Source organism: Giraffa tippelskirchi, chromosome 11, assembly GCF_054371585.1.
Source record: "Giraffa tippelskirchi isolate mGirTip1 chromosome 11, T2T-mGirTip1v1.2.pri, whole genome shotgun sequence".
Taxonomy (NCBI): Eukaryota; Metazoa; Chordata; class Mammalia; order Artiodactyla; family Giraffidae; genus Giraffa; species Giraffa tippelskirchi.
The window spans coordinates 63,566,204-63,710,382 of record NC_137285.1 but is presented as its reverse complement, the minus strand read 5'-3'; the positions used below and the strand labels follow the sequence as shown (position 1 = coordinate 63,710,382).

Sequence of the window (144,179 nt, the reverse complement as noted above, 5' to 3'; positions counted from 1 at the left end):
GTCATCTAAAGAATAGTCAAACCCAGCAATTCCACTTCTGTATATATTTCCAGAAAAAAGTGAAAACCTAATTCAAGAAGATAGATGCACATCAATGTTCCTAGCAGCACTATTTGCAATTAGCCAAGATATAGACACAACCCAGGGCTTCTCAGGGAGCTCAGTGTTAAAGAATCCACCTGCCAAGCAGGAGACACAGTTTTGATCCCTGGGTCAGGAAGATCCCCTGGAGAAGAGAATGGCAGCCCACTCCAGTATTCTTGCCTGGAAAATCCCGTGGACGGAGGAGCCGGGCAGGCTATAGTCCATGGGGTCACAAAGAGTCAGACATGACTTAGCAGCTGAACAGCAGCAGCAGCAGCAGGACACAACTCAAGTGTCCATCAATAAACAAATGGATAAAGAAGATGTGCAAAATACGTACAACAGAATGTTACTCAGCCATTAGAAAGAAATTCTGCCATTTGCAGAAATGTAGATGGACCTAGAAAATATCATTCTTAGTGAAGTAAATTAGCCAAAGAAATACCAATATTGTATGAAATCACTTATATGTGGAATCTAAAAATTAGTACAAATGAAGGCATATAGCAAAACAGAACAGAGTCACAGATACAGAAAACCAACTACTGGTTAACAAAAGGGACAGAAAAGAAGAGAGGGGCAAATTTAGGGTATGAGAATAAAAGATACAAACTACTATGTAGAAAATTGATAAGCAACAAGGATATAGTATATAACACAGGGAATTATAGTTATTATCTTATAATAACATTTAATGGAATTTAAACTACAAAAACATTCAATCACTATGCTGTACACCTGAAAATAACATAGTGTTATAAATCAACTATACTTCAATAAATTAATAATAAGTAGCCAAAAATACATGACAGAACTGAGGAGTTTGCACAATCTCTTTGGACTCCCTCAGTCCTCAGTTAATCTGCCTGTTATTAAAACCTGGGTGAGCTGTAGTTTGGCGAGCCAGACACACAGGGAAGAGTAGGCCTCCAGAAAAATCCTAAGGGACCACTATATTAAGTGTTTTCAGAATAAAAATTGAATATTATCAGAGGATAGTTGATTTTCATACTTAATGGATGAGACATAAACATATAACTGAGGATTAAATTGCACTGATTACCTAAGAGAGTCACAGCTTTCCTTCTAAGGAGTAAGCGTCTTTTAATTTCACGGCTGCAGTCACCATCTGCAGTGATTTTGGAGCCCCCAAAAATAAAGTCAGCCACTGTTTCCACTGTTTCCCCCCATCTATTTGCCTTGAAGTGATGGGACTGGATGCCATGATCATTGTTTTCTGAATGTTGAGTTTTAAGCCAATCTTTTCACCGTCCTCTTTCACTTTCATCAAGAGGCTCTTTAGTTTTTCTTCACCTTCTGCCATAAGAGTGGTGTCATCTGCATATCTGAGGTTATTGATATTTCTCCAAGCAATCTTGATTCCAGCTTGTGCTTCATCCAGCCTGGCATTTCGCGTGATGTACACTGCATATAAGTTAAATAAGCAGGGTGACAATATACAGCTTTGATGTACTACTTTCCCAATTTTGAACCAGTCTGTTGTTCCATGTCCAGTTCTAATTGTTGCTTCTTGACACACATACAGATTTCTCAGGAAGCAGGTCAGGTGGTCTTGTATTCCCATCTCTTGAAGAATTTTCCAGTTTGTTGAGATCCAGACAGTCAAAGGCTTTGGCATAGTCAATAAAGCAGAAGTAGATGTTTTTCTGGAACTCTCTTGCTTTTTCAATGATCCAACAGATGTTGGCAATTTGATCTCTGGTTCCTCTGCCTTTTCTAAATCTAGCTTGAACATCTGGAACTTCACAGTTCACATACTGTTGAAGCCTGGCATGGAGAATTTTGAGCATTACTTTGCTAGCATATGTTCAGTTCAGTTCAGTTCAGTTCAGTCGTTCAGTCATGTCCAACTCTTTGCGACCCCATGAACTGCAGCATGCCAGGCCTCCCTGTCCATCACCAACTCCCGGAGTCCACCCAAACCCATGTCCATTGAGTCGGTGTTGCCATCCAACCATTTCATCCTCTGTTGTCCCCTTCTTCTCCTGCCCTCAATCTTTCCCAGCATCAGGGTCTTTTCCAATGAATCAGCTCTTTGCATCAGGTGGCCAAAGTATTGAAGTTTCAGCTTCAACATCAGTCCTTCCAATGAACACCCAGGACTGATCTCCTTTAGGATGGGTATGAGACTACTGCAATTGTGTGGTAGTGTGAACATTCTTTGGCATTGCCTTTTTTGGGGATTGGAATGGAAACTGACCTTTTCCAGTCCTGTGGCCACTGCTGAGTTTTCCAAATTTGCTGCCATATTGAGTGCAGCACTTTCACATCATCATCTTTTAGGATTTGAAATAGCTCACCTGGAATTCCATCACCTCCACTATCTTTGTTCATAGTGATGCTTCCTAAGGCCCATTTGACTTCACACTCCAGGATGTCTGGCTCTAGGTGAGTGATCACACCATCATGGTTATCTGGGTCATGAAGATCTTTTTTGTATAGTTCTTCTGTGTATTCTTGCCACCTCTTCTTAATATCTTCTGTTTCTGTTAGGTCCATACCATTTCTGTTCTTTATTGTGCCCATCGTTGCATGAAATATTCCCTTGGTATCTCTAATTTTCTTGAAGAGATCTCCAGTCTTTCCCAGTCTATTGTTTTCCTCTATTTCTTTGCATTGATCACTGAGGAAGGCTTTCTTATTTCTCCTTGCTATTCTTTGGAACTCTGCATTCAAATGTGTATATCTTTCCTTTTCTCCTTTGCCTTTTGCTTCTCTTCTCTTTTCTTATCTTCTTTTCTCCTTGGAAGAAAAGCTATGACCAACCTACACAGCATATTAAAAAGCAGAGACATTACTTTGTCAACAAAGGTCTGTCTAGTCAAAGCTATGGTTTTTTCAGTAGTCATGTATGGATGTGAGAGTTGGACTAAAAAGAAAGCTGAGCACCAAAGAATTGATGTTCTTGACCTGTGGTGTTGGAGAAGACTCTTGAGAGTTCCTTGGACAGCAAGGAGATCCAACCAGTCCATCCTAAAGGAAATCAGTCCTGAATATTCATTGGAAGGACTGATGCTGAAGCTGAAACTCCAATACTTTGGCCACCTCATGCGAAGAACTGACTCATTTGAAAAGACTTTGATGCTGGGAAAGATTGAAGGCAAGAGGAAAAGGGGATGACAGAGGATAAGATGGTTGGATGGCATCACCGACTCGATGGACATGAGTGTGAGTAAACTCCGGGAGTTGGTGATTGACAGGGAAGCCTTTCACACTGCAGTCCATGGGGTTGCAAAGAGTCGGACATGACTGAGCAACTGAACTGAACCGAACTGACTGAACCTAAGAGAGTATCCACCCAACAAAATGTCCCATCCCTATGTATCTAATCACTTTCTTGCATACAGAGGAGACTGTAATGCAAAATATGATCCAAAAATGAATGTTAGGTGGGAGTGATTAACATAAAGTCAGTATTCAGCATAACAGGCAATGTTGATAGAAGGTAGCTTGTTAAATAACTAATATGGTATTGTGTTATAAAGACAAATTTCCATTCAGTAAAAAACCCTGAGATAAGATGAAGCCTAATAATCATTATGAATGTGTATGCAGGAATAAGTAGGTACCAAGCACTACACATATTTAGTTGAAACTCAAAAAACTTAGAAATGACAGTGCTTCAGATTTCGACCTTAAAAAGCTTTAGGAAATCAGAGAAGAACCCTGGAATTACCAACTAGAACAGAAGAAGAATAAAATGTCATTATCCTTAGGAGAAATCGGAAGAAACATTTCCCCTGGGCAGCCACTCCAGCAAGTCGTATACTTATCACACCCTTTACATCATGTCACATCACTCACAACGCCCGAGGGCCAAACTAATCACATGCCCTCAGAAATTACTAGAAAACTTAGCTTAATTTCTTTTACTATTCTTGCTTTAATAGTCATGCTACCTTAACAGGGCCTCAAATCTTTCTTTGTACCTTTTCTGAGGCAATAACAAAGAAATTCCATGTTCTTGAATTCGAGTCAGTTGTAGTGAGGTGGATAAGCCTAGAGCCTGTTATACAGAGTAAAGTAAGTTAGGAAAACAAATATCATATATTAACACATACATATGGAATCTAGAAAAATTGTACTGATGAACCTGTTTAGAGCGAAGAAACAGAGACGCAGACATCAAGAAGAGTCTAGTGGACACAGCAGAGGAAGGAAAGGGTAGGTCAGATTGAGAAAGCAGCATTGACATACATCCAGTATCAGGTGTAAAACAGACAATTAGCAGGAAGCTGCTGTATAACACAGGGAGCCCAGCCCGGTGCTCTGTGATGAACCAGAGGGGTGGGATTGAGGGGGCGGGAGGTTCAAGAGAGAGGATAAATATATATAAAATTATGACTGATTTGTGTTGATGTGCAGCAGAGTCCACTGCAACACTGTAAAGCAATAATCCTCCAATTAAAAAATATCCATGTTCTTTCATGACACTGAGATTAATCAGAAGATCTGTTGACTATGTAAAGATTTAAGGGAAAGCAGGCCTAAAATTTTTGCTTAAAACTCTGAGAAGGCAGTGGAAAACCAAAAAAAAAAAAAACCTCAAAACTAGCCACAAAAATATCTCCATCATTAATTCTTAAACGATCAGACTTTACCATCTGGAATCAATTGCCTGTGATGGGAGAAACAGCTGTTCTATCAAGGTTGCTTTGTGATCAAACAGGCCAAGAGGAAGGGTAAGGCCAGCCCCTGAAACACAGAAAGCCCTGTACAGAAAGGAGAACATGATAAAGTAGATTGTCTTTGGCCAGAAGTGAAATGAACAAGGGTAGGAGTTATGTTTTGGCTCACTCATAAGCCGTCAGTCCTGTAGCTGACCAAGAATCACCTCCACAGTTAGTCCTTATGTTTCTGATACATAAAAGAACTATAAGCTTATCATTACTATATGTAATTCCTCTAGATATATATTCCATGAGGACAGTGACTTGCATTGATCTTGTGCCTTGCATGAAGTAGGTCCTCTTGGATGGATGGATGGATGAAATTGCTTCCCTTTGAACTGGACCCTTGGCTTGGATGCCTCTCCTGTCCCTTTTAGGTTGATACCAGCCACATCCAAAGCCCCTGAGAGTCCAGGATCTTGGTTTGGAAGGATGCTGTGATGGCCACCTCCTGCAGGCTGAGGATGGAAACCACAACCATGTAGGTTGCTCCATGGAGATGTGACATTGGTTTCTGATCTAAACTGAAGTCCACTTTACCACTAAAATGGAAGTTATCAGCATTTTATACATTTTACTCTATCTGCTATTTAAAAATTAAGTCAATTATTTACAGGCAGATAGTCTTAGAGTTTTAAACTGAAGTATGGAGCTGGTCTTCATTTTCTGTCCTTCTTTTTTTAAAATAAAGGAACATAAGTTCAGAAGAATGTGAAGAAAAGCAAAAGATAAATTCTGCGTGTATTTAAGTAATTTTTCTTTTTTATATTTGGTAAAATGGTGAATCGTTGGCCCTCAAGAATAAAAGCAAACTTGTATTTCTGGGATAACTCCTACTTTGTTACTATGTAATATGTTTTTACATGTTATTGGATTTAATGTGCTGATGTCTTATGAAGAATTTGGTATCTGTATTCATGAGAAATATTGGTTTGCAATTTTCTTCCCTGTTTTGTAGTATTTTTGACAGGTTTTAGCACAGGATTGGATATATTCCCATCTCCTTTACTTTCTGAGAAAGTTTGTATAAGATTGGTCTTTCTTTCTCAAATATGTACTAAAATTCGGCACTGAAACCATCTGGGCCTGGAGTTTTCTTAGAGTCAAAGACCAGTTTTGAGAACACATTTTACTCTTACCCAACTCACCTGAGAGAATGAATAATAAACATTTTCTCTTGGTATCTCATTTAAAACTTTTCAGCCACTGTTATTCAATCATCAGTGATGGTGACCAGGAATAATAACTTGTGAATTACTAGGGTCAAAAATAGATATGATGTTCATAGGAAAAAAATGTTCCATTTTCTATTTTGAATGAAAGATGACCTGATTAGACCAGAGAATTAAAAGCCCAGTTAGGTAATCCAAACCCAAATCCAGAAAGTCAAGGTTTGGGGGACCAACATTTCCAATGTTTTTCAAAGTACACACAGTATAATTTGCCTTTTTTCCCTGGCACTCTGATTACTGCTCACATGCCTAATTTCTAGCAAAAAATAAAACCTCACCAAGTCAATCAGTGCATTGAAATCAGTTCAGTGAAGTAAAAACTGCCAAGAGCAGGCAGATTTGGATTATAGATATATGTATCTTCTGGTTTTAACCCCCCATTCCCAAATCCAAGTCAGATTTTCAGGATTCTATTTCACTTGCGCACATAGCCAATGAATGCAGATGACTCCATAAAAAAGAGATATGTATACTTTCAGTGTATCATTTTGTATATTTTTCCATCCTCAATTATTAGTCTCAACAAACAAAACATTTGGTCTACCTGTTGTTCAGTCTTCAAGCTGTTTCTGATTCTTCGTGACCCCATGGACTGCAGCACACCAGGCTTCCGTGTCCCTCACCATCTCTCGGAGTTTGCACAAATTCTTGTCCATTGAATGAGTGATACCATCCAACCATCTCATCCTCTGCCACCTTCTTCTCCTTCTGCCCTCAATCTTTCCCAGCATCAAGGTCTTTTCCAATGGGTCGGCTCTTCACATCAGGTGTCCAAGGTATTGGCGCTTCAGCCACAGCATCAGTTCTTCCAGTGAATATTCAGGGTTGATTTCCTTTAAGATTGACTGGTTTGATCTCCTTGCAGTCCAAGGCACTCTCAAGAGTCTTCTCCAAGCATCAATTCTTTGGTTCTCTGCCTTCTTTATGGTTCAGCTCTCACATCTGTACATGACCACTGGAAATGCCATAGCCTTGGTCTACCTAAAGGACTATAAAATGCATTAGATTGAATGTATCAAAAGCCACTCAAAGATGTTCCTACCAAAGGATAAAACATGGTTATAAAGAAATAAGATTGAATTGTAATAAATAAACTATTTTCATTTCTTCTGTTAGCTGCGTACTTATTCCAGTGAGAATACAGTCTTAGTTTAAGTAAGGGACCCTACTCTTAGAATGCCTTAGGAAGCTACACCCATTCTCCTGACAGCCCTCAGTGGAGTGATTTGGGTCACAGTTAACAGATAAGAGGCGGCACTTGCAGCTGAAATGGTAAAGAATCTGCCTGTGATGCAGGAGACCAGGGTTCGATCCCTGGATTGGGAAGTTCCTCTGGAGAAGGGAATGGCAATCCACTCCAGTATTCTTGCCTGGAGAAATCCATGGACAGAGGAGCCTGGAGGGCTACCGTCCCTGGGGTCGCGACTAACACACTAACAGATGAGAGCCATTACTGGCTGTCTTGGATATTCTCTGTTTGCCCCGCCCCCGGAACTACTCTCCGTACCTCCCCACTTAGCCCTGCGTCCTGGAAGACTGATCTGTATGGGCTGTATTAAGGCTCCTCGGTTCTCTAGTTTTCTCTCAAGTTTGGCTGAAGGGAAGTACTGTCAGAAACTAGAAGGCGGGGACTTCCCAGTGGTCAAGACTCTGAGCTTCCAGTGCAGGGGGCAAAGGTTCAATTCTTGGTCGGGGAACTAAGATCCCACATACTGCACAGCACAGTCAAAATATATTAAATTTTTAGCAAATTAGAAGGTAAAGAGAACGAGCTCAGAGATGTGCTTGTCTTCCTCCTCCAAAGTCCCCAGCTCCAGAGAGTGTAAGGGCTTCCCCATCCCTTGTTGATTTCCCATTATCCTTCTCACATATTTTGTAAATAGACCCTTTATTAAAGACTCCTCAACCACACACACACACACAATGTGAGTTGGTAATATGTTTCTTGCCCAAACACTCCTTTATTAGGAGTCAAGTCTGCTGAACAAAGTGGGTGATCAAGCTAGGTGACATGTCTTTTAGCACAAAAGATAGACTATATAATCATGAGAGTAGTTTTTGGAATCACTCATTCATTGGCTCTGAAGCACTTTCCAAAACAGAAGTTCAAAAATTGTTTATAGCACATTTCAAATACTGAGTCTCTGAAGGTAACTACTTTGATGGAGGCGCCATTCATTTAGCTATTGAATTTCTGGATGTTTGTTGCTTCCAAACATCTCATTTTGTGATTTTAAAAAATGCATATTTCTCATTTAAAAAATAGGTACTATGGAATTTCTGAATGTAAAATCAAATTCGGGGTTAATACTGGTCCAGACAATAAAAACAGAAAAGAGCTTATTGCTAAAAAGAGAGAGGGAGAGAGAGAGAAAAAAAAATGAGAAAGAGATGTTTGAGAATAGATTGGACATAACAGGACAGTAAGAAAGATATAAAATTGTTTCCAGCAAATACTTTATTAGTAGATGTAAGTAAAATTTTCATGTTGTAAGGAATGGGTTGTCTTTGTAAAATCTGCAAATGCTTGCAGGATCCTTGGTTTCTTTAGACTCTTAAAAAAAAACAGTTTTCTTTTTTTAAAGGACTCAATACCTAAGACAAAAAGTTGAATCCTGACCTAGTGGCCAGTTCCCTATTTGAAGCCAGTTAATTTCATAAAGCTGGTGTTAAGCTATTCTCTTTCTTGCCTCTGTACATAATGTACTATATTGAGCTATTATTGTGGCTTAAAAATGCATGATGAACATTTTGAATGTTCTCAGTGTTTTTAATTTAGATTTGCACAATCATAGAAATTAGAGATGGAAAAACTAGGATTCTTCCTCTTAATATAAACTGTAGACCGAGGTTTGGGGCTTGGTTCTTTTTTTTTCTTTTTTCTGATTACTGAGCCTGGGGAGAGGGAATGTGAAGAAAACCCTTTGGGCCATTGCTTCCATTATTTCAGGATTTCTGAACTAGTGTTATCTCTTTAATGGCACATCATGACTTCAGTAATTTATCCTGAAGACCTAACAAATAATGTCTCTCTCTTGGCATTACATTTTAAACTTATTGGTTGACCGAGGCTATGTCTCTATCAACTGCAGTATATTTGAGCAAAGGATGTTGTCACTGCAATTAACTATAATATCAAGATTGGCCTTAAAAAGGCAACAACCATGGAACTCTCCAATCCCCTGGATTTGGGGCCATAGAGACAACAAAATCCAGCCTGTCTTTTAGTCATATTTAATTCATATGATGGAATATTGGCACACATAGAATCCTATGTAGCTTATTTTGCTAACAATGATCTATATCTTTAATTCATTTAATCTGCTCATGTTTCTTTTTTTTTTTTTCTACTTGGAGCAAACGGTCTTTTAAATCCTCTATTCCTTTGGAGATTCTCCTAGTTTTGCTTTCTTTTCTCAAGTACAGCTCCATCTTAAACTCATATAGCTGAAAGGAAACTTGTAAATCATCTAGTTGCTCACCTCATTTCAAATATGAGGAAACTAAACCCAAAAAGTGATTTGCTATTATCTTGCTCAAACTTTCTCCTGATATTCACTAACAAGGTATAATGTACTGCACTTTTAACAATAACATTTGAAAAAGAATATAACCTACTTTCTAGGAGTTTCAGTCAAGTTTTTTTAACAGTTTGAAATTCTACTAAAATGTCCTATTTATTTCAAATTGGTTATTTCAAAACCAAACTCATAGTTAAGACTGTCTCATTTCAATGTAGACTGATAGCAGATCAAGACTGATTCAGCCCTGATCAAATGTTGTGTTAGCTAGTTATATTTTCATATATGTCTCACTTCTTCCTTACCAGATCTTATGCTCCTTGTTTTTTTCCATCTCCCAAAATGCCAAGGCCTGTGCTCTCTGTGTAAGCAAGTGATAAAAGATACTGGCAACCCAGAATCCACAGCTCTTAATTCCAATTGACCTAATGATATGCCAACATAAATTTGGGGGAAAAATAAATTAGTATTTATTTTGCTTTAAAAACACACTGAGAAATGAGTCAATTGTTTTTAGCAGAAAGAACCCAATCAGTTCAGTTCAGTTCAGTCGCTCAGTCATGTCCGACTCTCTGCGACCCCATGAATTGCAGCACGCCAGGCCTCCCTGTCCATCACCGACTCCCGGAGTCTACCCAAACCCATGTTCATCGAGTCGGTGATGCCATCCAACCATCTCATCCTCTGTCGTCCCCTTCTCCTCCCGCCCCCAATCCTACCCAGCATTAGGGTCTTTTCCAATGAGTCAACCCTTCGCATGAGGTGGCCAAAGTATTGGAGCTTCAGCTTCAACATCAGACCTTCCAATGAACACCCAGGATTGATCTCTTTTAGGATGGATTGATTGGATCTCCTTGCAGTCCAAGGGACCCTCAAGAGTCTTCTCCAACACCACAGTTCAAAAGCATCAATTCTGCGGCGCTCAGCTTTCTTCACCGTCCAACTCTCACATCCATACATGACCACTGGAAAAACCATAGCCTTGACTAGACGGACTTTTGTTGGCAAAGTAATGTCTCTGCTTTTAAACATGCTATCTAGGTTGGCCATAACCTTCCTTCCAAGGAGTAAGCGTCTTTTAATTTCATGGCTACAGTCACAATCAGCAGTGATTCTGGAGCCCAAAAAAGTAAAGTCTGACACTGTTTCCACTGTTTCCCCATCTATTTCCCATGGAGTGATGAGACCAGATGCCATGATCTTAGTTTTCTGAACGTTGAGCTTTAAGCCAACTTTTTCACTCTCCTCCTTCACCTTCATCAAGAGGCTCTTTAGTTCTTCTTCACTTTCTGCCATAAGGGTGGTGTCATCCGCATATCTGAGGTTATTGATATTTCTCCCGGCAATCTTGATTCCAGCTTGTGTTTCTTCCAGCCCAGCATTTCTCATGATGTACTCTGCATATAAGTTAAATAAGCAGGGTGACAATATACAGCCTTGACGGACTCCTTTTCCTATTTGGAACCAGTCTGTTGTTCCATGTCCAGTTCTAACTGTTGCTTCCTGACCTGCATACAGGTTTCTCAAGAGACAGGTCAGATGGTCTGGTATTCCCATCTCTTTCAGAATTTTCCACAGTTTATTGTGATCCACACAGTCAAAGGCTTTGGCATAGTCAATAAAGCAGAAATAGATGTTTTTCTGGAACTCTCTTGCTTTTTCGATGATCCAGCGGATATTGGCAATTTGATCTCTGGTTCCTCTGCCTTTCCTAAAACCAGCTTGAACATCTGGAAGTTCACGGTTCACGTATTGCTGAAGCCTGGCTTGGAGAATTTTGAGCATTACTTTACTAGCATGTGAGATGAGTGCAATTGTGCGGTAGTTTGAGCATTCTTTGGCATTGCCTTTCTTTGGGATTGGAACGAAGACTGACCTCTTACCTTGGGCCTTGGGTAATTCCTCTCGCTGCCGCTGCTGCCGCCGGCCCCAGCCCCGCGCCGGGCCTAGGCCCTGTCGGCCGCCGTCCCCGGCCCCCGACCCGGCCTAGCCCCTCTCCGCCGCCGCCTCCGGCCCCCGGCCCCCGGCCCAGCCTAGCCCCTGTCGGCCGCCTCCCCTGGCTCCCGGCCCGGCCTAGCCCCTCTCGGCTGCCGCCCCCGGCCCCCGGCCCCCGGGCCCTGGCCCGGCCTAGCCCGTCGGCCGCCTCCCCTGGCTCCCGGCCCGGCCTAGCCCCTCTCGGCCGCCGCCCCCGGCCCCCAGGCCCCGGCCTGGTCTAGGCCCTCTCGGCTGTCGCCCCCGGCCCCCGGGCCCTGGCCCGGCCTAGCCCCTGTCGGCCTGAGAAGCCCAAAATACTTCAGTTTAACCTGTAAATTCACAAGGATAGCCCATTTGCTCTCTTTGGCTGGAAAAAAATTGCAAAAGTGTGATTCTAATGGAATAGACTTATTTTAAATTATAAACGTTTCATATTTTATGTAATTCCTTTGATATGTATTTTTATGCTTCTTTGGTTAGATTCGGAGAAGGCAATGGCACCCCACTCCAGTACTCTTGCCTGGAAAATCCCATGGACGGAGGAGCCTGGTAGGCTGCAGTCCATGGGGTCGCTAACAGTCGGACACGACTGAGCGACTTCACTTTCACTTTGTTTAAACAAACAGTGGTCTTCATCATGGGAATCTCAATTTGTCTAAAATATTAATTAGTTAAAACTAAAAATGTTTATCTCTGTACTATTTGTCTGACATATCTTGGAAAGAAGTTTTAGCCAATAGGAAAAAATTATAGTTTATACTGAAGAACATTTTTCTAAGTCCATTTGGCCAGGTCAGTAGGTTTAGAATTTGGCAGTGCCTGCAAATTTTACTTAATTTCACTTCACGATGAAATTTTGCTGAGTAAATAGAACTAAGGGAATCAGAAAATGATTGATTATAGGCTTTTTAAAAAATATTGCCTAATATAGGAAAAGACAGGGAGTTGAAGATAAGAGAACCATTCTAGATTAAACAGATTTTTAGAAAGGCAGGTACTGACTGAATGTACAGAATGAAAAAAGGAGTCTTGAAAAGAATTATTTTATTCTTTATGGATATCAGTTTTTCCAGTAGTCATGTATGGATGTGAGAGCTGGACCATAAAGAAGGGTGAGCACCGAAGAATTGATCCTTTCGAGCTGTGGTGATGGAAAAGACTCTTTAGAGTCCCTTTGACAGCAAAGAGATCAAACCAGTCAATCCTAAAGGAAATCAACCCTGAATATTCACTGGAAGGACTGATGCTGAAGCTGAAGCTCCAATACTTTGGCCACCTGATGCGAACAGCCAAATCATTGGAAAAGACCCTGATGCTGGGAAAGATTGAGGGCAGGAGAAGAAAGGGATGACAGAGGATGAGATGGTTGGGTGGCATCATCAGCTCAGTGGACATGAGTCTGAGCAAATTCCAGAAGATAGTGAAGGACAGGGAAGGAAGCCTGGCATGCTGCAGTCCATGGGGTCACAAAGAGTCAGAAATGATTTGATGACTAAACAACAACATTTCCTATAAAACATAGAAAATAGTTGATGGGCTTTACTAAAGGAAGATTATAGTAATAAAACTACAAATTGGAATTAAAAGAGCGAAATAGAGTTTGAAGGATTTACAAAAAGTATTCCATGCTCTGACCACAAATGGGTATTAGCTTCTTGTATCATCTGAGGAATGAAATTGTCTTCTCTCTCAATGAACATCTCTTTTCCCAAATGGCTTCTTTTTGCTTGTTTTTGTTTTTTTTATTTTTACAACTTTGTGTTGGTTTCTGCCATGCAATAATGCAAATCAGCCGTAATTACACATATAACCCCTCCCTCTCGCACCTCCCTCCCCTCCTCTCATCCCCTCCCTCTAGGTCATCCCAGAGCACCAGACTGGGCTCCCTGTGCTACACAGCAGCTTCTCACCAGCTATCCATCTTACACACAATAGTGTATATAAAATGATGCCATTTTCTCCATTCTTCCCACTCTTTCCCTCCCCCACTCTGCCCACCAGTCCAGTCCATTCTCTACATCTGCATGTCCATTCTTTCTCTGAGTAGATTCATCAATACCATTTTTCTAGATTCCATATATATGCAGTAATATGCTATATTTTAGATGACACCACCCTTATGGCAGAAAGTGAAGAAGAGCTCAAGAGCCTCTCAATGAAAGTGAAAGAGGAGAGTGAAAAAGTGAAAAACTCAACAGTCAGAAAACAAAGATCATGGCATCCAGTCCCATCACTTCATGGCAAATAGATGGGAAAACAATGGAAACAGTGAGAGACTTTATTTTGGGGGCTCCAAAATCACTGCAGATGGTGACTGCAGCCATGAAATTAAAAGACACTTGCTCCTTGGAAGAAAAGCTATGACTAACCTAGATAGTATATTAAAAAGCAGAGACATTACTTTGTCAACAGAGCTCTGTCTAGTCAAAGCTATGGTTTTTCCAACAGTCATGTATGGATGTTGTAAAGAAAGCTGAGCACTGAAGAATTGATGCTTTTGAACTGTGGTGTTGGAGAAGACTCTTGAGAGTTCTTTGGACTGCAAGGAGATCAAAACAGTCAATCCTAAAGGAAATCAGTTCTGAATATTCATTGGAAGGACTGATGCTTATGCTGAAACTCCAATACTTTGGCCACCTGATGCGAAGAACTGACTCATTGGGAAAGACCCTGATGCTGGGAAAGATTGAAGGCAGGAGGAGAAGGGGACAACAGAGAATGAGATGGTTGAATGGCATCACCAACTCAATGGACATGAGTTTGAGCAAGCTCCTGGAGTTGGTGATGGAGAGGGAAGCCTGGCATGCTGCAGTCCATGGGGTTGCAAAGAGTTGGACACAGCTGAGCAACTGAACTGAACTGAACTGAATCCAACTGAATGAAGAGTTCTGAAGAATATGAAGGAGAGATAAGAAGGCCTTCTTAAATGAACAGTGCAAAGAAGTGTAGGAAAACAATAGAATAGGAAAGACTAGAGATCTAGAGATCTCTTCAAGAAAATTGGGGACATCAAGGGAATACTTCACCCAAGGATGAGCACAATATAGGACAGAAATGGTGAGGATCTAACAGAAGCAGAAGAGATTTAAAAGAGATGGCAAGAATACATAGAAGAACTATACAAAAAAGGTCTTAATGACCTGGATAACCACAATAGTGTGGTCACTCGCCTAGAGTCTGACATCCTGGAGTCTGAAGTCAAGTGGGCCTTGGGAAGCATTACTACAAACAAGACTGGTGGAGGTGATAGAATTCCAACAGAGCTATTTAGAATCCTAAAAGATGATGCTATTATTAAAGTGCTGTACTCAATACGTCATCAAATTTGGAAAACTCACAGGACTCAAAAAGGTCAGTTTTCATTCCAATCCCAAAGAAGGGTGATGCCAAATAAAGTACAAATTACCAGACAATTGCGCTCAATTCACATGCTAGTAAGTTTATGCTCAAAATCCTTCAAGCTAGACTTCAACAGTATGTGAAATAAGAGCTTCCAAATGTACAAACTGGCTTTAGAAAAGGCAGAGGAACCAGAGATTGAGTTTTTGCCAACATTCATTGGATAATAGAGAAAGCAAGGAAACTTCAGAAAAACATCTACTTCTGCTTCATTGACTAGGCAAAAGCCTTTGACTGTGTAGATCACAACAAACTGTGGAAAATTCTTAAAAGATAAGGGAATACCAGACCACCTTACCTGTCTCCTGAGAAATCTGTATGCAGGTCAAGAAGCAAGAGTTGGAGCCTTACATGGAACAACTGGCTGGTTCAAAATTAGGAAAGAAGTATGACAAGCCCTGTTATTTTAACTTATATGCAGAGTACATCATATGAAACACTGGGCTGGATGAATCACAAGCTGGGATCAAGATTGCCAGGAAAAATTTCAACAACCTCAGATATACAGATGATACCACTCTAATGACCAAAAATGGAGAGGAACTGAAGAGCCTCTTGATGAAGGTGAAAGAGGAGAGAAAAATCTAGCTTAAAACTCACATTCAAAAAAATTAAGATTATGGCACCCAGTCTCATCATTTCATAACAAATAGATGGGGAAGAGGTGGAAGCAGTGACATATTTTATTTTCCTGGGCTCCGAAATCACTTCGGACAGTGACTGCAGCCATGAAATAAAAATACAATTGCTCTTTGGAGGGAAAGTTATGACAAACGTAGACAGCATATTAAAAAGCAGAGACATCACTTTGCCAACAAAAGTCCCCATAGTCAAAGCTCTGCTTTTTCCAGTAGTCATGTATGGATGCCAGAGTTGGACCATAAGGAATACTGAGTGTCGAAGAACTGATGCTTTCAAATAGTGATGCTGGAGAAGACTCTTGAGAGTCTCTTGGACAGCAAGGAAATCAAACCAGTCAATCCTAAAAGAAATCAACACTGAATATTCATTGGAAGGACTGATGCTGAAGCTCAAATACTTTGGCCACCTGATGTGAAGAGCTGACTCATTGGAAAAGACTGAAGCTGGGACAGATTGAAGGCAAAAGGAGAAGCAGGCAGCAGAGGATGAGATAGATGGCATCACCGATTGAATGAACATGAATCTGAGCAAACTCCGAGAGATAATGAAGGACAGGGAAGCCTGGTGTGCTGCAATCCATGAAGCTGCAAAGAGTCAGACACAACGTAGCTACTGAGCAACAACAATAAAGGGCATCTAATTAGCATAAACTAGGTATGATTGAAAGGGGTTTATTGTGAAAACAAAAAACACTCCTCCCACTCCTATCACTTTCCCTTTCACTCAGGAAATTCCAAGGTTTATAGATGATCCTGACTCAAGAACCAGGAACAAAGACTAAAATATGTATTTCTTATTATATCACAAGATCACATTGGTATAAAAGGGGTGATGGGAGATGAAACAGTGGAGGAAACAGGTGTCCAAATATAAAAGGATCTTATTAAAGTTATATGTATCCAGCGGTCATTAGGGAAATATTGAAATATTCAAAGGGAGTGATGTAGTCATATTTGCATTTTCCAGAGATCCCTCTAGGAACAGTGTGGAGAGTGGATGGAGACACGCAAGACCGACAGCCAACCCCAGTGAGTACTGGGATAGAGCTGTGGCAATGCCATTGAAGGGGCACAGGCAGATGGCAGAGACAGTACAAAGGTAGGTTTTGTGGGACTTCATTGGGTAGCTTGTGAGAGGAGTCAAGGAGAAGAAGAAATTAAGGATCACTCTTAGATTTCAAGCTCAGGTGACCAGTTGGACAGTGACCCAAGGAGCCAAGCACCCAGTAGAGACAAAGAAGGACTGGCTTTTGGGCAGAAGTCAGTGAGAACTCTTTTGGACTTGCTGACATCCCAGTGAATCATTCTAGTAGATATGCTAAGGGGGAAACTAGAGAGACATATCTGGAGCTCAGAAGAAATATCTTACAGGAGATAAAGATTTGGGAGTTATAGGCCTGTGGTTAGCCGTGGAAATAGCTAGTACTTCTAAGTGAGGCCAAGGTAAAAAGATATGACGTGCCTCTTTGGACCAAGCATGCATGGAGACCCCTCTTTGCCCATAAAAAGGAAGCCTAATTGGAGGGTACATGTCTGAGGTGGGTCCCCACTCTTGATAGAGCGCTGTGGCTGGGAGGGCAGGAGCTTGGATCTGCCTTAAGGAGCTTTTCGGCAACATGGCTCTTAGGAAGCAGATGCACTCAAAGGAAGGCTTCTAATGTAAAGGCTTCCTATGTGATGGCCACCATCAGAACTACACCACCAAGGTAGAGTCGAAACTGCTCCATGTGAAACCTCAATTATAGTGTGTAGTGATATATGCAAGCTTTTGTATACAGTCAAAGCTCATCACTCCAGATTCTTCATTTGCAAATCCACTTACTCAAATTTATAACCCCAAAGTCAACACTCACAATATTTTTGAGGTCATTTGTGGGCATGAACAGAGTGTCAAAAACTTGAGTCCCTGACGTACACAATGCCAACTGAGGTTGAACAAGCTGATAGTCTGCCTTCTTGTTTCTATTCTCATGCTAGAAATGAGTGTGCTTTCAAGGCAGTTGGTATCCTATTTTCTACACTTTTGCACTTCTGGCAGGTAATTGAGCTGATATAAAAATGGTCCTGCATAGTGGTGAAGTGTGGTCTACTGTTCTAAACACAAGGCTAGATTGTGCCTTATGGAGAAAATGTAGGTGTTAGATAAGCTTCGTTCAGGCATGAGCTATATAGTGCTGTTGGCTATGAGTCCAACGTTAATGAATCAACAATATATATTAAATAACTTGTCTTGAAATAGAAACACACAAAAACAAGGTTATGTATTGGCCGATTTATGAAAGTGTGACCAGAGGCTTGCTGGAACCCAGCCCTGTATTTTCCCGAGGATTATGTATGCCAGTCACTCAGTCATGTCCAACCCTCTGTGGTCCCATAGGCTGTAGCCCACCAGGCTCCTCTGTCCATTGAATTTTCCAGGCAAGAATACTGAAGCAGGGTGCCATTTCCTCCTCCAAGGGATCTTTTTGACCCAGGAACTAAACCCGCATCTTTGATTGGCAGGCAGATTCTTTACCCCTGCGCCACCAGCAGTGGTTTGCTATTCATTAATCCAGTGTTCACAGTGACTGTATAGGATATAATTACTGCAAATAACAAGGATTGACCATATATGCAGAAGTCTAGAATGAGCCAAGAGCCACATCAGTCCTAAATGAAGCTCCTAATTTATTTAAAACAGCTCATTTTACACTCACCTTAAGGTTCAGGGTAAGGTTTTGTTTTTGAGTTTTTATTTGGGTTTCTGAGGATGGGGCAGGGTTGAGAGGAGATTTTTCTCTTCAAATCACCTGATGATTGATTGATGTCATGTGAACTGAAGAAGTAAAGCACATCATGGAGTCCAGGGTCCCATCCTGCCATGTATTTGCTCTGTGATCACAGACAAGGGTTTGCTCTCTCTGAATTTTCATGCCTCACCCATGAAACCAGGCAATGACACCTCAGATCCCTATCAGTTCTGACAGCTCATGATTCTGTAGCCAGTCCCAAAGCAAGAGACACTGCCATCCATTGTGACATTGGGACGGCATAAGACTTAGGAAGAAGGATTTACTGTAGTGCCTTTCCTATATTCCCCAGAGCAACCTGAGGACAGATTCATTAGATTATTGATTTAAAGATTCTATAACTCTTGTCTAATTTTAACGTTTATGACAGTAATAAACCCAAAGGAAAACTGTAAAACAGAGCAAAATACTCTCAATTATGTTAAACTTAAAATGGCATTAAAAGTAGAAAAGAGAAAAGAGAAGAGTCCCTAATTGTAATTATTTAAAGCAAATGACTTCAATGATCAAGGCTGGACCCAAATGCCGTGCATACTGGGCTACCCTGAGCACCCCACTCTGTCTTTTAGGTCTCTCCAAAGGACCGAGCGTATCTGACCAGCAACTGAATGCTCCATTAAGCACTTGGCGAAGGACTGGATGGACATGTGTGGCCCAGACATTTCCATGGAAGGTTAGCTTTCCAGATGGAGTCCTCATTTGAAGAACATGTGTAGGATTAAGATGTAATCCACTATTTCAAAGAATACAATAATACACAAAATAAATGCTCTGATTTATTTTTCCTCTTCTTTAACTGTAGAGGATACATCAATAATCAGAATTTTTCTTCAACAGAAGGTATCTCTCTTCCAAATTAGCAGAGCGTAACCTCAGGTATTAATAGTAATGGAAAAAGTTCAGAGGATTAAGCGTGCACATATAAAGGATTTGTGCACACATACACAAATCATCTTGCCTTATCATTTTCTTCAGCCAAATGAAAAAATCACCATGCTATCTGCAGGCTCAGATCTAACATCTGAGGGGTCCAGCCACCTCTTCTTCCTCCACTGCCATCCCATACTTGGAGGGGTTTTTAGATGCACTGGTGTATTTGCCAGCATACAGTGACAGCCCAGTCACCTTTCTCAATGATGGGAAAGCCCTTGCAGGTGCTGCAGTGGTTCAGGGTCACTGAGCTGGGGAATTCTGAGATGCTGGGTACTCAGGATGTGGTCTAGAGGTGAGCATCTGGACCACATCCTTTTAGTTCCTCAGGTTCCTCACCCCGTGGGAAGGGATACAACCAAACTGGCATCTCTCTGAAGATGTAATTTTTTTCTTTCTCCACATATGATAATGCATGTGTCTTTCCATGGTCTTTGTAAGTACTGCTCCAACTCTAAACATCTCAGTGCGTTGAAAGCTGTTTCTCTTGGAGGATTCAAAGCATAACAATGTATTGCAGTGTGTGTAATACACTTGTAAGTGCATGAGCACTCTGGACTTCTGGGGGGGGGGGGAGTCTCTTCTACACAGAAGCATCTCAAAGCATAAAATGAATAAAATTAGTGTTTCAGTGAGAAACAACTGTACATTCCTCAGCACATTTATGAAATACAGAAATGTAACCTCATTGCTTTCCTTCCACTTGATCATCTCCTCTAGAAGTGCCATGAAAGCTCTATGGCTGCAGGACTCTGTCTTTGGCACCTGGCCCAGTGCCTGGAATCTACTGAATGGTCAATAAATGTTTATTGAATAAATACATTTAATTCACCCTTTTAATCTGCAGAACGTCAGCGCCTCTGCTCCAAACAATTGGGTTAATTTCAAAACCCACATAATAAAGTCAACCTGTGTTCGCCATCTCACATCTCTTTCTGTGGCTGGAGATGTTTTTAATCTTGGGAAACGCATGGGGCCTGGTGGTGTGCTTGGATGGCCTGCATTAGGAGGACCCAATTTCCTTCTCTGGGGCTATTCAAACAGTTATGTGCGTGTTCGTCTCTTGACTTTAGGCAACAGACTGGGTCCTGGCAGCAGCAGCTGTGAAGAGACGGTCGCTGGACAGGAGGACAGCAGAGGTTCAGGCGGCCCAGTCCTCCCCTCTCCTCAGAACACCTTCATGACACACCCAATGGTCCCGCAGCTTCGGCTGGAAGCAACCAGTATCCACAGCCTCTCAAGTTAATTTACTTTGCTCCTATTGTCTATTCCTCCCTAAATGTCCTGGCGCTCAGAAATCTCCATGGCAACAAATGTCCTGGCGCTCAGAAGTCTCCATGGCAACAAATGTCCTGGCTCTCAGAAGTCTCCATGGCAACAAATGTCCTGGCACTCAGAAGTCTCCATGGCAAGCCAGCAGCTGCCAAAACGGAGGCAAGCACACCACCGAAACTGTCAGGAGCTGATGAAAGGCAACGCCACTGTCCTGCTCCAGTTTCCTTACCAAAAAAAGTTGGTGGGGCGGGGTGGATATTTCTCTGGCAGTCCAGAGGTTAAGCCTCTGTGCTTCTACTGCAGGGGGGTACAGGTTCAATCCTTGGTTGGGGAACTAAAATCCCACAAGCCACATGGTGTGGCCAGAACTCCTCACAGCAAACTCAGAAAACTGGGCAAAACTACTCACTAACAGGCAGCTAGGCCATCAGCCCACCATCCACCTCAAGAGGGTCTCCAGAGACCCAGACCCAATGACAGACATCAGAGAGACAAATCAGTAAGGGGCTGGGGGGAGGGGAACAAATCAGCTTTAAACAAAAGAAAAGCCCCACTGCTGTTCAGGAGATCTTAGTTCCCTGACCAAGGATTGAACCTGAACCCTCCACAGTGAAAGCTCAGAGACCTAACCACTGGACCACTGGAGAATTCAGCCAGCTGACAAAAGGCGGGATCTTTGTGATTGCTTTTCCCAAAAAAAGCGGGTGTTTAAAGCATTTCAACATTTTCAAATTGATGTTTGTAGCCCCTTAAACTAAATATACAAGATAAAAACACCTTTAGAATTACAAACTTGGTTAAAAGACCTGCAATCATGTTGTTCTCACGTCACATGTGTGAAAAGAAGGGAGAAAACCTCAGATGGCGCACCCAGGGCTGTGATGAGCTAGGTCCCCCAGCGCAGCCGGGACCAGGGTCAAGAAAGGGCAGCTGCCCTGGCGCCCCTACCACACTGCCTCCCACCTGCTGGGTCCCCGGGTGCCGCCCACCCGCCAACCTCTCCCGGCTGGCACAGAAGCCTTAGCAACAGACACGCTACATTCTCTCCTCTTGTGGGGGACCCAACAGACACGTCCATGAGGCAGCAGTCACCTCGCCACTTTTTTTAGGTGGAGCTCATGTGGGCCCACCACACAAAGCAGTCCATGGCCAAGCAAGTACCTCGTGACACACATGTGCAGCGCTACAAGTGATCTCAGCTGTTACATAAACCTCATGAAGGCACAGGCGCAGTGCTACAAATGAATCTCAGCTGTTACATAGTCATTATTTACAAAATGTGGGGCGAGAGAGTCTGAACAGGCCATCTTGGCTACTTTGCTCTCTCCCCACACCCTTCCAACCTGTGCTCAAATACCCTAGCCCCAAGGAGGCCCATCTGACCATCCTGTTTAATATCGCAGACCACCTCCACCCAGAACACTGGACTCTCTTCACCCAGCTCCAACCTTTCATTTTCCAACCTCTTAGCACCTTCAAGAACAGCAAGACAGGCAGCATCTGCACAAAGCCCTTAAAAAGCTGAGGTTGTCAGAAAAGGAGCCAGGAACACGGCCCTGAGACAGCTCCAAGTGCTGCGGAGACACGAGGGAAAATAGACGTAGACAAGGGAGAGCCAGGCTGGAATAGAATGAGAGCGGGAATACAGCGCTTGCTCAGAGCCTGGAAGGAAGTGAGAGCTGGGCTGGGTGGTGGTGGAGGAGAGGCACAGATGGCCTCTGGTAAGGAGAGCCTGGCTCGCCATGGCATCGCCCTCCCTCCGAGGTCTCCAAGCACACCCGCCTTTTACCAGGTCCTCTGTGTGCAGGTCAGATGGTCTGGTATTCCCATCTCTTTCAGAATTTTCCACAGTTTATTGTGATCCACACAGTCAAAGGCTTTGGCATAGTCAATAAAGCAGAAATAGATGTTTTTCTGGAACTCTCTTGCTTTTTCGATGATCCAGCGGATATTGGCAATTTGATCTCTGGTTCCTCTGCCTTTCCTAAAACCAGCTTGAACATCTGGAAGTTCACGGTTCACGTATTGCTGAAGCCTGGCTTGGAGAATTTTGAGCATTACTTTACTAGCATGTGAGATGAGTGCAATTGTGCGGTAGTTTGAGCATTCTTTGGCATTGCCTTTCTTTGGGATTGGGACGAAAACTGACCTCTTCCAGTCCTGTGGCCACTGCTGAGTTTTCCAAATTTGCTGGCATATCGAGTGCAGCACTTTCACAGCACCACCTTTGAGGATTTGAAATAGCTCAACTGGAATTCCATCACCTCCACTAGCTTTGTTCGTAGTGATGCTTTCTAAGGCCCACTTGACTTCACATTCAAGGATGTCTGGCTCTAGGTGAGTGATCCAATACTTTGGCCACCTCATGCGAAGGGTTGACTCATTGGAAAAGACCCTAATGCTGGGTAGGATTGGGGGCGGGAGGAGAAGGGGACGACAGAGGATGAGATGGTTGGATGGCATCACCGACTCAATGAACATGGGTTTGGGTGGACTCCGGGAGTTGGTGATGGACAGAGAGGCCTGGCGTGCTGCAATTCATGGGGTCGCAGAGAGTCGGACACAACTGAGCGACTGAACTGAACTGTGTGCAGAGCTGTAACTGCGCAGGGAACATAGCTACTTCTGTGTAAGACACGCCTCTTTCCTAGCCCCTCCCCGGAGCCCGAGCCCCGCCCCGAGCCCCGCCCCCGGAGCCCGAGCCCCGCCCCCACAGCCCTCCTGGGAGCGCCCAACTTTTGCCAGCCCCGTATGATCACTGAGCATGTTGGACAGATACCAGCAGAAAAAGCAATGGGACTTGAGTGGCTGCGTGTGTCCAGTGAGTGGTGATGTTCTCCGTGTGCAGGGAACGTGGAGAAATACAACCGCAAACCGCGCTGCTCTCCTCCCAGCCGCATGTTTGTAGACTACTCCGGAAAAGGCTCAACCCATACAAAGAAGACCTAAAGTGACAATGCTCCCCTATAACCATCAGGAGACCCTCAAAACAGTCACTTTTCTCAGAAAGGGTAAAGAAGCCTGCTCAATCATGCTAGGAGAAGGTAATGGCACCCCACTCCGGTACTCTTGCCTGGAAAATCCCATGGACGGAGGAGCCTGGTAGGCTGCAGTCCATGGGGTCGCGAAGAGTCGGACACGGCTGAGAGACTTCACTTTCACTTTTCACCTTCATGCATTGGAGAAGGAAATGGCAACCCACTCCAGTGTTCTTGCCTGGAGAATCCCAGGGACGGCGGAGCCTGGTGGGCTGCCGTCTAGGGGGTCGCACAGAGTCGGACACGACTGACGCGACTTAGCAGCAGCAGCAGCAGCAGCAGCATGGAGGAATGGCAGGCTCTTGAAGACATCTCCGACCCAAGCATCCAAGCCTGGGTGTTTTCCTAAACAAGGCCCCTCTCTTCTTAGTAGTCCTCAGAGGAATGAGAAAAATATGTGCTGCACAGATTTCTTGAATTCCCTGTGTGGGACAACGGTTAACTGTCTTCTTTGCCCCAAAGGAGACTAGTTGTTTGTGGTATCAGACCACATGTGTTAGCATCTTCCCTGCCCTCCTGTGCTTGCCTGTGGGACTATCAGCTTGTAAAACATTTCTATCCCACAGTGTCACAGTCAATCACTAGAAATTTAATTTTACTTTTACACATGTCCAGCCTCTCAGGCGACACATTACTCATAACAGCAAACATCCATCATGTCTATTTTCTCTCCAATCCAAGTAAAAACTCAAATAATATCATGAATCTAAAACTAGAAAAAACCATTCTAATTTCCTGGCCCTAAAACTGAATGCATTTTAAACCAAGTTTTAGACAAAATTTTGTTTTCTTTTTTCTTTTTTTTAGCTTTCTCGAAACTATCTAGATCTGGTTTTCTAATTATTCATCTGTAACTAAACTAGAATACAAAACTATTCATTGAACCAAATATACCAAAAACCAACACTTGCTGCCATTTAAGTAAAACGGGTGTCGCATTCTTCTGTCTGAGTGGGGTAGGGTCTGGAGGCCCGAAAACAATGTGATGTCAGTAAAGTGACAAGTGCCAACAGTGGTGGAAGATGCAACGTGAAGCCACTAGCCAAGGTCAGGTCAGTGGTCTGAAATAAACAAGACCACAGGTCCATAGTAGGAATACGCCCCAGTTAGTAATGTCCTTAAAGGAAGTCTTGTGTCAGCACCAGGGAAGTGCATCAGAGCCCAGACACAGGCAAGAGGAAGGACCGGCACAAGTGATGGGCTGGGTAGGCAGGATCATGCAGTAGGTCAGCTGGGGCAGAGTTCAAGACTCAAGGTCAGGAGCCTAGAGATTAGCAGGAAATGGAGGCTGGAAGCACGTAAGAAATATAAAAAGATAGATGAAAAGCATCAATGCCCCTCAAAACACTGACAACAGTGGAAAGCTCTCGGTTACCAAAAACAGGAGAGATGATCAGCCTAGCCAGGCTGGCTTAAGCTGAGATGGCCAGGAGGTGGCCATGGTTTCCTGGACCTGCACATTGAATTTCAAGAGGCCACATCCTACCTATAACACATGGACCTGAAGCATGCTTTTTGAATCAACAAAAGAATGAATGAAGGAAAGAATGGGTTCGTGCAGATCTCTGGTATGAGTTTGTTGTTTTTTCTTATATGTACAATGCATAGCCCACTCAATAAGAATAAATCTTGTGAAGATGACAGTTTCTCTCACTGTAGGCACTGGACTCTTAAATCTAAAAGTCAGGTAAATGCTGCCTGGTATTTATCTTTAACACTATCTAGAGGGTTTTTTAATTCTAAACTTTAAAGTGACTAAAGAATTGTTTAAGGACAGTATGCCAACCACTCTTTTTTAATTTTTTAAAATTGTTATTGATGTGGCGTTGATTTACAATGTTGTGTTAGTTTCAATTGTACAGCAAAGTGAATCAGGTATATATAAATATATATCCATCCTTTTTCAGGTTGTTTGTCCATATAGGTCACCACAGAGTATTGAGTAGAGTTCCCTGTGCTGTACAGTAGGTCCTTGTTAGTTACCTGTTTTATATATAGTATGTTAATATCATGAATCTAAAACTAGAAGAAACCATTCTAATTTCCTGGCCCTAAAACTGAATGCATTTTAAACTAAGTTTTAGACAAAGTTTCTTTTTCTTTTTTTTTTAGCTTTCTCGAAACTATCTAGATCTGGTTTTCTAGTTATTCATCTGTAACTAAACTAGAATACAAAGCTATGTTAATCCCAATCTCCCAATTTATTACTTCCTCCCATATTTCCCCTTTGGTGTCCATGAGTTTGATTTCAAGATGAGAGTGTGTTTCTGTTTTGTAAATAAGTCCATTTGTATCATTTTTATTAGATTCCACATGTAAGTGATATCGTTATGATAGATACCAGCATCCAGCTCCTCCTCACTACAGAACATCTGAAGGAGCAGCTGTGGTGTCATCGGGGTCCTTTTCCGGATGTCCCAACTATTCTTGTCCCGGAAGTCTGGTTTGTTCTGCACAGTGATTCTTCTGGAAGCACCTTTCAGATGTGCACCAGCTCAGAAATGAGTCAGTGAGTCCTCCCACCATCACTTAATAAAAAATAAAATCCCAGTGGATCTCACTGTAGCTTCCAGGCCAGCCCTGTGGATGGCCGTGGCTTTCCCCAGTGTCTTGAACTTTTGCACCTTCATGCTTTGCTCATGCACTTCCTCAGCCTGGGGGATCCTTTTCCCACTTCCCTTCCCTGGGTTGAAATCCCATCTATCCCAGATCTCAGGCTCCTCCCTAGAGAAGCCTACTACTATACCCTACTGCCACCTCCAACTGGCTAGATCTGAAGTGCTATTTCAGCAACATTTCGGCACATCTGACCTTTGGGTCAGATAGTCACACTCAGTCCAAGGCCACTGAGTTTTGGAGACATTTGTCACCTGTATAACACACTCAGGAAGATGCACTGATCATGTGAGCAAAGGGCCAAGATGAGAGAAAAAGAGTGAACACACTTCTCCAGTGATCCACAAGTGATGACTTAGGGACAGGTTCCACGACACACAACTCTCTGAGCAAAAGCTTTACAGATCTCCTACTGTATGGAGGAAGGATGTGACCCCAGAGGGAGAGCACAGGGAGTTTTAACTGTAAGGAAATTGTTCTGTAACCTGATGGTAGCAGTGGCAACACAAACCTCTGAATGTGGCAAATTCATAGACCAGACACCAGAAGCAACTTTCCTATATGATGATCTTTTTTTTAAAATTGTAAGTGTTCTACTAAAAAAGTATACATTAATAATCAGTCATTATTTTTCTGAAAACAGCTGTCAAGCAGGATCTAGTTAATGCCCTACTTTTGACATGAGCCCTGCTCCAAGATGATAAATAGCATTAGCTTTGTGTTTGGAGCTGAGGGGAGGAAACTGAGGAAAGGCAATCTTTTGTGGAAACAATACTGTACAGTTTGCAAATTTTGGCCTTGGTGTATGTAGCACCAGATTTAATTTGCAATTTCCTTTCCCACATACCTTAAAAGAAGACTCTCATACAAATATCACTTACCAATTGTTATGTATAGCTTTTCTTCACCTGACCTAGACCTTTATATTTATTTTCACTCATTATTTCTTATCTAATTAGCTTAGTTATTTCAACTAAACCTGGCTTCAGGGGATGCAGGCAATTTGTTTCAGAGCCACAAAACTATGTGTGTTTTTATTGTTGCTAGAGTTTTCCAAAGTCTGCCCTAATTTCATCATCTGTGACATAACTTATCAGGTTAACAATCCGTTTCTATATTATAGCAATTTGATGACTACAATAAAATCTTGACATGTGAGTCGTAAATTATCTGATATGCTATCTCTTCCATTGTTTCTTCACATTAATCTAATTTCCATCCTCATCCCATTTTGTAACAATCCTAATTGAAATCCACCAGGGCTTAGTTAAAATTCAGGCTCAAGTGAGAAACGATTTAAATGAGTTCTTAATGGAACCCAGAGCCCTGCCAATTTTAAAAGCTGCCTAATGCCTAGCCAGGTTATAAAAAACTTTAGCAGTGAAAAAGGTGCAGCCCAGATTCTCAGCAGATCTGACTGAAGGCGATGGTGACCAGGCCAAGGTCTGAAGTTTGGGGTTTTTTTCCACAGAGAATGCAAAGACAAACAAAACATAAAACTCTCTGCTTATTAAAGTTTTAAAAAGCACGTGCACTCAGCGAAGTTATCTACACTGTATGTTTTATGATGTGTCTCTGTTTTGCATAACAGCAACTGGAGTATATAATCAACAACAAAAATGAATAAAAGTGGGGTTTGAAAACTTCTTAGCAAAGTATTCACACTAATTTCCATGGACTCTGCACACGAAGTCACTGGGGTATAGGAGGGTAAAATTCTAAGACTCAAAAAAAAATGTTTCTCTTAAGGACAAAATGGTTACCTCAGTTCTCTGCTTCAGTTAAAAGTGCTTTAAGGGAGGGCAATTTGACCTAAGGAAAATTTAATAGTGGCTGGGCTAAAACTGAAAAATCAATATACAAAAAAGAAAAAAGGAGGGGGGAGTTTTTTCTAATCACATACCTCTAGACTTTCACAGCTTTAAAAATACCTCACCATATTCTCTCATTTGGGCTTGTTACTTTTCTCTCTCTGGGAAAGATTTTAACGGTAGAGTACCAGAACCCTCGCCCCCATGACAGGTTCTTCTACCAATTTCTCACCAAAAAAAAAAAAAAAATTCTAGATGAAAAGTCTGAGAAAACTCCTGCCCAGAAAAAAAGAAAGCCCTGGAAACCTGAAAACTCAGTTTCATGGTATCACATACAAATCATCATCACATACAAATAAGAGAGAATTTCTTCAGTCAAGAAATTGCAGTGGTGCAGAGTAAAATAATACATCGTAACTGTCAACAGAGGTCCCACCTGGACCTCTTTTATCTGGTGCTGCTACACCTGCTAGCTAGCAGATTCCTCTGTAAGAGTATCTGGGATTCAGATATCATCAGCTCAGTAAAGGAGCCATGGAACATTGTCTCTGTGCAGCACCGGGGATAAAAATCAGGGTGGGTCTGCAGGGAATCAGGCAACGGAACAAAGAGACACTGCCTCACTCTGCTTCCCCTGCTGACTCCCTGCATGGGACTGCCCGTGGGGGCTGCCAAGATGAGTTCTGCTGGCAAACGCTGTTTTCTTAGCCTGACAACAAGGATTTCAGTATTGCTGACCCATCATAAGAAGGAGGAAGCCCACTTCAAACCGTCATTTCCCACAGTGGCCGTGGATTTGTGTAGAGCCATGCACGTTCTCCTGGACTCACTTGTGACCGCTGGTGGAGAAAGGGCATACACTCTGGCCAGAGAACAGGGCTGTACAGACATCAGATGCAGAGTCCTTCAGCACACACTCTCACCAGCCCCTCTGAGAGCTGAATATAAGACCGCAGTGATGAGAACAGGCGTCAGGGACACAGGAAGCAGGGAGGTGAACACCGGCGAACAGACACTTAATATGAAGAATCACAGTTATGTTCTCCCATGCTGAGGGGTGTTTTTTAATCTTGCTTATTGTTACCTTGGTATGCAAAAGCTTTTAAGTCTGGGTGGAGGTCAGGGAGAGAGGCCCAACAAGGAGGTGAGATAGATAGATAGATAGATAGATAAATAGGCTGATTTGCACTGTTGTGTGGCAGAAACCATTCCAACACTATAGAGTAACTTTCCTCCAATTAAAAAATAAATTAATAAAAAATCATAAATGAAACATAACCTTTAAAAATTGTGAATCACTATGTTGCGTAACTGAAACATATAATATTGCAAATCAACTATACTTCAACAAAAATAAATAAACAAACAATATAAAATAAGAAAATACCAAAGTATGCCTTTGGACAAAAACATGAAAATGAAATAAATATATTAGAAAAATATCTATATATATATAACACTAGTTCCATGAATGGTATGGTCAAAAATAAGTCAAGAATTAAAGTACTATCTAGCAATATGAAGCAAAACACACACACATTCCTAAAATGCCTTTCCCTCAACTAACAGCAGATAGGAAACTTTTCCAATTACTTAATTAATAAGGTCTAAACCTTAACTTTCTCAGCTAAACTAGTAGAGAGGTGTGTGTGTGAACGCACTAATGTTTGTCATTTCCAGCAAAACAGTCTGTGGTCACACCTTCTGTCAGAACTGCCTCCGTTCCCCACTCGGTTATCTCCGCACATCATTGGTGGGAGGGAGGTTGGAGGTTACCCACTCCAGTCCCTTCAGTTTGGAGTGAAAAGCCCTGGATGGCGGTGCACTTTGATCAGAGAGGACCGGGAGGTGAGACAGCATCTGAAATCCAGGCTAGCACTAGTTGCACTACTCCAGGCAGCGTAAGGCGATTCACGGCTGAATCATCCGACAAAAGAGAGTTCACAGGAGAGAAAGAAAGTGCCCACCCTTCTGACTTCACTACCCTAAGAATGTAATCTTATCCTCTCACAGTTTAGGGGTCTAAGATTCCAGACAGATCCATCTGTGTCTCTGCATCTTGGAGTAAAGGATATGAGGCCGCTGGCCAGCGAAATATGAGCAACCTCGAAATAGATACTGGAAGTGTTTACTTTATAATCGTGTCTTGTTACGTTAAAATTGGGGGATGGCTGGGGAGTCATGTCCTTCAACCCAGCCACCTTGTTCATTGTTCCCGAGAGCAATGCATGTTCACAGAGGAAGACCAGGTCAAGTTCCCGAGAGCAATGCATGTTCAGAGAGGAAGACCAGGTCAAGGTGCTCATTACCCAGAGGCCTCTGCCCTATTCCCCAGGATAGTTCTGTTCATGTCAAGGCTGATCCCCAGCCCACACTGAAGGCTTTTCTTCATCTTATCACTGATGACAAGCAAAGCTCAGTTGAAGAAAATGTCCAAGGGAAATGAAGGGAAAACAAGAGTTTCCCTACTGGGCCTAGGTTGGTCTGACTCCCCACCTCAAGCCTCTCTGCTGCTGCTGCTAAGTCACTTCAGTCGTGTCTGACCCTGTGCGACCCCATAGACGTCAGCCCACCAGGCTCTGCCGTCCCTGGGATTCTCCAGGCAAGAACACTGGAGTGGGTTGCCATTTCCTTCTCCAATGCACGAAAGTGAAAAGTGAAAGTGAAATCACTCAATCATGCCCGACTTGTCACGACCCCCTGGACTGCAGCCTACTAGGCTCCTCCATCCATGGGATTTTCCAGGCAAGAGTACTGGAGTGGGTTGCAATTGCCTTCTCCGCAAGCCTCTCTAGGGCACGCTTAGCTTCCCAGGAAGGGGAAGTCCAAAATGAGCCACCACACAAGTCCAGACCTTGAACTCGTCTAATTACACCAAATCTCCACAGCCATGACCTGTGGACCAAGAAATAGCCTTGACCTTGATCTATTTTGATAAGAGCCCCTTTCCTTGGTTAGGTGCAGAAGAAGAAAATACAAACACGAAGCCCAGTACTCCTACCAAACTCCCACCCTCCGGGCAGTGTAGACAGAGTCCAGCTGAGACCAGACCTAAACAGAAGCCTGCACAGCAGACACCCGGCACCACCCATCCCCAGATTCGGCCAGCAGAAATGACCCCTCTACCATTCTCAAATAGCCACTTGCTTGGGCTCAGGCGGAGATGATGAAGAGCATCCATCATCTCTCCAAACATGTAATAGACCGATACCTAGCCTGGAACATTTAAACTTTGCCCTAGTTCCTTGAGTCGCAGGATATCCATTTGAAAGTGGGAAAGAAATATAGTCTAAACCACTGAGGGCAAAAATAAGTTCCCAAAGCTCTCATTACTTCTCCTGGATTGCAATCCTTTACCGACATTCAAGCAACTTTTGTTAGCTTCAGAGCATCTTAGCCTGCCTCTCTCCCAATGGGGTTCGAGTTGTCTCAATACCACGATGAACTACACACTGAGCGATAACCCACAGGGTCAAAGTGTGTCACCGTTCAGAAGGGCTTGCGGCCAGCTCCCGTCCTCCCATCGCCCATAAGACCACTCCTACTTTCTGAAAGCTTTTTCTATTCATGCTGAGATCCATTTGGTGGAAATTTTCTGAGTAAAACTTGGACAGAACCTCGTTAGGTCAGATGTCTCTTTTCTTGTCAGGAATGAAAACCAACATGTAAATAGTCTCTTGTTGCCAGTTTTCTGTATGGAAAGTGATTTCTACCTTGAAAAGTTGCAACAGTCTAGAGTAAAAGCCCTTATTGTCTACGCTCTGAGTGTATGGCGGTCTTGTTGGGTCTCTGGCTGCCATCTGAGAGAAAGGACAACTTCATTGAAATGTGTTGTTACAAGTTAACCAGATTTTCCCTCTTGCTGACTCGGACAATTTTGACTATTTAGGTTTCATATCAATGGTAGATAGTCATTGAGTTGCGTATGGGATCATATCATATAAAGTAATCTAGATAATTTTTGGAAGAGACAAATCCAGTCTGTCAACATAGGAAATGTCTCTTTCCCTCTTCAATGCATTGGCTGTGTTATCCCAACTCTTACTTATCAGAAGAATTATGTTGTAACAAAATTTTTAGTCCTTGAGATATAGGTACATGAAACTCACCAAGATGCTATCCTTCCTCGGAACTAAGACTGCTCTCTTCACCCCAATAGTAGACTATTTTAACCCTCCTCAACTTTGAGAAAAGTTTCTCCCAGCTGCCCTTTGCTTAGTGGTAGAGCTGAGACTAGGACCTCAATTTCCTGGCTCTCATGGTTTTATCCAGTTTCTCTTGGTTTTAGAATTACATATACACATTTTGTGTGCCTCCTTGGCTCCAGCTATGTTATTAAACTATTATTACCTAACAATACTCCCATTAATCACCATGACAGATGGAAACCAGCCCTGGTCGTGTTCTCTGAGCTCAACGTCAAACAGTCCCAATGCTAATGGAGATGACGCCAGCCATGAATTAGCTCTAAAAGCTTCTGTTTATCCCCCACCCCTTTTCCTATTACTCTTCACTGCAATGCTTTTTCTTGTCACAAGACTCCATGCTTCTCTATGGAGCAACTCCTTATGGAATTCTGGGAAATGGTTTTCTGTTGACAGATACCATATAATGATGATAAACGATGGACAAGTCTGCAGTCTTAAAACTGTTATTCCCCTAGCAGCACACTTCCAAATACATGGAGTATTTCTCCAGACTTAAACAGTGGAAAGCTGCAAACCTGGAAAAAATTCTCTCTTCAATCTCCTTTCACAGACTGAGGAAAAGAAGTGATACTAAACAGAAAATGTAAATCACCTGTGAGGTAATATACCCCAAATGATGCCTTGAAAGTGTTGAGAGTGCATAAACAATTTCTTTACAAAAGAGCTTTGTTCTGACTTAACTATAAATGGGGGTGTGGGTTCTCCTTGCTTTCCCTGAATAAACTGCACCTTGAAGTAAGAGTTCCATGTAACAGGGAATGTCTCTCTCTGAAAAGATGCAGTTTTTTAAGCTCAGTCATGCATTTGGGCATTTTCAATTTAAAATCATTTCATATCCTATCTTTTACGAAGCTGTAAGATATATAGCTCCACACAACCAAGGAAAACACAAAATAAGGAGGCCAGTCCAGAAAAACATAGGGCAGCTAGTAGAACTTTCTCTGCAGCTCCCACTGACGGATGCTAAAAAGTGAATTTCAAAATACAGGTTTGTGTGGGTAGCATGATGTCTTTCTACTCCACTGATCCCATTAAAGGATAAAAAGAGAAAACATCATAAAGAAAAACACTCCAAACATTGCTAGTGCTCTTGCTGTTAACATCACTATTGATATCTTGCTATTTATTTGATCACTCAAGCACCAAAGGGGGAATAAAACTTCACTGCCCAATATGGTAACCACTAGCCACAGGTGATGAGTTAAAATTTAAATTAAAATTAAGCAAAACTTAAAATTCAGTTTCTCAGAAGCCATATTTCAGGTGGGTAATAAGCACGTGTGAATTTGTGGCTGCCATATTGGATAGTGCAAATTATGGAACATTTTCATCCTTGCAGAAAGTTGAATTGGACAGCAATGGCACAGAGTGTTCACTCATTTGTCCCTAAGTAAACATTTGTTGAATACATTAGTAACCAAAATAAATTTTGTGCTCTCAAGGAAATAACATTCTACCAGGGAGAGGCAGACAATGAACAGTCAATCAAATAAATGAGTGAGATCATTTTATCCAGGCAGACAAAGACTGGGCAGGGGTTGAAACCAGTGGCCACTGAAACCCTCTCTGAGGAGATGACATCTAAGCAGAGGCACATCTTGTCATTTGCCTCTTTCAAATGACAAGCAAGAGGCAGCCAAAGAAATCTGAGGACAGAGCGTTCCAGTCCAAAGCAAGAGGAAAAGCTCAGGCCCTAATGCAGGAACCAGTGGGAACATCTGTAGGGAAGGAGGAAGGCAGCGTGTAGAGACGGCAGACCCGGCTGCACACACCAGGCTCACTGGGGCCCTGTCAGTCACCAGGGAGAGCTCACATTGTGTTCAAGGGACCAAACATAACACTCCCTTAAAGCTCTCACTCTGGGGGAAAAAAAAACACTGAGAAATAGCTCATTCTGTTGTTCCCCCTCCAAAAGCAGTTGCCATCAAGAGCATGGTCCTGATTTGCAGGCTGCTAAAAATAACCAAACTTTACTGTCTTTGGTCTGAAAATCATGCAGAATTTTTGGAGCATCTCATGACTCCCTCCAACACTTCTTAGAAACTATTAAGTGTTGTTCTTAAAGGGATGAGTAGCGAGAAAAATATATACGCTCATACATACAGACATACCCATTAAAACTCGCTGAAAGGCAGTGAGTGAGCTAGAAGTAAGCTCCATACCAACAGCTCGGGGCTTGAGATTGGAGCAAAGAAGTAGCAGAATCACCCTGCCTGTTTACAAGAGAAAATATGCTCATTTGTTTGGATTAGCAATATATTAAAAGGACATTCACATATGCTAGCAAGGTAGAGAAAAAAACGTGGAATGCTTCTTTTACGGTTGAGGAAACTAAGACCCAGAAAAGTTAAGTTCAGTGCCACATGGCAAACGATTTTCTACTGTTATCAAAATGAATGAAACATCTTTAAAATAAGAAAAAAACTGGCTTTACTCATGAACTGAGTGAAGACACTTACAAATTAGAAATCAAATTGGTTATTCAAAAACCCCAGGAATAAGGATGAAGCCTGCCTCCCCTTTACTCCAGAGTCTGTTAGCTCTCGGGACACAGAGGCTGCCCACAAGTTGTCCCGAGTGAGCAGGGAGATGTGAGAGACGAGAGCCGAAGAAAGGAGACCCCTTGATTTCACACGACATCTCAAGGGACAGACGTTCACTCTTGACAATCAGAAAGTGATCCCTGTAAAACCTTCTTCCTACGATTTAAGACAGGCCCAGGACACAGCTAACCATGGCTTTTGCCAAGATTGGGGAAAAAAACCAAACACATAAAAATGAGTTTTCACCTTATTTCTCTCTTCTCTTTGTCTCATGCCTCACTGTCTCACAAAATCAGCCCAGGGCTTTCTTCATTCTCCTTTTCAACAGACGGATTCATTGGTGACATTATTAGCCAATGTTTAGCACATTTATTATACTGGTTCTTTCTTTTTCAAAGCTTTTATATAAAATTCTCAAGTTTGACATTACAGGCACCTAAAAAAAGGAAATAAAAATACTTTCTTGTTCTAATTAGGCAGTTCATTTTTACCTGGAGACACTATTGGAAAGCTGTTTTCCCTCTGTGAGAATTGGATGTACTGAAAAGCAAAAGGTTTTGATTGGGGGTGGGGGTATTTTTCAAACTCCCGTTTTCTGTTTGTAACCTGACTAAAGTGTGTGGAATCCACCTGCAATGCAAGAGACCTCGGTTTGATTTCTGGGTCAGGAAGTTCCCCTGGAGAAGGTACAGGCCACACACTCCAGTAGTCTTGCCTGGGAAATCCCATGGACAGAGGAGCCTGGGGGACTACAGTCCGTGGGGTAGCAGAGAGTTGGACATGACCGAGCAACCAAGCACAGCACAAAGCTTGTGGAGAATGGACTGAAGGAGACAGAGAGGAACATAGTTCATGACTAAAGAAATAAGACCTATAGGCCAACCCCTTCCACAGGCTGAAGGGCCAGGTCTGGCTATGGAGGAAGATGCTTATGTTTCTGAGCATCTAGTTTCCTCACTGAAATGAAGATAATATTGCTCTGCTTGTCAGAGTGGAGTTAATACTAAAACGTGAATCAAAGTCCTTAGGTTGTTAGATAGACAAACATACCAATAGGAGTTAATTCTTTCTTCTTAGTTATCTTTGAAGAGCAGTCCACTTCTTCTAGACATATGAGTGCTAATCCTCTTCAGTCATGTCCAACTCTTTGCGACCCCATGAACGGTAGCCCACCTGGCTCCTCTGTCCACGGGATTCTCCAGAATACTGGAGTGGGTTGCCATTTCCTCCTCCAGGGGATCTTCCTGACCCATGATTGAACCCGATCTCATGTCTCCTGCGTTGGTAGGCAGATTCTTTACCAAGAGTGCCATGGGGACCCAAAGCGTGATTCAAGTGAATAATCATTCTAGGTTATGGGTGAAAATATATGAAGTGTCCTTACCAAACATCTCTAGAGCAGGGCATAGGCTTCAGGGAACCAGACTAGATTTCACTCAGGGCTGAGTCCTGCTGCAGAGGATCACAACCTGCAGTTGAGAACAGACCAAAGTGACTCTGCGTCTCAGCACATGTCGTGTGTGTGCGTGTGCGTGTGTGTGTGTGTTTGTGTGTGTGTGTGTGTGTGATCTCAGACTTCAAATCCAAGTACCTGGGTGCAGCAGACCCCAAAACAAAACGTGAGTAGATTCTACCACAGACTCTGGACAAAAAATGGAATATCCCAACTGGATGTGTGCATGCTCAGTCATGTCCAATTCTTTGAGACACCATGGATTGTAGCCCTGCCAATTGCCTCTGTCCATGGGATTTCACAGGCAAGAATATTGGAGTGTGTTACCATTTCCTACTTCAGGGGATCTTCCCCACCCAAAGATTGAACCCACCTCTCCTGAATTGGCAGGCAGATTTTTTACCACTGAGCCTGAGAAGCCCCCATCCCTACTGGATATCCAAACCTTTGTCACCAAGTGCAGAGATCTCTGAAATGGTGGTGGGGGCATATTACCTGTCCTGCTGTAGGTAAACTTTATTCAGATGATTTGTTATTTTAAAAAAATAGGACCACAGAATGCCCTTTACAATAGGTATGGTAAAAATTGCCTTCGTTTGCAAAGATCAACTAGTGCTAATAATTAAATTAAATTAAAATGCACTAGCCCCACCCCCACCCCATGACGAGCAGACCGGATACAAATAATATGTCTTCCAGCACCAAACATTTCACCACAATCATTTGGGTGGCAAGCTCTGAAATCCTGATGACTCGATGAGGAAATGAAATCTCTTCCATACCCAAGTTTAATATTTGCTGTGAAGGATGTGGTTTTACCCTTTGCCAATCCCAAGCCTCGCGGGAACACACTTTTCCAGTTGGTTCAGAAGTTGTCATCAGGTTGCCCATAGTTGCCCTGTCCTTCCTGGGCTGCTCTTCCTTGTGATATTTTGCAACAACTCATAAATAACTTGCTTCACCACTATCTCTGCTCTAAAAAGTAAACTGCGTTTTTCTTCTGTTTTGGAAAAAATTTAATGACAGAGTCACCAGATCAAAGAGGCCTGAACATGTATACAAGCCTGGGAAAGTCACTCCTCACTGAGTCACTGGGTCCTGAATGAACAGTTTTGCAAGTGTCCTTTTCCACAGATGCTGCACAACACAATTTAGACCCATGCCCACTGGCTCAAGTCTTCTGTGTGTGTGTATGCATGCATGTGTGCAGACAGAAAAGGAGATTATATTCAGCTAAATGCATGACCTTTAGACGATAATAACACTTAAGATTCTTGACTTCTGGAACCCTCCTACGTTATTGATGGGAATGTAAATTGGTATGACCACTATGGAGAATAGTATGGATGTTCCTTACAAAGCTAAAAATCGATCTACCGTATCATCCAGCAATCCCACTCCTGGGCATATATCTGGAGAAAACCATAATTCAGAAAGACACATGTCCCCTAATGTTCACTGAAGCTCTATTTACAATAGCCAAGACATGGAAGAAACCTAAATATCCACTGATGGAGGAATGGATGAAGAAGATGTGGTACACATACACAATGGAATATTACTCAGTCATAAAAAAGAATGAAATAATGCCATTTGCAGTAACATGAATGGACGTAGAGGTGATCATACTAAGTAAAGTAAGTCATACAGTGAAAGACAAATATATGATATCACTCATATGTGGAATCTAATTTTTTAAATGATGTAAGTGAACTTACATACAAAACAGAAGCAGATTCACAGATTTTGAAAGCAAACTTGTAATTACCAAAGAGGAAATGTGGGAGAAGGGGTAAATCAGGATCTTGGGATTAACATACAGAAACTATTATATATAAGATAGATAACCAAAGAGGAGCTACTATACAGCACAGGGAACTCTTCTCACCATTCTGTAACAACCTATATGGAGAAAGAATCTGGAAAAGAATGAATATATGTATTTATATAACCAAATCACTCTGCTGCACATCTTTGTTGACAGAGAAGATGCAGAGAGAAAGTCTATAGAGAAAGAGAAAGTTAGGCATCAAGTGTTAATAATAAGTCCTTCCAACTTTTTTCATCTCTTTTCAAGTCAGCTACCTTGTTCATCGAAGCTTGAAAGCCTCTAGCATCGAGAAGAAACAAAGATAGATGTTGAACTGGCTGATGCTAGGACTAGTCAAGACTAGAATTTCTTAAAAAGTGATAGCTTCCATGAGCTCCAATATGAGAATGATTTCTGAGCTCAAAAATATTTCAAACCTTCTGTAGCTGAACTCCATTCCCTTCCTCATACAAACTTTCCATCACTCCTGACCTTGCCCGACTGAACCTTATACAAATTAGCCTCTGACACTTCCAGTCTCTAAGTACTATGACTGGCCTCACTTGCTGGTATGTCTTCTTAGCTTACTTTATACTCATTCTTTTTCCCAGAGAAAGTACTTCGCTTCTCACCTCTGAATACTCTTACATAAATATCTGTAGAGCACCTACTGTCATCAGTAATGTTTCTAATGTTTCTGCATTAGATGCTGCTGTCAGAGACCTAAAAATAAATAAGGCATTTGAAGGAGCTGACAGTCTACTAGGAGTAGTAAACAAGGAAAGAATTATCATAGTGCAAGACAGAAAAAGTGCCAGCAGAGAATAACAAAGTTATTCCCAACTGGATTAATTTGGGCATTTCTTGGGTGGTGATTAGCCAAAACTCAACTGATCAAGAGGATTTCAATTGGAGAAGTAATGAAGAACATTCCAGACTGAGGAAGAAGCATCAGCCCTCAGCACATTCAGTGCCAGGAAATGGCCTCAAGTACAGGAAGGGTGGTAAATAGTTAAATTTATGGATAAACGTCCATCAGGAGAGTTAGGGAAAGAAGATGGAAAGCCTCAGGTGCTGTGCTCGAGAGACACAGGGCCACTGAACGCTTTTGAGGCAGATTCTCCCAGCAATGACGGGAAAGAGGGCATGAAGAGGCCTCCCAGGGAATAGAATTGGACGGCTGACAGTACTCAGGGGGTGAGCGCTGGTGAGGGCTAAACTAGGTCAGGAGCAGTGAGTGGGACAGAAATGAGAAAGAAGCAATATGACCAAATGATTGGCGAGCTGTGAGAGATAAAGGGTGGCTAGATAAACAGTGCCTATGAAACTGAGCAGAATCCTGTGGGGATCCTGGGCACAAAAGCCTTTCTGTGTCCCCCATCTCTTGATTACAGGAACTAGGCTTCCTTCAGCCTCCATGACTTTCCCTGAGTTCCAACAGTTCAGTTCAGTTCAGTAGCTCAGTCGTGTCCGACTCTTTGCGACCCCATGAATCGCAGCACGCCAGGCCTCCCTGTCCATCACCAACTCCCGGAGTTTACCCAAACCCATGTCCATCAAGTCAGTGATGCCATCCAACCATCTCATCCTCTGTTGTCCCCTTCTCCTCCTGCCTCCAATCCTTCCCAGCATTAGGGTCTTTTCCAATGAGTTCCAACAGGCAGGTTCAAACAGTTGCTAATTAGGGAAGGGAAAGGATGCAGAGACAAAGGCGGAGCAGTCAAGAATCAATAGTGCAGTTTGGGGACAGGTCCTGGTTCCCACTCAAGGCATACACTTAACAATATCTCTGAGCTGTTTTGTAGATACTGAAATTCCCAGCAGGTGAGAAAAGGAAGCTGCCCACAAGCACGTAGACTCCAGATGGGTTGGAACCAGAAGGTCGATAATGCTGACTCACACTTACCTCATCATCAACCAATCAGAAGAAAGTCCACAAGCTGATCACACATTCCTCTTTGAACCATTACTATAAAACTCCTCACTATCCACTCCAGGTCTGGACACACAGCTTTGAGAGCATTAGCCCACTGTGGCACTCTTTGTCAGTGGAGAAGGAAATAGCAACCCACTCCAGTTTTCTTGCCTGGAGAATCCTGTGGACAGAGGAGCCTGGTGGGCTGCCGTCCATAGGATCGCAGAGTCAGACACGACTGAAGTGACTTAGTAGCAGCAGCAGCACTCTTTGTCTGGCAAATCAACAAAGCTATTCTTTTCTACTTCACCCAAAACTCTGTCTCTGCAATTTAATTCAGTGTCAAGGTACAGAGGTGAGATTTCGGCTCATCGATAAGTAAGAATATTTTAGTGAATGATGGCAAATTCTATTATCCAGATATTGAACTTGAGCTGAGGACATCCATTAAGAAAGGCCCAAAAAGCAGCCAAAATGTTGGAATTCATCTTCATGGAGATGGCATTTGAAGTTTGTTGGATAAAGTCAGAGCAAAAGCAGCCTTGACTTGTTCACTACTGTTGGATTACAAGTAACTAGCATAATTTCCAGTGCATATTAAGTACCCATTAAATATTTGTTTAATAAATCAATATAATCTAGAGAGAAGAATTAAGCAGGAAATGAATATGGAGAAAGGCCTATATTTACAGAGGAGATACCAGTGGGAAAGGTAGTGAAATTAGTAAGAAATACAAGGAGACCTCTTTTAGGATTTGAAATAGCTCAAATGAAATTCCATCACTTCCCTGACTTTATTCATAGTGATGTTTCCTAAGACTCACTTGACTGCATGTTTGGAAAACTCAGCAGTGGCTACAGGACTGAAAAACGTCAGTTTTCATTTCAATCCCAAAGAAAGGCAATGCCAAAGAATGCTCAAACTACCACACAATTGCACTCATCTCACACGCTAGCAAAGTAATGCTAAAAATTCTCCAAGCCAGGCTTCAACAGTACATGAACCGTGAAGTTCCAGATGTTCAAGCTGGATTTAGAAAAGGCAGAGGAACCAGACATCAAATTGCCAACATCCACTGGATCATCGAAAAAGCAAGAGAGTTCCAGAAAAACATCTACTTCTGCTTTATTGACTATGCCAAAGCCTTTGACTGTGTGGATCACAACAAACTGTGGAAAATTCTTCAAGAGATGGGAATACCAGACCACCTGACCTGCTTTCTGAGAAATCTGTATGCAGGTCAAGAAGCAACAGTTAGAACTGGACATGGAACAACAGACTGGTTCCAAACCGGGAAAGGAATACGTCAAGGCTGTACATTGTCACCCTGCTTATTTAACTTGCATGCAGAGTCCATCATGGGAAATGCTGGGCTGGATGAAGCATAAGCTGGAATCAAGATTGCCAGGAGAAATATCAGTAACCTCAGGTATGCAGATGACATCATCCTTAAGGCAGAAAGTGAAGAAGAAGTAAAGAGCCTCTTGATGAAAGTGAAAGAGGAGAGTGAAAAGGTTGGCTTAAAGCTCAACATTTAGAAAACTAATCATGGTATCCAGTCCCATCACTTCATGGCAAATAGATGGGGAAACAATGGAAACAGGGAGAGACTTTATTTCTTCGGCTTCAAAATCACCGCAGATGATGACTGCAGCCATGAAATTAAAAGACACTTGCTCCTTGGAAGAAAAGCTATGATCAACTTAAACAGCATATTAAAAAGCAGAGACATTTCTTTGCCAACAAAGGTCCATCTAGTCAAAGCTATGATTTTTCCAGTAATAATGTATGGATGTGAGAGTCAGACTATAAAGAAAGCTGAGCGCCAAAGAATTGATGCTTTTGAACTGTGGTGTTGGAGAAGACTCTTGAGATTCCCTTGGACTGTAAGGAGAGCCAACCAGTCTATCCTAAAGGAACTCAGTCCTGTATATTCATTGGAAGGACTGATGCTGAAGCTGAAACTCCAATACTTTGGCCACCTGATGCAAAGAACTGACTCACTAGAAAAGACTCTGATGCTAGGGAAGGTTGAAGGCAGGAGAAGGGACTGACAGAGGATGAGATGGTTGGATGGCTTCACTGAGTCAATGGACATGAGTTTGAGCAAGCTCCAGGAGTTGGTGATGGACAGGGAAGCCTGGCGTGCTATAGTCCATGGGGTTGCAAAGAGTCCAACATGACTGAGTGACTGAACTGACTGGCAAGTGGACTACAACATCTCAGGAGCCAGTGATAGAGTAGATTGTAAGAAGCAAATATATTCAATCATTTTTCAACAAATATTTACCAATAACTTCCTCATGCCAGATACTATGCTGTGTTTTGAAGACATGGCACAAAACAAGGCAAACAAGAGTCCTCCTCCTACAGACCTGTTTCTAGAGCACCATTAGCAGTGCCTGATGCCCATTTCTTCTGAAGATAAGTGGGATGTGGATAAGCAAGCCATGCATTGGCAATTAGAGTCTTCAGTTGTCAATCTTCAATGACTTTTAAAGTGCAGTTTAGTGAAGCTGTGGCCATAAAAATCAGATTTACAACTTACATGTCTGGGTTTCTTTCCACAAGTCCCCGATGGCAAGGACCAACCTCATCTGTTCCTGCATTCATAGAAGGTCTGACAAACCCTGGTTGGATGCAGTAGATGTGAATTCACGACAAGGGATTAGGAAACAAGTGTTTGGTGATAAAGACAAAGCACAGAATAAACTCTTAAGTGAATTAATCCAGTTTACATCTGTCTGTTAAATGAGTAGAAAGATGAACCATTATCATGCAATTTTTATTGGTCAGGGTTTGGTTTGATAAAAGAAAGGTAGAATCTATTTGTATTAATCATGGTTTCACAGAGACGCAAGACCACTATGAGTGATACAGAGAAAGGGATGGGAATGTTAGGAACAGACTTTGTGCAATTGTGGAAATCATAACAGATCCATTGAGAGGCTACTGCTTCTGTATACCTGGTGCAGGCCCAAAGTTGCCACAGGTCTGAAGACTAGCAGGCAAAGAAAAGATGGCTGTGATGTTGTTGCTTTTCAGCCGCTCAGTCATGTTCCAACTGTTTGCGACCCTATGGACTGCCAGGCTTCCCTGTCATTTACCATCTCCCAGAGCTTGCTCAAACTCATGTCTATTGAATCGGTGTTGCCATCCAACCATCTCATCTCCAGTGAGTCAGTGATGACATCCAACCATGTCATCTCTTTCTACTCCTGCCTTCAATCTTTCCAGCATCAGGGTCTTTTCAAATGAGTTGACTCTTCACATCAGGCGGCCAAAGTATTGGAGCTTCAGCATCAGTCCTTCCAGTGAATATTCAGGATTGACTTCCTTTAGGATTGACTTCCTTTAGGATTGACTGGCTGTGATGTAGGGGCAAAAACAAACTGGAATATGGACTTGTCTCTCACCAACTCCAACCTCTTTAACATTGCTGTTTTAAAGAAAGAGTTGGTGCCCTTCACCATGAAGCTGTGCAAACACCTGACCTACAGTCCCAGAGACTGAAGGAGGATCTGATAGAAGCTGGGGGAATGTGGGTCCAAGGTGAGCCAGAGATCAGCCTCTCTGTGTGGGAGCAGCAGGTATATCTTGCTTCCCACCAATCTCAGAGTGCTTCACTTTTGCCTTCCAAATCTCATGCATATTTCTTCTACAGTCAACTGTAGCCTCATCCTAACACCAAATCACAGAGGAAATGAATTCTGGGAAAATTAGTAAATTGGTATGACCATTGGTGTTACAACCTGCAGTTGAGAACAGACCGAAGTGATTCTGCAACTCAGGTGTAGACACAGGACATTTTGACAGAGGACAAAGCCACCACAGTCTTCCCCTTGCCCACAAACATTTTTAACTATTCCTAACTTGCAAATGGCTTCCCAGGTGGCTCAGCAGCAAAAGAATCTGCCTACCAATGCAGGAGACAGTGGTTGGGAAGATCCCTGGAGGAGGAAATGACAACCCACTCCAGTAATTTTGCCCTGAAAATCCCAGAAACAGAGGAGCCTAGGGTGCTACAGTTCATAGGGTCACAAAGAACTGGACATGACTGAGCAACTAAGCATGCATGCACACAACTTGCAAATACGAATAATTTCAAAAGCACGCCTCTACCTAACATTATGCCACCCTTGTCCAATGTAAAACACTAACTAACCCTCTCTCCCCAAAAGACACAAAGCCCCTTTGTCCATCTTTTGATGACACTCATACTTCTAGCTACGTCACACTTCCCCTTTGATGTCCTATTACTTTACTGAGATATAAAGTTACACGGAGAAAATTGGAAGGGGGCAAAGAATTTCTATACATATATACGTTTATACATAAATTTATATGTAGCAAAATAAGGAAAAATACTCATCAGCCTTTTTACTGAACTAGTCTTGTGGTCTTAGCTGATATTTATACCTTCTTCTATCACTCCTTCCACATTCCCTTTGCCCTGAGCAGGCCCCTTATCTGTGCTAGTTCTTTGCCTGGTGAGGTTACCCAAAGCTTCGTTCCTGCAGGGTCTGGCCTATTTTGTCTGAACTGAGTTGTCCTATTGCCCACTGGCTTTTATCGTAGAACGTAAGAGTACAAGGAGGCTCCCCAGGGGATCAGCTGAATTCCAGGCATCTTCTTCCTTGCCCCCACTGTTTAGGTGCAGCCCTTAGCGATCAGCACCAATCCCCTGCTCCCCTCAGGACAGTAATCCTTACAGTAATGCTTACTGATTCACTGGCATGAAAAGCCTCAGGGACAAGGTGGCAAGTGCATCTGCCAGTTTAATAGAACCTTTACTGCAGCCCCCAGTGGAAACCTTCTTCCTTTGGGAACTGAGTCTTCTTACACCAAAATCACAGAGATGGGAAGCAAAAGTTTTGCCAGCAAACTTTCAGGGATGGTAGTGGAAGGAGCCACTCCCATTTCTTCTGCTTGATTTCCTTCCTGGTCCTGTTTATGGGAGAGAACATACCATATATTAGTTGCTGAATCAGACCATATACATCACTTTGAGGACATGCCCTAGGCCATGCAAGATGTTCCCATCCAACTGGCACCAGAAATGAATCTTCAGAAGGCCAGCTGCTTCGAAGAGTTGAGGATATTGGGAAGACCAGTGATCTGTGTGAGGGACCCTATTCCCAGTCTTCATTGCTATCAGATGAGTGATTTGGTCAGAAGTCATGCTGTGTGGGCTGCTGTGACAATTAATAAGGTATTCTTAAAGTTCAGAGGTCATGATTTAGCAAAAGCAAGAAAGGCAAATTTGTATCCTAGAGTAAGTGCATACTTTCATAAGAACAAATGCTTCCCCTTGTCTAACAGAAGTGGCCCAGTGTAATCAATCTGCCACAGTGGCTGGTGATCCCTGGGGGAGGATGCCACGTTCAAGGCCGGGCATTGGTCTTTGCTCCTGGCAGGCTAGGGAATCAGCTGTGCTCTGGCCCATCCCCTTGTTGCATCGGATCCACCTGCTAACACCAAGCCTAACCTACAGCCCTGGGGCTTCAGCAGCCTTATCCATGGGCTCATTGACTAAGGACAGAGGTCCCTGGGGAAAGAAATGGGCTGAATTCTACAGAACCAATCACCTCACCCACCTGATCGTTTAGCTCATCCTTACTGAGGCAGCTCTCTGGTAAACATTCAAGTAGGACACAAATGTATGTATGCTCTGCCTATTTGGAAAGGTCTAGTCAGTCACCTCTTCCTCAGATTTCCTTGTCATCATTAACCCATCATGCTCCTTTCAGATGCTTGAGAATCTAGGATAGCTGAGCCATTAGGCCTGTGAATCAGGACATCTCTTCTTCCAGGTCAGATGTGCAACCTTGACCAGCAATCAGGGGTCAGTCCTTTAGGAGGCCCTCCCTTTGGCACGGTCCTCACGGGGCCCCCAGGAGAGGAGCTATAGTGTTGCGACCACCCACACTCAGGTGATGCCAGCATTTTTATAAGCTATGAAATGACTTGCCAGGAAAATGGGACGTCCTGAAGGACAGATTCAAGTCTAAGTTTCCAGAAATGGCTCCCAAAGCCACAGCCCAAAACCAGGTCACCAAGGAAGCTGCTGCGCCTGCCATGACCAAGATGCAGTATAACCAGGAAGCCCCAGGTGACAGCGGGAGCCACTGCTGCAGCAGCAGGGCGCAGGAGCAAGCCACGTCTGCCACAGTGCACCCCAACAAAACCGGCTTCCTGTCCTCACCTTTCCACAGCCAGAAGGCTGGATGCAAGATGTGCAGGCCTCTGCGCCAGCTGCCACAGAAGCAGCAAACGCCCCCCGGACTGTGGCTTCCCAGGAAAGAAACAGAAATGTGAGTCTCTCCTCATGTTCCATTCTATTTTCATTCTCCAAATCTCACGCAAGCACCTCTAACTGACTGAACCTAAACTACATCCAAAAGAACCCTGGCTTCAAGATATGCAGACAAATGTAGCTTTCCATCTCCCAAACTCTACAGAACAGTGAGGACCTCAGGCAGAGGCTACAGTAAATGGTAGGACAGCTAGTTCTGTTCCCCAGCACCTAGGGAAGTGGCTTCAGAGTACAGTTTGCTCACTTTAGGGGCCATGTGAATACGTTCAGAGGAAAACAAAAGGGACACACAAAGGAGAGGATAACTGACCCAGCAAAACCATAGAAAGGAAAGAAAGGGGCGAGAGCCACGCATAGGTTGAAGGTTAAGCCCTATAAAGAAGGAAGGGCACTTGCATCTCCAGAATAACAGAGAAGGACGCACAGGCATGGTGGGTAAAACAGAGGGGCACCCTGTCTGAGGACCTCAACATCTTCGGTGAAATAGGAGGTAAAGTCATCTGCCATCAGTGGGTGGTGAGGCTGGAAGGGTTTGAGTGCAGCGGGAATGTTTAGAAATGCGGGAACTTAATTGACAGTTGATTACAGATACGTGAGAGAAGATATATGCATTCCTGTATGTGGATTCAAGTATTTAATAAAAGCCAAAATATTGGGATTTTTGCCAGTCCACCATTCGAACTGATAAGGCTTAATGGATGCCGACATCAAAGATGGCCATATTCCAACATTTTTGCACTCCTCAACTCCTCTCAACATCTTTCTTCTCCCCCAGGTATAGGTACATTTTAACAGGAAACAAGAAACCTTCCAATTAAGCTCTAAAGCTTGAAAAGTTAAACTTGAGTCATCAAGGTCATCACATCCATTTTGAAGGTACTCTACTTTCTCGGGGTCAACCACACCTTAGAGTGAGAAAATATAAGATAAATAATTCCCATAAAATCTCAACTGAGACAGCAATTTGGGAGAATAATATTTTTTAATTCAATGAACCAAATATATATATACATATCTATATATCCTTTTCATAATCATGGAAAGTATATACATAAACATGTGTAAGATAAGACCTTGCTCTTAACAAAACTGGCTCACCTTGTAGATAAAAATAAAATTAAATTCCTAGCCAATATTATAACAAAGATATCCTCACGATGGACGAAGACCTAATGGAAAGTTCCAGAAACTTGATAGAAGAAAAAATAAAATATCTTTGTAAACTAAAAGTGAGGAAGAAGTATTAAAGAAAATCCTAAGGCACAAACCAAAGCAGTAGTAGGAGTAGTAATATTAACAATTTGCTTATATCAAAAATTTTTAAGTATACCATTGATAAAGTTAACAGATGATGAATCAGAGGGAAAACATGAGTGTCTAAAACCAGTTAGGAACTAATAGTTAGAAAACACTGTTGTTGTTGTTGCTGTTATCATTGCTTAGTTTCTAAGTCATGTCAGAACTCTTTGCAACCCCATGAACTATAGCCCACCAGGCCCCTCTAGAATATACTGGAAACCCCTCAAAACCAACAGTAACAAACCAAGGAGGAGCACCAATAGGAAAAAATGGAAAAGGCTATGAACAAACAATTTCTATAAGAAGAAACACAACAAACTACAGGCTTTTAAAGAGATGTGCAAACTCAGTCATTAGCAAAATGCAAGTTAAAACAGCAATGAGCATTCACTTCACGCTCATTAGACTGACAACATTTGAAAGCTGGATAACAGGAGACTGCAGAGACTACGAGGATGACAAAGGAAGCTTTTATGAGCCCTCAGTGGAAACAGCTCTTCTGGAGAGTGACCTGACAGTATTCAGTGTGTTAAGCCACTGAGGTTTGTAAATAAATCGTGATTTTGTCTCTCCTGACTAAACACGTAGATTGATGGGCACCACAATATGGGCACTGGTGCTTAAAACAAATAAACAAATATGTGACACTGACGGTCAGGGAGCAGGCACTGAGAAAATTGTTAGAGAGGCTGAAAAGATGGTGATGCTTATTATATTTGGTTAACTGCTGCTTGCAGTGACCTGGGACATAGACCCCACGTACCTAATGAACTTGTAGCTCTAAGGGAAGGGCTGGGAAACAGAGCTTTAGTAATGCCTGTTGGCTGTTATTAACTGTTTGGCAAGGAACTAAAAATAAAGAGATGGCCTAGTTTACAAACAGATACTGCAGAAATTCAGGCAGTGTTACAAAGTTGCAAAAACCTACAGTTTGCCTGATGCCAGATCTTAAAGAGATGGAGAAGGCTTTTGAGTAATGAGGACCCTAAGTGATACAGAACAAAGATCAACCTAAGAGTGTGGTACTTTTTTTTTTTTCTTTTTGTAATTGGAGTATAATTGTTGTGATCATTTCTGCTGTACACCAGTGTGAATCAGTTTATATACATATGTGCGTGCCTGCATGCTAAGTCACCTCAAGCATGTCTGACTCTCTGCAACCCTGTAGACTGTAGCCTGCCAGGCTCCTCTGTCCATGGGGATTCTCCAGACAAGAATACCAAGCTGGGTTGCCATGCCCTCCTCCAGGGCATCTTCCCAACCCAGGGATTGAGTCCTTGTCTGATGGCTCCCACATTGACAGGCACGTTCTTTACATATGTGTATGTGTGTGCTAAGTTGCTTATATGTATTATCCCCCTCTCAAGCCTCCCTCCCACCCATTCCCCCATCCTAACCCTCCAGATCAGCACAGAGCACCAAGCTGAGCTCCCTGTGTTAGACAGCAGCTTCCTACTAACTATCCATTTTACATGCGGTAAGGAATATATATCAATGCTACTCTCTCCATTTGTCCCACCCTCTCCTTTCCCCACTGTGTCCACAAGTCCATTCCCTACATCTGTGTCTCTATTCTTGCCCTGCAAATAGGTTCATCAGTACCATTTTTTGAGATTCCTTACATATGTCTTAATATACAATGCTTGTTTTTCTCTTTCTGACTTACTTCACTCTGTATGACAAACTGTAGGTTCACCCATGTCACTACGACTGACTCAATTTCATTCCTTTTTATGGTTGGGTAATATCCCATTGTATGTATGTACCATGACTTCATCCATTCATCTGTTGATGGACACCTAGGTTGCTTCCATGTCCTGGCTATTGTAAATAGTGCTGCAATGAACACTGGGATACATGTAGCTCTTTCAATTATGGCTTTTTCAGGGTATATGCCTAAAGTGGGTTTCCTGGGTTATATGGCAGTTTTATTCCTAGTTTTTTAAGAAATCGCCACACTGTTCTCCATAGTGGCTATATCAGTTTACATTCCCACCAACAGTGTACGAGGGTTCCCTTTTCTTGTGGAACTTTATAAAATCTTCCAGTAGAAAAAGAAAGAAAGGAAGGGAGGGAAAGAAAGAAAGAAAAGAAACAAACTCAGGGTAAAGTTCAGTGCATAAAGGACATGAGCTTCCGTCTGTTTCCCAGTTGGCCTGGAGGTGCCCCCTTAGGCTGAAAGAGGTGAGATACAAATGAGAAGCAAAGCCATCAAGTACATTTGAAAACCGTGCCTCACAAAGAACTTAGGTATGGCTACTGGCTCTCAGAACTAACTAGAAGTGAATAGAAGTTTATGCGGTGTTTAAGATATCTGCATTCCAAAGAAGCATCAAAGAAAAGGCCTTTGAATGTTTGAGGCTAAAAACATCCTTCCTTGCACAGGACAAAGCTTAAGAAACCTATGTAGCCCCAAGGAGAGCGTTTTCCCCAAATCCCATTTCTTGTATTGTCAAGAGGGAAATAGAAAAGAAAGAGCACCCAGAAGGGTGGGCCTGGTATCACAGAGGTCCCGGACCCTACACTTCTGACCTGACTACAGTTTAGACCCTGCCATTGCCCACACCAGCCCCTCCCAGGCCTGCCTGAAATGCCAACCTCCATACCCATTTTCTAAATCTCGTCCTTCTCCAAGACCCAGCTCAGACACCACATCCATTATGAAGCCCTTAGGGCTTGTCAACTGTAAATTGACACTTGCCTGTAAACTACAAAATGACTCTTGCCAATTACTAAGCTAACATGTTCATCGATTCTATAACAGAGCATCAGCTCTCTGTTTCACCTAATTTGATTGCACAGGAGATGATTAAAGTGTCTTTTATCATATAGATTATCAATAATCATCAGTGAGCACTTCGCCACACCCCCAACTCTATGACAGGGTCTGTGCTTCCTGGCACATATTCTGAGGCTACTGCATCCCCTGCCATCTCTATTAGCATATAGAAAATAGAAAAGTCAATACTGTGCTTCAGGTACATTATGAGTCAAACAGCAGCCATCAGGTGACCGAGGCCCTCAGCCACTATCCTGGCTTGACATGTACAATGTAAACTGAATACTGACATGCAACAAACTTGCAAATTTGAGGGCATAGAGAAGAAAATGAGAGACAGGTGTTACCATGTTGTTCCAAGAGGAGAAAGGAGGCCTTTCCAGTGAGTGGAGCAATTTGAACTCAGACGTGAGGCAAGATACAAATGCAGAAATTGCTGGTTAAACTGATGCATTTATGAAGTGACTTTGTTCGGAAGACATGGCAGAAGTAGAGTAAGGTGAGCGAGTCTACATCTCCCCCCAAATCTTGGAACTATAGACGTGCTGGCCTTTCATCTCAGAGACTCTGATGAGAAAACAGAAAGGTCTTATGACGTCATCGAGAGGATGTTATCCAGAACCTTTACTGCGTAACCCACTGGGCCTCTCTCAGCCAGGCTAACACTTCGCATCAGTGCTACCCACGGAAATACAACACATGTCTCATAGTCCACATTTTAAAAAGATACAGCTACAACTATTTTAATAATACATTTTATTTAACCTAATGTATCCAAAATATTATCATTTTTACATGTAAGCAATATAAAACTTATGAATGGACGTTTTATATATATCCTGTTTTTCACACCTCTCAGCTCTTGACCCACTAGAGTTTAGAGAAAAGCCCAAAAAGAATTCAGCGTTTTTGAGAAACAGAGATTAGCATGTGTTTACTAAACGCTTCTCAAAAAAACATGCTTTGCAATGTTTGAAAAGGCATCCATGTTATTTTCTTCAAATGTTGGTCAACACGAGTCAATGTATACATCCAAATCAAAGTAATTAGATGATGTATAAGCAAAACAAAGGATAACATATGATTCTATTTATACAAACTACAAAAATAGGCCTTACACTTGGGGGAGGGGTGAAGGGCCTTGAAAGAGGTGTGAAGGGCCTTCTGGGGTAATATTGGTAATATTCTATGTCTCAAGTTGCTGGCTACCCTGATGAGCTCAGCTAGTAAAAATTCATTAAGCTGTTCATTTATGATATGTAATTCCTGTGTGTGCATGTAATCTTTTTATGCACATTGTATGTCTGCGTACATATACAACTTCAATAAAGAGTTAAAGAATACAAAAGAATAAAGACTTGGGATTCTTTCTTTGGTAAAATAAAATGATTTAAGGATCAAAACTTTGGATATAAAATGGCATCATCTTCATAAAACATAAGTAACTCAAACACTGTGGCATAAGAGACTTATGAGGCATAAATTCTCCTGTTTTCATTGGTGAATAAATCAAACATTACCTTTCCTTTCATCTCAATTAATTTGAATGTTGACCGTGTAATTTAAAAAATTATCTTCAAAAGCATATTTTGAAATCAGATGGAGTAACTTAAAACTGTTTGAATATGTGGATGAATCTGTATTTCAGGATGCATGTATTCCTTAGATACTAATCTACGGCAGCTCTTCCTTATCTGCACATGAAATATGCAGTATATTCCTCTGGGATCTCTTGGAAAATCTGTTCCTTATGAGAAACTTGGAGCCTAGCATTTGCCAAATGTAGCATTCAAAGAAAAAAGCCTTATTATCAATAAGAATCATTATTACCTTAATTTTATTTCACACAGTGATTAAAATACATTTTCAAATGTCTAGAGCATTGCAAAGAAAGAGCCAAAAGAAACCCAGGAGATAGTGGAAGATCAAAAAATGTGAGATCAAGACTCAACATTATCTTTGTCAAACAACTTCATTTTCAATACCTCTTCCTCCTCTCCACACACTCACAGCCCCCAACAACACTTCTGGCACCAAATAAACAGAAGCCAATAGAAACTAAGTTCAGAACCTATGGTGCTGACTGAGTCTGCAATTCTTGTACAAAACATAACCTCTATCTGTTCAAGGGAAGTCTTACCTTACTTCAGTCACGCCCATTAAATAGCGAAGAGGCGACCTCCAACAGCCAACTCCGGGATGGAGCCCTTCTTGTCCTCCCCAGACGCTGCGTACGTGCCTTGAGAACAATTCTGCTGTATTTTAATGGCTAGTTTAGCATCAGTCTTTTCCTACTTAAACTGGGAACCCCTGAAGGGGAAAGTATAGGGTTGGCCAAAAGTTTGTTCAGGTTTCCCATTATACTGCATGGAAAAATTCCAACCAAGTTTTTGATCAACCCAATATTTACTATAATGCCTGGCACATAGTAAATACTTCTTGAATTTAAAATACTTTTACAAAAATAAAAGAAAATGCCAAAAGACCTAACTCTAAGGTTAAAAAATACATTCTTAAGTCATGGATTCACAATAAAGCATGTTTATTATGGTTCAAGTCAAAATTTGAGTGTAAAGTGGGGAGAGGATAGATATAGACCTTTAAAATGTATATAACCCTTTTTTTTTAATTGCCCAAGAAGACCCACCTTAAAGGTCCTTAGCATCCTGGAGAGTTGCTGAGATTTGTCTGATACACTACAATATGCCACTACACTATGCATACTGGAATGTTTCCTAGGCCCATGGTACATCCAAGATAGTCATCAAATGAATGCACAAATAAAATAATTGTCACAAAGCACTCAGTTACCATTTCTACAGTGCTCTCTAAAACTCTCACTAGAAAGCTGCAGAGTCCAACCCCTCATGATCATATAATCACCTGGAGTGCTGGTCAAAATGCAGATTCCTAAGCCCACCTCAGGGTTCTCCAAAAAAATAGAACCAATTAAATATGTTTGTGTGTGTGTGTGTGTGTGTGCGCGCGCATGTGTGTGTGTGTGTGTATGAGAGAGAGAGAAGTCGCTTCAGTCGTGTCCAACTCTTTTCGATCCCATGGACTGTAGCCCGCCAGGTTCTTCTGTCCATGGGATTCTCCAGGCAAGAATAATGCAGTGGGTTGCCATGCCCTCCTCCAAGGAATCTTCCCGACTCCGGGACCAGACCCTTGTCTCTAGCATCTACCTGCACTGGCAGGCAGGTTCTTTACCACTAGCACCACCTGGGAAGCCCACAAATATGTATACATACAGAGAGAGGGGGTGGGGAGAGAAAGCTGCTTATTTAAAGGAGTTGGCTGACATGGTTATGGTGGCTTGCAAGTCCAGAAACCATATGGCAAACCAAGAAGACAGGAAACTCAAGTAAGGGTTAAATCCACAGAGCAGGTCAGCAGATTGGAAACTCAGGCAGGGTTTCTCTAGTGCAGTCATGAGGTCAAATTCTTTCTCTTTCAGAAACCTCAGTCTTTGTCCTTAAGACCTTCAAATTACTGGATGAGGTCCATCCACATTATGGAGGGTTATCTCCTTTACTCAAAGTCTATTGATTTGAATGTGAATCTCATCTTAAAAACACATCCAACATCTCAGTTGACCAGACAACTGACACTGTAACCTTGCCAAGCTGACACATAAAATTAATTATCATACTCACCATGAAAAGTTTGTCTAAAATGCAAGTTTATCTGGAGGTGGGGCTCAGGGATGTGTATTTTTAACAAGCACCCCAGGTGATTCTGATTCAAGTGTTCTATGGAACTACAGCCAGAGAAAGAAAGCAGTGTATATGCTTCCTGGGTAAGCTTTTGGATCACATGATATTACCCACATTCTGGAACTTGAAAGCAGTAGTATGGAGTGCTAATATCACTAACATGACTAACACCACTAATACTACAAATGTCACAGAAAGATAGACATGGTTGGTATAGGGTTCAGTCAGGAAAGCAAACATCCACCAGTTGCTCTTTCAGCAGAGAGAATTTAATGCAGGGAATTGTTTAAACTCTAAAGGACTGAAAAAGCAAAGGAAGCCCTTAGGCAACCCAGGTAGAATTACTGGAGGAGGTAGCAGCCTTCCTCCTGCAGCCTTCCTTCCTTTTGTTCAAAGGAAGCAGCTGGAAATATTAGAGACTGGGAGCCTGGAATAGCAACCCGGCAGAGTGAGGACCCTGACCTCCAAGGAAGTAGCTACTTGACAGGCACTGGCGTCTTGGAGCTTGGAGGAAAGACCCCATGGAGGTAGAACTCAGGCCTCTGAAGGAAAGGACAGTAGCTGTCTGCAGCTGTATCCCTGGGGGAGTGCAGTGAGTCTGATTCTGGGAGTGGGGAAGGACTGGACCCAGCTGCCACTGCCAGATGAACAACAACTTTGGGGGCAACACTGTCAGGACAAGGAGTTAACCAGAAGGAGCAAATCCTTCCTACTCCTCCATCCTTGCAGACGCCCTCTATTGCCCCCTATCAGCAGAGCCTAGCAGTGAGCCGGCTGGCACAGCAGACAGGTAGCCTGCTAAACCCCAGCCTCTATGCCCTTCAGCACAGCACAGAGAGGTAAGCTTTGAAGCTGACAGTCAAGAGCTTGATCATCAAGATACTGACATTACCAAGTAAACACAACACCAGACCGTCCCAAATGAAACGACAGCATCCAAAGGGAAGTAGACAACCTGGGCTATGTATAATTAAGAATCTCTCTGGCTTGGACCAGCACAGCTTCTGTTTTCACACAACTAACACCAGATCTTCAGTTCGGTGGTCCAAAAGCATGTACCAACTTCAGCCATTTATAAACCAAAAGACTGGCTGAATTTAAGTAGATTTAAACACAATAATGTCCAGATGTAATGTCTATAAACGGTAAAGCTTAGAGATATTCTAGCACAGTTTTTCTCAAAGGTCGGTCCCTGGAGCAGTAACATCAGCTTCACCTGGAAATGTATCAAAAATGTGAATTCTTGCCCCCAGTCCCAGACCCACTAAATATGAAACTCTGGAGATGGGACCCAGCAACCCGTGTTTGAACGAGCCCTCCAGGTGATTCCAATCTACAGCCTGTGATCCACTGTTCTACCTTAACTCACCAAATTTCTGAATTAGAGTGTCTCTACTTACCCCCTCCCTGATGTACCTTCTCTAGTTCTCATCCGTCATCAGTCATTTTCCTGTTACAAATGACTGATTACTAGCAGAGCATAAATTATAAAAGTTCTCTGATTCTTCTGTCGCATTCAAATATCTTGCCTGTTTGTATCTATAATTTTTTTAGATTTGCCCTGTAGTGTAAGGGCCCAATTTTAAAAAAGAAAAAAAGAACTATTTTCCATTTTAGTTTTAGTAATGTACTAAGTAATGAAGCTTTTCCTGGTTCCCAGAGCAATCCAACTTTTCAGAAACCTTTAAAATAAACAAAGAAAATTCAGTTAATAAGCACAGACGTAAGTGAATCAAATTCCTAAAATTAGAGTCCTGGAGAGGTCACAGCATATAACCAGATTGAGAAGAATTAAACGCATTACTGTGCTTCTTTTCTCCAACTATCCATGTTTTTTTCCCCACATTACTGTTTTTCTCCATAGTTATACAGGAAAGGATAGCTCTGACACATGAAAATGAGAGAATTAAGTTAACCCCAAAAGAAGTTTTCTAAAACAGAGGTTGCACACGTGGTGCTCAGGGGCCAGGTTCAGCCAACAGACTTGCCATATTTGATCCATATGCTGTTTTGTTTGCATGAAATTTGCCAGTCTTTTTTGTTTCATTTATTTATTTATTTTATTTTTGGCGGTGCTGGGTTTTCCTTGCTGTGCGGGATTTTCTCTGGTTGCAACGAGCAGGGGCTACTCTCTAGTTGCTTCCCTGGTGGCTCAGGGGGTAAAGAATGTGCCTGCAATGAGGGAGACCTGGGTTCGATCCCTGGGTTGGGAAGATCCCCTGGAGAGGGGAATGGCAACCCACTCCAGTATTCTTGCCTGGAGAATCCCACGGACAGAGGAGCCTGGTGGGCTGCCGTCCACGGGGTCGCAAAGAGCAACCAAGACTTTTGACTCTAGTTGCTGTGTTTGGGCTTCTCACTGGCGGCTTCAGAGCAGGGCTCTAGGGCACCTTAGCTTCGTTGGTTGTAGTTCCTGGGCTCTAGAGCACAGGCTTAACAGTTGTGGCATACTGGCTTAGTTGCTCCATGTCATGTGGCATCTTCCCAGATCAGGGATCGAACCCATGTCTATGGCATTGGCAGGTGGATTCTTTATCAGTGAGCCATCAGGGAAGCTCCTTCCAATCTTTTAAGGTTGAGCGATTTTACATACAAAGGCAGAATTTCAGCCTCTCTTGACCTAGGCCCACCAGACCTCCATTCCTCCACTCCTGGCAGAGCAGTCGGAGCCCTGCAGCAGGTGCTGTCCTGGAAGGGCAGACAGACTCTCCAGAGTCCCCACCTACCCACCTCACTCCACTCTCACCAACCTTTCCGATTTCTGCTTTATATCCTACTCGAAGTATTTCTAGATTGGGAGCGTGGTATCCTCTGTCCCTTTAAACACAAAAAAGAAAGTTTCACTTTAAAGACCAGGTTTCACTTTATAGACCTGGATACAGGAAGCAGGTGTTTTAGCAAACACCTAATAATAAATGAATGGATGAATGATTGAATGAACCAAGAATTAAAATAGCTTTTAAGTTTGTTAGGAGTAGGAAAGTCTGAAATTCCTCCAGGAGAAGCATTTTGTTCCCAAACTTGGTTTTATCTGGGAGGCCACCCTACATAAAGCAAATTAAATCAAGTTAGGGGAAAAAAAAAAACCATATGCTTATCTCCCTTCCCTGCTGTACATTTAAAAGTCTGGCATAGTAATGTCCTTCAAAATATACCAGGGATCTTAAAACTCCCAAGTGTTTTACACCTCCCAGTGCACAATGACAGAAGTATACTCACAAAGACCCTGCATTGAAAAAGAGAGGAAAACCACCCTAACCCTGGCATCTAGAGATTTGGAATAATAGAAATTATATACAGGGATAACAAGGTAAGAATGAAATAAACATACCTCAAAGTCCTTTAGTAAATCGTTTGTTGGCATCATCACACAGAAGCAGCTCCAGGTAGTAACAAGGCTAGAAAGTTATTCCCCCCTTGCTCCTTCCTTCCCGAGTTCTGCTGTCACCAGCTCCACTCTGGCTGGCAGAGAGGTGGAGAGGACAACAAGGTATGAGGTTTGAGGTCTCAGGCGTGGACAGTCTACCTGTGTTGGCAAGAGGCAGGGATGGTGGTCCTGGGAGGTCAGTCTGTGGGAGCAGAATAAGAAGTCAGTTTCTGGTGGCCGTCTCCCACTGGACAAGAGCTGCCCTCCCACGTGGCCCTTCACACAGTGCAGATTTCTTTTTAGTCCATGTTTATGACAGATAGATAGCTAGATGATAGATAGATATGGACATAGAAATGGATATAGATACGCACATACATGGGGCTTCCCCAGTGGCTCAGTGGTAAAGAATCTGTCTTCAGTGCAGGAGCTGCAGGAGACGTGTTTTTGATCCCTGGGTCAGAAAGATCCCCTGGCAACCCACTCCAGTATTCTTGCCTGGAGAATCGTATGGACAGAGAAGCCCAGCAGGCTACAGTCCATAGAATCACAGAGTCGGACATGATTGAGGGAACTTCGCACACACACACACACACACATACTCTCAAGTCCGACTCAAAGAACAGTGTCTGGAAACCTCCTGGGCTACAGTCATCCACTTCCTCATGTAGCTCCTGGCATCCAGGTCGAATTTCAACCTTTAGCAATGGCTGAAGGGCCTTGGTGCTGGGACTCGATGCCCACTCCAAAATGTCCAAGCATTTTTCATTCCCATTAAGCAACTAGAACCCCCCATCAGGCTCACGTCTACAACCCTCCTTGTATATCTAGAGACATCAGAATTGGCTGACTATACTCCCCTTAGGCCCCAGAGACTCTCTAGGCCCCTCACTAAGCCACTTTGCAATATATGAAGAGCAGCACCGGGAGGCATGGAGACCCCATATTCCAGCTCCCTTGGTGAAGAGGGGCCTTACTTATACCTCCCTCCACGCTCTTTCTTTCTGACACTGCCAGCAGTCTTTAGATTCTCCACAGAACAAAGTGAAAAGGAAAAATACTAGTTCCACGCATGCCTTTCTCCCAGCTCAAGCACCTTGCCTCATCCATCCACAGCAACCCTCTAAAAAAGACTGGTGAAACTAAAACTAAAAGCTATGTCACTGATCAACTGATGGACACATCATGCAGTTTTCAGGCAATTGTTATCGGATATATTAAAAAACACAATTTTGACTATCTCAAATTACTACTGGCTCTGAGAATAGCCCGTCATTCCTCAAATTAACAACAGCTTTTTCAAGGTGATGAACCCTAAGCCAAAAAGTAAATAAAAATGGAAACTGTGATAACTGAGACTGCTGTTTTAGGTAAAAACTATTTGAAAGCTACGAAGAATTCTTCTACTAGAGATACGAGTATTTTAAGCTTCTAGATAATTTCATCATCAACAACTTTTTCTGAGCATCTCTATGTAAAGTACTATGTCCCTGGTTTTCTTATTTTTTTAATTTTTATTGTATGTTGGGGTATAGTTGATTTACAATCTTGTGTTAGTTTCAGTTATATAGCAAATTGATTCAGTTACACATATACATGTGTGTATTCCTTTTCAGATTCTTTCTCATATAGGTCACTACAGATTACTGAGGAGAGTTCCCTGTGCTATACAGTAGCTCCTTGTTGATCATCTATTTTATACATAGTAGTGTGTATATGTTAATCCCAACTCCTATTTTATCCTTCCCCCAACCTCGTTTCCCTTTGGTAACCATAAATTTGTTTTCTATGTTTATGAGTCTCTTTCTGTTTTGAAAATAAGTTCATCCGTATCTTTTTTTAAGGATTTTTCTACAAGAGATATGAGTATTTTAAGTTGCTAGATAATTTCATCATTAACATTTTCTGAGCATCTCTATGTAAAGCACAATGCCCCATCTTCTATTTGATACCTACATTAGTAATAAACATAATTCTGTTAATCCTAATATAACTATAGTATTTGATGATACAGAGCTTGATCTTCAGTATCTCTCAGCTCCTAAATGCCAGGGCTTAAAAAGAGCATATTAATCACTACTCTTAGTGCTTAGATACTCGTTGGAAGGACTGAAGCTGAAGCTGAAGTTCCAGTACTTCGGCTACCTGATGCGAAGAGCTGACTCATTAGAAAAGATCCTGATTCTGGGAAAGATTGAAGGCAGGAGGAGACGAGGGTGACAGAGGATGAGATGGTTGGATGGCATCACCGACTCAATGGACATGAATTTGAGCAAACTCTGGGAGACAGTGAAGGACAGGGAAGCCTGGTGTGCTGCAGTCCATGGGGTCACAAACAGTCAGACACAACTTAGTGACTGAACACGTGCACACAGTCCTTAGATGTTCAAATTCCTCAGATGGGGAAAGGCGTGGCATGCAATGCTCTTGCTGAGTTCAATAGGCTGTCCTGAAAGGGCACATTGTTATGACCACTTTGGTAAAGGCGTACGTGTCAGGGCAGGCCTAAATCTCAGCTGCCAAAGCCAGCTGCCCTACCTGAGTGTCTAGTCCCAAGAACATAACCGTTTGCCTGGTGTTTTCCAAAGCCTTCCCCTCCCTCGAGACACCTAGGGGCAGAGAGCTGAGACATTATAAGCTGTGAGAGTCCAGGGCAGAGTCAGACATCTGGACTCGTGGCAACTGCCTCGCCTTGTTTGCTTCCCACTCTTATGGCTCCTGAGTAGTGATGAGTGTTGAAGAGTCACTTAGCATAATGGCAAACTTGCTCCCACATGGTTTTCTTAGAGTGACGTATACATTATCTCTGTAGCTTCCATTTACATGGGGAATTTTCTGGATGCAATTATCCTGTGCAACTAATAAAATAAGATGTAATTACAGAGGTACTGTTAGCAGTGCCACTTCACAGTTAGATTGCTGTGTGTGACTTTCTGGAATTTCAGAGCTGAGCACTGCTCACACTTTCAGCCACATGCTGCTGCTGCTCGGGTGAGAGCTTTCTGAGGTGGCACAATCACACCCTTTGAGGGGCCTCTCTGCCTCCACGAGCTCCCTGGCTCTCAGCTCGCAGCTTCACTTTTGACCTGCTCCTGAACACTCAGCCCAAGCACAGCCCCTGGTTGCCACCCCAAACCTACCGTCTAGTGGCCTGACTTTTAATGTCAGTCTGATTTCCATGAGGAGCAGAGATTTACATACAGAGGCTCCATCAAAAATTTCAGAAAGAACCCAAACTTGGACTGGGACATAACGTCTCTGCATTGTCTACAATGAATTAGCGTCATGTTTTTTAAACTGAAAAAACAAACAATAAATGTCTTATAAAATCAAGAGGAGACTAGGTCCTTCTTTTTGAGACCCTGCCACATGGGAACTCTGGAGGTGTGTGAAAGCCTACCATGCCGCTCATAGACTCATGGAAATTTTAAGGAATTCACTTCTAGAAACTCAACTTCCTCAACCAGGGCCTACTGAAAACTGCCTGAGATGTGCATATTCACCATTTGCAAGTTTGTTGTTCGGTCGCTCAGTCGTGTCCGACTCTTTGCGACCCCACGGACTGCAGCATGCCAGGCTTTCCAGTCCTTCACCATCTCCCAGAGTTTGCTTAAACTCATGTCCATTGAGTCGATGATGCCAAGTTTGGTCTCGGCATTAAAAAGAATTTTTTTTTGTTTAAGAATAAACTGAAGAAATATGTGTTCAGAAAATAACAGATGGAAGACTGGTTGCCTGGGGTTTCTCTGGAGTTGAACATCTTAGAGGCAGCACGAAGCATCCTCAGCACCCCGTACAGGTATACCTGTCAGAGAGGAGTCTTGCGCACACTTTGAGCACGCCCGTGAAGCCCTCTAGTCTGTGAGCACAGCGTCCGCTTAGATTCAAGCCAAGCAGTCTGCAGCTGTGTTGCCCTTCAGATGGACCAGATGGGCCAAGAGGCTCAATGCAGGCAGGTGAGAAGCAAGTCAGAAAACCCATCTCAGGGCATCCTTCTGGATGACTAAGGCCCAAAACAGCTGAGACATCCAGGAGAAACCAGGCAGGGGAGAGGGAGGTCTCACAGAAGACTGGGTAGTGGAATGACTCAGCCTCAAGAATCCTGAGGGCTGAGCGGCTGAAGGGACAGTTAGCACAGTGCCCAGACAGCACTGTATGGAAGTACCACTCTAGCAAAGGAGCCTGAAGATATGGGACGGTGAGCCATGGCCAGTGGGGTAAATAGCGGACAGGCTGCTGCTGCCACTTAGTCGCTTCAGTCACGTCGCCACAGCCCCATGGACTGTAGCCCTCGAGGCTCCTCTGTCCATGGAATTCTCCAGGCAAATACTGGAGTGGGTTGCCATGCCCTCCTCCAGGGATCTTCCCAACCCAGGGACTGAACCCGGGCCTCCTGCACTGCAGGAAGATTCTTTACCACTGAGCCACCAGGGAAGCCCAGGGGACGGGCAACTGGAAGTCCAAACACTGGGTCCTGCAGTGGGGAAGCTCCAAGAAAGGTTTCAGAGAGGGACACGGGGTGGGGTCAGCTCTGACCTCAGATACCCTGGACAGGGGCTCCAGCTCCACCCCACACCTCACACTTGCTGTGAGACCCGAAGCAAGAGAAGTTCATGGTGCCTCAATTTCCTTTCCCATAAAATAGAGCTATTAGTAGTAATTATTTTACAGACTGTTGTGAGCACTAAATTAAAAAATGATACAAATGAACTTATTTACAAAACAGAAACAGACTCACAGACTTCAAAAACGAACTTATAGTTACCAAAAGGGAAATGTAGCTGGGAGGGATAGATTAGCAGTTTGGGATTAACATATACACACAACTATATATAAAACAGATAACTAAGAAGGACCTCGGAGAAGGCAATGGCACCCCACTCCAGTACTCTTGCCTGGAAAATCCCATGGATGGAGGGGCCTGGTGGGCTGCAGTCCATGGGGTCGCGAAGAGTCGGACATGACTGAGCGACCTCACTTTCACTTTTCACTCTCATGTATTGGAGAAGGAAATGGCAACCCACTCCAGTGTTCTTGCCTGGAGAATCTCAGGGATGGGGGAGCCTGGTGGGCTGCTTGTCTATGGGGTCGCACAGAGTCGGACACAACTGAAGTGACTTAGCAGCAGCAGCAAGAAGGACCTACCATGTAGCACAGAGAACACTACTCAATACTCTGTAGTAAACTGTATTGGAAAAGAGTCTGTAAAAGAACAGATATATGTATATATATAACTGAATCACTTGGCTGTACATCTGAAACTGACACACATTGTAAATGACTATACTTCAATATAAAATATTTTCAATTGGTTCCGAATTGGGAAAGGAGTACGTCAAGACTGTATATTGTCACCCTGCTTATTTAGTCTATGTGCAGAGTGCATCATGTGAAATTCTGAGCTGGATGAAGCACAATCTGGAATTAAGATTGCCAGGAGAAATATCAATAACCTCAGATATGGAGATGACACCACCCTTATGGCAGAAAACGAAGAGGAACTAAAGAGCTTCTTGATGAAAGTGAAAGAAGAGAGTAAAAATGTTGGCTTTAAACTCAACATTCAGAAAACTAAGATCATGGCATCCGGTCCCACCACTTCATGGCAAATAGATGGGGAAACAATAGAAACAGTGACAGACTTTATTTTTGGAGGCTCCAACATCACTGCAGATGGTGACTGCAGCCATGAAATTAAAAGATGCTTACTCCTTGGAAGAAAAGCTATGACCAATGTAGACAATGTATTGAAAATAAGAGACATTACTTTGCCAACAAAGGTCCATCTAGTCAAGGCTATGGTTTTTCCAGTGGTCATGTATGGATGTGAGAGTTGGACTATAAAGAAAGCTGATCGCTGAAGAATTGGTGCTTTTGTTTTTGTTTTTTATTTATTTATTTATTTATCTATTTTTTTACTTTACAATATTCATTTTGCCATACATTGACATGAATCTGCCATGGGTGTACATGTGTTCCCCTTACAGAACCCCCCTCCCACCTCCCTCCTCATCCCATCCCTCTGGGTCATTCTGGTGCACCAGCCCCGAGCACCCTGTATCATGCATCGAAACTGGACTGGCGATTCGTTTCACATATGATGATTTGCATGCTTCAATGCCATTCTCCCATATCATCCTGTCCTCGCCCTCTCCCATAGAGTCCAAAATACAGTTCTATACATCTGTATCTCTTTTGCTGTCTCGCATACAGGGTTCTTTACCGATTTACTAAATTCCATATATATGCATTAGTATACTGTATTGGTGTTTTTCTTTCTGGCTTACTTCACTCTGTATAATAGGCTCCAGTTTCATCCACCTCATTAGAACTGATTTGAATGTATTCTTTTTAATGGCTGAGTAATATTCCATTGTGTATATGTACCACAGCTTCCTTATCCATTTGTCTGCTGATGGACATCTAGGTTGCTTCCATGTCCTGGCTATTACAAACAGTGCTGCGATGAACATTGGGGTACACATGTCTCTTTCAATTCTGGTTTCCTCAGTATGTATGCCCAGCAGTGGGATTGCTGGGTCATATGGCAGTTCTATTTCCAGTTTTTTAAGGAATCTCCACACTGTTCTCCATAGTGGCTGTACTAGTTTGCATTCCCACCAACAGTGTAAGAGGGTTCCCTTTTCTCCACACCCTCTCCAGCATTTATTTCTTGTAGACTGTTGGATAGCAGCCATTCTGACTGGCATGAAATGGTACTTCATTGTGGTTTTGATTTGCATTTCTCTAATAATGAGTGATGTTGAGCATATTTTCATGTGTTTGTTAGCCATCTGTATGTCTTCTTTGGAGAAATGTCTGTTTAGTTCTTTGGCCCACTCTTTGATTGGGTCGTTTATTTTTCTGGAATTGAGCTGCAGGAGTTGCTTGTATATTTTTGAGATTAATTCTTTGTCAGTTGCTTCATTTGCTATTATTTTCTCCCATTCTGAAGGCTGTCTTTTCACCTTGCTTATAGTTTCCTTTGTTGTGCAGAAGCTTTTAATTTTAATTAGGTCTCATTTGTTTATTTTTGCTTTTATTTCCAATATTATAAAACACTGGTGAAAGAAATCAAAGAGGACACAAATAGGTGGAGAAATATACCGTGTTCATGGATCGGAAAAATCAATATAGTGAAAATGAGTATACTACCCAAAGCAATCTATAGATTCAATGCAATCCCTATCAAGCTACCAACAGTATTTTTCAGAGAACTAGAACAAATAATTTCACAATTTGTATGGAAATACAAAAAAACTTGAATAGCCAAAGTAATCTTGAGAAAGAAGAATGGAACTGGGAGAATCAACCTGCCTGACTTCAGGCTCTACTACAAAGCCACAGTCATCAAGACAGTATCGTACTGGCACAAAGACAGAAATATAGATCAATGGAACAAAATAGAAAGCCCAGAGATAAATCCACGCACCTATAGACAACTTATCTTTGACAAAGGAGGCAAGAATATACAATGGAGAAAAGTCAATCTCTTTAACAAGTGGTGCTGGGAAAACTGATCAACCACTTGTAAAAGAATGAAACTAGAACAATTTCTAACACCATACACAAAAATAAACTCAAAATGGATTAAAGATCTAAACGTAAGACCAGAAACTATAAAACTCCTAGAGGAAAACGTAGGCAAAACACTCTCTGACATAAACCACAGCAGGATCCTCTATGACCCACCTCCCAGGATATTGGAATTGGTGCTTTTGAACTGTGACATTGGAGAAGACTTTTGAGAGTCCCTTGGACTACAAGGAGGTCCAACCAGTCCATTCTAAAGGAAATCAGTCCTGAATGTTCACTGGAAGGACTGATGCTGAAGCTGAAGCCTCAATACTTTGGCCACCTGATATTAAAAGCTGACTTATTGGAAAAGACCCTGATGCTGGGAAAGATTGAAGGCAGGAGGAGAAGGGAATGACAGAGGATGAGATGGTTGGATGGCATCACTGACATGATAGACATGAGTTTGAGTAAGCTCTGGGAGTTGGTGATGGACAGGGAAGCCTGGCATGCTGCAGTTCATGGGGTCGCAAAGAGTTGGACACGACTGAGCAACTGAACTGAACAATATAAAATAAAAAGTTTAATTAAAAAAAATTAACTGGTGTAATTCAGGTAAAGTGCTTACCACAACGCATGGCAAAGGATAAGAGGTCCGTTGTCAGAATTATGATTTGTTTTCAATTTTTCAGGCGGAGGCAAAGGTCAAGTCAAAGCTGGAGTTTTGTCTCCTGCCACAGTCAGGGACAGAAGGATGAAAATGAAGACATTAGAGGGTGAGATAGAACGGGCGAGCAGGGGCAGTGACTACATTACATGCCGAGGGTTTTCCACCCTCTTCTTTCCTGGAATGCCTAGCGGGCCAGTCAGCACTGGACTCTCCCGGATAATAACACGTCCAAGGAGGGGATTTATAGACCAGGGGCACCAAGGGACTTGGGGGACCATCGACAGCCCAGAGGTAGATGGGACAGCTCACGCTGCGCTCAGTGTGGATGCCTAACTTGGCCAAATACAGGTTCATTCAGATATTTTTTCTGTGAATTCATTTCCTCAAGAAGCACGTGCCAAGCATTGCTCACATGTGACGTGCCCACGATGTAACGATCTTTAAAGCACATACACACACCCCCTCAAGGAGGACACAGTCTAATGGCGTTTGAATCAAGACAGATGTTAACAAATGGACTCTGAGACTTCAGAAGTTAAACATGCTCAAATATTTTCCCCTCTTGTTTGCAGGATGGGAGGGCGGCTGTGGGAGGGTGGAAGGATGTGCTCACACAGCGACCCAGGAACCTAGACTGACAGACACTGGCAGCTCCACATCTTCCAGGGGACTCAGCAAAGCTGGAGATATCTGGTGGGCTTCACAGAGACCCTTTATTTTCTTAATTTATTTTAATTGAAGGATAATTACAATATTGGTATGGTTTCTGCCATACATCAACATGACTCAGCCATGGGTACACAGGTGTCCCCTCCTTCTTGAGCCCCCTCTCACCCCTACCCCATCCCACTCCTCTAGGTTGTCACAGAGCCCTCGTTTGAGTTCCCTGAGTTATACAGCAAATTCCCACTATACATTTTATGTATGTTAGTGTATATGTTTCTTTGTTACTCTCTCCATTCACCCCATCCTCTCCTTCCTACCCACTCCAGTGTCCATAAATCTGTTGTCTATGTCTGCGTCTCCATTGTTGCCCTGCAAATAGGTTCATCAGTACCATCTTTTTAGATTCCATATATATGCATTAATATATGATATGTGTTTTTCTCTTTCTGACTTACATCATTCCTTATAATAGGCTCTAGGTTCCTCCACCTCATTATCACTGACTCAAATGTGCTCTTCTTTATGGCTGAGTAATATTTCATTGTGTATATGTACAGCAGTTTCTTTATCCATTCATCTTTCCATGGACATCTAGGTTATATCCATGTCCTAGATATTGTAAATACTGCTGCAGTGAACACTGCGGTACACGTTCACACAGACTCTTCAGTCAGGAATGGCCTGCATCTCTTCTGCAAGAGCCTGTTGGCCAGATGCCATCTCATAGCCCTGCCTTGCTATGCGGGGCATCAGAGGAAAGAACAGAAGCATCTTCAGGGGACAGCGAGTCCTTAAGCAAAATATCATAAAAGACGCTCTGCCTGGTCAGTTTCAGACATTCACTTGCAGTGCTGAGCTGTCAAGCATTCTCTTTACAGCCACTTGAAAAATTTACCCCAGAACATCAGGAAACTTTCCCTTTGTCCACAAGTCCTCCCGTCAGGTGTTCTGGCAAAATTCATTTTTTAAAACTGTGGAAATTGTTGAAAGTGCGGAAAATATACTGTGTGCATGCCAACGGATGTTTTAAACTTGCCGTTTAAACAGGTCCTATGCGTGGGAACCAGTTAATACCTACCCTGCCCTGTCTACCTCTCAGGAGGAAGTGTGGCTCAAATGAGGCCATACATGTAAAAAATACAAAATCCTGGTGTGGGGAGGAGGTGGGATAAATTAGAGCTTGGGATTGACATATACACACTACAATATTTAAAACAGATAACCAACAAGGACCTATCCTATAGCACAGGGAACTTTGCTTAACATTCTGTGATAACCTAAGTGAGAAAAGAATCTAAAAAGGAGTAGATATAAGTATATGTATAACTGAATCACTTTGCTGTATACCTGAAATTAACACAACCTTGTAAATCAATTATGCTTTGATGTAAAATAAAATAAATTTTCAAGGGGTGAAAAAACTTAAATATTTCATTAAAAAAAAGAAAATATAGAATCTTATGGAAATATATGTCATAGCTGTGGATAAGATATTTTGGGTTGTTTACATAAGCTGCAAATAAATTATCTCACCACCTCACCTCAGGAAACAATGACATTTTATAGAGCCAGGCAATGTCATTCCAAAGAGCTGCATCCATCTTCCTAGTCTCTCAGTTCAGTTCAGTTGCTCAGTCGTGTCCTACTCTTTGCAACACGCCAGGCTTTGCTGTCCATCACCAACTCCCAGAGCTTACTCAAATTCATGTCCATCAAGTCAGTGATGCCATCCAACCATCTCATTCTCTGTAATCCCCTTCTCCTCCTGCTTTCAATTTTTGCCAGAATCAGGACCTTTTCCAACGCAATGAGTCAGTTCTTCACATCAGGTGGCCAAAGTATTGGAGCTTCAGCATCAGTCCTTCCAATGAATATTCAGGACTGATTTCCTTTAGGATTGACTGGTTTGATCTCTTTGCAGTCTTTATCTCACTGATATTTATGGCACACTCACTGTGCCAGGCCCTGGAGCTCCCTCTGTGTACTCAACAGAAATGGCCCTAGTCTCATGGAACTTACAGTCTGAGCTACAAATGCAATGCCTTTGTAGGCTAGGAACATAGACAAAAGCTTCAGTAAGGAGGCTGCTGGTGCAGCTGCATCTTTTCAGTGAATGAAGAAAAGGGGAGTACTAATTAGTGCATCTTTTCCTGCCTCTAAGATTGAGTAATTGATAAAATCGGGATCAGGATGACGCTTGACCTAAAACCCCGAGCTCCTTCCTTCATACAACTCTGGATCTCCAGCCAAGTGGATGATTGTTAGCCAAGAGATTTTTAAACTGTAAAAAGTGACAGCGGTCCCTGTGCAGACCCACGAGATAGATAAGTCTAGGTGAACCAGTCCTCCCACCTCCCCCTTGCTTTGTAGTAACTGGCCACAGGTGTCACCACACTGTACTCCACACTCTGATCTTTTCTGACCAGTTCCTACATAGCAGTGTTTCAGAAGATCACAGTTCAAAATAAGGTAGCACATCTCAAATCTAAGAAATTCTATTGGGGAATGTATTTCTCAGAGCTTTCTCTCACAGGCACAGAGAAAGCCTCTTGAACTGGACAGGGACTTCTGTAGAACTCTCATCCCTTACTCCAACAGCAGTGGCAGGCAGTGCTTGGCTTTTTTTTAAACATCCTTGAAAAAAAACTCCAAGCATTATTCAAAGAAAGAAAACCAATCTGTGCAATCTGGATGACGTTTAGTGCATTGAGGCAACAATTTATTATTGAATCATGTTCTGAGTCTGCAACGTCCCGCAGAAGTTCCTCAAATATAGTCCCTAAACTAGGAAACACTGGATCCAGAGCCTCTGGCATTTATCAGGCTTTTTAAAAAAGCATAAATCTGAGCACAAGTAAATGTTTTCTAACAAGCACAAAGCATATAAATAAGCCTTTCCTGGGACTTCCCTGGTGGTCCAGTGGTTAAGAATCTGCCTTGCAATGTAGGGAATGTGGGTTTGAACCCTAGTTAGAGAACTAAGATCTAAGATGCCTTAGAACAACCAAGCCCACACATCACAACTAGAAAGTCCTTGTGCTGCAATGAAAGATCCCACATGATGCAGCAAAGATCCTGTGTGCCACAGCCAGAAAAATAATACAATAAGGACTTTCTTTAGAAAAACTTCCCTGGTGGCTCAGATGGTAAAGAGTCTGCCTACAATGCAAGAGATGCTGGTTCGATCCCTGGGTTGGGAAGATCCCCTGAAGGAGAGCATGGCAACCCACTCCAGTATTCTCGCCTGGAGAATCCTGTGGACAGAGGAGCCTGGTGGGCTATGGTCCATGGGGTCGCAAAGAGTCGGACATGACTGAGCAACTAACATTTAAAAAAAAAAAAAAAAAGACTTTCCTGACTATAAGGTTGTCCATCGCTAAATAGCTGCTCTCCACAGTGGAACTGGCAGCAAACGGCCAGAGGCCACCTGACAAGCTGACTGATCTCCGAAAGCTGGGTGGCTGCCACTGCACTTCTGGGTAAAAAGACTAAGTTTTGAGGACAAAAATGAAACCATACTACTCACCCTCAGAGAAATCTTTACTATCATAACCTTTTGTGAGTTCTGCACCAACCAGCATTTTTTAGGCTGTTCATTAAAATGTTCAGTGGTCTCATCCTGCCACCACGCACCTCCCTCTCAATGGCAGAGTTTGAGGGAATATTTGCTTTCTTCTTTTACCTATCAGATTTTTAAATTTTTCTACAGTGAGCATGTATCGTATTTGTAAACAGAAGAAATAAAGTAATTATTAATACTTCTCTCATGAAGATAGAGTATACAAAGAAGAGGTTTTGACGGCAGCATGGGAAGCTGGTTAGTAAAGAAGCAACAGTATGAAGTACTGAGGAAGGGTACTCTCAAAAATTAAGATATCAAGTAAGTTAACCTGCTCTTTTTTCCATTTCTCATCTGAGAGAAAAGCCTATTTGTTAACTGCCAAAACTTATGAAATCACTTTTATGAATTATGGAAATCTCTGGGGTGCTAATTGATGCAATGCTAAATTATCATGACCATTTCTAAGTCAAGTCACCAGAATGGCTGTCAGTAACTTCTCTCTTCTGGTGGATCTAGCTAAAACTTCATTGATTATTAGTAAGTTGAAAAAGTAGAGCAGTAATTTTTTAAAAATGAAGAAAATTCAAATCCAAACATGACTTTAATAATCTAGTAATAAGGGGCAAGTACTTTTTACCTTTCGAAAAGCTTTGTTACTGTCAACCACAAAGTTATAATAAATAATACCCCAGCATAGCTCTTTAGCTTTATGGATATGCTGCTCGTTTCACACAGAAAATCCCAAAGAAGGAAGTGAAATCCATTTGGAGGTGCAGGCAGCTTCTCCTTTCCAGGACTTCACGCTGTTGCCTCTTCACTAACCAGCTTCCCATGCTACCTTCACAGCTCTTCTCTTGGGACCACAGCAGACCTCCATCCTCAGCCACCTGAGTGGCTCCTCCTCCGCCGTGTCTTCACAGAAGTCTGGCCATCTGGGAGACATGGCTTCCTCAGCTTCCCTTTCCCCTGTAGAGGCCAACATTCGTTCACAGCCTTCAGGGTCAAGAGTGGGAGATGGCATGAGCCATCTATCTTACTGACTTCATCCCAATCTACAAATACTCATCTCCACATTTCTCAGTTCCTTGATCTGTCTGTGGGGACTAAGAAGTAACAAGACATTTTACTAGACTAATTATCATATCTGATCGTTTTGAATAGGCAGACATACTAACATAGGTTAATTATTTTCATCCGCGACCACAGCCACCTCTGAAATATTAAGCCCTAACTTCCTGCTCTCTCATTATAATCTCCTGCCCTAGTTCTCTCACTGAGTTAGTCCTCGTATCTACCAGCCCCATCCAACTGTGGCTACACATAGCCAGCTTCAATTCTATCATCTGACCACTCTCATCGAGGCCTAACTGGCCTTCCACCATGTCTCCCTAGATCTATATACATTCAACTTTCCACCTTCTCCATGGCATACATATATACTATCAGCGCTAGTTAAGGACCAGACTGGTAAACTAGTATTAGAATAATAATAACAACAATAACAACATCAATAATAGAAAATATCTAACAATATTAATTCTTCAGTCCAAGAACACCTGGTATATCTTTCCATCTGTTTAGGTCATCTTCAATTTCTTTCATCAGTCTCATAATTTTCCAAGTACAAGTATTTTACCTCCTTAGGTAAGTTTATTTCTAGGTATTTTATTCTTGTTGATGAACGGTAGATGGGATTGTTTTCTTACTTTCCATTTCTGATAGTTTCATTGTTAGTGTATAGAAATGCAACAGATTTCTGTATATTAATTCTGTATCCTACAACTTTACTGAATTCGTTGATGAGCTCTGGTAGTTTTCCTGGTGGTGTGTTTAAGATTTTCTGTGTGTAGTATCATGTCGGAGAAGGCAATGGCAACCCACTCCAGTACTCTTGCCTGGAAAATCCCATGGATGGAGGAGCCTGGTGGGCTGCAGTCCATGGGGTCGCTAAGAGTCCGACACGACTGAGCGACTTCACTTTCACTTTTCACTTTCATGCACTGGAGAAGGAAATGGCAACCCACTCCAGTGTTCTTGCCTGGAGAATCCCGGGGACGGGGGCGCCTGGTGGGCTGCCGTCTATGGGGTCGCACAGAGTCGGACACGACTGAAGCAACTTAGCAGCAGTATCATGTCATCTGCAAACAGTGACAGATAGTTTTACTTCTTCTTTTCCAATTTAGATTTCTGTTATTTCTTTCTCTTCTCTGATTGCCATGGTAGGACTTCTAAAACTAGGCTGAATAAAAGTGACAAGAGTGGACACCCTCGTCTGGTTCCTGACCTTAGGAAATGCTTTCAGCTTTTCACCATTGAGTATGTTAGCTATGGGCTTGTCATACATGGCCTTTATTATGTTGAAGTATGCTCCCTCTATGCCCAGTTTCTGGAGAGTTTTTGTCATAAATGGATATTGAATTTTGTTATGAGCTTTTTCTGCATCAATTGAGATGATCATATGGTTTTACTCTTTAGTTTGTTAATGTGGTGTATCACATTGACTGATTTGCAGATTTTGAAAAACCCTTGCAGCCCTGAGATAAATCCCCCTTGAGCATGATGCATGATCCTTTTAATGTATTGTCGGATTCAGTTTGTTAATATTTTGTTGGGGATTTTTGCATCTATATTCATCAGTGACATTGGCCTGTAATTTTCTTTGTGATCTCTTTGTTTGGTTTTGGCATCAAGATAATACTTGTCTTGCATAATGAATTCAGATGTGTTCCTTCCTCTGCAATTTTTTAGAATAGTTTGAGGATAGGTTTTAACTGTTCTCTAAATGTTTTGTATAATTCACCTGCGTTGCTTGAAGTTTTTAAATTACTGACTCAATTTTGTTACTGGTAATTGGTTTGTTCATATTTTCTATTTCTTCCTGGTTTAGTCAAGATTGTAATTTTCTAGATTATCCATTTTATTGTTTGTAGTAGTCTCTTACGATCCTTTGTATTTTTGTAGTATCAGTTGTAATTTCTCCTTTTTACCATCCTTTGTATTTTTGTAGTATCAGTTGTAATTTCTCCTTTTTACCATCCTTTGTATTTTTGTGGTATCAGTTGTAATTTCTCCTTTCCACTTGTGGTTTTGTTAATTCAGGCCCTCTCCCTTTTCTTCTTGAATTTCTTTCTACATTTTCACAGACCTTGAAAAAATAATTTTAAATTTTGTATGTCAAACAAAAGTCTCCAAGTAGACAAAACAATCTTGAGAAAGAACAGAGCTGGAGAAATCATACTCCCTGACTTCAGACTATACTATAAAGCCACAATAATCAGGACAGTATGGTACTAGCACAAAAGCAGACACATAGGTCACAGGGACAGAACAGAGAGCCGAGAAGTAAATGCATACACTTATGTCAATTAAACTATCACACAGGAGGCAAGACTATGCCATGGAGAAAAGGCAGTCTCTTCAACAAGTCATGCTGTGAAAACTGGACAACTATGTATAGAAGAGTGAAATTAGAACATTCTCTAACACCATATACAAAAATAAACTCAATGGGCAAAATGGCTCAAAGTTCTAAATGTAAGATCAGATACCATAAAACTGAGGAAAACATAGGCAGAACACTCTTTGGCATACATCATAGCAATCCTTTCTTGGATCCACCTCCTAAAGCAAAGGAAATAAAAGCAAAAATAAACAAATGGACCTAATTAAAGTTAAAAGCTTTTGCACAGCAAAAGAAACCACCGACAAAAAGAAAAGGCAACCTACTGAATGGGAGAAAATATTTGCAAATAATACAACCAAAAAGTGATTAATATCTAACTTATATAAGCAGCTCATATAGCTTGACATCAAAGAAATAAATAATGCGATTTTTAAAACGGGCAAAAGAACTGAATAGACATTTTCCAAATAGGAAATGCAGATAGTTAACAGGCACATGAAAAGATGCTCAGTATCACTAATCATTTCAGAAATGCAAATCAAAAGCACAATGAGATACTACCTCACACCTGTCAAAATGACTATCATCAAAAAAAGATACAAATAATCAGTGTTGGTGAGGCTGCATAGAAAAGGGAACCCTCCTACATTGCTGGTGGGATTATAACTGGTGCAGTCACTGTGGAAAACAGTATGAACATTTCTCAAAAACCTATAAATAGAACTATGCTATGATGTGACAATGCTACTCTTGAGTATACATCTGAAAAAAAAACAAAAACACTAATCCAAACAGACACATGAGCCCCAATGTTCATAGCCATATTATTTACAATAGCCAAGATATGGAAGCAATTTAAGTGTCCATAAATAGATGAATAGATAAAGAAGATGTGATAGATATATATATAATGGAATACTACTCAGCCATTAAAAAGAATGAAATTTTACCATTTGTAGTAACGTGAACAGATTTGTTGGGCATTATGCTAAGTGAAATAAGTCAGACAGGGACTTCCCTGGTGGTCCAGTGGTTAAGAATCCACCTTCCAGTGCAGGGGATGCAGGTTCAATCCCTGGTCAGGGAATTAAGATCACAACATTCTGTGTGGAAACTAAGTCCGAGCACTGGAACTAGAGAACCTCTGTATTGCAACTAGAGAAACCAATGCATCACAGCTAGAAGCCAGGCATCGCAAGTAGAGAAACCAATGTGCCACAACTAGAGAAAGCCCAGACACCGCAATGAAGAGCCTGAGCACCAAGTGGAGACCTAAAACGGAAAGAAAAAAAGGTTTTAATAAAACTAACTTTCAAAAAAATTTAAATAAAAAAAGAAATGACAGACAAAGGCAAATATGGTATGATATCATTTATATGCAGAATCTAAAAAATTCAACAACAGATGTAGAGAACAAACTAATGGTTACCAGTGGAGACAGGGAAGTGGGTAAGGGAAATATAGGGGTTGGGGATTAAGAGGTACAAACTACAACGTATGAATAGCTATAAGGATATATTGCACAATGTGGGGAATATAGCCACTATTTTATAATAACTATAAAGGGCATAACTTCTAAATTATGAATCATTATACTGTTCACCTTATATAATATATAATTATATTATAATATACAATAATATAATATTTTATTATATATATTTATACTATATTATTTAATAATAAAGTATAAATATTTATATTATTAAATTATTATTATTTATTAATATTATTAAATATATTATACATTATATAATATGTAATATAATATATATTATATATATTTTATATGTGAATATAATATATATATTATACATAATATATAATATATATATTATACATAATATATTATATATTATATATACTATACATTATATAATATGTATAATATATAATATACAGAACATGTATTATATATTATATAATGTATATAATTATATATATTATATAATTATGTAATTAATTGTAATTATATAATTATACATTATAAATAATTATATAAATAATTATATAATATATAATTATATAAATAATTATATATAATATATATTATATAAATAATTATATAATATATATTATATGTATTATATAATACATATATCATTATATATTATAATATTATATAATATATAATATTATAATATATTATATAATATTATATATAATATAATATATAATATATAATTAATTATATAATATTATTATATATCTTATTATTGTATTATATTATTATTATTTATATTATTATTTATATTATATAATTATTATTAATAATAAATTATTATTTATATTATTTATTATTATAAATTATTAGTAGTATTAAATTATTATTATAAATTATTATTATAATATTTATATTGTTTATATTATATTATTATTTATATTTATATTATTATTAAATATTTATATATATTATATGTAATTATATATATTATTATATATGTATGTATTATGATATTATATATGTATATTATATATCATAAATATATATATCACATATAATATAATAAATATATATCATATATATTATATATATTAATATATTATATATAATATATAACATATATCACAATATATATTTTATAATAAAATGTATATAATATATTAATATATATTATATATAATATATTATATTTTATATATTATCATATTATATGTATTATTATATATTATATATATTATAACATATAATATTGAATATCAGCTATACTTCAATTTTAAAAATGCAATAAACATTTATTAAGTGCTAACTACATGCCAGACACTTGCGCTATTTCATTTAATCCTCCCAACAAGCCCATGAGCAACCTAGTGAACTAATATGATCTCTACACCATGAACAAGCTATCAGAGAAATTATATGTGTGTGTCTGTGAGCTTAGTCACTCAGTCGTGTCGACTCTTGGCAACCCCGTGGATCCCTGCCTGCCGGGCTCCTCTGTCCATGGGGATTCTCCAGGGAAGAATGTTGCAGAAGGTTGCCATGCCCTCCTCCAGGGGATCTTCCCAACCCAGGGATCAAACCCAGGTTTCCCACATTGCAGGTGGATTCTTTACCATCTGAGCCACCAGGGAAGCCCAAGAATATTAGAGTGGGTAGCCTATCCCTTCTCCAGGTAAACTTCCTGACCCAGAAATTGAACCAGCATCTCTAGCAGCACCGGCAGATTCTTAACCAGCTTACCCAGGAAACCCCATGAGAGACATTATATAACTGCCCAAAAAGTCACACACAATGTGTCAGAATAGGGACTCACGTGGCTTGAATCCAAGCATGTCTTACCTCAGAGCCCATGCTCCTTATCACCACAGGGGACAGTCACTGTTTTCTATCTCCACTGACCCTACACTGCCTTACAGTACTGTACCCCTCCTGAGATGGAAGCCATTCCGAATCTTCATTCTCCTCAGACCTCCCACTTCTAACCACCACCTCTCACCCATAGCTGGGCCCTCAATTCCTGCTTTACAGGAAAAATAAGAACCATCAAAAAAGGCAGCAACTGCCTCTGTTTCCCATCACCTACCCTGTAAAATTACATGCCATCCTTCCATCCTTTCCTCCCTTCTAAGACTAAATTTAACTTGGCAAAGAATTCAGACAATGAAATAAGAAAAGCAGAATCATTGAAGGTTTTGAGCAAAAGGATGAAATGATAAAATCTGAGGGGTTTGCTGTTTTGCTTTATAAAGTTCATTTTGTCATGACTTTGGAACAAAATGAAATACAGAGACTAGAGTTTTGAGACTAATTAAAGCAATAATACAAGCATAAGTTAACAAATATCTAGGGTTGAAGTGGTAGAAATGACATCATATTTTGAAAAAAAAAATCAACAAAACTTTCTGATAGACCCATTCATTACGTGGGCTGAGTATATGGATAAGTCAAAATAAATCCATCTACTACAGGATTGCATAGTCCATATGTAAAAGACTGTATACAAACTCTAAGATGACATGTGTGCTATAGGAGCTTTGGTCACTTGCCTAAAAGTTATTTAACCTGTTTTATTCTTTCAATATATCCTTTTAACTGAGCACGATGTCTTGAATATAGCAGGTGCCAACTGAACAGGTCAGTTCAATCAGTTCAGTCACTCAGTTGTGTCCAACTCTTTGCTACCCCATCGACTGCAGCACACCAGGCTTCCCTGTTCTGCACCAACTCCCGGAGCTTGCTCAAATTCATGTCCATTGAGTCGGTGATGCCATCCAACCATCTCATCCTCTGTCAGCCCCTTCTCCTCCTGCCCTCAATCTTTCCCAGCATCAGGGTCTTTTCTAGTGAGTCAGTTCTTCATATCAGGTGGCCAAAGTATTGGAGTTTCAGCTTAAGCATCAGTCCTTCCAATGAATATTCAGGACTGATCTCCTTTAGGATTGATTGGTTTCTCTCCTTGCAGTCCAAGGGACTCTCAAGAGTCTTCTCCAACACTACAGTTTAAAAGCATCAATTCTTCGACGCTCAGCTTTCTTTATAGTCCAACTCTCACATTCATACATGACTACTGGAAAAACCAAGCTTTGACTAGACGGACCTTTGTTGGCAAAGTAATGTCTCTGCTTTTTAATATACTGTCTAGGTTGGTCATAACTTTTCTTCCAAGGAGCAAGCATCTTGTCTCTTTCATCAAGAGACTCTTTAGCTCTTCTTTGCTTTCTGCCATAAGGGTGGTGTCACCTGCATATCTGAGGTTATTGATATTTCTCCCTGCAATCTTGATTTCAGCTTGTGCTTCATCCAGCCCAGCATTTCTCATGATGTACTCTGCATATAAGTTAAATAAGCAGGGTGACAATATACAGCCTTGACGTACTCCTTTCCCGATTTGAAACCAGTCTGTTGTTCCATGTCCAGTTCTAACTGTTGCTTCTTGACCTATATTATATATGAGTGTATAAGTATGCATATATGATTATATACACATTCCTGTTTCTTCTGGTGTCTTTTTTTCAATCACAATAGTCATAGTAACACTTAGGAATGAAATTTTTTATTTTTCCAAATCTTTTTCTATCTGATTTACCAATGTACACATTTTTCTCCCTAAAGATATTATTATGATCTGAAACAGATTTCATCAGAGAAATGCAAATGGACAATAAACACATGAAAAAGTCCCCAACATCATTAATAATCAGAGAAATGGAAATCAAAACCACAATGAGATTATTTAATCAAAAAGACATAGTAACAAGTTTTGTTGAGGATGTGGAGAAATTGAAACCTTCATACAGCACTGGTGGGAATGTAAAATGGTATAGCCACGATGGAAAACAATAAGGCAGCTCCTTAAAAAGTTAAACATAGGGTTACTATTTGACCTACCAACTCCATTCCTAAGTATATACCCAAGAGAAGTAATATACATATACACACACACACAAAAAACTTATACACAAATGTTCATAGCAGCATTATATATAATAACCAACAGGTGGAAATAAATCAAATGAATAAACAAAATATGGTATATCCACACAATGAAATATTATTTGGATATAAAAAAATTAAATACTGATTCCTTGGGAGGGAAGTTAAACTAAAAATATCTCAAATGTATTCAGCTGTGAGATCTCATCAAACTGCATTTTCTCATTTGCAGAATGTGGAGGAGGGCACTTAACTAGATACCTCTAAGGTTGCTCCTAATTCCAAAATTCAATGACTATGGCATAGACTCCAACCACAGAATATACATAAAAACTGTTGTCAAACCTATATGGATTAAAGAGGAAACTTTATGATTTCTCAGGTATTCAGATAAAATCACATCTTGGCTAGCAGTTGAAAAACTTTGTCTAAGAACTCATCCTCTGCACTGACTCTATTATCTGAAATAGGTTAGGATGGGGAAAATTCAGTTCAGCATGATCACTAGCTCTACCTTCTGTAAAACTAACTGTATAGTTAAGCCTGAATTGTTTCCATCACTGTGTGAGCAAGAACAATCACAGGAAGATTCTCTCTGAAATTATCTGGTCTGTTTAGGTTTTTGGTTTTTAAATTGGTATTGGCAACTTCTTCCAACTATCATTATGTTATCTTCATGGAATACAGACTCAGCAAGAAATTTTTCAGGCTAAAGTGATACATTCCTTTCCCCCCTTGGTAAATTTAGACAAGTTGGGATATTCAAAATAAGGAAAAGGACTTTGAGACAAGGAAGGAATGCCTGCTGGCTCCTTAGCTTTGGAACCGAGAAGCGAAATTCCAAGGACTAGAAACTCAAAGATAAGGTGGTCCACTGGGAAGTATAGCTTTGTCGTGGAGGAAGCTAGGGGAAAAAAATCTAATGAGTTTTGCAGGAATTGGAAGTGCTTAGCAGTGAATGAAATTCAGAGAACTAAAATATGGGTGAACAGAAAATGTATTTTATCTCTTTCTTTAAAAAATTATATTTTTTAGAAAGACATAGGCTAGGCTATCTGGGCAAGGAACTAAAAAATGCTAATACAGTTATAGTCTAGTGTTAGAGGCTCTCTTGGTTGTTCTTAATCCCACAGGAACTAGTCTCTGCCTTCACTTCATAAGGAATGGAACCAAAAGCAGCCTTTAAAATGAAATGGGTTTGGTCCACTCAAACCAGCTCCGATAGTTTCCATCTTCCTAGATTTTAGTTGGCTTTTAGGGAGGAGGCACATAAAAATTAAGCTTACCTCTCCAATCCATAAATTTAATTTTACTTCCATGTAAGTAGGCCTTGACATCAATCTGGTATGCCCTTCAGCTCTATTCCAGCTGGATTTGTAAAGGCTTTCTGTGTTGGGCAGCAAAGTGCCCAGTTTCATGCCTGAAAAATTAATTTTGGGTTGCATAGATGGTACTTGAGTAAGGAAAAATGCAAATTGCACTGTTGTGGATAAGGAAAAGAATGCAGAAGAGGGGAAGGAAAAATCTATTTACCAGTTGTTTTAACAAAATGTCAGGCTTTTTTCAAGGTTTCTGTGATGTTCTTTGATAAGATTTGACTGGTATGTAGGACTTGTAACTGGAGTGAGGGTCCTCTCTGTGATTTATAAGAGACTATTGTAACTAGTTCAATCCATCTACATACAAGGCAATAAATTACACAAAAGCCCACCAAAGATTTATTTCTTACAGAAGTATAGAGACAGCTTAATTTGAGTTTCCAGAAACTTCTACAAATGGGACTCAGTTTCATAATTTTTTCAGATGAAAATGTGGGTCCCTTAGAAGCAAAATTAGTATACTACCCTACATTCTCCATAAACTTACCAAAGGGTAACTGTTACACCATTACATTTCTCCTGCTTGTCTTAAATTTTATGTGGTGAGTAAAATTTACAGCAAAGACACTGCAAAGGAATTCAAGTGCTCAATGAATTTATGGGAGAAAAAACAAAGGAAATCATTATAGGGTTTAAAGGATGAAAAAGTCTCAGATCCAAAATGAAAATGCATATTTCTGTCTACAAACTCACGAATAAATTGCATGCCCTGAAAAACACTAAGAGGAAGTACACTAAGTTATGTGTGTGCTTAATCTCTCAGTCATGTCCAACTCTTTGCAAACCCACTTCTCCTGTGTCTCCTGCTTTAGCAGGTGATTCTTTACCACTGTGCCACCTGGGAAGCCCATACTAAGTCATAGGGGTAAGAAAATCCCTGATATCCATGGTGCTTTAAGGAAATGAGAACCTTTCACGAGGTCCTACGAAGTGTCGGCTGCCTTAAATATATTATATAAGTCAACCCTCCCTACGACACTGAAATGTGTTACTCCCCATCTCGCAACTGAGACACCAAGCTTAGAGAGGCTGAACACTTTGTCCCAAGACAGCCCAGCTGGTACACCAAGCCAGAATTTGAACATAAATCTGTCTGTCTCCAGAATCCAGGCCATTTAGTCGCACTCCATGAAATACTCTGTGATTTTATAAACTAGAAAAAAGAATTCAGTTCTGTTCAGTTAAGTTGCTCAGTCATATCTGACTCCTTGCGACCCCATGGACTGCAGCATGCCAGGCTTCCCTGTCCATCACCAACTTCCAGAGCTTACTTAAACTCATGTCCATTGAGTCGGTGATGCCATCCAACCATCTCATCCTCTGTCGTCCCCTTCTCCTCCCACCTTCAATCTTTCCCAGCACCAGAGTCTTTTCCAGTGAGTCAGTTCTTCACATCAGATTCCCAAAGTATTGGAGTTTCAGCTTCAGCATCAGTCCTTCCAATGAATATCCAGGACTGATTTCCTTTAGGATTATCCCTTCAATTTTCCTTCTTTGCTTTCTATTATTTTTTCTGTAAGGGACCACCTCAGCCTGAATATAGCAACAATCCAGGCATAAATATATTCCCTTTTCACCCCCACAGACTAAAGTAAGCTCTGCAACATCCACATGTTGTTACTAGAAATACAGTGTGTGGAAAGAAGTGGAAACGCCCGAGATAACGTTAGTTTTCCATTTGACTTAATCCAGGCAATGGGGTTCATAAAAGGAAGACTGCATCACAGATGAGCTCCTTATATTCAGTTCTTTCAGAAATGCAGCTTCGTTGAAAATAACATTTCTTTTTAAAGTTTTTTTTTTTCCCCCAGAAGCACTACTCATTTAATCTTGATAACAATCCATGGGGAGGAAGCTACTCACCCATTTTATTAGTTGCTATTATAATATGGGCAAGGTATAGCCTCACTGGACAAATATTACTAAGTACTTAATTGGTATATTAACTGCTTGCTTGGATACAAAAGGATTGTATGAAATATTTAAAATGAGTTGTTTTACACACAAGAGACCCTCAGTTCACCATTTCCAGTGTGGGCTAGCCACTGAGCCAATCTGCCTTCCTCCCTAAAAAAATGACTCTTTTGTTTTCCATTCTTAAATTCATTCAAAGTATTTTTTTCTCTGAAGGTCCATTGAGGATAAGAAACAGGGCTAGACATCATGAAGGCTACAAAAACAAAGAATTCCTCAAGGACCAATAGTTTGACAAAATAAAAAATGCAGTACCCCTAAAATAATCTACAAAAATGTCACATATTAGCAGACACAAATTCTTGGCTGCATATAGGAATCACTTGGTGAGCTTTAAAAAATACTAATAACTGGGTCACAGCCACAGTGATTTTGATTTAATTGGTCTGGGATGCAGCCCAACATTAGTGCTTTTAAAAGCTCCCAGATGATTCTATGTGGTGCTGAGTCTGAGAAGCTCACAGCACCACAGTTGGGAGCCCAAAGGTGCCTGCATGTTGAGGGTATCGGTTCAATAGCTGTGCCACATTGTAGGAATCCCCTTCCTTCTTTCTTTCCTTCCTTCCTTCCTAAATTGACCCCTTGAAGTAGAGGCAATATATACTCAGGGCCACAAAGAATGGGGAGTTTTGAAGCACTGGAGATGGAAAGCAGAAAAAGGGTGTCAGAGGAGGTAGAAATGCTAAAAACCAAGGATGAGAAAAATAACAAGAAACACTTTGGGGATTTTAATTTTGAATGAAGCAGAATCTTCTGGGAAATTAGAGGTGAGAATAAGCTAGAAATGTGGGCCAGGGTCCTGAGGCAGAGGGACCCATGGCAGTTGTGTTTGCAGCTGACTTCAGAAGCAATAAGAATCCACTGATAACATCTGAGCCAGGAAGCGATAAGACCAAATAACTATAACTCTGCAACTGGAAATTCAGGAAAATTCATCTCTAGAAAGTGCAGTATGTATGGGCTGCAGGGAAGAGTCTGGAGAGAAAGAGATCCCAGGGAGCCCAGGGAAGAGGTGATGGAGATGAAGGAGGCAAAGGTCAGGGGCACCGAGCCAGAGCCACAGCAGTGGGAGGACAAAGGACAGGTTCCAGGCACACAGCAACTGAGGGAGTGACAGGGCATACATGGATGGAAGGAGACAAGGAGAAAAAGACATCAGTGATGGCCGGAAGGTTTAGTGCTGGGTGACATAATTAACAGAGATGGGGAGATGGGAGGAAGAAGTAGATGAAGAATTCCATCTTATACACATTTTGCTTCAGCTGCCATCATGTCATCAACTTGGGAAAGCCCAGTGACACGTTTGAAATTTGGAATGGAAACACAGTGGAGAATTTCAAGGTAGAAGCAGAAATTTGGGTGTCATATTGTTGTGGGTCATCAGCACGTGAGGTCTATGGGGGACATGAAGAAAATGAGAACATCCTTGGCTATACTTGTGAGGGCTTGTGAAGGAGACGGGGGCAGGTAAACACAGGAAGGGACAAGGACAGGCTGTGTCACAGGACTCAATGAGATAGAGAGTCCAAGAGCGTGGGATAATCTATAATGGCAAATGTTACAGGGGAAAAAAACCACAAATTAAGGCAGAGAAAAACCAGGGCATAGTCATTCACAGATCATTGGCAACCAAAAAAATATATTAGGATGAAAGCAGCATCCATAACAGGTGGGGTAAGAGCCAGATACAGAGAAGGCAATGGCACCCCACTCCAGTACCCTTGCCTGGAAAATCCCATGGACGGAGGAGCCTGGGAGGCTACATATAGCCCATGGGGTCGCTAAGAGTTGGACACGACTGAGCGACTTCACTTTCACTTTTCACTTTCATGCACTGAAGAAGGAAACAGCGACCCACTCCAGTGTTCTTGCCTGGAGAATCCCAGGGACGCGGGAGGGAGCCTGGTGGGCTGCCATCTATGGGGTCGCACAGAGTTGGACACGACTGAAGCGACTTAGCAGCAGCAGCAGCAAGAGCCAGATGACTGGGAGCTAAAAGTTGAGGGGGCGGGCCAGAAAGTGAAACCATGAAGTCAGGTCCACTGATTTCAAGAGCGTGCAGGTTGGGGACAGGGAAGTACCCAGATGAGAGTATGCGGAGCAAGTGAAATTGCTAAAGGAGCTCCATGAATGTGGACACTTGTGGGCTCCAGAGCAATAGGGGAGGTCAGATGCTTGAGGGAAAGGGGCGCTGGGGAGAGGGTGAGGGCTGACTCAGAGGGTAGGTCAAAATGCAGCCCTTCCCAGGAATGAAGGCTGGGTCATCTCTTTCTTGGAAACAGAAGGAAAGGAGAGGGGATTCATGAAAAGAACAGCTCAGTAGATGTGGAAAGGAGAAGAACTAGGGAGCTTGAAAGCCTGATGACCAAGGTTTCCCAGTGCAAGGCACCTTTGAAAGCTGGAAGAGCAAGGAGCACACAGGAGGGCGGACAAGCGTGCACCGCGGAGACAGGCAGAACGGCATCGTGGACCCGTCCTGAGATAGACAGACGACCCGGAGGAACCCAGGAACCCAGCCAGCACCCGCCTCCAAGGGGTCTCCCGTGGGTTCTACCACCCAGAAACAAGGTGAGTGTAGGAGCCCCCCTGCACCGCACAAGCCCCGCCTTGAGGTCTTGCAGAGTAAGTAGATCCCACCTTCCACTTAGAGTGTCGGCAGTTCTTCAGAAGTCTACACGCCTCAGCTGCCCTGCTTTCGCCCCTCCCCAGGTCGACCTCACCACCGTTACCTTCACTTTCAAGGTGCCTGTGGCCCAAAGCAAGGCCCATTCTCAACTTGACCCGCGTTCTTGAACAAGTCACATATCACACGCTCCCTGGACTGGAAAATGAAGGCGATGATAATGGGGCTCTGCCTCCAGCACAAAGGCTTATGAGGATTAAAGGACAAAAGGCCGAGCAATTTGCAGTTATGAAGCCATAGCAAAGCTCCGCGATCATCTCTGCCTGGCTGGGCACAGCACAGTCCAGCAAACACAAAGGCCACATTCAGACCTTCTCAGGTGCCAGAGACCCACAGAGGGCCGGCTAAATGAAGCAGAAGCCGAAGACAAAAGAAAATCCCTCAACAAAACAAGGCAAGAGGAAAGAGGACATGCAGAGGAAAGGGATTGGGAGGTTAGAGGGTCATGGAGTTTGTGCCGCTGAACTTCCCCTGGACAAAGAAATCATTGCGTGTTTCTGTTTGGGTTCTACCACACGGGGGCATACATCGGGGCCTGTGCGCTGACCCCGCACTGGCCAGGAAATCTATCTGATGGAGGAGCCCTGTGGCGCCGCACCACCGCGGCCCGGGAAAACCGGCTGCTGGGCCGTGCCCAGTCCGCCGGCAGCGCGCGGCCCTCCAGAGAAGAAGCGACACCTAGAAGCCTTCGGGGTGGGCCTCTTTTCATTTTCTACTCCACCGGAGACTTGCTCCGTGGGGAATTCACAAATTTTAAGAGGTTTCTGCTTCGATACGTACCTGGGTAAGGCTGCTTTGCACGCATTCTAAGTCGCTTCGGCCACGTCCCACTCTTCGTGACCCTATGGACTGTGGCTCACCAGGCTCCTCTGTCCATGGGACTTCCTAGACAGGAACACTGGAGTGGGTGGCCATGCCCTCTTCCAGAGGATCTTCCCCACCCAGGGATCAAACCCACATCTGTTAGGTCTATCTGCGATGGCAGGTGAGTTCTTTACCATTAGTGCCACCTGGGAAGCCCAAAACTAGTAAATGCCCAAAGTCTAGTAAATGCCGAAAGTCGCCAAGCTTGTCAACCCTTACCAGTGTTGTAAAGCGCTGTCTAATGTAAACCCTTTACAAAGTGCATCCCCTCGGCACAATGAAGCAACATACCCCTTGGGGTGGGTCACACTTGTATCTGTTGGGTAACTTGGGGTTCCCAGGACCCCATCCAGTTTTCAGGCCCTGGAAGGACATGTGAGCATGGTATATGCTGGCTCTGTGAGTGGCCCTCATCCATCCACTAGAGCCTGGTTACCTCCTGGCTCCCTGCTCCGAGGTTTCTGAGAGGATCTGAAAGGGGAGGCAGGGTGCTGAGATTACCTAGACAGGGCTGAGCCATTGTCTTCTCAGCCTGGCCCCCGCTCCAGCTGCTTACCCAGCAGGCAGTTCTGGGCCACCGGGGTCCACACCACTCCTGTTTGGTTGCCAAGCCCACCCCAGCCTGCACTGAGCAGCTCGTGACCGACCACAGCTGCCCCCGGCTTCAGCCCTTTCTGTGGACCAGCCTCGGCACTCCTCACAGTCTCCGCGTAGGATGGCCACACTCCCTTCCTCTGGCTGACAGGGAACAGCGTTTATAATATCCTCCTTGTGCAGAAAAGTGAAGGACGGTCACAGCTATGAGATCAAGGCCTTTGTCTTCCGCTGCAGCCCTCTCTCACTGCATGTGAGAGGGTGGGAGGGAAGGCTCTAGCGGTCCTGAGTCCCTTGCCCTTCTGACAGCAGGTCTCAGGCTCCGTCTGACCTACCTGCTCAAATTCATTCCTCCTGGTGGTTTTCTTCTAGGGAGCCTGCTCCCAGTCTTCCCTGGAGCAGTTTTCCAAGGGATAAGAGTGAGGCAACTTACAGGGACAGTAAGAGTTACTCAGATAGTATAGATAGATACTCAGATAGTACAGTCAGTCCATCATGTCAGGAGAGGTCTCAACATCAGTTGTGAATGAGGTTTTGAACCTTCTTAAAGCGTTTCTGGGCCTCTGGAGTGCAGCTCATTCTTTCAGAAAGGTCCCATAAAGTGACTCAAGCCTAGGAAAATTCATCTTCTTGCCACTTTTTAGAGAGTGAGGACAAGCCCTGCTGCCCTCCTTTGCCCTTCACTAGACAGCTTCTGAGAATGCTTACCCAGAGTCCATGCCAGCACACTCGGGGGGCTGTGAACTTTGGGGCCCAGCAAACATCCAGGTAGGAAGTGAAATGACAGAGTCTCCTTCTTTAAGAGGATCCGTGAGCAGTTCTCTTGAAGTGCTGCCGTGAAATAGGTACACATATGCACAAGCACACACACTCACACAGCCACTACCTCCTAGGCTGACACAACTCTATGTTTAACTCCTTACGCTTTACTTTGATGGTTCTTTTCTATCCATCTTCCAGAGGTCTAGTCTTATCCTGGGTAGGCTTCGCGGAGGGCTCTGCTGGCCCCTTACTCAGTCCAGCAGAGATGTTTCTGGCCCCCTCTTTGGAAAGTAGGAGTTACTCCTTTGTTCTCAGTTTTAGGATAACACCTGAAATTAGAACAATACGATATCATTTGTTTACCTAAGTGATTAGGTTATTGTTGTGATCCACACAGTCAAAGGCTTTGGCATAGTCAATAAGGCAGAAGTAGATGTTTGTCTGGAACTCGCTTGCTTTTTTTATGATCCAGCAGATGTTGGCACTTTGATCTCTGGTTCCGCTGCCTTTTCTAAATCCAGCTTGAACATCCGGAAATTCATGGTTCATGTACTGTTGAAGCCTGGCTTGGAGAATCTTGAGCATTACTTTGCTAGCGTGTGAGATGAGTGCAATTTTGTGGTAGTTTGAACATTCTTTGGCGTTGCCCTTCTTTGGGACTGGAATGAAAACAGACCTTTTCCAGTCCTGTGGCCACTACTGAGTTTTCCAAATTTGCTACCATAATGAGTGCAGCACTTTCACAGCATCATCTTTTAGGATTCAAAATAGCTCAACTGGAATTCCATCACTTCCACTAGCTTTGTTCACAGTGATGCTTCCTAAGGCCCACTTGACTTCACACTCCAGGATATTTGGCTCTAGGTGAGTGATCACACCATCATGGTTATCTGGGTCATGAAGATCTTTTTTGTATAGTTCTTCTGTGTATTCTTGGGCTTCCCTTGTGGCTCAGCTGGTAAAGAATCCACCTGCAATGCAGGAGACCTGGGTTCAATCCCTGGGTTGGGAAGATCCCCTGGAGAAGGGAAAGGCTACCCACTCCAACAGAGGATGAGATGGTTGAACGGCATCACTGACTCAATGGACATGAGTTTGAATAAACTCCGGGAGTTGGTGATAGACAGGGAGGCCTGGCGTGCTGCAGTCCATAGGGTCGCAAAGAGTCATACATGACTAACCAACTGAACTGAACACTGAACTTTGTGTATTCTTGCTTCTTCTTAATATCTTCTGCTTCTGTTGGGTCCATACCATTTCTGTCCTTTATTGAGCCCATCTTTGCATGAAATGTTCCCTTGGTATCTCTAATTTTCTTGAAGAGATCTCTAGTCTTTCCCATTCTATTGTTTTCCTCTATTTCTTTGCATGGATCACTGAGGAAGGCTTTCTTTATCTCTCCTTGCTATTCTTTGGAACTCTGCATTCAAATGGGTATATCTTTCCTTTTCTCCTTTGCCTTTCTCATCTTAAAGAGATGGGAATACCAGACTATCTGACCCGACTCCTGAGAAACCTGTACGAAGGTCAAGAAGCAACAGCTGGAACTGGACATGGAACAACAGACTGGTTCCAAATTAGGAAAGGAGTACATCAAGGCTGTTTATTGTCACCCTGCTTATTCAACTTATATGCAGAACACATCATGAGAAATGCTGGACTGGATGAAGCACAAGCTGGAATCAAGATTGCCAGGAGAAATAGCAATAACCTCAGATATGCAGATGACACCACCCTTATGGCAGAAAGCGAAGAAGAGCTAAAGAGCCTCTTGATGAAAGTGAAAGAGGAGAGTGAAAAAGCTGGCTTAAAACTCAACATTCAGAAAATTAAGATCATGGCATCTGGTCCCATCACTTCATGGGAAATAGATGGGGAAACAGTGGAAACAGTGTCAGACTTTATTTTTTTGGGCTCCAAAATCACTGCAGATGGTGACTGCAGCCATGAAATTAAAAGACGCTTGCTCCTTGGAAGGAAAGTTATGATCAACCTAGAGAGCATATTAAAAAGCAGAGACATCACTTTGCCAACAAAGGTCTGTCTAGTCAAAGCTATGGTTTTTCCAGTGGTCATGTATGGATGTGTGAGTTGGACTATAAAGAAAGCTGAGCACTGAAGAATTGATGCTTTTGAACTGTGGTGTTGGAGAAGACTCTTGAGAGTCCCTTGGACTGCAAGGAGATCCAACCAGTCCATCCTAAAGGAAATCAGTCCTGAATATTCATTGGAAGGACTGATGCTGAAAGCTGAAACTCCAATAGTTTCTCCACCTGATATTAAGAGCTGACTTATTGGAAAAGACCCTGATGCTGGGAAAGATTGAAAGCAGGAGGAGAAGGGGCTGACAGAGGACAAGATGGTTGGATGGCTTGACTGACGCTATGGACATGGGTTTGAGTAGGCTCCAGGAGTTGGTGATGGACAGGGAAGCCTGGCGTGCTGCAGTCCATGGGGTCGTAAAGAGTCAAACATGACTGAGCAACTGAACTAAACTTAGGTTATTGAGTACAAATTATTGATATGAGTAACAGTTGTTGAAAAGGAATGGTTCCTAACAGTTTTTAATATAAATTAGCCAGTATTATATCTGCTTCATGATGATATGCTTTCGAGAGTATACTCACAATTTTAACACATGGAAAAGAAATTATAATGATTTACTGGAGCTTTAAAAGAATAAGGAAGAAATCCAACATGGAAGTATTTAATATTGATTATTTCACTTCTTTCAAATCCAGTGACTCACCAAGCCTCGTCCAGGCAGTAATAGTACTGATTGCTATACGAGGTCTACAGAAAATGGAAATCAGGAAATTAGTTTAAAAATTACTCTTTGCTGTCGTATATTATGTCATATACAGATTGACACTGGTGCTTCCCTGGTGGCTCAGCGGTAAAGAATTCTGCCTGTGAATGTAGGAGACATGAATTTGATCCCTGGTCCAGGAAGATCCCACATGCCACGGGGAAACTAAGCTCATGGGCCACAACTCCTGAAGCCCACGCACAATAGTGCTCATGGTCCACAAGAGAAGCCACCCCGGATGAAAAGCCTGAGCAGCTCAACCAGAGAAAGCCCACACACAGCAACAGAGACCCAGCAAAGCCAAAAATTAAAAAAAAAAGATTCCCCCTGCATGGGGTCTAGTTATTAAGTTGAATTCTCAACTTATAATGTAATCCTCAATACCAGAGTATATCACTCAAGTTTAAAAAAATCCAAATAAGTTAATATGCTTCCAAACCAAAGATAGTCCACTATTTAACATCATCCAGAAACCGTCACATTGGCTTGACATTTAATCCCCGTTGTCATATTTTTGGCTCTCTCTGTATCAGTGACCAATATATAAACGTCTACTCTGAACCTAGATGCAGTAAATCAGCTGTATCTTTTGCTGGGACTCTTTTGGCAGAGTTGGCAAGTTTAGACACATAAAGGATTAGAAGCAGAGGCATCCCTGACAGTTCCACTGTTGACAGCTCCCTGCAGTCTTCACGTCTGAAACGCAGGACAGCCACAGATTTTGTTGAGATACTGTTGACCAAAGGAAGCAGCTCAGGCAGCCGGCTCCGCCTGACGTGGCCCTTCCTGCACACCTGCATCCCCTCTGCCCCAGAATCACTGCTTCTCTCAGAGCCTGAGTGTGTTCCTCAGCACTCCTCAGGTAACAGCCTCCACAGAAACCCTGTCCTTGACACTCTCCCCTTTCTTCCTGTCCCCAGTCATGGCCCTGAATCGTCACACCCTAACCACATACAGAAAAGATGTCTTTGAATCTCCCCCTGCTTCCCTTTTTCTGTCTTTTTCTTATCGCATCATCTCCTGGTCACCAGAGCCCCAGGGCTGTGAGTTTGTCCCCTCCTTCCTCTTAGAGTATGTTCTCAGGAAGTAATCAGGACAAGTCATTATTAGTTCATTGAGACTGAAGTGCAAATGACTGACAAGGTTGTGCTTTTCCTTAATGATTTTAACAATCATTAAATCTTTTGTTTGGTTTTAGCTGAAGCTCTGATCATGGCAGACCTCTGCCAGCCTCTCTCTGCAATCAATTCTCTGGTCATTCCTTCATAACCAGCTTCCCAATCTCCTGATCTGGCCCAGCACAGCCTTTCTCCCCCTCCACCCCCCAGCTGTTTCACTTCTAAATATCTAAAAAGATTCTCCTTTTATGCTCTGCCAGCTACTTTGCTTGTCCCCAATGCGTGCACACACACTATGGCTCAACCCGAAGACTGCCTTATCTTCCCTCGTTAAACTATACTCTCCACTCACTCCTCTAGCTATAAGCAAAATTGTTAAGCAAACTTTCCAAGCTATCTCTTGCCTGAAACCTCTTGAAAGAGAATAGAGAAACTGTAAGTTCCCTAAAGTGAGTTCATAGCTTATTCCTCCATTTCAATAAAAAAGCAGAGAAAACAAAGTGCCCATCAATTCTTGGTTAATTGAAACCAAGTCGTGTTTTCAAACAAGCCTCTAGCACAGGCTAAAATTAGTTAGCGAAAGAGTACTAGGTTTAATATATAGAAAGCTCATTTTTTAAAAGATCAGTGATTTTCAATAGGAAAATGTAAAAGTTATATGAATAAACAATATAAAAATAGGAAATGTAATTGGTCACAAAAAGAGAAATCTCTCTCTACATAGTTAATGGTTCAATGAAATTAACATTGTTTGTGCACAAAATTAGAGGAACAAAATCATAACACTCAATGTTGTGCTAGAGTAAATTAAGAGATTCTTTTAGAAAGCAATTTTGTAAAACATATCTAGTAGCCATAAGAAGTTATACTGTTTAATAAGTAACTATATTTCTAAGGGAAAATTCTAAATACAGAAACAAATAAGATTTTTTAAAGATTATAGCAGCAATGCCTATAAGAGCAAAATGTTTGACTAATCCAAAGATTCAATAAAAAGAACAGTTTAGAAAAATACAATATATACACTTAATAGAATGGTAAAACAGAATGAAAAGTTTATATATACATCTATTATGCATAAAAGAAGTGGAAGAAAATACATCAAAACGTTAGCACTGTTTTCTCTGAGAGTGGAAGCTAATAGTGATTGCTTCTTTTAAATTGATATTATCCATGATGAATAGGTATTCTATTTATAGACTTTTTAAGTATACTTTAAAAGAAATCATTTATAAGCTATATTTATTTTCAGCCTAATAAATCTAGAAATCAAAAAAAGTCTGGAGAAGTCTGCTCACCAGGTTCATCCTTGGCTACTTCTTGATGATAGCCTTCTGATTCTCACTGGGGGAAAAATCAATTAAAAGATAGAAAGTAACCCTAGTTCAAGACAATAAATTGAACATACACTCATGCGCACACACACCTGCCTTTTGTGCCAACAGAATGTAATAGAAACTGATCCAGACTATTATATCCAGTTCTCCTGGCCTTCCTTCACACCACTAAACTTCATTCCTCAGCTTTTCCTGATGTGTCCATCCACTTCACATTGGCAGAGATGATACCACACTTCGAGGCCTCTCTATAAAACATTCTACCTCTAGCTATCAATCTCTTCCTGCCTGCCTGGCTGGAAGTGAAGGACTCAGCTTGGAGGACAGCTGACCAGAAGACATGTCCAACAGGAGCACCCAACTGGACTCTGGATGAGCAGAAATACACCTTCGTAATATTAAGCCACAGAGATGTCAGGATTTGTTATGAGAGCACAGTGTAATCCACTCTGCCTAATACACCAAGGTCCTAGTGAATGTAAAGGAGTCTATATAGAAATTAACCCATAAACACATTTTGAAAAAGAGAAGGCTGAGGCAATCTGATGAAAGAAGCAGAAAAGAGCCACAGCCCCGAGGATATGCAAGATAAGGCTGCAGTTGGGGGAGGATCTTCCCACCAAAAAACCTAGAGATGACGGCAAGGAGGACGGAGGACAGGTCTGGGAAATGGAGCTGAAAACAAGGAACTCGATGATTATCTATCAGTGGGGAAACTGTTCCACTTACTTGGCTCTCAGTGATAGGGCAGCCAGTGTTTACCTTCAAGGAAAAAACCAATTTCTTCCCTAAACAGCAAAAGGAAAAATGAGTAAGGCACTAGGAGGAACCCAGTAGGATAATCAAATATCCCCAAACTGAAGAAAGGGCGTATTTCGATTGTAAGGGCCCATGGAGTACACACAGAAAACGTTAAGTGGGCTAAGACAGCGTCATGAAATTTCAAAACTGCACAGAGTACAAGAAGGTCAGTTCAGATGGTGAATCATCAAGGTGGCCAGCCACAAAACTGGAAACTGAAACAGTTCACAGTGACCGCCTCTGACAGGGACTGTTGCTGGGAGGGGTGGGGTGGGGACTCCCCTTACATTAGAACTGTTCTATCTACATTGTGTTTCCTGCTTCATGGATCATCTTGATGCACTTTTATTTTAATCTGAAAACAAAAGAAGTAGAAGTGCCATGTACCACATTTCTAGTCAAACACATATCTGTGAATTATGAATAAGAGGCCTTTAGAGAGCTCTTATTTGCATAAGCAAAGTCCGTCAATTAATGCAGCATACGTTCTCCTGAATATCCACAATGGGCCTTGGCCTCTGGTTCTCTCATGAACCCACCTTATTGTTGGCAGGAATGGGGACGAAATGCATGAAATGCGTATCTGTGTGGTAATGTCAGAATTGCGATCGGAGTTCAAAGGAAAGTGGTTTAAATTGGCAGCTTTTTAAATCATCCTCTTTTTTCCCCTCGTTAATAACTGATGATTAGTAGTTCCATTTAGCATATTCATATTCTGCTATTTTCCAGGAAAAAAAAGATTAGAGGTTACTTATAAAACAAATATCTTAAAATCCCTCAAAATAGGGATGAAAAAGAAGGTAACATGGTGGTAGCAAGAGGAAATCTGAAGGCCAATCACTGTAATGGACGCGGTAACTATGACCGATCACAGAACCAGCAGTACATTTTCTTGCAACTGAGTCTTCGGAAACAGGGAATTCAGTAGGAAAATTCTCATAGAAAAAAAAAAAAGTTCCTTAGGAAAGACAAAGGTTCTTCTTGGACCAACTGTGAGAGAAATACACAGGGTGGGGCATGACAGAGAGCCTCAAGAAACAGGAAGACAAAGTTCTTCCAGCATCTTTTCAACAGAGGCAGGATGGTCCCTCTGACTGCTATTTATCATCCCCACTCCCCAATCCCACACTCATCCAGCCACAAGACCCACCCCTTTTACAATGCCCATCCTAGTTATTCGAGGTGAGTCATTCCCAGACTTGCCTGATGATAGGCGGCAGCCATCCATTTCCCAGGCCCCTGGGCTGGAGACTCTGATTTGATGAGTCTGCAGGAATCACCACAGTGAACACACTCCCCAGGTGAGTGGACAAGGCTGGGAAACCAGGTGATGGAGGAGAGCCCCCCGCTGCAGATGAGCCTGCTCCTCGGGTTGATTACGGCCCCGCGGCAACCTCCCTCAGCTGGACTCTCTCCGGATGACAGCCCGCGCTGACTTGCATTTGCAGGAAAGCATTTGAGAAAGATAAGGAATGTAACATTTGTTCCTTGATGGTAATAACTCAAAATGCTGCCCTCCCTTCCTTCATAACACTAATTCCATCCGTGTGACCGTGATAAGTCACTAGAGGCTCACATGAGGTTCATCACCCACACGATTTGATACAAACACATCTGTGCTGATGCGCACAGTTTTGTATCATTACAGATGATATGCGGGCCGCTGCAGAACATTTTTAAAGTCTTAAGATTGCATCTATTATTTCTGAAACAAGGGAGGAAGAAATCTCCCTGGGAAAAGAGCTGCACAGAATGGGGCATATGTGACTTTTGCTAGATGCCCATGCTGAATTAATTGCACTTCCAAAATACTCTTGCCTAAAGCAAGCACATTTCAAGAAGTCTCTCAGCTACAGAGAACAAAAACTCCCTCCATGCACACCGAAATCAGGAAATCAGAAGAGGCACCAGATTCCGCCCCCCCAACAGTGTCTTGTTTCTCTCTTGCCATTCATGAAAAACCTGGTCCAAGATGTTGCCTTGCAAGGAAATTGGAGATGAAATGGTCACAAAAGAGAGATGTTTAGCCTAAGGACAGTTATATGTGTTCCAGAACAAAGTAGAAAAAGGTCAAATCTAAGTCAGGGGAATGGCTCAGCTTTCTCTCTAAAATGGAGACAGAGAACTTTTCTCAGCTGAAAACATAATAATTGCAGGAGAGGAAAGAAACCTGAGAAGGAGCTTAATAGCATTCTCTTTCCACTTGGCCAAATGGTCATTTGGATTGTCAAAAGTCATAGAGACTCAAACTGTGTGCAAAGCCTAAAGGTAGAGAATGCTCTATAAATAGTACAAAAATCCTTAATCATGAGTTCGAAGTGCAGCCCCCAAAATTCACTGTCCATGTACCCTGAAATTTTAGGATGCATTGGAAGTCACAGATTCAAAAAGGTTGATTGGAGAGGTCAGACCTGCTACATACATTTTAAATCAGCCTAACCAGTCGAACCCTGGCCATCCAAAAAGGATTAGAGATTAGCTATCATTTCAATCCTGTGAAAGAAGATCTGCATTTCTCTTTTAGACACAAAATTCTCTAGAGGATGCTGCTTGCCAACACTCTGAAAAAATAATCTCTCAAAATTCTTGCAACCCACTGTGTTATGATTTCATCTCATGAAATACAACACCTTTACATTAAACCTCATAAAACTAAATCCCACTGGATCTCTTCCAAACTCAGAGAATAAGCAGCTCTGTTGATGATGCTTAGAAAAGTGAAACATGGCCTCTCCTCATTGGGTTCATTCCCACCACTGGGTCCATTTTGCTTTACTTCTACCAAATATTTACATGTGATTATCTCACACATAATAGATCTTACAAATGTTCTGTGATTTAAATAACACCTTCCAACATCAGAATGTTAATTCCCTTAAAAAGGATCTTTTAAATTGAAATGTACACAAACTTATTCTGGTTTTCCAGTCTATGAAACTTATCTCTAGTTGTCTTGGATTTGCCTGTGGGTGGTCAAAAGTGTGAAAACAAGTTCACAACAGACAACATAAAAGTGTCTTCTGGCTAAGGAGAAATTCCCTTGGGTTTCCACTATATTCTTGACTCAAGAAGAAGAAATGGTTGCCTTGCTAGAGTGATGATATCTCCACCTAACAGACACACGCATTCTCATAAAGCAAATCTCACATGCTCTTATCAGCGGTTGTATATTTCCCCAATATTATAGCTTTCAGCTGCAAGGTCATTTCTTGATAAAGATTTCACCAAAAACTCAATCAATGAGCAGTACCCCAAAGATCAATGCCTCCTGTTTCCAGATTATTATCATTAGAATCACCTCCCTTCACTCTCATTTACCTTGTCTTTCCATTTGTCTCAAAGGTGGGCCAAATGTCAAGAAAGTTCCACTGGAATCCCACATGTCTTCTCACATGCCTCCTGATAGCATTCTTCTTCTGCCACATGTAAAATGACGCAGTATAGATGATGCGTTCGTATCATCAAGACAACCTCCTGCACACCCCAGCAAATATTACTTGGAATAGAGTCTATTCCAAGTAATGGCCTGTGAATTTTTTCTTTAGTCAGACATGTATATGATAGGATAGAGTCACTATTTTATTCAACCAGTAACTGGTCAATGCTTCCATTGAACCTGCATGGTGATGCAAGAAGTTTCACTTGGTAGTAATGACTATCCGCCCCATGAAGAATGCATTCTCATTTCTAATACAGCTTCTAAAGGGCATTAGTACAGATTTGTCATCTTTTTTTACCTTTTCTATGTACATACATTTTCAAGGCTTAACACATCATTCTTGAGTAAAAAGTCTGGGATGATTAGTCAGTGACATTTAGACGTGGCCTGGGAATTTCAGTGTTTTGCAAGAGTTCCATAGCATTCAAGCTCATAATGTACTCATTTCTCTACTTGATTTCAGGAATATATTAATAATTTACCCATAATAATCTCTCAGACACGTAAATCTGTTATTTCCACTATTTCTATACTAGTGGGAATAAAGGTTATAATCCTCATGTTTCTGGTGGCAAGAAAAAATGGCATGAAGAGTATTAATCTCGGTTCCATGAAGTTTCCTTTATCTCATTCAGATTGTCAATTATTCATATTAATGTTAATACAGAGAAAGTATTTTATTTTTCAAACATTAAAATGCTTCTCCCATTTGGTATTTGCAACCACTGGACCTATAAAACTCCCTGTATTGACCCTCTCTGGCTGCCTCTGGAATACAAATTAAAGACAATGTTTGTGTTACTTGGGGCTGGTAGGGGCCATGAGCAGTTAACAGAAATTCCAGCAATGTTTTCTCATCTAGATATAAACACGCTTGTTCTCTGAACCAGTACACAAAAAATACAGATCAATCACATAGTTACTCTTCTACTTAATATGCCATTAAAGCATTTACTCATCATCCCAAATCTGGCTGTATGGACGAGAAACAGTGGGGCCTAAAATTTGTAATACAATGATCCTAGCATTATGAGACCTTAAGTTGTTTAATTTTTTCAATCTTCCTCAGTTCTCTCATCTGTAATATAGAAACAGTACCTTTTTACCAGGATTTTTGTGACTGTTAAGTGAGAATAATACCAATGAAAACATTTTTTAAACTAACATTAGTAGTAGTTGTTGTGGTTGTTAATAAGCCCAGATAGACCCTTCCAAGGCTACTCTTTTCAGAGATTATATATTCACTCTACAAATATGTTCTGAGCCCCTATGAAGTGCCAAGAACTGCGTGATTCAGTGATGACCAAAACAACCAGGGCTTCTGCCCTCAAAAGTTTTGCCTAGTGAGGGGGAAAGACATTAATTTAATAATCACACTTTAAAAAAAAAAAGAAAAACTGAAACCATAATAAGTGCTTTGAAGGCAATACACATAGTGTTCTGAGAATTTATCTTAGAGGATTTTGACCAGGAGGGGCCATTATGGTTCATTTATTTGACAGTATTAATTGGGCACATGAATTGCCACACGCTGTGAAAGTGTCAAGGATTCAAAGACCCAAGCACGATGTCAATCCCTATTCAGCTCACTGTGCAAACGAGGGGCTCACGTGGGTAAGCAAGCAAGCACCTGCCCACAGGAGGCCAGCAAGGCACCAGGAAGAGGGGATTCTACAGAGAAAGGAAGGGAAAGGGAGATGAGAAAAGCTTTTTGTAAATGAGGCAGTGTGTGTATGTTAGTCGTTCAGTCGTGTCTCTTTGTGACCCCGTGGACTGTAGCCTGCCAGGCTCCTCTGTCCATGGAATTCTCCAGGCAAGAATACTGGAGTGGGGTGCCATTCCCTTCTCCAAGGGGACCTTCCCAACCCAGGTATCAACCCCAGGTCTGCTGCATTTCAGGCAGATTCTTTACCATCTCAGCCATCAAGAAAGCCCCCAGACGAGGTGGGCCCGGCCTTAAAAGGTAAGTAGCAGCTTCACTCTGAGGAAAGGCAATGAAGAAAGCAGCAGAAATGTGAGCAAAGACACAGCAGTGAAAGCGTCATCCATTGGAGAGGTAGTTGGTGGAGGGTAGTGATTTCCCTCACCCCCACTACCAGGAACATTTGACAACTTCTGAAGACGTTTTTGATTGTCACAACTTGGGGGCAGGGGTAGGGGGTACTACTGGCATCTAGTGGGTAGAGGAGATGCTGCTAAACAGCCTACAAAACACAGACGGCCTCTCACAGTGAAAAATTACCTGATCCAAAATGTCAACAAGGCTGAGGCTGAAAAAGCCTGCACTAGAGGAAATATGATAGAAAAGTCTTGGTGCTCATGTACGTGTGAAAGAAGCACAGAAGCACTCTTCCTTCCGCATGAGAAACGGTCCCCAGAGCTGGCTGGCCTTCTTCTCTGGGGTGTTGCCCACAGCTCCCTGTAGGAGGCATTCAAGAAGGGAAGTGCGCACATGGGTCCAGGGTTCAAAAGAAAGATCTACAGTGGACATGCAAGTTTAGGGCACATCAGGGAGGTGATGACTGAGGTCCTGGGAGTGAATGAGACTGTGCAGGAAGCGTGTGTGAAATACTGAAAATAGAAGAGGGCCCAACACAGAACCCTGGGGAAACAGGCATGCAGCAGAGACAACAGCAAAGGTGACCCAGAGAGGATCAAAGGAGAAGGGCACCGCAGCAGGCAGGGAGGACAGGTTTTCAAAACCGAGGGACCATGATCCAATTCATTTGAGCAGAAAACCTGCACGTGGGTGTTAGCAGCTGTATTCACAACTGCCGAAATGTGAAACAACCGCAATGTCCTGCAACAGGAGAGTGGTTCAACAGACTGAGCACATCCACACATGGAATACTACTGACTGGTAACAGAGAAAAGACTTTTTAAGCCACAGAAAAACATGGAGGAAACTTAAACGCGTGTTGCTAAGTGAAAGAAGCCAACCAGAAAATGCTCATACTGTGTGACTCAAAGTATATGACATGCTGAAAAAAGGCAAAATTATGGGGACAGTAAAAAAGATTAATCATTGCCAGGGACTAGAGGTAGCAGGAGGGATCAACAGGTGAAACACAGAACTTTGGGCAGTGAAACTCCTCTGTGTGGTACCATAATGGTGGATACGTAACATCATCCAGTTATCAGTGCTAAGTGAGGTGTCCGATTGAGGAAAACAAATACTGTATAACTTACACGCGGATCTAAAAAAGCCAAACTCATAAAACAGAATAAAATGGTAGTCACCAAGGGATAGGGACTGAGAGAAAAGGAGTTAAGTTGTGTAAGGGTACATACTTGAGTTCGTCACTCAGTCGTGTCTGACTCTTGGAGACCACATGGACTGTAGCCCGCCAGGCTCCTCTGTCCATGGGACTTCCCAGTCAAGAGTACTGGAATGGGTAGCCATTCCCTTCTCCAGGGGATCTTCCCAACCCAGGGATCGAACCCACATCTCTTGCGTTTACTGTATTGGCAGGCGGATTCTTTACCGTCTGAGCCACCCAGGAAGCCCCACAAACTTGCAACTCATAGATAATTAAATGCTGAAATCTGTTGCACAATATAGTAAATATAGACAAAAGGATTTTATTATAGTCATAAAAAGTAGTAAAAGACTAGATCTTAATAATTTCCATCACAAAAAAGAAATGACAATTATGTGACGTGATAGGGTGCTATTACCATATACAAATGTATCAAATCAATATGTTATATATACTAAACAGCGTTTTATGATAAATAATACCATATGTATATTTAATTAAAAAGTAGGTAGCCTTTCAAAAAAAAAAAAAACCATGCAAATCTACAACACAAAGAGCAAGCCCTAATGTAAGCGATGTACTTCAGTATCAATATTGGCTTATCAGTTGTGACAAATACACCACACTAATGCAAGATGTGTAAACTGTGAGAGGAGAAAGAAGAGGTATATGGGAACTCTCTCTGTACTTTCCACTCAATTTTTCCGTAAGCCGAAAACTGCTCTAAAAAATAAAATTTATTAATTATATTTTTAAAACTAAGACTTAGTAACTTAACTTCAATAAATAACGCTTGCTAATGAATGAAGATAAACAGACACAAATACTAAACATTACTTTAAATATTGTAATTTATGGGCTTTCCAGGTCGCTTGCCAGTGCAGGAGACTTAGGAGAGCAGGTTCAATCCCTGGGTCGGGAAGATCCCCTGAAGGAGGGCATGGCAACTCACTCCAGTATTCTTGCCTGGAGAATTCCATGGACAGAGGAGCCTGGAGGGCTCCAGACCATAGGGTCACAAAGAGTCGGACATGACTGAAGCAACTTAGCACACAGCACGCACCTTAAATGCTATAATTTATCATTTATCTGCATGAACCACAACCCTCAAAAAAGAAAGCTGTTACTTGTCATAGAGAAGGCAAATAAGGAGATCCAAAACTAAATCTACTCAACTTAATAATTAGGATAGCATGGTGACTTTTGACAGACAATTAAGTGAAACCCGAGTGGGCTTTAACATGAATTAACGATAAGGAAGTGGAAAATAAGTGTAGAAGCTAACACCAGAATGGCAATCATTTTGCAAAATATAAATGTATCAAATCAATATATACACCATTTAATTTATACAATGTGGTATGTTAAATATATCTCAATTTTTTTAAATGCAAAAAAAAAAGTGTACACAACTCTTTCAAGAAGCTAAACTGTGGAAGAATAAAAGGACAATGGGGGATGCAGAAAAAAGGTCTTTTTCTTAATATAGAAGGGACTTGAACTGTTTTTAAACAGAAGGGAAGATCCAGCAGAAAAGGAGAGATTAGAAATACTGTAAAGAGAGAAGATTACTAAAGAATGGGTTGGTGAAGAAGCCACGGAAGATGACTGAACCAAGTCTTAGAGGAAAATTGTATAGAAGAGGAAATTAGCCAAGATGGCACGGTCGGGCTCTCTTGCCGCACAGCCTCTCACTCTCACCCCACGTTTTGTGCATAATGCCTACGTAACTTGGATTATCGAAAAAGCAAGAGAGTTCCAGAAAAACATCTATTTCTGCTTTATTGACTATGCCAAAGCCTTTGACTGTGTGGATCACAATAAACTGGAAAATTCTGAAAGTGATGGGAATACCAGACCATCTGACCTGTCTCTTGAGAAACCTGTATGCAGGTCAGGAAGCAACAGTTAGAACTGGACATGGAACAACAGACTGGTTCCAAATAGGAAAAGGAGTACATCAAGGCTGCATATTGTCACCCTGCTTATTTAACTTATATGCAGAGTACATCATGAGAAATGCTGGCCTGGAAGAAACACAAGCTGGAATCAAGATTGCTGGGAGGAATATCAATAACCTCAGATATGCAGATGACACCACCCTTATGGCAGAAAGTGAAGAAGAACTAAAGAACCTCTTGATGAAAGTGAAAGAGGAGAGTGAAAAAGTTGGTTTAAAGCTCAATGTTCAGAAAACTAAGATCATGGCATCTGGTCCCATCACTCCATGGGAAATAGATGGGGAAACAGTGGAAACGGTGTCAGACTTTATTTTTGGGGGCTCCAAAATCACTGCTGATGGTGATTGTAGCCATGAAATTAAAAGACGCTTACTCCTTGGAAGAAAGGTTATGACCAACCTAGATAGCATATTTAAAAGCAGAGACATTACTTTGCCAACAAAAGTCCGTCTAGTCAAAGCTATGGTTTTTCCAGTGGTCACATATGGATGTGAGAGTTGGATGGTGAAGAAAGCTGAGCACCTAAGAATTGATGCTTTTGAACTGTGGTGTTGGAGAAGACCCTTGAGAGTCCCGTGGACTGCAAGAAGATCCAATCAATCCATCCTAAAGGAGATCAGTCCTGGGTGTTCATTGGAAGGACTGATGTTGAAGCTGAAACTCCAACACTTTGGCCACCTCATGCAAAGAGTTGACTCATTGGAAAAGACCCTAATGCTGGGAAGGATTGGGGGCAGGAGGAGAAGGGGACGACAGAGGATGAGATGGTTGGATGGCATCACTGACTCGATGGACGTGGGTTTGGGTGGAGTCCGGGAGTTGGTGATGGACAGGGAGGCCTGGCGTGCTATGATTCATGGGGTCGCAAAGAGTCGGACACGACTGAGCGACTGAACTGAACTGAACTGAACAGCTGAGCTCGCGTACAGCACTGCGCATGCGTGTCACGGGGTCCTTGCTTGGTCCCGAGGCGCTTCGTGCCACACGACTGTCAGAGCTTCACCACAAAGCCCTGGCTGCTGTGGCATAGGGGCTACACTGGAGTGACATCATGGCTATGTTATTACTATGTTATGGATATGTTGCGTCTGCTGCTGCGGAGAGAGGCTGTGTTACGGCTGCCGGCTCCGCCAGGAGAGACTCCTTGTCTGCAGTTCCCGCGGCTCCTCAAGTCTCCTTCCGACCTCTTAGCCCGTGCCTTGCCGACCCTAGGTTCAGCGAACGGTGCACACAGTGTGAACAGCGAGACAATTGGTGTCACAAACAGGATGAAGGGCGATACAAAAATATAGGGACTTATTTTTTCACATTTTAATAAGATTTTGGAAGACAAGGGGTGGCTTGAGAACAAGACCAGCTTTGTCTCCCTCACCATCCTGACTGGTCCTCAGTCTCAGATTCTCACAGACCAGCACCAGCAGCGCCGGACAAGCTGACGTGGCCAGCTCTCCATGGATTTGTGGATTCGAATCAAGAATCAGGAATTGTAGGACTTGCCCCCATCTCACATATACTGCATCTCCACACCACCATCAACCTCATTTCCTGTTGATAGTTCAGCTGCTTGACCCTGTTGGCACCTCAGGAACAGCACCTGTAAAACAGCTAACACAATAAATCCCCAGCCTAGGACTGTGTGCTACATGGGTTGATCTTGGGATCATACAGCCAGCAATTCTGCAGATGGACCACCACTTTGGCTGAGGAAGTAACCCTTCTGGTTGTGGGGATTTTCTTTCGAACATTATGGAGAAGAAAATCCAGTCAACCAAGCAGTATTCTCCATGGAAATTTACAATATGTAACCTCCCCAAGGTCAAAGTGACCTCAAGAGATAAACTTTCACTTTGAGGTCAATGTGAACTTCAACATGAACCAATTCTAATGCTAACCAACACTGGCATTCATCCAGTTTTTTAAAGCCTCTCTGTTTATATCAAGGAAAGCGGCACTGAGGCACTCACAGATGGACTCAGCAATCTCTGAAAAAAACAAAAACAGTTTAAATGACTTTATATGGACTAACAATCTTTATCACCAACTTTCAATCTTACAAACACGGCATTTTTTTACTTTAACAAAGGTGGAAAAGCCAAATAGGCTAAAACCACATCATCCCAAAATGTGTTTCCACAAGCTAGAGATCAAAGCCTCAAGCCTCATAGCATCCTATCCCCGCAGTTAAACCATTTTGGTCTGAGAAGCCTAGCAGAGTATGGCATGGAAATCTTGGTTGCAGGATTTTCCAAGGGAAGACATTTCAGTGCCGTAGAAAGGAGTTGGCAAACCTCCCTAACCTCAGCCCTGCACCCTGATACTTTCAATTGCTTCTTCTGCAGCCTTATCCTATGCCTGGCCAGACATAAAGTGCCAGGGATAGACCATAGCACAGCCTGAGTCATGAGCCACACATTCAAGGCCATGATCAGGATCACCGCAAAACCCTTGATAACCAGCCTCACAGGAACACTATGAAATCTGAGGAGCATTGACGATTTTAAGTGTTCCCCCAATCGTAAGATCCTCCTGGAGGTTCTTTTATGCCTTTATCCATGCCACTGTCCCTGCTACCCTGTCTTCAGCCCTTGATCTGAAATGAACCAAAGGACACTGTGGAAAGGCAGGTGGCCTGACCTCTCTCTGCTGGGAATGCATTCATCTGGGTGAGGCAACCAGAAAATGGATCAAGTGTTTACTGCAAAATCTAAACCTAGCGACTGGTCAGTAATGCAAGAAGTCAGATGATAACTTTGTATACTCTAAGTTCAATTATGGCCAGAAAATAGAACTACATGCAATCAGAAAGAGCAAACATGCTTTGATCCCCTGAAACATGCAAACAAGGAATTATTTATGATGAGGGATACCAAGATGCAAAACAACAAGCTGCCAGGAGTTTACATCCTAACTCTGACCCCTGGTTGTAAAAGTGCTTTCTCCAGCTCCTGGTCTCCTGTGTGGCTGCACGGGATAATGATCCAGAATGGCAACAGAATGCTTGTCTCTTTCAAAGCCACGCCAACAGAACAGAGACCATCCAGTGTCCGCCATAGGTGGATTGGAATGCTTGTGTCCCTTGAACCAAATGTCTTAGGGCTCCAAAAGAAACTTTTTATGATTGTTTTGTAGCAGAAAATACATGATTGGACATCTCATACTAAAACCAGTCCTGTGACTATTCATAATGTGACTTTACCAGCATATGACATGTACTCTTAGAACAAAAATTTGTCCATGTGATACCCAAGCTACCACAGTGAATCCCAGATGCGTGTAGAAGGATCATCTGATGAAAACTTGGGACCAGTTGTTGGCACATGGGGCATACACCAATCATAAACTGCCTTTCAGTCCGTCATCATATTTTATTCCTCCTGTTAGAAGTTAAATTCTGGGAACACAAGAAACATATGATGTCTTGTCTTTTCCCTTCCTTTGTTGGATTCTCTCTAACCTCATTATCACACACCCATTACCATAAAAATTTTCAGTGATAACCAATATTGAATGAAAAAAATGAATGAGTGAATGAATGAATGAGGTATCAAAGCTGTATCAGGCATATGTTTAGCTATACATGAATGTAAAAAATAAAAACTTTCACTACAAAACCTTTACACAGATATGGATTTGGTCTCTGGCCACTTAGAATCTAAGGGTAGGAACACCAGGCTGGCAGAGGAGCTCAGAATGCCAAAAGTCTCTATGCTCAGAGTCACAAGGCAGCCCCCACACTTCCAGATGCCACGTACAGTTTACAGGAAGCAAGGTGTGAGGGCTACCGACCTTCTCCCCAGGCAGCTTGATCTCTCTGCCTGGGAAGGCAAGCTGGGCACCTGCATCCTAGGTCAGCGCTGAGCCATGTGGCCACCCCAGGCAGAGTGTGTTCAAGAAAAGTGAGCGCTGAGCAGCCTGGCCTCTTTCAAGAGATGCAAGGGACAGCCAGGTGGGAATGGGGTTGAATGGCCGAGCCCTCGGGCTGTATGCTGACAGCTCTTTTCCCAGAAATAAATGGTTTTCATGAAACTTGCGCCTCACTAATACTGTTTTGTTCCATTTATTGAGTCCAGCCTCTTGAGGTGGGTGTAATGAAGGGTCTTCTTCATTTCTCTCCAATATCCTTAGAGTCCAGTGAGAGCCTTAGAGTCCAGTTCTTCCAATCATTTCAAATTGATATGGACAGCTCAGATTTCTATCCCAAACTTCCATCCAGTTCTATTTCTTTCAAGACCAAGTTTTTTCAAACTGATTCATTTTGTTGACATTCTTTGTACCCTGCCTTGTTTATAAGTGAGAGAGCTTGAATTCAAACTCACTCAGATCTGCAGTTGCCACTTCTTAGCTGCTTCTGGAATCCTGTGACCTGGGGAGACACCTGGGCACATTTTGCCACCGAGATGATTTGCTCACAATGTCTGCTCGCTCAAGTCCATGTAAAGTTGCCTGGTATGTGGTAGACACATAAAAATAAAATATGAAACTATTACAATATTGTGAAGTAATTAGCCCCCAACTAAAATAAATAAATTTATAAAAAAAAAAAAATAATAATCGTTTTGAATAAAATATACTGGAGTTCTACTGTGTTATAGCAACAGGAAAAGTGTAGCAACTATTCCACTTGGTAAGTATCTTTTTTTTCATCTAAAATAGTAAATACATGTACCAAGTGCGACACTGTAATATTTCACTAGGATTCAAACCTAAAGGCCAGATAATGCCCTTTAGTTTCTGCTGATAATGTGGTCCTTCATGACCACTCTGTTCTCGTGGAACAGAGGTAACTCCACCTGAATCCTCATTTAAATCTAAAGATCATGCTCTATGGATTAGATGAAAAGTGCCGTCTTAGAAAAGCTTGCCTTTTCATTTTGAGCTGTGCAGCAGGACAAGAGTCCCTTGCATAATTTTGTAAATATTGTAGAAGATTTTCTAAATATCTTCTTTTAGTGTGTGGCTTGTCTTTTCAATCTCTCAACGGTATTTTTGATGAACAGAACCTCGCTATTAAAATGGTTCTCGACATTTAAAAAAAATAAAAAAATAAAATATGAGAAGAATTATTTACGGACTTGGAGAGTTGAAAAAAAAAGTATTATAACCCTGTCTCAAATTATATATAAAACTCAATTTCAGGTAATTTAGAAACTATGACAAACAAAACTTCTAGACATAATGTTAGGATACACTCTTATGAAGTATGTTAAGAAAGGATTTTTTAAACAAGCCATAGAAAATATAAAACATAAAAAAGTATAACTCTACCTACATTAAAATTACTTCTAGATGAAATGAGACAATAATAAAAATTTAAAAGACAAGACCCAGAGAAAGTGAAAATGCTTGCAGTTCATTGCATTGATTTTGTTAAAAACATGACATCCAGAATAAAATTTAAAGAATATCTATAAGTCAACTAAAGAAATAGAAAAGACAAAAATAGGGGGAAATGTGTAATAGGCTCAAGAAGAAATCTGAACAGCCCATAAATATACAAAATAAATGCCGACCCTCACTTGTAATCAGGGAATTGAAAAAATTAGTACAATGCTCACTCACATCCATTAAATCAGTAAAAATGTATGCCTGTCAATACTAAATGTAGTGACTTCCCTGGTGGTCCAGTGGCTAAGACTCCATGCTTCCAGTACAGGGGGCCCAGGTTTGATCTCTGGCCAGGGAACTAGATCCGACGTGCTACAACTAAAAAGAAAGAAAGTTCCTACATGCCACCAGGAAGATCCCAAAAGCAGTAACCAAGATCCCGCAAGCCAATGCAGCCAAATAAATAAATAAATATTTTTTAAATATACTAAACGCAAGGGTGAAGGAAAGCTGGAGCCCTTGCAACACCGCTGGTGGAAGTTTCAGCTGGCATGGAAACTTGGAGAGCAATTTGGACTGTCTAGTGCATCTCAAGCCTCAGCAATCCTCTCTCCCAGCACACGTCCTGGAAAAAATCTTTTCAGCATGTGAGAGATAATAGAAGCTAAGATGGTCATGATAGCTTTGTTTGTGACAACAGCAATTTGGAAGCAGTTTAATTGTCCATCAGTAGGAGAATGGGTGAATAAATTAAGTATTCATCCATTGGAATACTATGAAAACATTAAAATAAGTGAGACAGATCTCATGTTTCAAGATAGAAAAATTTCCATTTTAGAGATGAAAAACACCAACCTTCATCAAGCTCTGTGTCCTGCGCTCATTTCCATCCTCCATCTGTTTACATTCCATTTCTCTTCCAAAATCCTTCCAGAAACTTTCCCTGATGTTTCCAACTCTGATCCTTCCCCGGGGGCTTGTGGTTTGTATCTCTCTTACAACACTCACCACCAGTGCAGCACAACAAAATGCCCTGGCATCATCATCACACCAACTTTCGTTTTTCTTAATCTTGGATCAGTTGATGGGGTGAAAAGTATTACTTTGATATTTGTCAATTACTCATGAGATTGAAATTATTCATATGCTAATTATTTTACTGTATTTCTTCTGTCTTATTTACAGCATCCTCTACAGCGTTTGCACATGGTGCTCAGCACACACTGAAAACAGCAAAGAAATTTTGAGCTGAATTTAATAAAAAAGATAGGAATTCAAAGCAAGTCAACAAAAAACTCAAAAATGACTCCAACATAAGTAATGTACTAAAATATAACAGAGTATCACTAACACTGCAAGCCTTCCTGTTGAAGCCCTCTCTTAACTGGGTAAGTGGAACACATGTCTTACTGCTTGCATGATTCCGGGTATAGGAGGCATCCACCCCTTTCGGTTTAAACAGCTTCTGATGGTTTGAAGAACAAGCAGAACTTGATGCAGACAAAAGGAATACAGATGCCAAGAGAGTGTGTGCCAGGAGCCAGTGTTCACTACAAAATCTCTAATGTGAGACAGATACCCATCCCGATAAACCCTGAATTCTGCAAATATATGACCTTATTCCCCAAGTTTAATGTGTGTGTCTTTGAAAAGGTTCCCATTAAACTCATGACTTCTGGGGTTTATAGCTAATAAGCAGAAACATAATTGAAATGATTACATCAATACAGAGAGTCACTTTTCCTCCAGAAAAATGTAAACTATTTTTTCCCAGCAGTTCACAGGGCATTTAGTGGTCCCTGGGTTTTCTATTATTTCTTCGAAGGATTCTAGAGACACCAAGGTTCATTTCCAGACAGCATGATTTTTTTCCTAATAGCTTCCAGTAACTTATTCACAGGTTCAAATTGGGAATCAGATGTTCAGGATAAAAAATATCTGTAGCTAAAAAAATAGCTATAGAACTGGAATTACCAAGACCATAGCCAGTGACCATCACTGCAATAATTGCCTCCCTTTTCATTTATGAGTAATTTATCACTCTGTCTGGATTTTGACATGTAGCATCAACAAATCCAGATTTTAAAAGAGCACTTGGCTCCCGGAGTGCTGACCAGACAGAATCTCTTCTTTCAAGGATTGTCAGAATGGAGATCCTTAGGAGATTACTCTAGAAAACTTCTTACTCAGGACTGAACCTGTGCTTAACTCTCTAGAACCAGGATGAGGTTCTATGATTATCACAGGGCATAAAAACAACTAGATTAAAAAAAAAAAAACAGAAAAGATAAGTTTGTCATATTTCCACTATTTTATCCCTTTATGGGGCTCTACTATAAGTAGATAAAAACCTTATTGAGTTGAAAAGCAAAACCAAGCAAAATAACAATGGCAGCATTGTCCAGAAATAGTATGCTCCCTCTGAATATTCTACCAGCTTCTAAACTGTATTTCCATAATTTAAATGGAATGTTATCTATGTTGTACAGTGTTTGAGGGATGTTTCTGCTTTTCGTTCATTTGGAGTTTTTGTTTTTAGTGTCATGCAAAATAAATAAGACTTTGTACTAAATCTGGAACTATCATGAGTAAATACTTTTCACAAAGGTTAAAAAAAATCAGCCTAAACCAGACTTTAGTTTATATTAAAAAGTTCCCTTGGGAACTGGGTTTTACATTTGAGCCCTGATTTAGCTAAAAGATTTATAAGGGCACATGGAGAAATATAGGTCCCTATTGGGTGATGAACTAGGGCTGAGACATAATTATGATTCTCTCTGCTCCATTCCACTGGAAACTGCTCCCAGGAGCCCAGAGGCCAGCTGGTCATCAGAGAAGAACATAAATGCTCTACACAATACGACCGTCTGGCCACCTCCCCAACCTCCAGTGCCAACCGGAAGGACGCTGGGTGATGCACAGACCTTTTCAGGAATTCAATCAGTCTGAATATTGGCTTCTCTTGGAAAACTCATGTCAGTGAAATATTTTGTAGGCCCTGAAGCCACAGTGGTTGGATCTGCATGTCCACTATCACTCCAGGCTGCCGCCCAGCTCAGCCTGCCACCAGTACAGCGACAGCACTCTTGAGTCTAAGCAAAAAACGGTGTCGCCAAGTAACATGTAACAGCCTAGGAATGGAGAATTGAAATGTTCCTTGTTAAAAAAATGAAATTGCTTAGTAAGTTGCTGAAATTTCTTAATAGTGAGGTAATTCACTGGAAGGTTTAATCTTGGCAGCCTTGAAAATGTCCCCAAATCATCACCTTATAGGGACAGAGCGAGAGGACCTGTGTATCTGTCCACGAGGGGGCGCCACACGTTTCTTACAGGCTTCACGGGTTAACGGTATTGCTGCCATCATTGAACTATCACAGCAAAGGTCTGGGCCCCACAGAAAACTCCTCGCAGGAGCCTGGTAACCCACAGCCAGTTTCAGGAACACAGGGTTTGAAGTCAATACTCAGTTATATAACCAAAACAAACTTCAACAAGGAGATTACAGGCAGAGAGTCTCTATTCTTTCTCTCAATGACACCCTCCCCACCATCAACTGCATACCTCACCTACGCCAGCAGCTAAATAACTGCAACAGAGTTCCAAACTTTGCAAAATCACCCTTCCCATAGGAAAACTATCATGTTATCAGTTCTAAGAAAAATATACACATTTTGCACCCATATTTTATAGGTAGATAAAGGTATAAAAAGTCAGAAATACACAAGTCTAGAAAAAAGATTGGCAAGGTATTGTGCAGAGTATTTTCTGAAAGTTTGATAGGTAGCTTCCATATGGAGAAGCAGTTTCAAATAATCCTTCTAACCCTATTTAGTTGTATGTTATAAAACATTGCTCATCATTAATTATTCCCTAAAGTAAGATTGCTTACATACTTTCCTAATATTTCTATTGAGCATTTCCTATTCCTTTGACAAAAGTATTTCACTGTTATAACTTTGCCAGGTTGTGACTCCTTTTATTTTTCATAATTATTTTATTTTCATATCCAGTGTGAGGTTTGTCTCATTTTTTTAATCTCATAAAGTGTTTATGGAAATTACTGTCATTTTTTGATAACCCAACATTAAACTTTCTCTACCTGAGAGTAAATTTTACAAGTGGGCCTTAGGAAGCATCACTGAGAACAAAGCTATTGGAGGTGATGGAATTCCAGCTGAGCTATTTCAAATCCTAAAAGATGATGCTATTAAAGTGATGCACTCAATATGACAACAAATTTGGAAAACTCAGCAGTGGCCACAGGACTGGAAAAGGTCAGCTTTTGTTCCAATCTCAAAGAAAGGCAATGCCAAAGATTGTTCAAACTACCTCACCATTTCACTCATCTCACACTCTAGCAAAGTAATGCTCAAAATTCTCCAAGCCAGGCTTCAACAGTACATGAACCAAGAACTGCCATATGTTACAGCTGGATTTAGAAAAGGCAGAGGAACCAGAGATCAAATTGCCAACATCCACTGGATCATCGAAAAAGCAAGAGAATTCCAGAGAAACATCTACTTCATTAACTATGCTGAAGCCTTTGACTATGTGGATCATAACAAACTGTGGAAAATTCTTCAAGAGATGGAAATACCAGACCACCTTACCTGCCTCCTGAGAAATCTGTATGCAGGTCAAGAAGCAACAGTTAGAACTAGACATGGAACAATGGACTGGTTCCAAATTGGGAATGTGTCAAGGCTGTATATTGTCACCTTGCTTATTTAACTTCTATGTAGAGTCCATCATGCGAAATGCCGGGCTGGGTGAAGCACAAGCTGGAATCAAGATTGCTAGAAGAAATGTCAATAACCTCATATATGCAGATGATACCACCCTTATGGCAGAAAGTGAAGAGGAATTAAAGAGCCTCTTGATGAAGGTGAAAGAGGAGAGTGGAAAGGCTGGCTTAAAACCCAACTTTCAAAACTGAAGATCATGGCATCCAGTCCCATCACTTCATATCAAATAGATGGGGAAACAATGGAAACAATGACAGACTTTATTTTGGGGGGCTCCAACATCACTGCAGATGGTGACAGCAGCCATGAATTAAAAGATGCTTGCTCTTTGCAAGAAAAGCTATGACCAAACTAGACAGCATATTAAAAAGCAGAGACATTACTTTGCCGATAAAGGTCTGTCTAGTCGAAGCTATGGTTTTTCCAGTAATCATGTATGGATGTGAGAGTTGGACTATAAAGAAAGCTGAGTGTAGAAGAGTTGATGCTTTTGAACTGTGGTGTTGGAGAAGACTCTTGAGAGTCCCTTGGACTGTAAGGAGATCAAACCAGTCAATTCAAAAGGAAATCAGTACTGCACATTCTTTAGAAGGACTGATGCTGAAGCTGAAGCTCCCATACTTAGGCCACCTGATGCAAAGAACTGACTCATTGGAAAAGACTGTGATTTGGGGAGAGACTGAAGGCAGGAGGAGAAGGGAAAGGCAGAGGATGAGATGGTTGGATGGCATCACCGACGTGATGGACATGAGTTGAATAGGCTCTGGGAGTTGGTGATGGACAGGGTAGCCTGGCGTGCTGCAGTCCATGGGGTCACAAACAATCAGACACGACTGAGCAACTGAACTGAATTTGTATAATGATCTGTCCATCAACAGATGGTCTCTTTACCTGTGGCTCTAGCTTAGGAGCTGAACAGTGGATTCACAGATGTCCTTTGAGGCTCCAGGGATTAGGCAGTGTGATCTATGAACCACAAGCCATACAGGATATAATACTGAAACTATCCTATAGTAATGCATAAATAATAGGTGACATTTTCCCGTGACTGTCAGTCTTTCTGTTGATCATTAACATAATTTCTTATAGCTTGAAGCCACAATACAGTTTGTGACTGTATTTGTGCCTTTTTCTCCATTCTACAGGTTTAATTCCTTATCCTCAGATGTGTGATATTCAAAGGCTAAGGAAAGTAATCACCCTTATATTTTGCCAAATAAAGACAACCCTTATCCTCCACATTCATCTAAGTAGGTCCAAATGAAAAAATTAGTACTGAACAGGAAAATAACACAATCATTGAAATATTTATTTTATGGAGGTAGATGTATTTTTAACAACTGACCTTCCAAATTAATAGCAACATGAAATATAGGAAGGAACATCAAGCCAGAAGTACAGACAAAATATAAGTGCCCACCACATAAGGACATTTGTGACATTAAGAAGTAATGTACATAACAAGAAACAAGGAAGCCAGATGCAGTCTCCAGCCACTGAGCAGTCAATGATGGGTGAAATTGAGCAATGAGTCATTAGTCCAACCAGCACAAATCTGCCTAAATAAAAACACGTTACACCCAAGAGTTTGTAAATATCTTTAAATGAGAAGATCAAAGAAATATAATAATAATAAACAAGGATATGTCATTGAATATAAGTAATCTAGGATATAATAACCAGCCTGAAGGTTGTAAATAAATATTGTTTGTCTACACAGGCTACAAAGACACTAAAGTATGTAGAAGGAATCTGTTCACTTTAGCAAATATCTGCAATTATCTGCCACTAGCCATTGAGAAATAAGAAATCACAGTATAATCAGCACCTATTTCCAGTACGAATGTCCTTCAACTGTAATAAAAAACTCATTGTATTACTGAGATAAATATGCATTAATGAGCTATACACATTATTATATACGTTATATATATATATATCATTACATATATGAAATCTCAAAAGACACCATGCCCATAAGACCTACCTGAAGGGATCAGGTGGGCAATCACATGGAAAAGCATCTCACTTTCAAAGCAGCACAAGTATTGATGTGCACAGGCGCCCCCATGAGACTGTTCTTTCACATTTCTCCAGTCTTTTTAATCAAATCCTGCTTTGTCTTCCAAGAGAAGAGCCCAAAGAATAAAGAGATGCATCTCAGTTAACTTCATTGGGGTTCAAATGAGTGCTTACTGTGTACCAGGTACCCTGCTAGAATCTGGCAGCCCAGGAGGAAGAAGACAGGACTCTTGCCATTCAGGAGCTCACACTCAAATATGGTCATTCAAGAGGTGATAAAATTAGGCCACTAGGGTGGGGCCCTAGCCCAGTATGACTAATGTTATAGGAAGAGGAAGAAAGAGCCGGGCTGGGGCATGCCTGGAGGGGTAACCATGCAAACAGGCAGCAAGAGAGTGGCATCGGCAAGCCAAGAAGAGAGGTGTCCAGAAACCAAGCCTGCTAACTCCTTGATCTTGAGCTTCCAGCCTCCAAAACTGTGAGAAAATAAGTTTGTGTGGGTTAAGTGGCCCCAGTCTGTGGTATTTTGCTATGACAGCCCTGGCAGACCAGTGCAGCTTCCTTCCCTGGACCAGGGTTGCTTGACGCACGCAAGGGACAGTGAAGGGAGACAGATGAGCTTGAAAAGAGCTCATCTCTGTGAGTGTTCAAGGAGAAACTGGGTGGATCCCCATCAGGGTCATCACACTGGGTGGGAAAATGGACCAGGTTTGAGAAACAGGATATCACATTTCTATCACGTTTCTCTATAAACTTCGTCTTATTCGTGGAAGGCAGTTATCGCTTCCATCATCATATTTATTTGAAGTCTCCTGTCTAGAAATTCAAAACGAAATAAAAACACATTTCAATGCTCTGTGGCCTCTCGTCCGTGTGACTCCTCACTTTCTCAGACACACAGTGTCTTTCTGCTGCCACCATCTTTCTCCCACTTTTCAGAGATGAGTCTTTGACGTGGAGCTTGAGGAACGGATGGGCCCTTACCCAGTGAGAGGCAAAGGATGCCCTTGTCTTCCCAGACGAGAGGAAGGAGGAGGATGAACCTGCATCTTTACTGTCAGGGTCACACAGTGGGGAGATGGTCTTTGAACAGCTGCAGTTACACATACTCTAGAATCTTCCGCAAGGCTCAAGAGTGGGCAGATCTGTGTCTACTCTTGTCAAGAGTGAAGAGTCAACTTGCTTTAGGGAACTGTGACCTGTGTTAAGTTACTAGCCAGCCTATCTAATTCTGTTGTGAGAAAAGAATTCCAAGAACAGTGGCTATTGCTAAGACAATATTTTCATCTTGGTCAGTAAATTCTATCTCCTGTACCAACAGATTGTTTTACAAAGTTGTTGCTGAGAGAACCCTTTAAATAATAAGGTTGTTCTTGCTCTTCTGTACCCTCTCTTTGGTAAAAATGCTGATGATAACAGTACATTCCCCAAAATGTGAAATGGCACTTTGATTAAAGAGCTAATACAGCTACTTAATGTCACTGCACTTTAAAAAGAATTAAATGGTAAAGTTTAGATTAGAGTCACATAATAAAATTCTATGTCTAAGCCTGTTAGTCCTCTAAGAGAGTAGGTGGCCGGTGAATAGAACAGTGTTGGTTCACATAGGGTATGGCGACAGGAATGGAGAGTTGAAAACTCTATCACCTGTACACATAGCAACTTGAAGTCTCTGTGCTAAGAATAACACTCAGTATGAACTTTGCAAAACGCTAGTTGCCTTGCCCTGGTGGATTTGACAAGGTTCCTGTCTTAGGCTGTCTGAATCATTTTTCTCTGAGCGCTGTCTGTCTGCTGTTTGCAAGCAGGGGACGGCCCAGGAGAAGGGCCGCTGCGCAGCTCACCCTGCCAGACCCAAGCTCACTCTTTCCACCCAGATCGTCTCTCAGCAAAGGGATGCGATTGGAAGAGGGAAAGGCTGTGCTCCAGGACACCCTTCTGTTCTGTATTTGCCTGAAGTCCAGGATTTTATGTCCTACTATCACTGCAGAGCAGTAACAAACTACAATGATGATACATTTGCTGTATACAAAGCATACCACTTAGTCTTGGGGCTATGGCAGAACCCAAAAAATACGCTTCTGCCGTCCCCACGCCTAGGCTCTGGATGGGCTGACAGAGCATGTTTCTGATTCTTAATGGCTACCCTGAGGAGATTCCCAGTGAAGATTAATTACAAGAGTTTTCCTTGAAGTGCCAAAACCATTTCCCTCAGTTAATATTTCAACTGCTTGTCATCTAGCTTGGAATACAATTTTGACTTCAAATTCCAACAGCAGTAACACCATTTTGAAAATAATTAGTTCTCTTTCCAGCTTAGTGAGTCTGACTTCCTTCTGAACCTGTGTGAAGTGTAAGTTGGATTTGCCTGCCCCTTCCCAGGGTGCAGTGTGAAGGTCACCCCCGGCCTGGCCCTTCACAGCTGAGTGGTGCTCCAACTCTCCTAATGATCCAGGGCTTTCTTTGTGACCTGGGCAAGTCTCTTAACACTTCATTACGTCCACATGATAAGTTCCCAGAGGAAGCCTCTGTGGCTAGAGCTGGCTGACATCATGCACTAATGACTACCAAGTAGAACAAAAAAAATAAATAGGACTTACGTAAAGTACTTAATTGCATGGCTAAGTGCTTTATTCCTTTCACCAGAGCATTAGTGTCCCATTCAACTGGTGTGCGTTGATACACATGAGCATTAGTGTCCCATGAAACTGAGGCACAGAGTGTTTAGGTAACCTGTCCAGGACCTCTCAGCCTCTAACAGTGAGGTTAGATTTGAACGCAGTCTGCATTTTGACCATTAGCCTGCCCCAGGAATCACCCTGGGAGAAGTTGGTCTCTCCCAGTACCAAATGGATAGCTCAAATGAAGCCATAGGATTTGCTTTCTTGGGTTGCAACCCTGTTGCTAGAGTCTCTAAGATAACATCTGCAATCCTCATTCTCTCTCTGTGACAGGAAAGACACTGACTCCCCTCCCAGGGGGCGTCTCAAAGCCTATTCTTCTTTTTGGCATTCCGCAGCCCGTAGAAAACAAGAGCATCAAAATAGCTCGGAGGGTTCCTTTCTCTGTCTTCCCTCAACTTGCCATCTTTATCTAATTTCCTGGCAATTTACATTTCATTGAACATATTTTAGCCGGATAACCTCTAAATGCTACCAAAAGAATCTAATCATGAACACCGGCAATGCATGTTATACACAATGCATCATAATACGTATTCCTGGCTATAGTCCTGATACATTTCGATTTGCTCAAGGATTTTGTTTTATTAAAAGAAATTAATTCACGAAGCCATTTTATTTCTTTAAAAGAGTTTTAATTTGTTAAGGTTACATTCTCTTAGAGAAAGTATTCTCTAAGCTACATAATGGAAGCACATTATTAAGGCAGATTTCTTAACACATATATGTGGAATCTAGAAAAATGGCATAGATGATCTTATTTGCAATGCAGAAGTATAGACACAGATGTAGAGAACAGACATACGTATGGATATCAAGGAGGAAAGGGAGGGTGGGAGGAATTGGGAGGTTGGGATTGACATATATATATGTATGTATGTATGTATGTATGTATGTATATAGAGAGATATATACTATTGATACTATGTATAAGATAGATAACTAATGAGAACCTACTGTATAGCAAAAGAAACTCCACTCAATACTCTGTGATGATCTAAATGGAAAGGAAATTTTTTTAAAACAGGGATTATATGTATACTTATAGCTGATTCACTTTGCTGTACAGTAGAAACTGTCACAACATTATAAAGCAACTATTCTCCCCAAAAATAAATAAATAAAATGTTAATACAGAAAAAAAAACCCAATTTTCCATAAATAGGTCCGTTAGGTAATGCTCTTATTTCCTATAGATGTTACTGTGGGAAACATCTATAGGAGTTCATTACTGCTGCTGCTAAGTCGCTTCAGTCGTGTCCGACTCTGTGCGACCCCATAGACGGCAGCCCATCAGGCTCCCCCGTCCCTGGGATTCTCCAGGCAAGAACACTGGAATGGGTTGCCATTTCCTTCTCCAACGCATGAAAGTGAAAAGTGAAAGTGAAGTCGCTCAGTTGTGTCCGACCCTCAGCCGACCCCATGGACTGCAGCACCCCAACTTTACAGATATCAATCTATAAACCTTACAATACTCATTTCTTGACATTTACTGATCAACAATAGAGGCTTAAGCACAGTACAAAGCGTGGAACTAGACATGGAATATGTACATATATGTGATCAGTGTTGCTACCATTCCCTGACGCACAATTTTCCAATTTCAGCCACAGGACAGAAATGCACATTCAACCCCTCTAAAGTTAGGGATGATCTTTGTACTCATTTTGGCCAATGGAATGTGAATCAAAGCGACATGGATCACTTCCCAGTGGAAGTATTTAACTTTCAGGAATGCATTCACCAGCCCTTTGCCTGTTAAGTGATTATAAGAGCACATCTTGATATGGAAATACCATAAACTAAAGCAGCTGGGAATATAGCTTCCCTGAGAGGCCCCGGACCCACAACAAACTGCATTAGTGAAAGACAAACTTCTGCTGTTTGGTGATGATTTTTACAGCAGTAAAACGTAGCTTATTCTGACTAATACAGCATTGTATGTGATTCATGATTTGCACCATACTGAAGCCAGGGCCACGTGTGTGATTCCTGAGTGAACTGGTCAATTTGCTTTGTCAGTGGCCAAACATCATTTAACCCCACCTTCTTGAAAATAAGTACTAATGTGTGTTTACAAGGAAAACTGAGAAAGATAAATTTGCATAAATAAGTGTACAATTCCTTGACTTCTATAAAAGCGAGTGATGGCACGTATCTTACTGATTAATACTCAGTAGGACCATTCTTGACCATAAAGGACAGTTTATGTCTCATAAATCAAAAACCTATTTTAGCTAAATTGATTCTAGAAATAGAACACAGATGGACACAACATATCAGTGTCCAGCTATTTCATGGCAGCATCAAGAGCCTTATGAGAGGTCTTGTGGGTGCACACTATGTGAACAGACCACCACTCCTGTGTGTGTGTCAGACTTACTCTGACACTGTTTCCTTCCAAAACCACACCCAGCAAAGAGGAGAAACGGGAGCCCTCCTACGCTGTTGGTGGGAATGTAAGTTAGCCACTGTGGAAAACAATACGGAGGTTCCTCAGAAAGCGAAAAATGGAATTACCATATGATCCAGTAATCCCACTCCTGGGAATTATCCAGACAAAATTCTAGTTCAAAGATACACGCACCCTTATGTTCACAGCAGCACTATTCGCAACAGCCAAGGCATGGAAACAGCCTAAATGTCCGTCGACAGATGAAGGGATAAAGAAGATGTGATATATATAGACAGATAGATAGATGTAATGGAATGATACTCAGCCATAAAAGAGTGAAATAATGTCATTTGCAGCAACATGGGAGCAACTAGAGATTATCATACTAAGTGAATTAAATCAGAAAGAGAAAGACAAATATTTATAATATCACTTATGTGTGGAATCTAAAATATGACACAAATGAACCTACCTATGAAATTGAAACAGAATCACAGACATAAAGAACAGACCGATGGTTGCCAAGGGACAGGGGTTGGGGAAGGGATGGAGTAGGAGGTTGGGGTCAGCAGATGTAAGCTTTTATAGGTAGAATGGATAAACAACAAGATCCTGCTGTATAACACAGAGAACTATATTCAATATCTTATGATAAAGTATAATGGAAAGAATATTTTTAAAAGAATGTGTGTATATATACACATTATACATATATGTATAACTGAATATGTATATATAAATGTATAACGGAATCACTTTGCTGTACAACAGTAATTAATACAACATTGTAAATCAACTATACTTCAGTTTAAAAGAGAGTGAACATGTTCCTTTCCCAGAAGCATGAATTCATGGAACGGCAACTCTCAACCAGGACTCACCCTCCCCTCATCTTCCCTGTGTATCACCCTCGTGGTAGGCAGAACTGAGCCTTCCAAGGATGTTTTCCAAGAAAAGTTCTGGTTCCCAAAGTATATTTCTCGGCACAGAGATATTTGGAATATGTGAATGCGGAAAATAGCTCAGAAAAAAAGAGCTAAGCCTTCTAAAATTCTAACCATGCAATTCTTGAGGTTAAGAGAAAAGATCAATTGCTTTTTTTTTTTTCACTGCAAATCTAAAATTCCTCTTTTCAACCAAGTTGATAAGGGAAATATCATTGGGAAATATGAGAAAAACAGTTTTTGAGTTGTGGTCGACCTGTCCAAATGCCAGAAGACATTATGATCAAACTTCTAAGTTGAAAGAAATCTAGACAATGAGGAGCTCACCCAGACCCATGTTTATCACGACAAGCACAGTTCGGCCACCACAAAAGCAGCGCCACGTATGAGCTGTTAAGGAACTGGAGAGGAAGCCTCGGTGCAGAGGAATCCCTCATGAAACTGAATATGGTCCAAATGTTATATCAAAGGTAACTTACTTGGACATAGATCAGCATTTGTTGACCTATGGAAAGTTGTTACAAACAGTATGCCTGTATGATTGCATCTTTATAAAGCTTTGTGTGTATTTATTTTACCTTAGGAAAATAAAATTTATGTTTCCTTTTTTTGGTAAATCTGGGCAGTGAAATTAAAAAGATTTCCACTTTCCTTTTTATAATTCTCTGTGTTGCCTGTATTTTTTACATGTACTACCTTTACAAACTACAGGCATTGGTCAGAGTGGGGGAGCAATTAATACGTTTCATATTAACTTGATTTAATTTTCAATTCATTCCTTCAGTCCTGCATCCAGTTGTCTGCTATCGGTTTGGGAAATCCAACTGTGAAAGATACCTTATTCATCTGGTGGTTAATGAGAATTTCCCATGTACCTATTATAGTTCAGGGTTTTTTTAGACATTGAATATTCTTCTGATAGTAAATTCATAAACTACACAGAATGCAATCTCCTTTTGTTATTAAAAGTTGGTCCTATGTAAGGATAAAGAACATCTGTTCCTCTCAAGATCTTTTACAGAAGACTTTATAATAAGGTTTATGACTATATTCTGTCACAAAAGGGAACTCAGGTTCTCAAACATGACCCACAAAACCTATTTCCCTCTGTGAGAAACTCAGTCATCATCACAGCTCTTTATCCAAATGCAGTGGGAAAAGTCTTCATCCTCAGAAATAGGTGTCTTCATCACCTTTAAAGTAAATACAAGGAAGCGGAAATTTTACTTTTACCTACAAATACTAAACCATAAGCCCTTTGAAGGTGGGGACCTCTTGATTACTCCCACAGAATGTAGTAGAGGCCCACTAATCTTTTGATTGGATGAATGGAATTAAAACCCAAGGAACTTGAAGAATTCCTTCTTTAAGGCATTAGGCTGCTAATTATATCATCCATGGTTAAAGAGAAGAACAAGAGTATTTGTCCTGCCTCTGATGACATGGTAACATTCCATGGAAATAATTCAGTGACTACCTGCCCAAGTCTTCCATATACCAGGAGAATATCCTAGGGAATAATACATTCTCTTACCAAAAAAAACAAATTCGAAATACATCTGTTTTGAAACAGGGTATAATAAGCGTGATTGATAACCGCCCCCACCATTCCACTCTTCCACCACACCCAACTGTTTTGAATGGAATAGTAACTAGCATGAGAAGTAGAAGTCTCAATAATACCAAACAGCATAAAGACATGTTTTCAGTATTTATTCCAGGGAAGAACTGGTAAAACATCAGATAATCTTGCTCCTGTTGAAGCTCTAATACAGACAAACTTGGACATGGAAAGGGTTTCTGAACTAGTACATATAATAATAAGCTGTCCTCATAAAAACACTCTTTTTTCTTTATTTTCTTCCAGGGCAAAACTTGTCATGAATTTCTTTAATTAATTAAGATTTCAAGGAAACTAAGGGAAAACAGCAAAGCTCTGGACAACATGGTTAAGATGACCACCACACACTCCACAGACTGGCCATCTCTCAGAAACCCAATTTAACATTTGAAATGTTATTTTTATGTAATATTTCACTTCCCATTGTACCACTGGAGATTTACAGGAAAGGAAAGTGAAGGCGCTCAGTCATGTCCGACTCTTTTAGACCCCATGGACTGTAGCCTACCAGGCTCCTCCGTCCATGGGATTTTCCAGGCAAGAGTCCTAGAGTGGGTTGCCATTTCCTTCTCCAGGGGGTCTTCCCAACCCAGGGATCAAACCAGAGTCTCCCGCATTGCAGGCAGACGCTTTACCACCAGGGAAGCCCCTGATCACTGGAGATTTACAAGCTATTAAGAAATACTAGGCTTGCTAATGAAATTTTGTCAACATTCAGTGCTAACAAATTCAGTCAGCACTGAGTCTGTGTATGCTGGATATTGTAGTCTGAAGTTACAGGTTAGACTTTCAGCCCTCAATCAACTAAAAACAAATGTTTTTTCTCTAATTTACAGATTTATCACTGTGAATACCTGTGACTTACTCAGTATGCCATAAAGGAATGAATCACTTTAATGAGTCTGAAAAATGTCTTATTTGGGGAAACATTAAAATCTACATCACAGAGAAAGACCCTAACAAACACACACAGGGTATGAAAAGGTGTCCCTAAAAGTAATTTCAGTAAGAGTGACAAAGGGCCTTTGATTTGGGGATTTGTCCCTGGAAAGATCGTGCATGCGTGCAGGAACTCAGATTCCATCTGTTGCTTTAGCCTCAACAGACTTTATTGTATTGACTTTGTGCTCTTATCTGATGGCAATAAATTCCCACCAGAGTGAAACACCAGCTTAGCCAGTGACCCCTGCTGTTCAAATCAGACTATGGAGCATGTCTTTCTTACCAGAAACGCCTGTGGCTTCTGGGCCGCCCTCTATGAGTGACCTTGGGATTTTACACTTTTCACTCAGGATTCCCCAATGTGAGCAGTTAAGAGATGCTTCATTCCAAGAGTCTCATCCGCAGTTGCAACACATCAGTGAACAACACACTACTGGAACCCCAGGAAGAGAGGGGGAAGTTGGGAGGAAAGAGGCAAGGGAGAGGAAAGGGAACGTATCCACAAGGTTCCTTGCAGACAAGGTGCTCAGTAAATCTTTAAGTAAGAATGCCCGATGGTCTAGGTATACACAGGCGACACAAATTCCAAGTTTCTGAAGCCCCAAGACCAAGGAATTACTACCGGTCCAGCAAATCTGAGACTTCCTACTGTAAGCAAGCAGTTTCTGGGGAGGACGCCTGCAGTGAACAGAAATAGAACCTCCTTCCCAGAGGAAGGTTCGGCCCAGCCACTGAACCACCCCGGGGGGTTTTTGTTGTGTTGTGTTTTGAGGCAGACCAGGGATGCGAGTAGGACAGACCATGTGCTAGTTCCATTTTTAGAATACCCAAAATGTCTAGGGTCATTGAGGGAAGAAGAGAAGGAATATGGGAATTGGTCTCTCCCAGAGCAGACAGTCTCAGTAATGAGCCTCTAGCTGTTCCTGGGAAAAGCATACCGTCAAACAGCTTTCTCAGACCATCCCAAGTCGGCTTTCCCCTCGAGGACTGGGGGAGAGCAAGAAAATGATCTGTTGCTTTAGTAGATGATCACTGTAGGTGTAACTGTTTGTTTGTTTTTTACCATTTTGGAGCGAATGTTTTTCAATCGTTTTCTATGGAGCTCCAAAAGCATCCGTCCACATTGCCTTCGGATCTTTCTCAAAGAACGAGTTCTCCGTACTTGATACCAAGAGCCCTCGGGAACCAGGGGTTCCATTGGCTTTGGACCCCCACCCCCAAACAGAGAGTTCACGCAGATCCCAGCAGTTACATGCCTAGCTTCGCGGCCCAGTAGGGCCGGGGGACAACTCCTGTTTCGCCCCCAAAGAGCCGTCACCCCGAGCCCTGCGCCAGGGCTCCGGCAGAGCGCCGACATAGTCGGGTCTCCGCCGCCCCTCCAGCTCCCTTCCTCGGCCAGCTCGCAGAGTCAGAGCCTCCCTGGACCTTTCGCTCGCTATGGCAGTTCCGATCTGGGGCCCGCTGGTCCCTTGGATCTTAAAGAAAGAGATACGCGCGAGAGCTCGGGTTAGCAGTTGGTAAACTGTTCGCTCTCAGCCTTGACTTTTCTGAAAAGGCGAGAGGCAAAGGCTTTGCTGTCGCAGACCCGGACCTCGGATCGGAAATCCGCAAGTGACCCGCTGGGCTCCGAGGGCGGGAGTCGAGCGGTACTCGCCCCGCGCGCGTTTGCGCCCTGCACGTCCCAGGCCAGCGGCAGTCGGCGTCCCAACGGTGGGTGCAAGGGAGCCCCAAAGGCGAGAGAACCAAATAATTTCGGTTCCTGCTGAACGTTTTTTTTTTTTTAAAGAAAATAATCTCACGCCCAACGTGTAAGAATGTAAAAGCTCTCAACTGAGCCAAGTGAGTCAAGGAAGCCGATTCGCAACCCTCCCGGGGAAACCATCCGTTTGGGGAAATGGCGCCCCCACGCGGCCGCCGCGAACCCCACCCGGGGACCCGGTCCCCGGAGAAGGTGACGTCACCCGCACGGCCGGCAGGCGCGCGGCCCCGACGCCCGACCGGTCCGCGCATCCCCGCCGCCGCCGGGGCCCCTGCAGCTGCAGCAGCCGGGCCACGAGCTGTGTGACCCGGTTCTGGCTACTTCACCCTCCGTGCCTCAGTTCCCTCGTGACTACTCATTTTCAAAACGATACTAATCACACCCACCTGCCGAGCGGCAGTGAGATTTCCGGGTACAGGGGTGGCACTCAGCCGGCCTGTGAGGGCGTCGGCGCGGGCAGTCCTTTTTCGTGCTTCCCGAGGGCGCTCCGGGCTTGCCCTCTGTAGCTGCCTTCTTCCCCACTCTCGAGTTGTTGTCAAGGCTAAAGTCCCAAGAGGCCGTGCATTTTAACAAGGAGAGGCCAAGCTCCCCAGTGTAGAGGAAGAGCAGGTCAGTGGTATGGACGCTGGGGGCTAACAAGCTTGTTTTCAGTTCGAGGTTGCCCTCCACCGGTGCTAGATCAGGAGAAACTAAGACGTCGGCTTATGACAAGTACTCGTTCTCCCGCTTCTTGCCTGCACCCCCTCTCGTCCGAACACCTTCACTCTCCTGTTCTCGAGGGGGTGGGCTGGGGGGTGCTCAGTTTCCCGGCTTCCCCGCCGAGGCAGAGCAGACGCAGGGGTCAGGCGGCTCCGGGCTGGGAGAACGCCTCCGCCGCCCCTCGCCCCGGGCAGAGTCTCCGAGCATCAGAGTGAGGGTCCTGCCTGCCCAGAAGCTCTTCCCGCCATCACAGGCTGAACCAAGCGGCCAAATTGCTCCGGCAAGACTGACAGGAACTTCTTCTGTGCCTCAACATTGTTCAGTGCCTGGACAACAGAAAACTAGCAGAAAAAGAGGGCCAAGTCCAGAACACGGGGTTGTCCAGGTTCTCAGGCCTACAGCATTAGGGTGGGGTGTGTGGGTGTGTGTGTGTGTGTGTGTGTGTGTGTGTGTGTGTGTGTGTGTGTGTACTTATTGGACCCCGGTTGTGGCTTGGTGAGGAAGGTAACATTGACTCTCCGTTTGGAAAAAAAGAGAAAAGCCTTTGACATATTTTGATAAATTGCATGGAGAAGAGGAGACCTGTAGGCCCAAGGGACAGCGCGGAGCACAGAAGAGCCCGGGTTACGGAAGGCGCCGCCGGGCTGCCCCCCGTGCGCCCATCTCTCTCCGGCGGCACAGAGACCCGGGCTGGGGAAGCGCGCCGCCATGGTCACCAAGCATCCGTGTCTGTGCGTTTTTCGCACAGACAAAGGTCAGCGCCCGCGTCCCGGGGGCCTTGGTAAGAGGTTCTCCGGTTCGCCGGCAATCTGCTTGTCCGGCGAGCTCCACTGCCACGCGCCCACGCGCTAGCCGGGGCGCGAACTAGTGGCTGAAGGGAAAGGGAGCGGGGCGTCCCCCGAGGCGGGAGAGGAAGGCGCAGCCCGCGAGGGTGAGGTCTGGGCGGGGTGGCGCGGATGCGCGGAGGGGCCGCGACCCTGGATCCGACAGGCCGGAGAGCGACCGTAGGCGCCGCGGCGCTGGAGACCCTCCGGCGGCTCCCGGCGCCCCCTGGCGGCCGTTGGGGCCGCGCGGGCTCTCGAAACAATGCCTCCGGCCGCGCCGGCCGAAGGGCGCCTGGGTCCCCAGCGTCTCCCGGGCACACGGCCGCTCACCGCCTCGAACCACCCCCACTGGCTTCCAGCTCCTTGTTCCCCAGGCTCTTGACCGCCGAGGGTGTCTGAGAAGCGGAGGCGACCCCGGGGAGGGCGTTGGGGCTTGCGGTGGAGGAGGGAGGGCCATCATCCCAGCCCCGGGCCCAAGGCCTAACGTCTGTTAGAACGGAGGCTTCGATCAGCTGCTAGGTTCAGTGTGCTTCTGTTTTATTGAGGTTTATTTTTCAAAGTAGTTTGTACTGGGGAGCGGGGCTTTTACTTAGACCCGAAAAGACCCAGGACCCTTTCCGCGGAGGAGCGCGGCCTTTCGCTGCCGCAGCTGGCCCTTCGCCTGCAGAGCACCGGCGCGAAGGAGAAAAGATGCAAGCGGGTCTTTTCGGGACCCAGATGTTTGGGTCAGAATCAAAAGATACTCTCCTTACAGGTGGCGATTTTCCTGCTGTAGTTACGGCCAGGAGCAAACACTAAGTGGGCTTTCGCCACCCACACCTTAACCCCCTCCTCTAAGCAGTGGCGGGCGACTTGGGCCTGGGAGGTCGCCAAAGCATCTTCCGGAAGGAGGGAAATAGAGGAGCTGAGGAAGGAGCCTACGGATGGCTCTAAGTGGCTGGGAAGGAATAACAATGCGCCCACCTTCCATATGAAAGAACCTTGGCGGCCCGCTCTCCGGGGATTCTCTCTTCGGACCTGCACCTCCAAACTGCCAGGGGGGCTTAGGGGGCGGAGACGATCAACCAGCCCCAAGGGGAAACTTGGGGCGATTAAGAGAAAGGAGCCCCCCCCAACACACACACACACCTTCCTCCTGAGGCCCCCTAGTCCCGAGTTATAGCTGTGAACTTACTGTTTGGAGGCGTCCACGAGCTGGAGTCCCCAGCTCCGCGGGCGCACAGACGGACCTCTTTGTTCGCCTCCGTACACCTGGCGCCCCGCACGGTGCCCGCTGGCATTGTGTAGGAACGACCTCTGCCAAGGCTTCGTGGGTGTCTAGGCAGAGCTTCCTCCTCTGCCCCCTACCCCTTCCCTGCCTGCTCACCTGGCGCCCTTTCTGCCAGCCCCCGGTGCCCAGCACCAGCCTTTCCAAACTGTGCCCTGAAGGCACATCCCCCTGAGTGCCCGCCGCCGGGTACAGAGTGGGCTAGAGCGCGTGGTGCTTTCGCGCCTTGAGTCTTCCGGTTCATTTCGGAAGGGGAGGCAGGTCTCTTCTGCCAAACCGGGAAATGGTGGGCAGTCATGTGTGACTCTGACGGGACTCTGTAGAGGCGCTTCCACAGTGACAAACTTTTCCAGACTTACCCCCAACACAACAACACCCCCAACGTTTTATTGACATTCCTTTTTGCATGCAAAAGTTTTGCTCGGACGACTCTACTTAGATAAATTCTCTGCCGTTTGAAAGGGCAGGCGGGAGCACTCTGCACGGGTGGGCCCGACTGGGAACCGCGGCTGGGGATCCGAGAGGAGAGCACCCTCGCTGAGCGGCCTCGGGCAGGCAGGACCCTGGCGTGGACTTGGGGCACAAAGAGAGGGCCGGCAGCTGGCTCGCGGCAGCCGGGGATGCAGTTCCGCCCCGCAGCCCCGGGCTCAGCAGAAACTTCAGGCTGGGGTCAAACAACCCCCCGCCCGGGCCTCGCGGGGGGCAGTGCGCGTTCCCTCCGGGACTGGGCTACAAGGCCGCCGTTCGCGTCCCTCCGAATCCGGCAGCCCGCTCCCTGCACGCTCACTGTTGAGGCGCAACCGCCATCTCTTCTATTTGTTGTTTGTTGTTTACAACAGTCCTAGAGCGCGCGCTTGGCAGCATCCTAGGGGGCGGGGGGGACCCGGGGTCGGTGGGGCGCAGCCAGAATTTCCTTCCAGGGAGCGCGTGAGGGGCATTCTCAACGGAAAACCAGACCCAGAGAGCAGTGACCACCCCTCCTCGGATTACTCTCCACTGGCTCCTCCCTCGCTCCCCCCCGCCTCCAGATTTGCATAAAAAAGGCCACGAAAACTCTGGCCGGGCCCCAGCTGCGGCTCACTTTGCTCCCCCCGGTCGGAGACCACCTGGAGCTGCGCGCGGGCTTGCAGCGCAGAGCCCAGCGCAGAACGCCTCTCCCGCGCAGTCCCCCGTGCGCCCGGCGTCCCGGCGCTCGCGTCGCCCGATTTCCAGGCCCCGGAGCCGCGCCAAGCGCTGCGAGCGGACCCGGGAAGAGCTCCGGCCCCCCGCCGCCTCGCGCTTCCCCGGCTTGGCTCCCTCCGCCCCCCGAGGGTCGCGCACCCACGATGCCGCAGGGCCCCGGCTCCTTGCTGCTGATCGTCCTCGCCTCGCACTGCTGCTTGGGCTCGGCGCGCGGGCTCTTCTTCGGCCAGTCCGACTTCTCCTACAAACGCAGCAACTGCAAGCCCATCCCGGCCAACCTGCAGCTGTGCCACGGCATAGAATACCAGAACATGCGGCTGCCCAACCTGCTGGGCCACGAGACCATGAAGGAGGTGCTGGAGCAGGCGGGCGCCTGGATCCCGCTGGTCATGAAGCAGTGCCACCCGGACACCAAGAAGTTCCTGTGCTCTCTCTTCGCTCCCGTCTGCCTCGACGACCTGGACGAAACCATCCAGCCGTGCCATTCGCTCTGCGTGCAGGTGAAGGACCGCTGCGCTCCGGTCATGTCCGCCTTCGGCTTCCCCTGGCCCGACATGCTCGAGTGCGACCGCTTCCCCCAGGACAACGACCTCTGCATCCCCCTCGCTAGCAGCGACCACCTCCTGCCGGCCACCGAGGAAGGTAAGCCCTGCTCCCTCTTACACCCCCACCACCAGCTCCACGGAGACCCCACATCCCGTTGCTTCCCCGCCGGGGTGCCAGTCCCAGGCGGGGCAGACGCTCTCCTTGCCCTGATGTGTCAGCGTGACAAAACTGAGATAATCACCCCACCACCACCACCACCACCAAAAAAAAATACACACCCAAGTCGCTCATTCCCTTCCCTTGTTATACCAATTGCTCTTTCATAGGAACAGTTGAAAAGGGAGGCGCGGGGCGGGGTGAGGGGGAGCGGAGAAAATGTAGAAATGAAAAAGGTATTTCCTTTGTAGATACACGCACAATTCTTTTAAAAGATGCTAGCACGGGGGACGCAATTGAGAGAGTTGGAAGTGGTCCTCCGCGGAGGAGTTGGCCGGTGAGCACCCTGGCTTGAATCTCACGCAGCACGTTTTTACCACTGGGCAGGATTCTAGACGCAGGGACATTCCCTACAGCCACGATCGCCAACATGTGCAAACATAGTCTTTTAAGGCACTCTCTGTTTGCCATCCCGGCTTTTGGAAATAAAAAGTAGGACTGGCTCGTGTGTGTTGAAAATTCAGCTTTGGTTGTAAGTGCTCAGGTGTCCAAGAAAGAAGCACAAAGGGAATCTCCAGAACTCATTTTTCTATCACTAATCAGCTTTTATCTTAGGAGTGGTTTTAATTAACTGGAGAAAATCGTGCAAAAGAGAGTTTCCCAAGTTTTTTTTAGAAAACAGAGGGGGAGTTCCTGGGCAAAAACCATCAAAGCAATGAAAACCTCATGGGCTCTTGATATTCTTCCTGAAAGGAAAACATATACAATGTGTCTGAGCTGATTTAGGTCCCCAGGGACAGAAAAGGGGCTTCCTAATCCCTTTCAGGGCTCCAGCAGCATCTCCCTTTCAATCTCTAATTGTTTTCCTACAGCCATCATTAGTTAAAGAAAATGCAAAGTTGCTTAGCAATCTTTCCTGGCAGGCACCATGAGTCTGCAATCATCTTATTGGTTAGATTTATAATTTATTGCAAATGTTTGGCATATTTCAAACATTTGTCCAACATATACCACAGACCAACCAATACAGGTTAGTAACATTTTATATACATTCTTAGAGCTCCTAATTGGAAAAGTTTCATTTTGTTTGAGAGAGGGAAGTTAAGGGCAGTTTTATGTATGTTGCTTTTGTTTTTATTTTTCACAATCTACACCAACTTTATATACTACATTTCCCCCCCAAAAAAATCATTTCCCCCTTCACAATAAAAGTTTGCATTTTTCAAAATCTGCTCTGCACTTTCTCCAAATTGATAAATAACTTCCAAAATGAGTCATACAGGTTTTCTTTCCTGTGAAAACACAATCTCATATTAATGAACTTTCACCTAATTTTAAAGACAGTATTAGTACATTTATAAGTGAGACAAAATGAATGTTTTCTTTTTTCCCTTTTCCCAAGGAATCAGACTCTTTTAGAAGAGCCTTGAGCCGGCTCTCTCATAATTGAGCTAGTGCACATTCCTGGGTTTGGTTGGACCCCAGAAACAGTTTGCTTCAACTTTCTTTGGCTTCTGGAAAAGCTTTGGGTTTTTGTTTGTTTGGGTTTTGTTGTTGTTGTTTTGTCTGTTTGTTTTCGAGCGTCTGAAACAGGCAAAGAGAGGACAGAAGACCCTGCACCAGGGAGGAAGATAACAATGAAGTAAATGCTGCTTAACTCAAGCACAAGCTTGGCAGGAAGCACGAGGTGACACAGGCCCAGTTAGAGCAGACAGGAGCTGTGTGCGAGATGTGCTTCGGAAGGGGAAGAGCTCAGACTCGAGCCTTAGCCACGAGCCACCTCGCCAAGCCCAGATTTGGAACTCCCTCCAAATGACCCCCACCCCCCAGAAGCAGCTTGGCTGCAGAGCCATTAGAGGCCAGGCTGCACTGGCGGCCTGCAGCTCAGAAAGATCATCTTTTGGTCATCGTTGGTGGTTGCTCGTTTTCCAAAATCCTTCAAGGGTCTTTTAGTGCTTTCTCCTCAGAGAGGCCTTGGGGCTAACTTTTTCAGAGACTGTGTTTGTCCCAGGAGTGGGAGGAAGAGCGAAAAGCTACAGCCTGTCTCAGTTACCTGCAGCTGCACCCCCACACCCCACCACTGCGAATACCTGTACACAGCATGTGGGCATTTCTGCCTGTCAAAAAAATGGGAGGCATGGGACACTTTCTTAGGCATGAGCGGTCCTTCTTTTATAAATGAGGCAGAGTTAGGGGTCTTACAGGACAATTGTTCCTCTTGCCTGAAGAAGCCCCTGCAAGTGAGTTGTTTACAAAAGCCACCTGCTGTTTCCTTTCAAGCAAAGTTACTAATTTTTCACATTTCTAGCTCCAAAGGTATGTGAAGCCTGCAAAACTAAAAACGAAGATGACAACGACATAATGGAAACTCTTTGTAAAAATGATTTTGGTAAGTAAACACCACCAACAAAAGTTTTATTTTCCAGTACAGCTTAAAGATACAATTCATTAAGATGTTACTATTACTGGATAAAGTGAAAGTGAAAGTCGCTCAGTTGTGTCTGACTCTTCGCGACCCCATGGACTATACGGTCCATGGAATTCTCTAGGCCAGAATACTGGAGTCGTAGCCTTTCCCTTCTCCAGGGGATCTTCCCAACCCAGGGATCAAACCCAGGTCTCCCGCACTGCAGGAGGATTCTTTACCAGCTGAGCCACCAGGGAAGCCCTTTACTAGATAAAGTTTGGGTAAAATAGCATCACAGCTCATCTTTCCTTGAGCTAATCATCTAACAGGTTATCTTAGTTTCCTCTCTACATTAACTATCTTGTATTGAATTGTATCTTTTTTTAGGTGAGAGTCATTGCTCTGTTAAGCAATAATCAAATAATGAGAATTGTTCTTATCAAGAATTTCCAACGGCACGTTTTTCACTTCACTTTAGCTTTCTCTTGCTAGCAAGCATAATCCTGGCCCGTGTTCTCTTTTAGTCACTTAAACATGTGTCCCAGGGATGGAAACATGTAAATATTAGCCTCAGTAAAACAGATTCAAGACATTAAGTTGGCCCCAAATAGAAATTTAGTCCAGTGCCAAACATGATGCTCTGCTTCTCGCATTCCACTGTCAGTGAGTATATTCAAGGTTCTAGTTAATAATTTGGTGGAAAGAGTTTCCTTGAATTGAACAAAGAAAAAAAGCTAGGAATTACTTTGGCAAGATGCATGCAAGGTGCTGTGAAGACACAGCGCTCAGGAACTCCCAAGTTCCATGGCGCGTAGATCACTTCCCTGAAGGGAGAACTCTAAGAGGAAAGAGGAGACTGTCCACCCAGAGCTTCAGCAGTACCTCATCTGAGTCCTCCAGCCTCTGCGGGAAGTGAAGGAGCCAGCTAGACATGAGATCAGCACTAAATTCAGAGCTGGGGTGGCAGAGAACTTCACCCAGATTCCTGAGACATTCATGCTTTCCTCCCCTTCCAAGAGCAGGCACTTCTTGATGTGTTTGAGGGGTTGATGCCCTTTAAAAGTATTTATTCAAGCAGAAGGTTGAACTTACTGGTAAGCAGATGTGATCTCTGTCCTAGCAAACAATAACAGACTCTAACAGACCTCTAGGAACACTTCTACATACGCAGCTAAACCCTGGAGACAGAAATCACTCCAGTGCATAGTATGGAGGAATGACATCCCACCCTCTCCTTACAACTTACCAGCCAGAAGTCTCAGACCTGGCCAGGTCCCTGAAACTCTGGAAATCACCAATCACTGCCCCTTACAACCCCAGGGCACTTCCAGGAAGTGTCCTGTGCTTAACCTTAGCTGCTCCTAGGACATCCATAGCTATAGGAGAAGCTTCACACAGCTGAGGAAGGGAAAGGAAGGAGGCAACTCAGTTTGAGACACTCCTCCCCCTCAGCAAGAGCCACCAGTGGATGATGGGGTTTCATATGTCTATCAATTCAGTTCAGTCACTCAGTCGTGTCTGACTGTTTGCAACCCCATGAACCGCAGCACGCCAGGCCTCCCTGTCCATCACCAACTCCCAGAGTCCCCCCAAACCCATGTCCATCGAATCGATGATGCCATCCAACTATCTCTTGTTCTGTCGTCCCCTTCTCCTCCTGCCCTCAATCTTTCCCGGCATCAGGGTCTTTTCAGATGAGTCAGCTCTTTGCATCAGCTGGCCAAAGTATTGGAGTTTCAGCTTCAACATCAGTCCTATACTCAACAAAAGACTCTCAGAGTAGGAGATGGCCAGGCATGTTGGCAGCAGCAATCCCAAGGCTCCAGAGCCTTACCCAAAACACGATTCTTAGCTTCCATGCTCAGGATTTAAGGGCAAATTTTTAAAATATAATTTAAATAAAGTTTATATAAAAATGTATATCATTTTTAGGCTTATAGCCTTTGCACTAGCTTTAGTACAGATCTCTCTCCTGACTATCATGATACAGTGGAGCTCCAAAAAAATTGAAATTAGGGCTCAGGCACATACATGTGTGCACACACACACACACACACACACACACACACACACGCACTACCTGCTTGCTTAGTGGTTTACCTTACATAAGATCTCTTTTCTAAAGATGCTGCATCAAGACCTGTGTAAAAAAAGTGGGTGTGTGTGTGTGTGTCTGTCTGTCCCAATGTTCTCTTTCCTTAGAGGAGAAAGCCTTTCAGAACAACTTGGAAGTCATTACACTTAAGGTATCACACATTTGTTTTCTCACAAGTTTGTTTCTCACAAGTTTGTTTTCTATTTCTCCATGTACATTTTGTCCCAAGCGTGATAGTAAACTTAAATTGTATGGGGTGAGTCCTACACTGGTTTATGCGTGGTTTTCCACATTGCCTATGCACTTTGGGGAGTAATGAAAGGGAAGAAGGAACAGGGTAGAAATCTGATGTATTTAACTTGAATCATCCATGAAAGCATGACAATCTCCCCCACTGCACTTCTGAAGCACAAGAAAGATGGAGAAGACCTCCTGATTTCAGCAGCGAAAGTACTGGTGAAGAAAGAATAGATCAGAACTGCCTGCCTCTGTATGCAATCTTTTGTTGGAGCAGACAGTATTGGGTTGGCCAAAAAGTTCGTTCAGATTTGTCTATTACATATTATGGAAAAAACCTGAATGAACTTTTTAGCCAACCCAATATCATCACCTCTGCCTCCTACCACACCCTGCATCCCCCTTCATACCTTCCACGCAGGGCAGGAAAAGTTATTTAAGAGCTTTGATTCTCTATATTTGGTTCCAGCAGAAAACCCAGGGAGGAAATGTCTGAAGTTTTCCCACAGTAAGCTCTTACCAAGTCAGTTATTTCATAGCTAGAGGAAGATGAGTCATAAATCTTCCCTCTGGTTAAAAGTGATGGTTTTCCTGATGTTTTGGGCTCAAGAATGTTTAATCTGACCAGGCAAAATCTCACACATGCTCTGTCTGTGCTATGGATGAGGGTCCCAGGTAGCACGATAATCACTTCTCCCACCATCTGCCTTCCCCACTCCCAGCCCTTAGGCAGAGGCCACAGGAACATGTGACACTGCCGTGTGACTCATCTCAGGATAAACCCTGAGCACTCAATATCATGACCTGATGCGCCTCAGACAAACAGTGGTTGGCCAAGTCCCAGAACCCTTGATTTACCTGGCTGAGCTTCATTCCTTGCCTGGTCGGCTGGAAAAGCCATACTTAGTCGAATTCCCTTTCTGAGAGAGAAAGAAAGAAAGCTCCAGAGCAGAGATTTCTCACCAAAAAACCTCTTCCTCTCTTACTAATTTAAACAATGCACTAAACTCCATCAGAGTCAGGAAGTCACACCTGCATATAATCTATATGGAGCAGTCGTTAACACATTATAGTTGGGCGTGTTAATGCACCAGCCAGGACAAGAAATTTGATACTGTGCCTGAGATTACAGTGGTGTTACAGGTGGAGGTTTGGGGACTCGAGTTCTGAGAATTAGGCTCAGCAAGGGCACAGCATAACTGGGTGACCTCTTGTAAATCACTGAATTTTTATAGATTTCAGATTCTTGGTGTACCAATAAGAGATTTTAGCTAAATGATCCCTTTCAACGTTAAACTTCTATCCCTTCCCTGACCTCATGGAGTCATGAAATTTAATTCCAGCATGTATGTTTGTAGGGTTTTCTTTCCCAAAGCATACTGTTCATGACTATAAAATGTGTCTTTTATAGTAAACCACTTACTTTGGGTCTTAGCATTCTAATGAGTCTACATATCCATCTTGGAAGCAGTGCATATATGACCTGTAAATGCCTTGGCCTTGGACAGGCAAATGACAGCATTTGAGGATGAGGTCTTCAGAAAAACACTTTTACAGCTAAACATGTTGTGCTCTTAAAAAGAGTCTTGGATATTTTTTCTCCAAGTTACTTTACCAAATCAAATGCAGCTGTAAGATCAATTCTCCTTCCCTGTAGTCTGTTCTTTAGAAAACAATGATTGTGTGATATAATTTCCTTACAGGTTTGTCCAAAAACCTCTCCGACGTCATAAATTGAGTTTAAAGTTTACAGCCACAGAAGGATCATGTTTCACCTAAGAGTCAGGCATTTCTTTTCATGGTGAATTTTCCAACAGGGGAAGTCATTTGTCGAGGAGAGCACACTCCACATGCAGGCTACGTACAAACACAGGAACACAGGGCAAGGAGGGAAAATCAATTGAGTCCACACGGGGAGTTTTTAAAGGATGGCTGGTTTGAAACAAAGTGCCCGATCAACCCTTTGAGGCTTTAGAAATGGAGCCACCTGCTGCCCTCAGCTCCCAACCCCCTACCTGCGGCCCCCGACAGTCCCGTCAACCCCAGGGAGATCCCCTTCCCTCTCCCAGGCGAGTCCAGGACATGCAGGGGGATTTATGCCCTCCTTATCACCGGTGTGATCCTGTCCCCTTTTGTGTCCGCAGCACTGAAAATAAAAGTGAAGGAAATCACCTACATCAATAGAGACACCAAAATCATCCTGGAGACCAAGAGCAAGACCATTTACAAGCTGAACGGAGTATCCGAGAGGGACCTGAAGAAGTCAGTGCTGTGGCTCAAAGACAGCCTGCAGTGCACATGTGAGGAGATGAACGACATCAACGCGCCCTACCTGGTCATGGGGCAGAAGCTGGGGGGGGAGCTGGTCATCACCTCCGTGAAGCGGTGGCAGAAAGGGCAGAGAGAGTTCAAGCGCATCTCCCGCAGCATCCGCAAGCTGCAGTGCTAGTCCCAGGCCAGCCTTGCCGCCGGGCCCCTCCCTGGGCTCTGCTGACCCTTTCCCCCCGCTGCTCGGGGACCTCAGCGCTGTCTCCCAAGCACAGTCCCTCGGCTGCAGCTCCAGCCTGGAGCTGCTTCCCCTGCCTTTTGCACCTTTGCACCCCCAGCATTTCCTGAGTTATAAGGCCCCGGGAGGCCTCAGGAACAGATAGGTGTTTTCACATAAAGGAAAAACCCACCCAAATCTTGTAGAAATATTCCAACTAATAAAATCACAAGGATTTTTATGAAGTTTTTTAAGAGGTCACTTAAGAGCTATTTCAAATAGGTGCAACTGTGACTCTGGCTTGATTTTTTTGGTGGTTTGGTTTGGGTCAGTTTCCACTGAGGTTGCCATAATGTGCAAACAGCTTCACTTTTCTGTGTGGCCTGAACTTTCACTTTTCTGTTGTGGGTCCAAAACCCGGTTGAGATAAAGCTGGCTATTATCTCAGCACCTCTCTCAGCTCCAGCCCGATACTCAGCACCTGAATCATGTAACAATTCATTTGTCATTTTACATCCCTGTTGGGAACTTAACAACTGTAGCATGTACTGTGTTTTGCATTTCCAGGTAGAGTACTTCCATTTATAAAAAACCACATTAACCACCGTAGCATGAGTTCTTCAAATAAAAGGCAAAACAGACCAATTTTATGATTGACCCGAGTACTTTAAACTTTGTTTGAAACACTTTTTTTACTTAATTTTGCAGATTAAACCATTGTAGCTTACCTGTAATATACATAGTAGTTGATCCCAAAAAGTTGTAAAAATATTGCTTTAACCAACACTGTAAATATTTCAGATAAACATTATATTCTTGTATATAAACTTTACATTCTGTTTTACCAACTCCCTGTCTTCTGTCTTGTCTTCTTAGTGGAAGGAACTAGGAAGGGAGCTGAACGAGAGTGATCACCTCCTTCCTCCTGAGGCCCAGCCTTCCTGCGGTTTGAAGTGTCTATTTCCTAAGTGGCTCAGAGAGCGTCTCACCTCTCTACCACCCATCACCTGGCTCCTGCTAGTGTCTCACACCCCACACAGATTCTACCACTGCAGGCCCTGCAGGGAGGCAGAGGTTTGCCTGCTTTGGTCTGGTTTCAGCCATCCAGGGGCAGCCTGGTGGCAACACAAGCCTAAACCTAAGGCTCACGAGCTTGGCAGTTGTGCTTTTCATTTGTGCAGGTTTTTATAATGGAAAAGAATCACTATTGCAAAAATGTTCATTCTTTCCCCACTTAAATTCTAACCCTCAGATAAACAGAGCCATGGTTTGAAGAGCAGCCATTGAAAGGCAGTGGGGTAGGGAGGGGATGGTGAGAAAAGAACATGAAGATGAGAGGGGCATCCATCCATAAAACACCCATCCAAATGCTTCACTGTTTTATTTTAGGAGGCTCCAGAGAAATTCTGTTAAACACATGAAGACACTAAGGCTCAAAGGGGTTAGGCACCGTGGCTAATATGAGGCTGATTCTGAGCTGAAACTCAGGCCTTTCAGATGACAAATTCTGTCTTCTGTTCAGTCCAGGGTGGATTATAGGAGCAGGGTGGCACATCTATTCAACACATGTGCACTGCACATCTACATGTCTGGCCCCATTCTAAGTGCTGGGGACACATGTATCAGCTCCTTTTCCTTATGGAGCTGACATGACCGTAAAAGAAGAGAAATAATCACAATTACAATGACATGTTTATAACATGAGTTATATGAAATATAAGGACAGGTAACACATGAGATCAACAGTGTCCTCAGCAAATTCGAAGTTTTGAGTGCTGTTCCTGTGAAGCCTTTATGTGACAGCATTTTGTTGATTTAGTTGAAAAGTTTCCTGCATATACAGCCATGATCTCTCTATAGTACTTCAAGCTCTTGTGGCACCAAAAGTCAACAGGGCTGCACAATATGGGCAATCTCTTTCGTCTTCTTCTGGGTTACCACTTGACTCTGCTTCCCATCTGAGTCTGCAGCCTCCTAACACAATCCTGTTCCTACAAGGCACCCATGGACTAAATGAGAGACACTCATGATTGAGGCCGTGACTCATTGTAAACATCTGAAACCGGAAACTTGGGACCCTGGAAAAGGCAAGAGAGAAGATAAAGGACAAAAGAACAGTAGACAGACGCTTGAGGAATTAGAAAGTGGAAATAGGTATAACACATCCAAAAATAGTGGAAAGAAACAATTGGAAGAAGCTGACCTATCTGAATGTTCTCTCCAATCAAAATAAAAGTCGCCAGCCCGTTTAAAGGATGCAGAGCCTGGAGCTCCGGAGAGCTAGCTGTTGCCAGATATCGCCTCCTTCGGTCATGATGTGAGGAGGTAGTAGGCACTCCGGTGCCTGCCTGGCGCCTTACACACCTCTCTGGATTTTCCAATCCCCCCACACCTCTTGCTCCCATCTTTGTCAAGGCTATGAGTCAACAAGACACGCTTGGAAGAGCACGTAGATTTTTGGTTCATCTTTCATTTTGTTTCATTGTTTTCTTTTGCATGATGATTCAAACATAGATATGGCTCATTTCTTTTTGAAATGATCATGACTGTTGTATTCTTTCTTAGTTTTTCAACCATCAGATTTCTTTTATAGACAGGTGAAAACATGAATGTTCATCCATTATTGGGGAAAAAAAAGCAAGGAATCAGAAGACATTGGATTTTTGACTTTCCTAAGATGATTCATGACCTGTTAATAAACTGCCAAGGTATCCCACACAGGAGATCAGAAAAGTTTAAAGATATAAAAGCTACGTATTGATCGATCATGTAATTCCTCCTCCCTTCCCTGCATAATTTGAGAAATGAGTTGTTCCACAGGAACACATCTGTAAGTTGTGGGCAACACGTCCTAGGTGCTCGGAGGTCCTGTCTATGTGCAGTGAAATTCACAGGGTTAAAAAGGATAAAGAGATCCATTTTATCGAACAGTACCCTCCAGTCTTCATTCTCTATTCTCTTATCAAATGATAATTTGATTTTTTGCCTTTCAAATCTTGCTTACTACTTGGTTTTCAATGTTCTTGACAGGGGAGGGGTCACCTTGGAAAGCAAGTCAAGGCATATGTATTTCAGGGTGCAATCACTGCCTCTGGGTTATGAAACAATGTGATTTCTGCCCCAAAACTCATTGCACAAATACAAATTAATTTATTAACTCAGCAAAGATTTTTCTGCGCACCAACTATCACCATTGATGTATTCATTCAATAGGTGTTGACACCTGCATGTCCAGGTGCTGTTTCAGGTGGTGGATGCACAGTGATCTTCTCTCCTTCACCTTCTAGTCTAGAGTCAGGAATTGTGCTCGGTGCTCTAGAAAGAGAGACGGTTCATTCCCCAAAGGAACTCTGAATCCAGTGAGGGAGAGAGACATGCAGATAAATCATCCCAACATGCTGTGTTAAAAGGGAGTATAGACAAGCCCAGGGATGGCATAAAGGAGAGAGTGTTTATCATCAGTTTAACGTGTTCACCAATCAACATTGCACAACTACCATGCTGATGGTGATTTCTAGACAGTACAAATAAGCCTAGCATAAGGCCCATTGCCTTTATAATCAATAAATGCCCCACAGTCTCAAGTTACAAACAAATGAATTCACATTTGACTCAGAAATAAATAGCCTTCAACATAATAAAATATTTTTGAAGCTGTTCACAATTGTCCAGAGAATAATGCAGATAAAAAGCTGCTAAAAAAAAAAAAAAGTTCTATTGATAAAGATAGCAATTAATACAGTGTTAGAAGAACAAATCAAAGAGTTTAGCTGTCACGAGATGTCCCAGAATACAGTTATAATAGTCACTAATTTAACAACCCAGATAGTCTGTTATGCTATGAAATGAGCAAGGCATGAGAACTTAGCGTCACTAACTGACTCCCCAGTAGAAGTCCACCTAAAATCCCACACACCCTCTCAGGCATGCACATGCTTTCTTGCACACCACACATAAATGTAGCTCTGACAGAAAATCTTCTAGTCTAAAACAACTCAGCCAACTAGAAACTACAGTCCTAGTGGCAGGTACCTTGGTGTAGCTTTTGAAATTCAGAGACACCGAAGAAGTCAATACTTTCTGTGAGCCTGACACTACTTATGGGTAATCAAGAATTATTACTCTATAAATTATGCTTAAGCTCAATCCATTCTCATTTCCTGTGTATCCTCTATTCTAAAGTGTGATTCTCAGAGTTTGTTTATGTGTGAGGAGGCACCCAGATTAGGAAGGAACATCAGTCTGCAGCAGCCTGCAGCAACCAGTCTTTCCCCAACACACCCCTCTGTCTCACCAGCTCCCCATGCTCTTCAAATTCTGGAGCACACGGGTTGCCCCAGGTGGTAGAGCCAACCACTGCCTGATTGGCAGTAGTTTAAGCTAAGAGAGATAAGTGGAACCATAAGTCCTAGGGACTCTTCCACTTTTCCCAAAAGATTTTTCCACCTCGCACAAAGAGGATTCAGGTGCCTCCATGCTGCCCTCTGACAGCATCAGGCTTCCAATCTACAGCAGAGTACTGAGTCCATTCAGTTATTCAGCAACCTTACCTTGAACACCTACTATGTGCCAGGTGCTGTCATCAGTGTTGAGGTCCCGACAATGACCAGCACACAATGGCTTCTTGAAGTCTAATGTGACACACACACGTGTGACATATAATATGAACTGAGACCCCAAATTCTCCAGACCTCTTTAAACACAGCCTTCCATTTGTTCTTATGGGTACAGATAAATTCACATTAAAATAATACTAAGAATCAAAATCTATAGAGCCAGGAAGTATCACTAGAGAGTTTTACCAAACATTTAAAGAATAACTGACACCAGTTTTGCACAGTGTCTTCCAGAAAATAGAAGAGGAGGGGGTGTCTCTCAACTCATTTTATGAGGCTAATATTGCCCTAATACAAAACCAAATAAAGGACAAATAAAACTATAGACCAATATCTCCCATGAATTTAGACACAAAAATCCTCTACAAAATATTAGCAAATCAAATCTAGCAATGTGTGAAAAGAATAACATGTTACAGCCACACTGGGTTTATCTAAGTTATGCAAGACAGTTTCAATATTCAAAAATCAATCAATGTAATCCACCATATTAACAGGAGAAAGAGAAAATCATATAATCATATCAGCTGATGCCAAAAAAAAAAAGCATTTGACAAAACTCATGATAAAATCTACTGGCAAACTAAGAATGGATAGGAGCTAAGATACAAGTGTGTGTGTGTGTGTGTGTGTGTGTGTGTGTGTGCGTGCACACACCCGTGATCAGTCATGTCTGACTCTTTGATCAGTCGTGTCTGACTCTTTGCAACCCCCTGGACTTTAGCCCACCAGGCTCCTCTGTCCACGGAATTTTCCAGGCAAGAATACTGGAGTGGGTTGCCATTTCCTTCTCCAGGGGATCATCCCCATCCAGGGATTGAACCTGTGTCTCTTGCATCTCCTGCATTAGCAGGCAGATTCTTTACCACTGCACCACCTGGGAAGCGTTGGAATATAAGACTGACGTGCAAAATCAACTGTATTATATATCCTAACAGCAAACAAGCAGAAATCAAAACAAAATCACAATACCATTTACAACTGCTCCAAAGAAAATAAAATATTTAGGTATAAATATTCTTATGCTGCAAATTACAAAATGCTGATGAGTGACATCAAAAAAAGACCTAAATAATTGGAGACACACACCATGTTCATTAATTGAATGATTCATCATGATGAAGATGTCAGCTCTCTTCAAACTGATCTATATGTTTAATACAATTTCTATCAAGATCTCAGCAAGCTTTTTGTAAATATGGACATCATTCTAAAATTGGTATGGAAAGACAAAGACTGTAGAGGATCCAGAATGATTATGAAAAAGAATAAAGCAAGAAAAACCATTATTCCTATCATTAAGGCTTACTATGCTGTGCTGAGTTTAGTCGCTCAGTTGTGTCTGACGATTTGCAGTCCCATAGACTGTAGCCTGCCAGGCTCCTCTGTCCATGGGGATTCTCCAGGCAAAAATACTGGAGCGGGTTGCCATGCCCTCCTCCAGGGGATCTTCTCAACCCAGGGATCGAACCCAGGTCTCCTGCATTGCAGGCAGATTCTTTACCATCTGAGCCACCAGGGAATCCCAAGAATACTGGAGTGGGTAGCCTATCCCTTCTACAGGGGCTCTTCCCAACCCAGGAATTGAACCAGGGTCTCCTGCATTGCAGGCAGATTCTTTACCAGCTGAGCTACCAGGGAAGCCCCAAGGCTTATTATAGAGCTTCAGCAATCAACACAGTGTGGTACTGGTGTGGGGGAGGGGGGGACAGACATATAGATTGATAGAATGGAACACAGAACCCATAAATGAACCCAGCTAGTTTTTTTTTTACAAAGATGTAAAAGCAGCTCAATGGAGTAGGAATAGCTTTTCAGTAAATGGTGCCGGAGAAACTGAATATTCCATAGGCAAAACAGAAAGAATCTAAACCTCCCATGGTATACAAAAACTAACTCAAAGTGGATCATGAACTTAAATGTAAAACCATTGAAGTTTTTTAATAAATAGAAAATTTATTACGTAAAGACCTAGGACTTGGCAAAGAGTTCTTAAATTTGATACCCAATACACAGTCCATAAAAGGAAAAACTGATAAATAGAATCTCTTCAAAATGTAAAACTTTTGCTATTCAAAAGACCCTGTTAAATGTATATTGAATCATCACATTGTACAGTTTCAATATTATACAATTATATTGTCAATCATACCTCAACATAGGGATGATGGGAGACCCTGTTAAGAGAATGAAAAGATAAATTCCAGATTAAATAATTGCAAACCACATATCTGACCAATGATTAAGACCCCACTCCCAATGCATGGGGTAGGGGTTTCATGCCTGGTTGGGAAAGATTCTGCATGCCTCGTGGTCTGCCCCCCACCAAAAAAAAAAAAAACCTCTCAAAACTCAACAGTAAGAAAAAGAATCAAACAAGGAAATTAGAAAATGGGTGAAAGACATAAACAGAATCTGGCAGGAGAGGATATACAGGTGGTCTTGACAGTATCTGCTCTGGGTGTGGGAGGACAGAGCAGCAGCCACGCCTCAGATGCTGGCCACTCAGGTCCTGGGACAGAGGACACTGTTGGTGCTTAATTCTGTGATGGGCAACACATTGTGTTTAGGGTACCAAACAGGCAAGGGTTCCAAAAACAGGACAATGGGAGGAAAAGCTTTTGATTTTGGTTTTTATTTTTTAATAGAGCATTAAAATAGTCACCAGAGAAGAAAACCAAACCACTATGTGCTTATTTACACCTTTTAAAATATGTTAGTGTCTTACTGTGCATAAAATAGATAACAAACGAGAACCTACCGTATAGTGCAGGGAACTCTACACAGTGCTCTGTGGGGACCTAAATGGAAAGGAACTCCAAAAAGAAGGCACATACCTATACATACAGCTGATTCACTTTGTTATACAGCATAAATTAACACAACATTGTAAAGCAACTATACTCCAATAAAATAAATAAAGTTAGTGATTGCTTGTTTTCAGAATAAGAACTGGGGGATGATGTGGGGAAACCATTAACAATATTTTTAGTGTGTTGGACTTCTAACAATCTGAACACCCACTGCTGATATAGAAAGTGGACAGGTTCTGAGTGGAGAATGCTCCTTTCATAGTTCCTGGCCTCATTCCTTTAAATTATTGTCCTTCAGAGGATTAGAATGTGTGCACTGGTCTATGATGAGAGACCAGAAAGTAAAATTTGAACTAAAATTACCAACCAAAACCAGTAAAATGACCCCTGCTTAGCAGATCAGACCATCGACATGAATCCTGAACAACTGTTGATGGTATAGGAAGGAGTTATCTGGGCAATGGAAAAAGGGGGAGGGGTAAGTAGATGGACAACTCAAAAATAATAGAAGCTGCAAAACCCACTTTCAGCAAGGGGGTGAACAAAGAGCTAGAAGATTAAAAGCAAATAGAAGATTCAAATACACTATAAGCCAACTAGACAAACAAACGTCTATAGGATTTTCCATCAAACAATAGCAGAATACACATTTTTCTCAAATTATTCTGTAAGTGGCCCAAAGATGGCTGCTGTATATTGGCCCTTACATTATTTACTTTTTTCACAGGAGGTTGGCACCATCAACTCAATGCCAAACTCAAATTCTTAAAGTAAATGTATATTTAGCCATTTAGAGCCTGTCTGCTTTGCATACCCTGCAAAATTGCACCCAACAT

General features: G+C 42.6%; 1 protein-coding gene and 1 long non-coding RNA gene across 2 annotated transcripts; one reads left to right on the top strand and one right to left on the bottom strand.

Moving 5' to 3' along the window:
* Nucleotides 1-34,615: 34,615 nt before the first annotated feature.
* On the bottom strand, nt 34,616-126,983 carry LOC145525169 (uncharacterized). Its single transcript, XR_014068073.1, has 10 exons — nt 126,714-126,983; nt 57,373-57,610; nt 56,792-56,858; nt 55,442-55,723; nt 52,466-52,577; nt 50,673-50,892; nt 44,656-44,878; nt 36,137-36,221; nt 34,999-35,188; nt 34,616-34,908 (listed from the first exon to the last, which is right to left on the bottom strand). It is a non-coding gene; the product is annotated as an uncharacterized LOC145525169 (long non-coding RNA).
* Nucleotides 126,984-127,867: 884 nt separating this feature from the next.
* On the top strand, nt 127,868-136,762 carry SFRP2 (secreted frizzled related protein 2). The gene is made up of 3 exons (XM_081538010.1): nt 127,868-128,630; nt 130,999-131,079; nt 135,574-136,762. Exons 1-3 carry the CDS (start codon nt 128,132-128,134, stop codon nt 135,876-135,878), a joined length of 885 nt encoding a protein of 294 aa, XP_081394136.1. The 5' UTR covers nt 127,868-128,131; the 3' UTR covers nt 135,879-136,762.
* The last annotated feature ends 7,417 nt before the right edge of the window (nt 136,763-144,179 follow it).

Bases quoted from the DNA above. Each gene is read 5' to 3' on its own strand.
- SFRP2 (XM_081538010.1), top strand. From the start codon at position 128,132: ATGCCGCAGGGCCCCGGCTCCTTGCTGCTGATCGTCCTCGCCTCGCAC. The intron at 128,631-130,998 runs GTAAGCCCTGCT...TCACATTTCTAG, and splicing joins CCTGCCGGCCACCGAGGAAG to CTCCAAAGGTATGTGAAGCC. The intron at 131,080-135,573 runs GTAAGTAAACAC...TTGTGTCCGCAG, and splicing joins TCTTTGTAAAAATGATTTTG to CACTGAAAATAAAAGTGAAG.